A 135852-nucleotide genomic window follows, 5' to 3' on the forward strand; every position below is an offset into this window, starting at 1 on the left:
AGAAAGTGTGTCTGATAGCTGTCAGTACATTTAAAAACCTTTCCATGCCTCAGAATTGGTAACTTGAGAAGACCTATTCATAGAAAGAGAGAGAAACATTAGAGGAAAAAATAACTGTACACTCTGCATATACAAACAAACTGTATATACACATAGACATACCATATATACACATTTACCCAGTATATACACAAAGATGTAGCCAGTACACACACTTATATACAAACACATTCATTCGTTTCAGTAGGACCTCTAACATATCTCTCTCTGTCCTTCTTTCTGTCGCAAGGGGGAGGTGGCAGGGGATTTCAACTCAGATTGGTGTCAGTGGAGTCCGGTTATAGAAATAAATGGGAAGTTTTACAGCAATTTTGACTGCAGAAATGTGGCCACACTGAAACCAAAGAGTTCATCCACTGCCCATTTAAACCTCTACAGACAGAGAGTCGAAGTGGAACACAAAATAGCTGTAAGAATGTCCTTATCCAACGGCTTTCACATCGTCCATAAATGGAGAGCTCCATGGCGATTGTTGGGTGGGAAAACATCCATCCGCTTTTTTTGTTTTGTTTGTTTGTTTTTGAGAGGTTGTAAGCAAGAGGGTAAGGGTGGGGTTGGGGGGGGGGGGGGGGGGGGGGGCGCAGGTCACAGCGTCGTGCAAACTGTTGTATGGGGAGTAGGTAAAACACAAGTTTGTCCCTTTTGTCACAGTCCTTCAGGGCAACAATTCTCTCCACAAGATTGTCTTAGTAAGAAAACTTGGTTCATATAAAATGGATCATTTATGAGCTTCCGTTAGATAGAGACATCTATCTATATCAAGAAATAAATATCTGCTCCGGAAGATTTCTGATGAAGAGTTGTTTTTTTTTTCTACTATTGTAAGAATAAGCAGTATCATAGAAATATAAATAATAACATTCTGTCCGGTTTTTCAAAGTCTTCATTGAAGCAAAGGTTTTGTACTGAAGCAGTTTCACTTGTTTGTATTAGGCTGTGCATATTTAGTTTCCTTTAAAATCAAAGTCAGAAAGAGATTTGAACGGAAGAGCTAAAACTATGTATCTAGAAACAGATTGTTTTTAATATGGAGTAAGAAAGAAGTGGTTAAATAATGCTTTTTAGATTCCTAGATAGGCAAAGAGTGAATAGATGAAGAGGAATCAAAGGGTAATTTGAAAAGACTACGAGAAAGAGAGAGGGAGAGAGAGAGAGAGAGAGAGACAGCGAAATAAATGCTTTGAAAGTAAATCAGCTTTGATTGAAATTTTAAGAGAAGTCAAGCACCTTTGAAATACATCTTACCCCACAATACATCTCCCCTCTCTCTCATTTTGAGCATCACAGCTTCCTTGGCCTTTGCGTTCCTTCTGTTCTGCTGATTGATCAGACTGCATAGCTGTTCTTTGCATGCTTGGCAGGCCACCAAATGCTTATACATGTCCGGCCTACCTTTTTAAAAAGTAAAATGTAGATCCAATCACAAGTTGTCAAACACACTTTTAAAAAGATCCAAATTCAGAGAGAGAGGGCCCAAAGCAAAGTTAAAAAAAAAAAAAAAAATCCCAGCATTTCCTTACATGGTCCGCTGGGGCTCTGCACCATCCTTTGAGCAAAGAGAATGGGACCAATGCCCCAAGTTCTCCCTTTGTCAGCCAATCGCGTCACGAGAGAGGGCTCTGGACATTTGGCCATGCCACCCTGTGGACTGCCGATGGTGCATCAGCCAATTAGGTTCCACATTGTCCTCCATGAAGCTTTGAGAGTGGCTAGGGGGAGAAAAAAGGGAAACAGAGAGAGAGAAGAAACGGGGGAGGGTGCTTGATCAGGTGCTATTGAAGCATAGCTATTGACTGAATATCTGCATGGTGGCAGTCTTTCCAAAGCTGGACTCATCTCTTTTCTATAGTGGTTTTTTTTTTATTTATTTTTTTTTTGTATGTGTGTGTGTGTATATGTGTTCAGCTCTGAGGCAACTGCTTGTTTACCTGAGTCAGTGAGGTATTTTCACAGCAATGTTAATTTCTCAATCACGAATTATCTCACATCTCTGAAAAGACACTGATGTTCAAACCTAGCCCGCCATAAATCCAACATTCATCACAGACCAGTTATTTCACAAGAAGAAAAAGAGAGTAGCCCTACAAGCTGTCTGAATAGAAGACAATCTTTTCCTGCATAAGACTGCAAACATTATAAACATTTGGTGGTTGGACAGTTACACATCTAATCTAAACTATTCTACTGGCCTGTGAAGTACTGGCATTGGCCATTTTGACCTTCGACACTGCAAAGTAGGTAATTTAGAGAAAAATGGCTGACACAAAGCTGAAGTGAAACAACTCCTTCAACTCCTCTTGGTTCACTTTCACGTTTAAACAAGCTGAGTTGTTGCAGAGCGACACCCGTGTGTGAGGCTACAAACAAAAAGCAGATTCACATTCAGACAAACCTCGCAACAGACAGTTCATACAAAAAAATGAATGATTATGGATACACATTACAAACATTTCAGCGATTTGTGTTTTCAGTATTTGACATGTGATAAAACTGAAAAGGTAATTTCAAAAATACATCGAATAATATTTATTTAAAAAAAAAAAGCACTGCAAATGAAATGGTTTACTCTACGGATACAGCAAATTTGGTTTACCGCTATTTTCCAACATTTTCAGAAATAGATAAACTCTTTTAATTTAGAAATAAAGTTTCAAATTATTTAATTTACACAAAAAGTATGAAAATAGTCTAAGTGTTTAAGCATCAGGGTATTATATCCTCAGTTTCTTAAGCAAGGCTTTTAAGGTGCATTTAGTTCATGATGAGCTAGTCTACTGGCCACAGGATGCTCAATATATTTATCCTAGGCACTTAATGGCAAGCTTAGCAAACCTAAATGGTTGACATTTGAGAATTAACACAAATGACCCTGGCAATGTTCACAGTAACAGAATATGATAAAATAGAGTACAGGCCCAAAACTGAGAACATACAGGGACAATGGTTAATGTGTCTTTAGATTTTCTATGCATGTCTAACATTAGTTGTGTTGAAACGAAGAAAGAAGAATAATTTAAGATGTCTGCATGGTTACTATGTGTAAATGTCTAAATGCAAAGTACTGATAATTGTGTAGCAGATTTTCTGTGTATGAACTCCCGCTATTTTACTGAAGCAAAAGAATCTTGAGAAGAAATTTACATCCATCCATTTCAGAAATTTCGTCCAATCTTAAAATTAAGTGTGCTTTCCAGAACTTAAGGGTTCGGCCTCCACTGAAATAACCCGTGCAATGTGGTCAATTACAGATCCATCAATTTTGAGGCTGGAGAGCTTGCTTTTATTATCTGTAAATAAAACCAGAGATTGGAGGAGGGTCTTTCAAGAAAACACAGACATGGAAACCCCAGCACACCCCATTAGACATAACAACACAACAGGATGCACAGAGAACAAAGACAGAGACAGATACAAAACATATTGACGGGTGGGGGGTGGGTGTGGGGGGTAAAGTCCTGTCAAAGACAAATCGCAGGAGACAGAGAGAGAAAGAGGACAGTGAGTGAATCATGAAAGAGGCAGTGCTATGGCAGACACAGACATTCGACTTGAAAAATGGCACCATTTGTTTCTGTTTAGCACCAGTTTATCACATATCGGTTCTGAGATTGAGAAGAGAAAAATTGCACAAGCTCAGTCCAAAAACAAGAAGTTCCTTAGATTGGAAAAAAAAACAAAAACAAAAACAAATAAACAAACAAACAAAAAAAAAAAGTTCCCAAAAAATGTCCTCCGGCACTTAGACCTTACGATGCTTGATCTCGTGTTTTAAAGCCACAGATCAGTTCCCTTACTAGCAAATCTAACGTGGAACTCCACCTGTTACTTCTATTGGAAAAACCCTGTTGTTAAACACTCAAAGGCACTAAGAAGGCCAGACTACATCGCCACGTCTCTCCCTACCACATTTGCAGCCTGGCGTGTTCAGGGTAGGCATATTTAATGCACCTACATCCATGGGAGTCAAGAGTTACTATAAGCTGTCTTATAGCGCTTCTTTGCTGATGGCTACTATGAAGTCTTTGGGGTGCAAGGCATTCTGCAGTGCTTGTTCCTCATTTGTGTTTATTTCTCAAGAAGCCACAGACAGGCAATGAGTGCACAGAACAGATGTTCACGTATCGACTGGTGTGTTCGTCAAATGCTTTTTTTTTTTTTCTTCTTCTTTTTTTTTTTTTTTTTTTGACTGATTCAAATAGTGTGTGAGAAAGTATCGTTATCTTGTCCTGCAAGACTGATACATTACTGAAACTCCAAGTGAGCATCAAGAGTGTCCGTTGAAGAGCCCTTTGTGTGGTGTGTTCATGTTTTATGGACTGCACAGTAGCTGTATGGATTCTACTGGTCTCCCGCACACTTTTCTTCTCTCTCTTGCCCCGGGGGAATTAAGATATTGACAGTGTTGTCTGTTCAAAACATCGTCTTGCTATATGGGAAAAGAGATGGACAGAGTTTTCCTTTCCTTTGTGTCATCTCTCTCTGATTTGGCTCAGTGTTGTGTTTGACCTACTCCCCCTTCTTCTGCTATGCCTGTAGTTGCTGTTGCCGTGGTTCCAGCCTGTGACGTTGTCATGGGGGAGGATGTTTGGTTGCCACGGAGCTCTCCATTCTGACTAGGATGTTGATGAGGAGTGGGTAGAGAGGGAGGGTCTATGGTTTGAGGGAGGACTCCATTGTGGGGTGAGCTGTCAGAGGAAATGCCTGAGGAAGAGACTCTGAGGCCTTGATCGTTGGTTACTGCTCCTCCTCCTCCTTGTCCTCCTCCTCCACCTCCCCCTCCACCTTCAGTTTTCACACCGGGGTCTGCAGAACCCAGGGAGGAAAGCTGGTCGTCCTAGCGAGATAGAGAGAGAAGGGAGGGGAAAGAGGAGTGGGAGCAGGGAGAGATGGTCGTAGAAGAGAGGCCATTCAATGAACGATGGGAGGGATGTGAGGAGTTGTAAAGGAGATGTCCAATCATGGCACACAACGTGGCATGTGGAAGGAAAAAAACAAAAAACAAAACACATGTTGAGGAGGCGTGAGAGCGCGAGGGAAGTAATAATATTGAGATAAAGATGAGAAGAATAGAAGGTGGAGAATCACCAGGAAAGGAAGTGACAGCGGACCAACATTGAAAAATAGAAAGAACCAGTTGGAATGAGAACATGTAAAGGCAGTGGCGGAGGCAAAGTAAGGAAGAATTAGAAAATAAAAGACAAGTGAAAAGGGATTGAAAGAACCACACAGAAAGAGAGACAGAGAGAAGAGAGAGAGAGCCAAATGAGTTACGAAGTTGATGCATGACGCACACCAATAAAGAAAATGGCAGTACAGGAAAGGGGACACCAGGAAAGAAGGGATGAAGGAGGAATTAAAATTCTTGAGGTCAAGGGTCCTGATCCTCTCGGGATGAGAAGCAAGGGGTGTTTGTTGGGTGACATATGCCAGTAAAAAGTCAAGAAATCAAGTGAGTCAATCTTTGCTAGTGAGCACAAATTACGTTCAATATCGCATACGTTTCTATGTAAATGCGTGTGCTCGAGTAGCTGGAAGTATGTCTGATTAAAGATGAAGAAGAACTTTTCATTTATTCCTTAAGAACATCTTAACAGCACATACCGTAGCACCAGCTTGGGTCTAAAAACATGCAAAAAAAAAAAAAAAAAAAGTCAGCCACATCGAGCTCAGCGCCAAGTTTAAAAAGCAAGATAAAAGTGCACCTTGTAGCCTGGCATGAAATCCAAACCTCTGTCAAATTCGCCAACCAAAATGCCAAACCCAAACCCATCGTTGTACATTCTGGGTTGGAGCTTTTGATTAGCTATTAGGTCAAAGTTTGGTTTTGCCATCTTTTCTTACCTACATTAGAGCAGAATAACGGCAATGCAAGTACCAGATTGATTATTAATACATATCAAGGTCTGTTTGCAAGCCTTCACTCCCAGTCTTGTTCACTGACGTCTGTGTAGGAGCAGTGGGAAGAGAAAACAATCGGGTTATTGTGCCAATAGACAACTAGGAGGACTCTATTCATAATGGTGCTTAATGCATCCAAGAGCTACTGCAAGATGATTAAAATAGAAAAGCATTTTTTTGAAAGCTGAAGTCACAGTTTTCCCATCAAGCCTGGGCAGAAACCTCTTGAAAGAAATGCACCTGATTTATCTTGCCTGGCACATTTGCTGCGTGGTGTCTAGACATAATTACAGAGATGCTATTTCATGGAAACTGTAAACTTAGCGCAGAGCCATCTTAAAAGACACTGAAAGTATGTGCACTTATTTTACTCTTTGTTCTGTATCAATCATTGGATAATAAGTATGTATGCCATCAAATACCACTTTAATGCTCACACATATGAAGTATGAGATACTGTAACATGGATGGAATGAAGAGCTGTAGAGGGGAAGGACAGGAGGGAGGAGAGATAGTTTGGTCTGCATCCAGTAGAGAAAATGAATCAAAAATCTAATTATCACTGGATAAGCTGTATCTGAGGGGTGTGTCCATCATTGGGAGTGGAAGATGTTTCCACTTCAATTAAAAGAAAAAGTGAAGAGAAGAAAGTGAAAAAGAAAAAAGAAAACATTACCCCAAAATTTGATGTGAATTAGAAGGCCTTTTCTCTTCTCAATCAGAACCAAAATGAATGAAAACATTTTCAGTTGCTAACTGGTGCTATGAACAGCTATCTACTGTGGTACAGACACTTACAGGATGCCAGTAACATGACTCCACTGACACTTGTTATATTTCTCTCCAACACAACCAACAGTGTCATTTAATATCCATGTGTAGACCAATACACATGTCTATTAAACTAAGAAATCAAGCAGCTGAACAAAAACATGGCAAAAATGTTTACTGACATCCTTTTTCTTTTTTCCTTTTTTAAACTTACCAAACTTGCTTCACTCTCTGTGGGCTGTGGTGTGTGATTACTTGATGCATTCAATTACAGCTCAGTATGAATGTTTTTAATGCTAATGAAAACTGAGGTACTGGAGACGGGAACACAGAACATTTGGTGGATTGCTGAAATGTTGGGTGTTTAGTAAATGATGCTCACAGGTTCTTACCCATTTCCTCCAATCTCCAATCAATTTTCATATCTAGAGCCAACTGTGCAATCTTCCTCATCCCCACATTTGCAATAAAAACCTGCTGTATGTGTAAGTTTAGTGAGGATTTAGAATTAAAAATGTGAGAAGACCCCTGTAAGACTTAAGATGACTAGTTTTCCAGGTGAAGAGCTGCTAACTGATGCAAAAACAGAAAATGTCAACATAATACACACGTCGTCAGACGCACAATACCAACTGGTCTACGCCGCCATTCAACCACGTAATGGGCCCTGATGCCAAACACATACACAAACTTTTAAATATCAGAGACAACAGACACACTTTGAGACACAGAAAACACACACACGCACGCACACAAAAAAACAAAACATGTGCACATTAATCAGTGTTCTTCGGGGAAGGGCTGGGTCAGATACGGAGATTTCCCATAATTCCCATTGTTTTTCTGAGGACATGCTGGGAGGGATGAAAAACTGAATGGAAATGTTCATGTGTGCAGGAAAACACTGTGGTGAAAATGTATATTTGAGGCAAATAAATAAATAAATAAATAAACTACTACAATAAAAGAGAATTCACACAATATTCCTGTGACTTTGAGACTTTCTGATTATTATTAGAATTGGACAAAGACGTGTTTGTGTGTATTCTCGTTTGATTAGCGTTTCGTTTTTTTGTCTTTTGTTGCTCGGCAGAAAAGGAAATGTATTCATGAATTGAGTTTGCCTTCACTTATTGAGCAATGAGAACTTATAGAAGTATTGTTTTTCATTTATTCTATACATTTCAGTGATCTTCCCAATGCAAAGACATACAGGAAAGTTTCTGTGCACGACTTGATGATATGATGTCTGAACAACGTTGGCACAGATTTCTCTGGTTTGCTGGCTGTGACTGCAGTGTATCTGTGTCTGCAGAGGGCGGCAACAGTCACACACAGATTTGTGCAAAGACTTTTAAGAGCCCGAAACTAGTGCAGTACTTGCTCGTTTGTCAACGTGTGAAGAAGCAACGCAGTTCATCTCATATAATTCAGAGAAATTCCATATTTGGATACAAGGAGACATGTTTTTGTGTCGCGAGGGTGACAATAAAACCGCAGCAGGTTGCCACCTCTCTTTGCCTGGCAGAACAAAGAAAATATCACTTTCTGTCTGTCTGTTGGTAGAAAAGGAAGCTTCCTTCACACAATACCAATCACTTGCATGGTGAATAAATTGCACATTTTTTTTGTCATTTCTCAGAGAGGAACATACTTTAAAGTGCATCATGACATCGTCTTTATAAATACAGGCTCTTTTCTGCCTAAATATGAAAGTGGGGCTGTTTTTAAAACATGACTCGATAATGTGAGAACTTGCCAGCTTGAATTTTCCATCAAAGTTAGCCAAAGCCTGGTGGTTCATTTTATTGCTGTCTATCTTCACCTACTTTTTCTCATGTTAACACAACAAGCTGCTCGTTTAAGGCATGTTCAACAGTTGGAGTATTGATGACTACTAACTATTAACGAGTACTTAGGTTGCCTGCGTTATAAAACAACTGACCATGCTGATATTTTAGCCATCTTAGCTGTCTAACTATATAACACACTAGTTAGGTCAAGACAGATACAACACTTTAATTTATTTTAATATTATTATAGCGCCATCTATTTGTGTGAACCACAGGACGAAGGAAACTACAGGAAATGTGATGTCTCTAATATGTCAGTAAATTTGGGTTAAGTTAAGTTCAGACACAGTTCGGGTGCCGCCGAGTTGCTTTTTGCAGCTTTAAATGTTTTGTCGTCACTCTTTCAACACAGAGGAATGCCCCTCAGAGCCACAAGCAGCTTCTGTCCAAATATACCTCTTTTTATTTTTTTATTTTTTGAAAGATTAATGGAAAAGTAAAGTAGGCCTGTCAGTGTGTTGGCTTGCGGTGAGTTCACAGGGTGCTTCATATGGACAGGGACGCACACAGAGAACAGCAGAGGTGGAAAAGAGTCAGCAGGTTATGGATGGAGAGTGAGAGTTTGCCGGCTTGTTTATTACCTGGGCACTCGGGGTGGGACAGGCGCGAGACGGGGCTGCACTAGGATGGACTGACGCCTCCCCTAAGAGAAATCACCGTATCTCATCAACACAGGAGCAGAGGAGAGGAAAGGAGGCGAGAGGAGAAGAGGGTTGAAAAGCAGGAGGGAGGCGAGGAGGAGGAGAGGGCTGGTGTGCAGTGGGCAGGATTCAGAAGGACGGCGAGGGTCGAGGAACACAACAGCCACCCAACAGTACGTACACAATGCACGACAAAAAGTGAACAGAAACCCAGGACAGGAATATACAGAAAAATGCTTACTTACACGCACACACACACACACACATACACACACATCATTATCAGACAACCCAACAGCCTGAAAGCGTTAAAGCAGCGTGCCATGCTATCTTTAACAAAATCATGCTCATGAGAGAAGAAATGAAAAAAAAAAAAAAAAGGGAGGGGGGCGTTGAATCGTGCGCTCCAAACGGCATCTGCATCTGAAAGCAGCTGATTAATTGATCCAACACACTTTGGAAAGCTGACTCTTGCACGTTTCCTGCTTCAGAAAGGTAAAAAGACAGCGTCAAGTACATGCTTATACCAAACATGCAATCATCTACTCTACAAAGATAAATATATACACACTTAGAGAGCCCAGAATCATATTTACACATATCCAAAAAGACAGAGAGAAAGAATACACATTATAAAACGCCATTCATTCACACATCCCACTGCACATTTAAGGATTAGCGACAATGCCTGTGTATGAAAGACTGAGGTTAAATCTTATATGAATGGAAGATATGATTAATGCCAGTTCAAGTTCAGGACATTTTTTTCCTAATTACTTCCAACCTGATGATGATACAAGTTCACACAAAATTCATAAAAGTCTGTTTAACAGGTAGATGTAGCTTTTCAGTTTTTATAACCGATAATTTCCAGTAAATATACACCGAAAAAGTCTAATATTTCTTTAAATGAAATGAATAAACAGATTACCTAAAAGGGGATTTAGTATTCATTTCTAATGTACAAAATGAATGCTTAATTATTTTTCAATGTTGTTGTATAAAATTAAATATATTACAACCCTAAAAAATACTTAATTTGTTACTGTTATAAATTGATGTAATTTATCAGATTAATGTGTTTTTATAATATTTTACTTCCAGCAGCTTTTTGCCTCCAAATTTTGAAATGGGGGTAAATGCAGTATTCATCAAACTGACTTTAAATAGCTTGAATGAACTTTTAAAAGGCTTTGTACTTTTTTCAAACCGGTCAAATGCTGTCAGAGAAACGTTGTGATTTTAATGATGCAGTTAGACTGTAATGCATTTTAATGGGAAGTGCCTCTTATTTTGTCTGTTTCTCTCTTCAGTCTTCAGTTGCTGAAGTTCAGTAACTTATATAAACGCTGCACGCAGCAGTAATATCTCCAAATATCCTGATGGAAATCAACTTTTTTTGCAGCGTATGTTTATTTTGAAAGTATCAGGCAGTGCTGTGGGAATGATTATGGCTTCCTGGCACCCCTGTTATTATGTGAGACCTAATGAAGAGCGGGCTGCTGCTTTGAAAGTCGGTAGCTGTGGCCCCGGGTAACAATGGCATGATTCCTCCACTCACTCATTCGCTAGTAATTTACTTTTTCCCTCTCTCAGCTGCTGTTTGTGCACCGGCCGCACCCATTAGAGCTGCGTGCCATCGCACTGACCTGAGCCGTCTTGGCTGCAGTGATGATGGAACAAGAGCCTGTAGCTAAAACACAAAACTAATCAGTAATTCCTGACGAAGGAGTCCCACATAAATTCTCACTCAAAGTGCTGGCTAGTTTAGCTTCAAGCATGTTTCCTGACATCACGACATTTGTTTACATAATATATCTTGTATGACTGTTTATAGCTGAATATCTGTGTCCATATATACTTTATTAATAATAATAACTTTAACTTTACGTTAACATTGTTGAACTTCTGTTTGAACAAGAGACAGCTGATGAGTCCTCCTCACATTTTTGATCTCCTGGCTTGTATTCTGCTGCACCAAGTTCACATTTGTGTTCACATTTGACTCATATATCTTGACTATTAAATCAATTACCGTAAAATTTGATGCAGAATTTCTCAACAGAAAACATTTTTTTTCTAAATCTAGAGTTCAAACAATACACCTGTGAAATATCATTCTCTTTTCGCCCTGATATAAAAACGTTGAACATCTTAAAGTGACATTTTGCTTGTGAAGAATTTAGTTATGTTTTAATGTATGATTGTTTTCCAAATTCATCCAGCCACTGATGTCCTTCATGACTTTCGTTTCTCTTCGTGCTCTGAAGATTTTTTCATATCTTGATCTGGAAGAACACGAGTTTTATAATTTGAGAAATCTTTCCTCTGGTTATAGAGCGCAGGGCTCGTGTCTGTTTGTATTATAGAAATGCAGCAGTTGCACATTTCTCCTTCAAACACGACACTGAAGGTGCCTTCCAGTTTTCTTATGAACTCCAGCACAGTTTGACTGTTAAGCAGGTTGCTGCTTGCTCTTCTGTAATCCCATAAACATTTTGTCAAGGCAGCTTTGAGTCGGTGTCGGTAGACCGGCCTAACCCTGTAATGCTCTTCACAGGCGTATGAGCTTGGAAAAGTATTAACCACTATCTCTTTTTTTTTTGGGGGGGGGGGTTCTGAAGATATATTTTTCTCTGAGACAAAGATGAATGAACTCGTATTCACCTCCGATTCGTTACTTTTCAATAAAGAAGCATCAGCCCCAGAAAATCAAATTTAATAATTCACTTTGAGTCAATCAGCGATGGGCCACAAAGCCCAGTCGTAGTAAAGATGGCTGATGTGACTCATCTGAATTGGTTAACCTGGCACTCATCGGCCTCTTTTTCAGTCATACAGTCTTCACATTTAGCAAAGTGACAGTCCAAAGTTGTTTTTCAACTGGTGTCTGAGTTTCCTGCATTGACTCCCCTGATGCCAAAAACGTGCTCAAAAAAGGGGGCGTGGCGATCTTTGTTGGTATAAAATGGCGGGATTATGGCTCGGAGTTTGCACGTTCAGTGAGCGCAGCCTAGCAGTGAACAACACGAGCGAGATTATGTCCGTGAGATAAAACCAAATGTTCCTATAATAAAACAGAGCGTCACATTTGTAAGGAGGATAAAATAATGACGCACAATTTGTGACAATTTTGAACATTATTTATGAGTCAGATGCAACCTGATATGAGAGTAAAAATTTTTTTTTTTTTGTTTGTTTGTGAATACTCAAATTTTACAGCTCTAGATATATTCGAATGGCAGTTACTGATTTTATCTTCCATGAGGAACTTCAACAAGTTTTTTAAGATAGGAAATAAGACAATCTCTATAATGGAATTCAGACATCATCACCGAATGGCATCGTACTGTAATATACCACAAGTGCATTGTTGTCCTACAGCTGTCCGACCTACAAACATAATACTGAGTCTGCTTCGGCTGACAGTGATAATGAGTCAGTGTGATTTACTGGGCTTGGGAAAGTCCTGCATCATTATCTTTTAATTAGTTTCCCGTGTTGTTGTTGTTTTTAGAATAACAACTTAAATTTCACCATCCCCGCAGTTTTATGGCACTTACTTCATCATCCTACGCTGCATTTTGCGATCCACATCGCACTTAACTGGAAAACACACAGTGGAGCTACGTTGTGTTGATTAACTGATTACGCGATTGAGATGCCAGTAATTGGCAATTATTTTTTAAATAGATTAAATATTGAGGTAAGACAATTCACCACATCCATTTAGAATTTTAGGTTTTCAATTTTAAAAATTGATTTTCTGATTTTCTTTATCTTATATTATTAGCACAGTGATTATTTTTCACTTTTGGGAGGTTGTGTTGGCCATCTTTCAACAGTGGATCATTTATTACAGAGAGAGTAACCCATAGAAAATAAAAATGACTGCTTACAGCCCTAAATCCTCAGCTTTACCAGAAGGCCGATGATGACTTTGTCTAACGTTGAAGACTTGTGTTTGTGTCATTAATAGCACATATTGTGAATATTCATGCGTTTGTTCCAACCTCATGGAGCGTTCTCTGAATACATCATTGTCGCATTAGTTGTAATAATGAGCATCAGACTGAAGCAGTCAAGCTTCTGTCAGCTTCTCCCTCTTTGCACGTTTGATTATTTTTTCCCACTCCCTCCCCCTGCTGCCTCTGACAGTTGAGGCAGCTCTGTGATTTTTCAAGCACTTTAATTGATGGAAATTCAAATGTATGAAGAAACATATGAGGCAGGGCTTGTTTCTTTTTTCAAAAATAATTGAATTCCAGCACTTGAGTTGTGAGAAAATGTATCTTTAGTATGTTTCATTTCATAATAACAGCAAGTTGAAAATGCACTATATGGTTTAGCTCCAACTCTGTAATTTTAGCAGCAGTAAACTTAAACGTTTGGACCCGTGGGAGTCACAACTTTGTCAAACACAAATATTTTTGGATTCACTGGAGCTCTACTATCAGAGGTTATCATTGTGATGGAGGAAAGACTCCATTATATCCCTGAAATTCATTATAAACGAATCCCTGGAAAAGGTTTGAAGCCCTTATTTTGAAACTGGCAGCTAATCAAAAGATTGCTGTCTGGCATCTATGGAGACATCCAAAAACATCCTTATGTTCTTCTGGTTTGCCAAAATGCAAACAAACATAAATAAAATAAGGCTCCAGTTCTAGTTGAACAGCAGAACCAATGACAATTATGCTTCCTGTTTACATCCCGAAAACAACTTTTGGATTTGATTTGGTAAATCTATACGTGATATATTTAGACGGAATAACACGATGATGGGCAGAAAGTCTAATTCCATGATGGAGAGCAACTCCGCCCATATGTACTTTTTTGACGTACCAGTACTTCACTTTTATTCTCTCCTCTTCCAATTTAGATTCAAATGTTTTGACTTTTTACAGCACTACATTTATTTTATAAAAAAATAAATAGTTGCAGGTTACTTTAAAATAACAACATCAATAGAAACTAAGAAAAAGAAAATAATCCAATTAATTGGGGGAAATTCAAAAGCTACTCAGCTGCATTGAAAACAATTCAAATGGAGCCACATTTCAACAGACTGTTGCAATTGGTGCACAACATAAAGGCCTCAGTACTTATAAAACATACGTCAGCTCCAATTAGGTCATTCTGTATGACGGATGGAACATTGAATTATTATTTTATTTGTTTTGTTATTATTTTTACTTCAGTAAATCGTGATGAGAAATGTATATCTTATACCATCATCATAAAGCTGAAGACATAAAGGGGATTATTTGAGTGTCGGAGTTGGAACAAAAATAAACTAATGTAAGCAGAATCTCATTACCTCTCTCTGTATGTATATTTTTATATATATGGCCACACACACACACACACTCATACACTATATTTACAGTATGACTCATAGTTAAATTTAACGGGATAAAAAGGATGGCAGTTTGAGAGCATGAAGTAGAGCACTGAGGAAACAAACACACGGCACACAGTAACATTTGGGGCCCAGCTGTTCAATAACCGGAGGAAGTCTGGTCTTACATCATCTGTGGAAAAGGCTTTAGCATTTCTTTTTATTTTATTTTATTTTATTTTTATTTTTACCCCGACATGCTTGGCAGAAACTGGCAGAAACTGGCAACCACATCACATCATGTGCCCACAAACCCAGAGTCGGACATCTTGGTAGCCGGAGTTGTGAGGAATGCAAACAACAACAGCAACGACGACAACAACATCAACAACAACACTCAGTGGTCTCCAAAGCTCCCAGGTATGTTGGCAGACAGATGGTGGTCAAACCCAAACTCGGGGACAGGTCAGGGACAGGGCAAGACAACTGGAGGGACCACATACACGCAGCAGACAAAATCATAACAGCAGCAGGAAGGGGAAAAAGAGAGCCAGAGGGGTTGGTGGGGGGGGGGGGAAGCACGGGCCACTGTACGGACTCGACGAGAGAAGAAACAGTCTCACAGACCTGATCAGCGAAAATCCTGGTTTTTGGCTCAATCATGGCTCCTCCCCTTAACTCATCCTCCACAGCCATGAGTCTTGGAAGCAGAAAGAGAGAAGGGGAGAGAGAGGGGAGGGGAAGGGAGGGGGTGACAGAAAGAGAGGGAGTATTATGAAATCAAAGATGATACTTAAACAAGATGTTGAGCAGATGCTTCTCCCAACATCTGGCTCAACAACTCACAGCGACGAGCTGCCGGTTACCCGAATCTCAAACGTGACGGGCAGCTCAGTCTTTTCAAACCATGCAAATGTTGAGCAGCAGCGACTAAAGCCATGCTGCAGAAGGCGCTGCCAATTATTCACTGGTGGAGTCTTTATTTTTCCCTCCCTCGCCGCAATGGGACTCATCAAAGTGTTTTTTCCCCAATTTAAGGTGTTTTCTAAGTACAATTACAGCCAACTGCGGACAATTACGCAAGTTATCTGAAGTGAACGCTTCAGTAACAGATCCCGATCATCCCCAGGGAATTTCCCGCCTTATGTAACGTGGACTGACCAAGCCACTGGTGGAAAATCCTTTCACTAATCATTTCAAAGACTCCGCTCACACTGCAGTTTTCATGAGCCAGCGGAGAGCGCAGGTTTCCCAGCTCTCATGATCATCCAAGTGCCAGGGATTTACTCCAGATTGGGTCATTCAACGATATTTCTCACACAGGGTTATCTTGCAGTTGCACAGCCAACTGGCTAGACCGCAAGTATTGTAAATGTTAAATAGACGTTAAGAGTGGATTTAAAAAAATAAAATAAAAAAAAAAGGGACCCCATTCACATGATAAGATCTCAATGCATTGCTTTCATGAGTTTCAGTCTGTTTTATGTTTTCACTTGACATTTTGCTGCAGCAGAAAAAACATCCTCGCAATCCGTTGACATGAAATAAACTTGCTGGAATATCATCCCTTTATATCGCGCACAGAGGGGGGTAACTACAAGTTTATGTCCATTTCTCTTGGCTCCTGTTCACTCGTGTTCATTAGGCCGCTGAGCTGACAGGAACATTTGATTGGAACCACGAAGAATAAAAAAAATATAACACCAATCAAGTCACAGCTTTCCGCTCAAAGCTGTTTTTTTTTTTTTCCTTTCACATTCATATCATTTTATTTAGAACACAGAGAGGCACGTGATTGACGATAAAGAACGAAAATCCACAGGTGAAGTTTCAAACATAAGTGTTTGGATGTTTTATTCCATAAATAATGTACAGTGTTGAGAGTTATTTTATTTTTTACAAAAGAAGAGAATAGGAAAAGAAAATCAATCGTCAGCACAGACAGAAATATTAGCACTGTCCCAAAAAACAATGGAATGTAACATGGGCATACAGCAGTAGATTTTGACATGACTTCAAAAGGCAGACAATGAATCATGTGGGTGATATGTTCATAAATAAATAAAAACAAACAAAAAAAAGTTAAGCTTCTTATTTCCAGTTGTTCTTCAAGTAGTGTGCTTTTGAGGTCAAGTCGTACATGTCGTCAAAACAATGTGTGCATCTACCAACATGAGGTCACAATGTCTGAATATTATGCTACAGAGAAAAAAGGCAAGAGACAAAAGGTGTCAAATAGGATGTAAAGTCAACAGAAAGAAACAACAGACCTGCATCAAACAGCAGCTGCAAATACTTCCTTCCTTCCTTCCTTTTCGTCAAAGTCGTACATGTCTTCGATTGGAAACGTACCTTTCGGCATCGAGCGGGCGACGCCCACCACCACCACCACCCAATTAAAACCCACTAAGAATTATTTGCAACTATTTGACACAGGTCTGCTCAAGGTATAATAGAAACCCTTGGCTGTTGCTACAAGCCCTGTCAATCACACACACACACACACACACACACACACACACATCAAGCCAAAACTCATCACCACACCACATAAGTTTTGCTGTAGTACAATCTGTACAGCCTAGCAATATATTTTTGCTACAAAAGAGAGGCAGATATACTGACATCAGAATATAATCGATATCTCTGGAGAGGGAAAAGGAAAATAATAATGTGGTTGCCCTTTCGATAATAATAATAATAATAATAATAATAATAATAATAATAAAAATACTGAAATCATACTGGAACTGTAGAACTTTCTTAACAACTATTCTGATCACCATGTCACTGGACACCACCGATGACGGACTGTGGGTCAAAGTCATACCAAGCATATACAGCAAAATCAGACAGATAGAAGGTCACCTCTTTCGCTTTAACTTAGAAATAATATCCATTGCAGTCTTTCATTTAAAATGCAGATAAATTCACAAACACCATACAGATAAGCCAAAAAACAAAGAGAGAACTTAGGAACACACTTCAGAGCATACTGTTGTCAAAGAGTCACGTCATCGTTTGTCGTGTTTGTCTCTGCGGTATTTTTGCACTTTACAGTACTCCAGGTCTTTATTCTCTCTGTTTAGATACTGTGGATGGCACCTGGTAAAAGATTTTGGCAGGAAGTTACTGTTTCTTTACATACACAAAATGCAATACAATACACCTCACCAGCATCTTGCATGTGCGCCTGCACACACAGCACATGTAGACATATTGTATCTATTATTGCGCTTCTCCGGCTAAAACTTTAGCTATTGCAAAGTTAAAATAATTAGAATCTCACGCTAAATAGAATTTATATATATCTTATTTATTATTATTGTTATGGCTCTTGCATCACAGAATATATATGCTATGGATTATAGTTAAAAATAAATGATTACTATGACAGGTACGATTAAGAACGTTGCCCCCCCCCCCCCCCCCCCCCCCACCTTCACCGGGCCTCTCTCGTTGCACCTTTCATGGCAAACAGCTTGGGGAAGATAAATAGTTTTGTTAATATTTATAATTACCCAAATGCATTAAAAATATTTTGACAAAAAAATTAAATGAATAACCCGCCGCCAACTAATAGAATCACCTGTCAAAAAAATAATATTAATAATTGAGATGAAAGTGCTACAGGTAAAGTGGACTCAGTGTTTTCAGTGGATTTGACCTAGCATGACTTAAAACCCAGTATCTGGCTTTGGTTTAAATTAGATTGTTGAGAACAAAAAGTGGATCTGTTCTGTTGACAGATATTGGGTTTGCTCTGAGCTTAAAGAAAAGTTTATGCACAGAACATTAAGGCTTCGTTCACAGAAAATCTCTTCAACCTGAAAACAAAACGCAAAAGTGTTGTCGTTCTGCAGATAAACCTGCCGCAGGAGCCAGGAAGTCAAGATCGCTGCTTTCAGCAGAACCTGAGCTTACATTTGCCTCCAAATGACGGCTCTGAATGTGAAAATTTTATGTAAAAGTCAATTAAAGATGACCCCCCCCCAAAAAAAAAAAAAAAAAAACAGAAGGCGATGGTTACGCTCGCCATTTCACTTAGATTTAGGAGTCCAGTCGATGGCCTGAGAGCACATTTCTTGGCATTGATACTCTCTGCGCCGCATCGCTCTTTGGCGCATTAAAATTCAGCCGTTTCCAGCTCGAGCAATGCATTCGATGACATGGTCTGGCTCCGTAAAGTGTGAGTAAAATTGACTCGGAAGCATCCGGATCTGCTACTTACTTCGTCCTTGTGTGGTCCAGTGATAAAAGTCACACAAGTTACAAGTGTAAGCCGGAGAAATATCAGTTTGCTTCACAAGATGCTTTTAGTGTGAAGCAGATTTGCTTTGAGCTCAAACTCCGAGGGGAGAGATAATGAATGAATGGTTAAGTGCTTAACGCTCGTATCTTCGTCCTCTCACAGGCTGATTGGAGTTTTGTGACTTTCTCCCCTTCTCATATTACACCGTAGCACTGTATGCGTTTAAGAAACCGAGAGACGTATCGGTCCCCGTGCTCACTATTGCAGAAAGACGTATCAGCAGTCCGTCAGTGATCACGGGTCACTTTGATTTAAAATGGAAGAGCAAATATTAAAACCATGGTCTTCCATAGTCCTGTGCCTGAAGGTCCAAAACAAGACTCCAACAAGTGCAGACATGTTTCTGAAGTTATCAAAATTTCCATCCTCGTGTGCTTTTTTAGAGTGCCATCTGGTAGGAGAGTCAACTGAACACTAAACTGACTGGAATCACCTGAAATGACCCCAAAATCCAGTTAAAAGCCAGAGCTGCTTCGTAAAAACAGCTGACGATTAGTGCAGCAGCACAAAGACACGGCGAGGAGTTTAACAATGGTTTTATATACAAAGTTAGGCCGTTAAAGATGGTTTTTCCATTAAAGACGAGCTGGACTGTCTCTGTCTTCATTCCATGTCTTCTTTCCTGGAGTGGATTAGAAGTGGCAATATTCTCTGTCACAGATATCCACCCTTCAGTTGCAGACCACAGACTATCAAAAGAGCTGAACAAAAATATTGTACTCCTTTTCTCTTACAGGTTCTTTTAACTGAACTCTTTCCAAAACGGAAAAAAAGAAAAAAAAAATTGTTGGGCGGTGTTGCTAATGTGCAGTCAGACTTAAAATCATCCAAAAGTTCTCACAACACAGCAAACTCTTGTTTTTTTTTTTTTGTTCCTGAATACAACTGAAATACAATCAATAATCCGCTCTTTTACCAACCAACTACTTAATTATTGTGGTCGATCAATAGACACTAAAGACTGCACTCGAAAACTGCAATTTCACACAAGCACTCAATGAATTAGGACTCAACTGGAGCTCTCCACAGTCACCCAAATATGGCAGATTTATAACAAGAGCTCAGAGGACAATCAACGACTCCTTTGTCCAGCTGAAAAGAAGCAGCAGTCAAGGAAACATGGCCTGCAAGCTTATCGAAGAAGATATAGATCTCTGTCCTCTGTAATACGGTCTCTTATTTAATTTGTCACTCATTACATGTCTGCAGCTTTGGCTTTCAATATATAGCTCCCTGCCTTGTTCCCAAGGCCGCAGTGTTTAATGAAACTGAACCCAACCTGCTACTCTGCAATATTCTGTGCAAGATAGCAACCTCTGGTAAATAGAGTCACATTCCAATATGCAATGTGTGTATTTTTAGAAAGACCTGATTCAACCTCATGTTTAAATCTTGTTAAATAGAATCCGATATACAAAGGTTGTACTGTGTCAACCACACAAGGTTCCAGTCACTCCTCAGAAGTCTGAAAATACGTTTTAATGAATGCAAGTAATCTTAATCTGGGAGTACGTGTCACGTTTTTCCACATACTCATTTCGTCTATTCACCAAAGGCGACATAATAAACAAAAATAAAGTTAATGTGTCCCGCCCCTGGCCTCTATATAAAAGACCGCACGTCTTAGCTGTCGTTTGCCCTCCAGCCCAACAGCAGCCTCCATTTACCTGCTAATTATTCCTTTAATTTGGGAGTCTTTCTCCACTTGCTGCTGCCGTAGCCTCCGCTCACTGTCCTCCAGTCGGTTCTGGTACTGCAGGAGGATCTTATTGGTCTGCTGCTCCTGCGTGAGCAGCCTCCGCTCGTACTCCTCCAGCTTTTTATGGGACATCATCAGGCGCTCCTTCAGGGAGTTGATCTCCTCCTCGTACTCCCGTACCTGCGGTAGAGAGAGGGAGACGGGTGAGATTTTTACAGGCCCGGAGGGATCAGCGGCTGCAGCGGCAGGTTTTGGACTATTTTCCTGTTGATGAATACTCCTGCGGCCAGTGCAGTGAATATACCCAACCGAAAAAGGACGAGCATTTGGCTGTTCTTTCTTTCTTTCTTTCTTTCTGAATAACCCTGACCCCGCCTCCTCAACTGTGACGGACACGATTTGAACATTTTCCTTTAAAGGGAAATTGTGGGACTTAAAAACGATACCTACCCGGTCCATGCGTGACTCATCCATACTCTTTGAGTACTCCTTCAGCTTGAAATCTTCACGGTCAATCCGCGAACTTTCAATGTCAGCCGACAGATGAGGCATGTTGGACACCCAGGCCACTGTTCGCTCATTGGCTGGGGTCGGGGGATTGAGGGTGGACGGAGACTGGGAGCCCTGGGAAGAAAGGCCAGCACACTGAATATGAGAACAAGAGTTCTTAAGTGGATGAAAGTCTGCGTCGAGACGTTGAGAAATATCCATGAGAGCGGGTGCTGATGGACAAAGAAGAATAAACGAGGAGAAGGTGAGCAGATGTTACCTGTTTGCTCATGGTGGGTTTGAGAAGATGCTGTTGCTGCGGCTGTGGCTGCTGCTGTGGCGACTGCTGAGTGCTCTGACTGGTGGTTCCCTGTGGACTCTGGCTTTCCCTGACAGAGCTCTGCTGGTGGGGCAGGCCCGGAGCGGTGTTGTCTTTGACGGACAGCTGCCGGGGCCCGTGCTGCCTGCCGCCGTAGCCAGACTCTGGTGACTGGAGGAGGTTCCCACTCTGCGGTCGCGTTTTAGCCGGAGCGGCGGGAGCAGCAGCTGAGCTGACCGACAACTGATGGGACGTCTGGGATTTGACGCGCTGGGTCGGAGGCGGAGCAACTGAACTCTGGCGCACGGGTTGGACTGTGGAGGGGGGTGTTGTGGCCAGAGAGGAGTGGGAGGTTCCTGTCTGGGAGGTCATGCCCATCATTTGTTGCTGCTGTTGGAGGTTATCCTTAAAGGGAAAACGAATAAATAACACATCAGTATTGTTTCCAAGTCAAATGATGCAAATGTGACCAGAGAGGCAGCGTTAAAAGAATGAAATGCTGTTGATGTTGGCTGAGCAGTGACACAAGAACATTTCATCCAGGAAGTCTGATTTCAGTAATACAAAGAATTAAAGAATTATTGAAAATGAGTCAACGTCAACATCAATTCAAACTCATGAGCTTAAATCATTTATTGAACAATCAGTCTGCAGCAGTTTTGATAGGTAATTGTTGAAGACATCTATTGAAGGAAATTAATGATTTTCAGGCTTCTGTTTAACAATAGTGGCAATTTGCTTCTTTCGCCCGATTGATATTCCTGAAACCTAAATATCTTTAGTGCCTGAGCTGGACCAAACCGAGAATCTGAAGATGTCAGTTTGGGACATGTACAAAGTTATTTTTATTACATTCTTTCATCGCCACTCTGCTCAATAATTGACACAAACATTTGTTGTTGTCATCAAATTGAGGAAGAAGAAAAATAAAAACTAAAGACGACGAATACAGTGAACAGGCGTTTTACCTGCAGATGTATCGACACCTGTCTGCGTCCATAGTCAGCCCGGCTGTAGTCGTCACTGTAGCTGTGTGAGTGGATGATGCTGGGCTGGCCCAGGTGACTGTCCCTGGTCCTGAGGGTGGACAGGTCCTCGCTGCGAGAGAACCCCCCGTGGGCGAACTGTGGGATGTAGGTCTGGTGGGAGGGCTCGGGCTCTGGGGCCAGGAGCAGGGGCGCTGGGGGTTGAGCCCGGCTGTGCTGGTGATGGAGCTGTTGCTGTTGAGGCCCATCAGCAGTCGCCAGATGAAAGAGGGGATTCTGGAAGGAAAGCGGGTAGCGCATGGCGGCGGCCTGCTGTTGCTGCTGCTGGGATAGCGAGTCGGTGGTGGTGCCCATCTGGCTCAGCTGGCTCAGCCGAAGGCCGCCGGACATGCTGGAGCCGCCAGAGCCAGCTGACAACCTCCCACCGGCCCGCAGCTGGCTGCTCAGGCCCGACCCCAGGCCGCCACCGCCTCCGCTGCTCAGCCCTCCGAAGCTGCCCATGCCGGCGATGGAGGCCTGGGAGGAGTTGAGCATTTCCACCGACTGCAGGTTAGACACGCTGTTCATTCGGGAATCCTGGAGGTCCATCATAGATACGCTTTTATTGACACTGAGCACCTAGATCATAAGGGATATGAGAGGCACTTCTGCCCCATGTTATTTGGTTATGTTAGGTGGCCACGGATGATATGGGTGAGGGTGGTGCGGGTGTTTTTACCGCGAGGCCTGGATATCGGAATGCCTCAAAGTATTTCCCAGGAAATACCGCTAGGATGAGTTGCGTGGTGAATCAGTGGAAAAAAAGCAGATGTCATGATACACTAGAGCCTCGATCACACGATGGCAGATTCTAACGAGTATGACTAACATGCACGCCATACTAACCTCGCTCTGATAAAGGTAAACCTAGTGGATGGGATGATGATTCCCCCGTTCAGTGTGATGAAACTCACCTTAGGGTCTGGTTCGGTGATGTCCGAGCTGCTTGTGCAGTAGGCAGGGCTGGATCGGGCCAACGGGGGGCGTGAAACATAAAACATGTCTTTGGAGGACGCTCGATGAGGGTGGTCACGGTCCTGAAAACTCGTCTGAGAGTGGGGTGGCATGACCCCTCCGGCGGAGGTAGGGGAAGGCAAGCGAGTGATATCTATAGAGCTGGAGAAGAACAGTGAGTAAGGCCAACAGCAGCTGCAGGTTCACACGATGAGGTTCCCTATCCAAGAACCGGTTCACAGTATTTTCAAAAGGAAGCCGCTCCAAAACTACTAAAGCAGTGGTGGAAGAAGAAAAAGTACAAACACAGCAGGAAAAGATTCTCCTTTTACACACACATGGTTGAAGAAGGTCAGGGCAGCGTTACTTCTAACTGCTGTCTCACCACACATTGATGATAAATGTGTTCCCAACCTAAGGATCCTCCAGTGTGACAAACGTTAGACACCGGTTCGTTCACAAGACAAACGGGGAGCCACTTAAGTCAAACTGCGTGAAAATGTTCAAGTGAAGTAGAAAAGCCTCCAAATTCTTCTTAGAAACGCGTTTTGAGCAAACAATCCAAATTTCAGCATTTGACATTCAAGTTAAATCATAAAAGAGTATCTGGCATGATCGTGACGCGGGACGTCGCCTACCTATTAATATCTCTCATCATGAGATTTTGAAACTCGGATGAGATGCCCCTGTTAAAGCTCGGCCGTGACAGCAGCCTCTCTGTCTGTCTGTCCGGGACCCTGTCAGTCTGGTGGCTGGGCTGCCTCTGGAGGTGAGGGTTACGCAAGGCCATGCTGATGTCATTCAGGAGGCGGGGCAAAGGACCCAGTTTGATGATCGCATCCTGTGGTTGACAGACATAAGACAAAGTGATTTGGTTTGGATATTTAAAAAAAAAAACATGTCTAAAGTAAGGATTTCATTAAAATGCCATGCATCCACCTCCGCTCACCTGGAGCTTCTAAAAGTTAATGACAGCTTAAGATTGATTAACGACTTTCAGCCTCATTTGGTGAGAGAAGTGAGAGAACAGCGAGACGTTTTTGAGATTGAATCGTGGAAATTCAATGTTAAAGCGATACATCCAGTCCAGAGTTTGATTTTCGTTTTGCAGAAGGGTAATAAAAACACAAAGGATGTACAAGGACACTGTAAACGTGCAAGACGTTTATTTTTCAGGTTATTCTGAGCGAAGACGCTCTGAAAGATGTTCAACTTTTGTTGCACATAGTATAACAGATTGAACTCGGCTAACATTAGTCACTGTTTGGTTTTACCTTGCTGAGCTGAGCCATAACCTCCCACAGGAGACTGTGCAGTATCGACAGCTCCCTGCCCAGGTCGATGTACCCCTCAAAGCCGCCTGCGTTGCTGACACTGTCCAAGTTGGAGATTTCGTACAGGAATTGCTGCATGGAGCCCCACTCCATCTCTAAAAACGCATTCATGAAGCACATGTACTCCTCTTTACTGCCGAACCTGGTGGCGGCGGGAGGTACGAAAGAGAAGAGAAAGTGACAGAGATGTCAGCTGAAATCATTATCTGTCTTATATGTAGATTTTGGGCATCAACCCACGAACCACACCTTCATGCTCGTTGCCTGAAGATGTTAATACGTTTTTGGAGGCAAAACGTGGCACATTTTAAAATTTCTGGCACAGTATGGAAAAGGATGGATTTTAATTATTCAATATATTCAACATTTTTTCAAATTCTGACTTTCAGGAAGACCTACATGCAATATTTTTTTTTTATATTTTAAATCAGTAACGATCAATTTTCTTTGTCCCCTCACAAAGCAACATACAATGAACATTTCTGTTTAGTTACAGTTTGTCTGGTTGTTGTGACCAACTGATACTTCTGCCTTTAGCATAGATTGGGCTGAGTACAGCAAAGCACTGGCTGCTCACAGTAAAGTTTTTGGGCTGTAAATAAAATGAAATAAAACTGACTTGGAAAAGTTAGCCAGGTTTTGCACTACTTTAGCGATGAGGGTGAGCGTGCGAGATGTCTGCTCGTCGGGATACTCCTGGGTGAGGTTGAAGAGCGATGGGGACATGATGGCGGGACACAGGAAGCGTAGAAAGAGGGAACCACTGATGAGGCGGTCTGCGATGTCTTCCCGACCCCTCTCAGCACAGCGAACTCTCCACGAGGCAAAAACCTCCTTCAGCTCTCGAGGGAAAACACTGTGAAGGCACATGAGGATCAGACGCAATCTGAGGACATTCGGAATATGTGTGTTTTCTATTTAGATGAACGGAATAAACACACTGAAAACAACGGATTTCTTTTTAAAAACTGACCAATGGGAGTTAACGATCTTGCAGAGTGCCAGTTCACAGCACATTCGGAGATTGGCTTGGTGGTCTGGGAGCACTGAGGGCGGTGTTCTCATGGGGTCCACTTCACAGTTTTCCTCTGAATCATACAAGGCCCTTATGAACTCCCCTACAGAATGACATGATGTTAGTAACTGTTGGTACAGAAGGAAACCAATGATATTTCAAACATCCATTGCTATTTTGATTCACATCCACACTAACTAAAAATATTCATTCAGATTTTCTACTAGTTAAACATTTAGCCAATCTTTCCACTTCCACTTATCTTGAGTCAGTAAGTATCTGCAGAAAGCGGATTATGTAGTTGTGAAGTGTTCATGTGGACTTGCGGAAACATTCAGGCATTAAATTGGGATAATCAGTAGTTTTATGTACAGTGTGCCAAAAATACTGAGCCCATCCTTCTGTGTTTTAGAGCTGCTTATGACTTCCATCGAGACCGGAGCTCGGATAACCACGTAATTCAACATGCTGTCGATCTCCACAAGGAAACATAAAAAAACACATGAATCTGGGTAAACTGGAAAACAATGAAATTACCAAACAAAACCAAACTCTCTGACCAATGAAGTGAGCCGAGAGTTTCTGTCTTTTAACTAAATGTTGTGTCTTTCCAAACTTTTAAAAGCTCATCAGACTACCTTGACATTGGCTGATTTGGATGAGCCAGTGTCCCACATCAAGACCCCCCCCCCTCCACTGCGCTGGCTCACCTATAGCATCCTTGAGGTACTTATGTCCAATCAGTTTGAGGTACTCTTCTATGGCTTTGGTGGCCAGAGTGTTCTCTCTGAAGATAAGGTGTTCTCGGTCGATGAATCTGTCTACCTCACACATCGCCATGTCTGAAAGGAAATCCTGGAGAAAAAGGAAAACGCCATTATTATTATTTTTTTTTTTTTTTAAAGATCAGTCTGACTGATACCAAAAAGTCAAATAAAAAGGACGAGCGTGCCTCACCTTAGCTTTGCCCGTGCTCTGCAGAATATGCACCAGCGCACAGGCCACTTCCTCTTTGCTCTTGACACTCAGCACGGGCTCCAACACAGCACACATGGTGCGGTAGTTATTGGTGACGTACTCCGCGAACTCCTTGTACAGCTCCATGGGCAGGATGTTCATGGTCTGGAAGCGGGATTTCAGGCGTAAGGATGCGTTGATGATCTTCCCCCCTCCGACGCCGGCTCCCTTGGTGAGGACGCTGGGCTGGATGACCGGGTACCATTGCTCCACAAACTGACGTCCAGTGATGCTTGAGATGGGGATGCTCACAAGTCCCAAGTATGTGCTCTTTTCCTTGGAGGGTGAAAGAGGCAGATATTAGATATTCACTTAAGTTTTCTGCACTGAATTAATAATGAGCAGGGAGACTAACACTGGATCCCTGAAGTATGAGCCAAAAATGAATTGTTGGTAGAGCCACTCTTGGAATAAATTGAGAACAATAAAAATTAAAATCCGAATCAGTAGTCATTCTTGCATTTAAATTGTATTATTTTTGACAAACCAAAGGAGGCATTTCTTCCATCTCATGCTCTATGACATGGCTGAGTGATTACGTTCATCAATTACCACGATTGCTTGACTGAAAAAATGTTTTTTTTCTTCTTTGTGTTGGTATGTTGCTCGTTTGAATGCTTTATCCACTCTGCGTATTTCTGTATCTATGCTGTTGTTGACATGACACTTGAACAAACTGCTCCATTTTGCTTCTGGCGTTTTCTTCAAAACAAATTCACCTCTTTGTTTGAGTGTTTCAGTACTTTTATTACCTTTAAACCTCCACTTAATGACTTTTTGGAAACTTTGTGGAAGCGGAAACATCGTCAGGTTTCATCACTCATCTGTTCCCTGGCCACCTGGTGAATGTGGGTGAATGTTTTTTTTAGCTCTGCTTTTGGTCTTCATTAACTCTTGGGGGAAATTTCTGGTGCTATAGCCGGTAAGTGCTTGACTACACATTTCACCAGTTAGTCGTTAGCCGTGTCGGTCGGGCAGTGTGGTGGGATTTTAGTAGATTTTTAGAGCTTTCCTGCTGAAAACAGCCGCCTGAAGTTGGTGAAAATGATGATAATGCCGAGGGCTGAACAAATAGACAATGAAACATGCTATTGAGCTCCACAGGGCCGCTGCAGATTCAGGTGTTAATTTCTGTGGAAGCTCATCACCATGAATGACCATATTGTTATTGCAAATATACGGATCGTAACTCTACATACATATATATATATATATATATATATATATATATATATATATATATATATATATGAGTTACTGCTGCACTGCTTTTGTTGTGATTTTACTTTAGCTGACGCTCTCTTTGTCACCTTGCGTCTCTTCTTGTCCGTCTCCTTGTATAGATGAAGGCGTAGGTTGCGGATGGCTGGCAGGTTGTTGAATTCAAAGTGCTCGCCCCAGAAGACGGTGTCGGTGCGGGGCTTGCTGGTGGTGCGCGCGTACAGCATGTCGTCCAGACAAAGTTCGCAGTAGTAGCGCTTCTTGGCTGGAAGCTCGCGGGCCTCGATGATCCACAGCTTCAGCACATTGTCCACCCTCCGACTGTTGTCCTGCGTGGCGATGAAGCGGGGTCAAATAAGGTCAAGTTCATCTGACATGACAGTCATTATTTAAAAAGCTCTAGAGAGAAAAGAGAATATAATGCAGGGGAAAATATGATTAACAGTAAAGGAACAAGATGTGGCAGCAAAGAGAGGGTGGCAGACGGTTGGCCTGCAGGAAAACTGAGTGAAAGACAGGAAAGAAATGGCTGGTGACACAGAGGGTGAACCACTGAGGGTAGGTTGTACTTGATGAATTGCTATCAGCTCAACACTGAATGAACACAGCCAACGAAAACAGCAGGACAGGAAGACATAAAAGAAATAAATATATGACGGACAGGAATAAAACAGCAGTTTAACCTGGAAAAAAAATAAAGTAATCCACTTAAACATACAAACAGACAAATGACACAAAGGCAGGGCACAAACAATGGTGGCGATGTTTCTGTAGACAGCTACGCTTCCCAATCATGGTCACAAAGCTCGAGCTATAACTGACATCCCCCACGGGAGGAGAGAGTACCGTGCTGATTGCAGAGTTGGGGAGGGGGGAGGGGGGGGGGGGGGTGGCTGAGTCACTTTAACTGGGCTGAAATGCCATTGTTGTTAGCCCCCTGTTCGCTCCAGACAATTTAAGGTCCTAAATTAGACAGCTCGATACGTGATCATCAGCAAGATCCGAAGTTCTTAAGTTCTCCATTTGTGTGCTCTCTGAGAACCGGTGCCAAGCACAAGGCGTAATTAATTCCAAGCCTCTGAGTTTGAATGTGCTGGGCATCTGGTGGCTCAGTTTGCTAGTGCACATACAGTGCTGCAACATCAGCGTGGGCTCGAGTCCTCTGCCTTGATACGTGAAATCTTCCCCCGGTTTCTGTCTTATCTCAATTTCACCATCAAAAACTAATAAAACACCAAAGCAGGGTGGAGTGGCTGCTCTGCCTTTTCAAAAACAAAAAGCAAAAAAAAACCCTCAAAAATTATAGTTCAAAGAGGGATTTAAAAGGCTTACAAAGAGTCCTTGTTTCTGCAGAGCGCCTTATCGCTGCTGATGCATCTGGTCTGAGATGCACAGCGTGTGTTCTTGAGGGGTAAAGGAGGGGGGTGGGTGTTTTTGGAGACAGCCCCCACTCCATGGAGTCCTCGGAGCACCATGACTCAGCCAGGACCCCCACAGCCCGAGCATCTGGACGAGGCGTTCAGCTCTGGTGATGTTTCATCTCAGTCTGGCTGAATAACTCCTAAATCTCTGGTTGCCATCAAAGCGGCATGTCTTGCACGTCTAATCCATTTTTTTTTTAATAACAGGGAGGACGGGGACGCACAGGACAATATCACAGGTGAGAATTAGGAAATTGTTTTTAAAACTGCATGAGCAAAAAAAATTATTTTTTGGTGTTATTATTGAAATACATATCTTATTTAAAGCTGCTTCTCATCTGTGTTGCTAATTAATTATACAGACACGCTGACAGTGGGCCTCATGCAAGCACCATTTTCACATCCTGCCTTTCAAGTTCAAATTCACCAAACTCTGCTTATTGGACAAGCTGGTGGTAAATTGCTTGTTTCAGCTTGCTGAACGCCGATTGTTCACATGCATGTGGCTGCATTTTGATCATTAGGTATAATCAGTCCCTCTAGAGCTGCCAAATGAGGCGACATCTTCAAAAAAAAAAAAAGAAATTGAAAATAAATAACTAACTAAATAAATACATCACGCTGCAGAGCCTCAAGTACCGCTCTCGGAAATCAGCAGACAACAACAACAACAAAAGAAAAGGCAAGTTCAGCAAAGTCGGGAGTTATAAAAAGAGTAAAACTGGCAATGAAAAGGGAAGGGACATAAATTCAGAGACTAAAAAATGTTTTAAAATGTCGAGGGGGGTCAAAGGGACACAACAGGCAGGTGGAGATTATGTCAGAGGATAATAGAGCCTAAAATAAATCTAAGCTGGTGGACGGTGACCTGAACAGCGGTCACACCGTCAAAATACATATACAAACTTAGACATCTGTACAAAACTCGTATGATCACATAAGGGTAAAATTTCAATAATGACAATTTGATGAACTCCACAAAATCTCCTCTTTTAGTTCTTTAAATGTCCAATTTAGGAATCTATCTGTTCCTACGTGCATGAGGCCCAAAGTCTTTTTTGAAGAGCAGTGTGGATGGAAACGGGAGTCACAATGTCAGACCTTCTACCGTTTGTCGGTACCTGGTGGAATCGTGCATCGCAGACAAGCTGTGCTGGTAAACATGAGTCTGCTGTGTGCAATTTACTGACATCGAATTACTTGATTTGTGTATATCAAGGTTTTTTTTTTTTTTTTGAAACAGCAATTTGAATCCTGCACCCTGCAACGCTACCTCGTGCAGCCTTAATATTTGCTTGGAGAAGCGGCCACATTTTTCAGCACAGACACACACAGACACCAGGATGGAGTTCACACAGAGAAATGATGCGGTGCGCTCTTATTGGAAAACAGACAACAACGGGAGACGGGGAGGAGAGAGAGAGACACACAGACAGAGGGATCATCCTTTTTTTTCTTCCTCTACCGCATCCCTTTCTCTCCCCTCACCTTGTTGGGCTTGACAGCTCTCTGCAGGTTCTCGATCCATTTGTCTCTCTCTGCAGCTGAGCGACACGCAAAGCACTTGGTTCCCGACGCCGTAGTCACCTGAGGTTATAGCCAATGGTAAATTCAACAACCACAGCCATTAGTAACTATGGAGACTGCATCTCTCATTCACTCTCAACCTCTGTCATGTTCCACTAATGGAAAGGCGATGGGCAATCAGCAGATTATGTAGGGACTAGGGCTCATTTCTACTCTCCTTGTGTCTTTTTATTTTTTTATTTTTTTATTTTTTTTCAAAATAAGAGAAAGAAAAGAGATTCTTTTCATTTCACATCACTGTCACTTTGTCAGGCTGGAACAAGAGTTTTGGTGTTATTTACTGCTCTGTACACTTCCAGTGGGAGTGCGGCGCAGCTCGTTTCTCACCTCAAAACAGTACTCTTGTCCGAGGATGCTCGAGTGGACAGGTTTGATGATGGCGTCCTCGTCCAGAGTGAGGTCCAGCGCCTCAGCTGCGCTGCTGGGAGACAGCAAGGACTCATGGGAGTGGGACTCTTTGAAGCTCTGCATCAAACGGGTCCTGGGAGGAATGATAGCTATGGTTAGATGTTGAGGGGGAGCAGAGAAGAGCTATTTTATTGAAAAAAGTCTCACACTTCAGTTCTGTGCACAAGAATGTATAGAAATTTTTTCTTCTAACAAAGAAATTCCAAGTTCATTCAAAAATGTAGGGACTTTCACCAGAACTACCTTCCTGACAATACACAAGGTACTTAACAACATAACAACACATTACAGCTTGTGAAACAAAGCTCACTTTTCGATGTTCTCCAGATTCAGAACTGTTGACTGACCAAAATCTTTGCAGTTTTTGCCACCGACAGCAAGTCACTCATAAATAGCCAAAGATATTAACCTCACATTTCTAAACGGCATAAAAACAGTGAAAAATAAAGCAGACTCTTTAAACTCTCTGTTCCAAACAATCATACTGACAGCTCTAACGTGAGCAGACACATCAAGCCTCTGCAGCCCAAGGTTCATTTGATGAATTTGAAAGGAAATCCAGTTGATTGAGTGGACAGCAAAGTGACTCTGATCTTGTGTACTTATTCTGAAGCGCTCATTACGTCCTTGTTTGAAATGTAAATGATGATATCAGTAATTACAGGACATCAAAATAGTGTTTGTTTTGTTTTGTTTTTTTTTTTTAACACTGCCTCACAGTTTTGTCTATTTTACAGCTTCGGAAAGCAAATATTTAGGCAGTAAATATAAAGTGCATATCTTAACTGTTTGTAATGGTATTTACACAGCTCACTTTACAGATTCAGCCAGTCTTTACCCTCAAGGAAAAACATTTTTCACGTCCACACCCAATATTTTAAAGATAATCTTAACACTATCATAAATCCTGACAAAGACACACACTGCAAAAGACTCACACTACTTACAAGTGAACAGGGTTTCCACCAAAGCCCATCATGCTCAGCTACACATTATCTCCCACACACACATACATGCACCGAGAACGTAATAGTACAGACCGGCTCAGCAGAGTCATTAAGACAGACGTATGATGACACAGTTTGTCTAACCAGAGAGCAAGGAGGGATGGTCAGACGTGATGAAGCCCCTTCTGAGGAGAAAAGGGGGATGGAGGGAGGACCAAAAAAAAAAAAAAGACCTACTGGAGAAAAAGGTACTGTTTATCCTCCGTGATGGATCCGACTCTCAGCCCTCTCCCCTGCGTTTGCACTGCTTTTGTCTATGTTCAATCATAACGTTCATCAACACAGCACTGATTACATGTAGGGGGACCGGGCTGGGGGGGGTGCGGCGGGGGAGAAACACAAAGCAAAAGAGAGAGAGAGGGATAAAAATAGACCCAAAGGAATGAGTCAGATTGAAGAGAATACAGAGAGGAGAGAGAGAGCGAGTGGGGGAGGTCAGGAGAGGATGTGAGGGAAGGAAAGACTGATAGAAAAAGAGGTGAGGGGTGGAGGGAGAAGACCTCAGAGGAAATCAGGTTGATTATGTAAACAGTGGGTCCTTTGGAGAGGAAGAAGGTAGGATGTGGATTAGAGTGAAAAGGAGAGGAAGGAAGGATGTGAAGAGGTCGGAGTGGAAGAACGGATTGAGAGGAGAGCGCTGGAGGCAGAAGAAATTCCCAGCGAGGACACGACACGCTCAACTTGAAAATGATAATTAACACGTCACGAGTGATGAAACAATATCAGCAGCTTCATGACCAGAGAAAAGAATTAATGCAAAACTCACAAACAAGTTTGGCTTTTTTTTTCTCCCCACATGACTGACCAGTTGAAAAATAAAATTGCCAGCAGTGAAAAGAAAATTTAGCACCAGAGCTTGTTGAAATGAATTAATATTAAAGGATTGAGGATTGAGGCGCTAAATGAAATCTGTACTGACGACACAATGACACGTTTGAGTCTGGAAATCCATATAATTTCATAAACTGCAATTAACTAAATAAAGTGTTGAAATTGATTTAGCTGAATAATTAAAACTGCTCAGCATTAATTGATAACCCTGGTAACCCTGCAGTCCACGTCCAGTTGCAATTTTACAATTTCAGCAGTTGATTGTTAATCAATTTGCCACTCCTCAGGTAGAGGGCAGCCGGGCGGCACAGCGGTTAGCGCTGAAGGTCATGGTTTGTCAGATAGCACCTCTAGCTGTGGGGAAAATGTAACGGGCCTTTTTCATTATTTTGTGACATTTTCATTGGCTAAAGAATTAATGGATTTATTTAAATAAAAAAGTTAATTGATAAGGGATTTGGATTTTTATTCGCTGCGGGACAGAAAAGCTTCCAAATTGCATTCTGGTCATCTCAGGACACTGACACTGCCTGCTGACAAAATGTTTTCTAGATCACCTGTGACTTGCTTTGTTTTCATTGGTTTACAAGTTAATTCATTTAGTAGTTAAAATGTTGACCAACGATGGATGAAAATATACGGACTGTATCACACTGTAGAAGAAGGTGATCACAGGACGACGGAAAACAAGTAAAAGTTAATTTATGCAAAAGTTCGAAGCCGTTAGACGGAGCGAGCTGGCGTTTGGTGCAGGAAGAGACTTCAACAAGCAATCAGTTTGATTTGAAAACAACATGTGAAAATATCACTGAAGGTTTTAGAGCCTGTTTGGAGCTCAGAGACGCGTTTATGGCTGCATGAATTTCAAAACAGGTTGGAAAAAAAAGGGCATGTGCAAATCCTCCCTGGATAAATAAAAATGAACAAAGTTACAGATGTTTGCTGACATCCCTGACAGGAAACATCCAGAGAAAAGCAGGAGCTGTGAAAATGGATATCAGCCATGAGGGCCTTGGCAAACAAACTTGAATTCACAAGGCTCTTGACTTTTTTTTGTCCGTTCTGTGTGTCCTCAGACCAGCCGGGGATAATAGACATCCACAACCTTTCCAAATGAATAAATCATGTGGAAATGCACTTTGGCAGACACCTGGCTCAGGAAAAAGGTCTCAGCACTCTCTTGAGTGCACGTTTGCCCTGTGTTTAAACTATCAAGATGACCTTGGTCACATTTGAAGTTGAAGTCTGTCCGGTGGGAGCTCATAGATGGTGTGCATGGGCAGAATTAGAGCTGCAACAATTAGACAATTAGTGATAATATGCTGCTTTTATTCATCACAGTGAACTGAACATCTTCGCTTTTTGGGGCAAAACGAAAGTGTCTTTTTTCTTAATTTTCTGAAATGTTATTGATGAAACACGTAGAAATTAACTTTTTTTTAAATGGATGAGCTGGCATTATTTGGATCCCCAAAATGTCAGAAATGATGTCATCTATTCTTATGTTTGCTTTTGTTTTCTACTGCAGAATAGAAGAAAATAATCTTTGTGCAATCAGCTTCCTCTCAGAAACTCGCTGCGTACCTCTGAACAATCCTGGTGCCGCTGCAAATATGTACACGATACAGAGGAGGTATAATTAAGCAAATCTCACACTGACTCATTATGGTCTATACAGCCGCCATATGGCTGTCTGCTGGTTGCCATGGAGAGAGCAGGGACGTTTTTTTTTTTTTTTTTTTTCTTGGCCCAGCTGAGAAGCAGAGATGCTGCTGAGTGTGATACTGCAGTGGGACATCAATGTTTAAAATAAACAATTTTCTAACAACGATGGATAGACAGAGTGAAGCGATTATATGTGCCACCTATAACAGTCAGTCTGCAAAATGCTAAATGTTTCCTGCAGAAGCCAAGAAAACAGCAAATTGTCTTGTGCTTGTAAACACGCTTCTGAGCACAACAGCACAACATCTGATGAAATGTGCACTTTTTCCCCAAACTGAAGCTGATTCTCGGTCAGTTTTAACTGGTTGTTAACTGCATTATACTCCATCTCAACATCCAGTTTCAATCGGAAAGATGCAAGCGAATTGCTTGAGAAGCCATCAGATGCATACCACCCAAACGAACCCCAGAGAAAAAGAGGTCATACATGAATGCAGCTACACACTGCGGGGTAAAACATCCGCACACAGCTGATTAATCCACACATGAAGCTTCAAAAATCCCTCGCACACGCTCTGGGCACTGACCTGTCTTGGTCGGCACTGGGGAAGTGTCGGAAGCGGGGGAGGATCATTTGGCGGATACTGCTGGTTCGGTCCAGTTTGGGCTGACTCTTTGCCCTCTTGATCGAGCCCTTCAACCTTCTGCTGAGGAAACTCTGGAGTTGGGTGGAGGAGGAGAACAACACCGGGGAAACAGAAAAGTAATGGGAGGATGTGCATGATGAAGAGACAGACCGGCGGTGGATGCCAGTTGGGAAAGATGAGTAGGAAAGTGGCAAAGACAGGACAGGAAAGTCAGACAGAGAGATTTACAAGAATGAAGACAAAATAAACACATGACAGTCGGTGTTGTTTGCGTCAGATAGATGTGTTTACCAAAACCAGATGAACACACACACACACACACACACACAAATGAAACACGTGATGCATGATGGGGGAGAGCACAGGGTACATTTATTATCAACACGAAAACCAGTGCAGTGTCCTAAGAGATCCTGAGGTGGGCAGTGGTGTGCCAAACAGTCCAGGAACAGGAAGTTTCCTTACGTAATCAAAAAATAAAAGTCACAGTCAAAGACAATGAAACAAGTAACGAGCCCCGCTGTTGTCGTGCCCCTTACAACCCCAAACATTTATTGTGTTTAGATCTTTCTTGTGTGACGCACTCATCTACGACCTGGCAGCCGAGTTTGGGCGCTGAGACAGACATTTGGTTTGTAGGAAGTCAAACGGGAGACTTTTGTGTTACAATTTTAATTGTATCATAGGGATATTTTCTTTTTCAGCTTTGTATAATGAATATTTTCCACCTAAATAAAAAGGATTTCATCCTGCTAACATTTCCGCATTTGAAAACTACAAATGTGAAATTTTAAATCCGTGTTCATGCAAATCTCAAAACATCCATGAGATATGAGTTAATGCTTTGTTGTTGTTGTTTCTTTTAAATAATCTTTCTTATTTACTGCCGTGCCTTGAAAAAGCTTCACCCACTCAGCTTTGAGGTGCTTCCCGGCAGCTCACAGTAATTTCATTGATGCACCTATACCATAACGGCATTATTCAGCGGGAGAATGACTGGAGGGAAATGACACCTCGTCATCTGGCGTGAGTCAAATGCCTTTGAAACATGTCTTGAGGATATGACTAAAGACTTGGCTCCATCTGCTGGTTCCAAGCTAATAGCCTGCATGACTAAATCTGATTTGATTAGCCGTTTCGTCTGCCACTTTAAGTCTCAAGAAGTAAAAGTATTGAATACAGGCAGAAGATTATCTGGGGGGAGAGAGAGAGAAAGACTGCGTGACAATAAATCACAACGAAGTGGGTTAACAGCGAAACAGGAGGGAAGACCAGCTTCGTCTGCATGCACAGCACACTCTGCTGCTGTTTGGCTTTGGGCTCATTTCAAGTTCAAGGAGATTACTGGTGTCATCCTGTGATTTAGCTCAATTTGCTACTATCCACACTACATTTTTTAAAGCAGTTATTGTCAGAGCTGTCTGAAAAGAATCACGTCTTAATGAGCAGCATTTACCAACACTGGTGCTGAAATGGTGAAATGCTAGTCGACCTTTTAATTCCACGACAGCATCATCTGCTGCGTTCATCCTACAGGCTGCCACTCGAACAGCTTTCTACGTTTGAGTGTATCTACATTTTCTGGTTTCAACTTATTGCAATGTGAAGAGTTGCAGCTTTTCTTTATGTTCATTAACTAAATCTCCTTAACGGTTCTTCAGTTGGACGAAACAACCTCAGACTGTTGAATTTTTCAGTGTTTCAAGCCGTTTACAAAAAAAATAAAGAAAAGAAATCGATAAAGCATCTTTTAACACAGCGTAATTGTGTAACTCTCACAGGGACCATTTTCCGGCATTCCTGATAACTCAAGTGCGTTTTTCAAATTAAATTCTACTTACTTATGCTTACTGAAGTAACTTGTACTTGTAAATGTGTACTCAACAACTAGGCTGTTTGTTGTCAGGCAGTTTTTTCATGTTTAATAAAATACCTTGACTTTCTCAGTTTATGTCTCTAATTGTACATGGTTTGTCTACTTCTGGTGTTTCAAAGCCTTTTTGCTCATGCTTGGTGCCACTTTACGGGGACACTTCCTTCCTGCTTCAGACTTCCTCCTCCTATCCAATCAGAGAACCTGAAACATTGAAAACACTCATCTCAGCCAAAACGGAGGTTTCGCGGTTACGGTGATGGATCACCTGCGGCCTTTTTTGGCCCGTGTTTTGTGGTAAACTCTGATGTACACAGTACAGCACACTTACAAAACGCTTTGCAAAATCTTCAAATTGTTTTCAGCTTCTTCTTTTTGACCTTACATTTAAAACATTTTTCTCGCCTTTGTCATTTATTTTTCCTTTCCGCTCTGATTGTCTTGTTTTTGTTGTCTGCTTGATGTTAATGCTTACACTTGATTGAATTTTAGAGTTTGTGTGTGTGTGTGTGTGTGTGTGTGTGTGTGTGTTGGGGGAGAATTAGTCTCCCTGCACATAAACATAAACCTCTATTATTCTATGTCCTTTATGATATTTAAATTCTGCAAACAAACTAATTAACAAAATGCACTGCAGCACTTTCAGATAACTCTGCACTTAAACTACATTAGCACACAATGATGAGGTAACTTTCATGCTGATTAATGCTTTCCATCATGCAAATCAAGTACGTTTCAAGAGACCCCTAATTGATCCTGTTAGGGAAATAATGGAGATCAATGATTGTCATAAAAAGTAGAAAAAACTGTCCACAAAATAAAGAAAAAATACAGAGCACATGTTTGTAGACGTGGACTGAAAGGTATGACATGTTCTCATGTTTCCACACTCAAAGTATTCACACCTGAAAACCAAACCTGGTTACGTGCACATTAGTGGAACATGAAAACGAAGCCAGTGTCTCTGCTTCAGCTATGTTGGTGTCACATACCTCAACAGGGGGCAGTGGTGCAATAAACGTTCCTCCCGCCACTGGACTCGAACCGGCAGCCCTCCAGTCTCCGCCCCAGTACGAGAAGGGGGGGGAGGAGGAGGAGGCGGCAGGCGAGTGAGGCAGTGTGAAGGACAGGGAGGGGGAAAGGGGCAGCGAGTGGGGCAAGGGGGGCGTGCCAGGCCCCTTCTTGGAGCCCTTTTGCTGCTGCTGGTGCTGCTGCTGGCACAAGCCGAAGGAGGGGGAGACGGCCAGGGAGAGGGGGTAAGGGTGAGGCGGGGTGCCGCTGGCCCGGCGGCCACAGGTGTGGGGCGGGCCCAGGGCGGGAGGAGGGAGGAGGGACAGCGAGAGGGACGGAGGTAGCGAGCGAGGCCGGGAACAGGGAGGGTTACTCACGGATTGTCGGAAGGGCTGAAGGGGGGCAGTGGGAGGGACCTCCATGCTCGGCTGCTTCCCGGTGGCTATGCTCTTCCGCCGGGCGCGATGATCTGAGGGGTTACACAGAGAGAGAGAGCGAGAGAGAGAGAAGGAAGTCGACGGGTAAGAAGCTATTACACGGGCACAAAGGTAAAATGAGGACATGATGGAAAACTGCAGCAGTTGACAAAGGCAGAGCGAGAAGACGAGGAGAGAGAAAGACGCTAATGTGAAAATAAACAGCGACGGGAGAGCTGTTATTGACAGTCTGCCTGAGGAATGAAAGATAGATGGAGGTCAAAGGTGACCGAGGCCGAAATAAAACCACGTGGGGTCACATTCACACCGACCCCGCGGCTGCATCACGCACACCTTCATCCCTGGAGGGGACGAGATTGAGAAAGTAGGCGAGAGACTATGATTTTGATGATAATGATTTTCTGTCTGGACGTCAGATGAGACGAACGTTAACAGACTGCATGTTCGGGGGTGGGGGGGGGGGGGGGGGGGGGGGGGGGGTGGTAGGCGGGACTGATATACATGAATTGAGCGGCGTGAGCATTAAAAAAAACAAAGTACTTATTGACTTCTGTCGGCAAGTCGGTGCCTAATGCCTCAAATTAGCCGGTAAGGGAATAAACTCCTGTCCTACACTTGATGGATGACAAAGAAAGTGTAAAAGTACAGATAGAGACCAGGAAGCAGATCACAGGAGACGCCGCTGACCTGTTTTATTCACTGCTGCACCAACATATCATTAAAAAAAAAAAAGTCAGGCCAAATGTCGACTTTGCATCTCTTTGGTTCGTGTGTCTTCCACTTCCACATCCCTTCGTGGGTTTAAAATCAATTAAATGTCAGTGCTACATGTCTGTGTCTGCACCGGTGTCCTCAAGCTGAATTCCTGTAGCTGCATGCTGGGATGAAAGAGACTTTGGTGACGGGGGAACAAAAACAAAAGGACCCGATAAAGCCTTCATGTTTCACTGAGCAGTTGTGAATCTCTTTGGGTTTCAACACATCAATAAGTGGTTCGGCTGCAGAACACAACTGCGACATCTTTCAGATCTTACGAACCTGATTGTGCGCAGTTCCTCATAGATATTTTTTATTTTTATTTTTTTTTTTTACTATGTCACTCAAATTAGCAGAGAATCGAAGGCGTGTCAACCCCCGTTCTGTTTTAACGACAGAACCAGAGAAATTTAAATTTTTTTTAAATTTCAAACGTTCTTCTTCTTTATCCAAAAATTAAAGCTACATTACCCGCAGTGCAACGCAACACCAAGAATTTTATTCAGGGTGTGTGTGTGTGTGTGTGACTTTTGCTTGGAGCAGATAATGTTGCCTCGACTCACAAGCAGAAATGTGGAGTCTGCAGCAGAGCTCAGGTGAGAGATTTCATTCTTACTCAACACCTACAGATATTTCCCAATCTTTATCACCGCTTTTGGTCAACACGGCTACTTATGGAGCCGGAAAAATGCCCTTACACAAATTGCTTTCCCTCCCTTCCCGTGAATACATTTCTTTATTTTCTAGTGCCTTTCTACAATTTGAATTTATTTGAAATTCTCTTTCTCAACAATGTGCGTAATTTATCTTCACATGTTGGCAGTCAACATTTCCCAGCGATGTCGGGGCAAAGTGTCACCATTGTTCGTTTGACAAGAGTCATTTGTTTAGATTATCAACCAGACAATGAATTATTTGTTCCTGGCTGAAACGGCGCTCCTGAAAAACTGATCCTTCATTAATAAATGACAAGGCTCTGTCATTTTTTGATATAATGTAGAACAGTTGGACTAAATGAGGCCAGCGGTGTGCCGGCCGACAGGAGAGTCAGTCCGGCGGATAACAGCAGCTTTTCATTTCTGACCATGATTCTCTCCGTTTTCACGTTCTTTCCTTGAAACTGTCAACAACTGGACTCTCGAAGAAAGCATTACCACTGCTGTGTCACTTCCAAATATCGTCCTCCTGACTCGGTTGCTCAGTAGCAGGCTCACTTCTTTTTGTGCAAGCCTCCATTTTAGGACAGACAGAAATGAATAGTACGATTATTAACTCTTCAATTCCTAGCTTGTGTTTTAATGAGCTGTAGATATAAATATAATGCATTGACAATAATCTCTCTCTATGTTGACTATAATGGTGAAATTTAACATCTTTAGTTTCACTTGCTCCAATTACATTTGCAAATCCTACGATTAAACCCTATTTACACATTTATTTGAATGAATGAATGAAGGCTTTATTTCAAACGTAAAAGTAATACAAAACAGCAAAACAACAAAAGAACAAATGAAAACAGTTGAAACAATTAAAACAGTATTAACATGTTCGAAAAGGATTGATCGAATCAAACAGAAAAAACATATTTCCCCATGGCAAGAAAAAATGAACAATCTGTGAGAACCGTAGTGTTCTTCCTGATACCTTGTGATTACCATGTGTTTGTACCGCTGTTTGAACTTGCTCACGCTTGGACATTGCCTTAGCTCCCCACGTCAATCTGCTCCACATGTAGAAAGACAAAAAGTTTTTAAAATTGTTCGAGCACAAAGATGTTTTAAATTTAGTTCCCCGCCCAAATGATATCCTCCACCTCTTTGAAAAAACGGTTTTTGAATATTTTCTGGGAGGAGGTTGTTTATTGCTCTGTACACGATTTGTGCTGTTTGAAAATGAACCAGATCAGTAAGTTTCAGTGTTTTTGATTTGTGCGTTTTCTGTAACCAGTTTTGTGAATTATCCTTATGGCTCTTTTTTTGCTGTATAGAAAGTAACGTACATTTATTTGTGTAGGTTCTCAACAGGAAGGGTGCCGAGGTTGCAACCTTTGAAACTAAAGTAACTGCACAGGTTTCAGCAGCGAGGTTTCACATTATCATTGAAATATTGTTTCTGCAGTTTTTTTTTTTAAATCCATTTCTGTTGAAAACGGTGAAATATGAAGAATATGAAGATAATGATTTCCGAGCAGTGAATTTTCGACTGTGTTCACGAGTGCTGTAGAAAACAAAAGTGTGTGTCATTAGCGACACTTTTGTTAACACTGACCTGTAGTAGTGTGTATACCACATACTGGTATGTGAGGGGTGTCGTCTCAAATCAACACTGCTCAAACACAAACACAACACAAAACGATTGCTGCCCGACTAGATTTTCACCAGCTGCCTTCAGAATAAATCAGTCGTTCTCTCTCTGACGCCACATAGCCAAGATGGCGCCGGTGCAGGTTGGCGTGTGTCCGCCAACTTTTGCTCCATCTGCAAACTCACAGTGCACTGCAAGGTTGCTGAAAATAGCAAGTACACAAACTAAGACACAGCATAACAGTCTAGAGCCACACTAGCCGCTCTGTGAGGCCGTGAGCAAATTGCTACAAGTGTAATAACGGCAACAACGAACGGGCTAATGTTCCACAGCTTAGTTAGCATGCTGGAGCTCATCAAAATGCCATCAGTTCATTACGAAGTTGCCTTCTTTTTTTATTTTGACCTGATGACAGCGTTAAACAAAAACGTTAAGCAGAATCACCAGAATCATTCAGTGACAAAATTAGGATTTTAGCGGAGAGGCAGCTTGGAAACGACGCAGACGTGAAAGCCTGTTAACTTGCAGTGTTAATCGACTGTGACTTGGTGGCAACATCTGAGTTGTTCTCTTGTCTGACAACAGACAGAAAAAGTCTCACTAAAAGTGAGAAGAGCCTTGTTCAGCTTTATGCAGTTCAACATTAAAACACTCTGCATGTAAACAGGTAAAGCGCGCCGCACAGCCGGCACAAGGCAGAGTGCAAATATGACACGATGAGCTCATTAATATGATAATCAGCATATTACATCATCCAGCAACTTTTGCATCAGCTCCTTTGCATTCTACAGCCGTCTTCAAACAGGTCCTCAAGTCCTGCAATGTTGACCTCATCTTGTTTCCAGCATTGCCAGCCTCTCTCACTCCGACTCTTCAGGTTGATCGTGCTCTTTCCTCTCTTTCTCTCAGCCTCTTCTGTCACACAGTCACATCAACAGTCAGATTTTCGCGCACACACACACACACACACACACACACACCTCTCCCACGCAGCTATTTTACATAATTCAAACAGTGCATTTATCCCACCTCCCTTCAGTCCCTGATCTTTCCTCTCATTCTCATTTTCTTTCTCCAACCTGCACCTTCTCCTTATTTTCATGCTGTCCACTCGTTCCCTTCAGATATGTGCGGCATCTAGAACAGTCCATTTTTACCCCCACATCTGTATTCCTCTTTTACCCCCGTTGTCCCCTTTGTTTCCATTAACATGTTCAAGTGACAATCCTTTCACTGTGAGCTTGCACATCTCTCCCTGTCTGCAATTTTCTCCAAACCACGCAAGGAGGAGGAAAAAAAAAAACTAAACAAAAAAAAAACAACAGATGACCAAAAAGGTGTTTGTCATTTTTGCCCAAATCCAAAGCTTCAAAAATACCACATGAAACTGTGTAGGCTGGATGACTGACTGGTGGAGGAGTCTTCTGCATCAGATCTGATAAAAGGAGGGTTCTTAAATGAAAAAGGTTACTGACAAAGCACAGCAGAGGTGGAAACTCAACATCCAGTTCCAATAAAACGTTTCGGCAGTAACGGATTTCAACTGTACAAAAAGTCAGTTAAATGTGATCTCCGACAAAACCGTGTTTTGTAAGAAGACGGGCACATTAATGTCAGACTGGCTGTGAAAGAAAAAACAAAATGACGCAAAATTAAAGGAATTCACGTTTTGTTGTCAGCTTCACTTCAAATTTCTTACAGGCCCAGTTGCTTGAGGAACTGACCTTCTCAGGTTAGACTTACCGGCGGAGGTTTGGTTCACGACCTTAAGGTGACTGCTATGTGGCGGCTTCACAGTATCGCTCACAGTTTCTTAGGTGTTATGCTCCTCCGCGAGGAGTGTTAATTGACTGCAATTGCTGTGGGTGATATGCTGTACGGCTGGAAGTGATTCCATCATTGTGTGCATCATAATCATCTCAATGAAATGGCTGCAGAACAGTGATATGACAGAGATCCACTTCAGAATCCGCTTCTCAGACTAATTAGTCTCCCCGGTAGGAGCCGACTGCACCGTCAATCTTCTGGTAAGAAAACCAACGTTTGGGCCATTTCTGTTGGTGAGACTGGGACAACAGGCTGTGTGTGAGATGATGTACTGTCCGAACCCTCGGGGGAGATTAAAACAAACAAAACAAAAGCAAAAACACAGCGTATCCACATTGTGTGTTGAAACATTGACGAGAAGCACACGCTTTATATTACATCCTCCACTGGAGGGATTCATTGAGGCAGGGGAATTTGTTTTCACAAAATCTAGGTATTTGCAACTGTTGTTTTCCCTCAAAATTAGAAAAAGTACACACAAAAAAAACAAAACAAAAAACACCTAGTTTCTTAATATTAGACTTGATAGGATGTAAAGAAAGCCTTTGTTTAGCTGTATCAAAAGCCACGCTAGCCAGCTTTTTAAAATCTACTGTACATGAAACCTAATGTGATCAGGTCATGAAAGGGCAATGTCTCTCTCTCTTTTTTTTTTTTTTTTTTTACATTGATCTAACTCTCTCTGATGATGCTATATGTTAGCAAAGTTAGCAGAGAAAGTCTCAAACACCATGCTAGCTTCACTTCCTCTGGCGCTGGCTGATGTGAACAGGAAGACTCAACGAGGTGCGGCCGACCTAACGAGTCGCCCATGCGCTCATTGTCTCGTTTTGTTCTTGTAGATACAACCTTTACAATGTTATACAACACATTTCTTCTTCTAATAGATATTTTGCACTGAACCAAAAACAACAACAGCAACATTAATAATAATAACAAAGATAAAGTAAGAAGCAAAAGCACACAACAAAATAATCAGGCCAAACTTTGGCTACCTTTTGAGTAGAAAGGCTGTGCAGAAATCAGAATTCATGATAGCAGGGCGGTTATTCTGTGATAATCTCTTCAAAACGATCTGTGTGGATCAATAAAGTTGATGGCTTTAAAAAGTTATTTTGTTAAATTATCAAAGTGGTCTGTGACCAACAAAACTGGGTCTCGCTCATTACGGTTCACACACGGCCGCTCGCAGTAGTTAGTGTTCACATGATATTTCATCATGAAAACTGCTGAACCAAAATCCCAGGCGCCATGAAAGCATTTACTTCGTTAATCTCCGCAGGGACTCTGCGGCAATTTTGGAATTTAAATGCCTTTCGACCTTTTGTTGTTTCCCAGAGCAAACACAATGTCTGCTTTTAATCTGATTCTTCTGTATTTACCAACACGGGGGAAAGAAATCTGCCTGGGTCATAATTAGGAGTCTATCTGAGTTTCATTGTTAGTCATTAACATCAAAATGTTCATTTGTTGCTTTATTTAAAACGGGAAAGTGTACGTTATTTAATATTGCTGAAGGATTATTTTTTCTTCTCTCACATCTGGTCAGATGTTGAATTCGGGTCTCATCGTAAAATGGATTTGAGATGATTGGGATGATTTAGAGATCTTTAAATCATCTCAAATTATTTTTAAGATGAGACTGTTTATGAAATGGTGGGGGAATAATCTAAGGGTAACACTGACGTTCATAAAGACAAACATAGAATCATTCAAAATGTATTCAACTCAATTTACAAAATAATTATTTTATATGTAGTTTGTCCATTTCAAATATGTACAAGTAAAAACTATCTGTTGGGATTTAAAGGTCCCCATAAATTTCAAAAATTGACCTTCCGTTTAGATTGTTTTGTCAAAATAAGTTATAATCAAGCAAGAACAAATCGGTGGTAGAAATAAAATGTGATTATATCAAACTATCTTCCTTATTTTTTTAAAAGCTTGTCCTCTGCCGCTCTCATATTAATCCAAAAGATGTTTTTCTCTGAAAGCTTTAACAGGAAATAACATACACCAGAATATATTATGCCGAATAATGCCACATCTTTAAATGATGAAGAAGCTGATGGAAAATACTTTAACGACAATTTAATTCACTTGGCTTTCTTCTTGACAGATGAAGTCAACACTTACTGTCGGGCTTGACCATCAACCTTTTTTCAAGTTGAATTACCTCAGATTACTTTTTTTTTTTTCTTCCCCTTCTCCTTCAGCGATAATTCACCTCAGACAGAAAGTGGCCTCAGTCACAACAAATCATCTGGTAGCTGGTCCTAAACTGTTTAATTTGAAAAATTTTGCCTCTTTTTTCCGAGAAAAGATGAGAAAGTAACGAGCACAAAGCCCCCCCCGGAGAGAATGTGAACCCAAAATTCATCCTGTATATATTTTAACTAGAGAATATAACTCATTTGTTAAAAGTGGAGAGCAGATTCCTCATTTTGAACTTGAACAAGAACCAAAATTTGCTTGTAAAACATAAAAAAAACAAAAAAAAAAACCCTCCTTTTTTATTTTTTCCACTTAACATGCAAAGAGTGGAGAAGCGTGGGCGGCAGCATGTGCAAAGACTCATTCAGAATCCGAGCAGAAATCATCCGATCTGCAGATGGGAGGGGTCAGCAGCAGGCCTTGAGCGGTGACAATTTAAAGCCAAGAGAGGAGAGGAGGCCTGGTCATTGTTTTTTTTTTTTTATTTACTTCTTCTTTTCTTTCATCGAAGCCAGTAAGCATTTCCTTTTTATCAAAAGGAAATTCAATTGTTAATAAAAAAGGAAAATTCCTTTTTATTAACAACAACAAAAAAAAAAGTCTGGACAGGTCAGTTTGAATCTATTTCTCACTCGTTCCCCCATTTTTTATTTATTTATTTTTTTTATCCCAAAAGCAGGCTCTGTGTTTCGTTGCTATGGCAACATTATTATTATTTATTTTTTTTTCCTGAAGTACCTTACAGTTTAGCTTTCAAAAATGCAACACTATACAAGAAAAGGGCTCGGAACAGAGGAGGCGACCGGGAATTTGTGCACACATTTGGGTTACTGTATGTATTCACATGCAACACAAACCCGTCGTCGCCGACGTGTTGAGCAGCCACGAAGATGCTCGACACATCGCAGCAAAAGCTTCATCAGCCCTGAGATCACTGCTGATGACTGACATCTGTTTAGGTTTTTTTTTTCTGCTGTACCCATTTTAAAACCCAATTATGTAACTACTGTTTAAAGGTGACGTACATGATTGAAAGGCAGACTTGAAAAATGCAGCCGGGCTGAGGCAGAGACATGTCACAGAGGTTGTGATTCAGTCTGGCCAGGGTTACGCTGAAGGTAGATATGCTTGTCTCTTCTATTTAGCTGGTTAATAAATCATCCGTGCGCTGAAATAAGACTGCTCAAGTATCTCATTCTCACGATCACTGTGTCAAAATGTTTTAGAAGGATGGCCAGGCAGTTGCTAATTAAAACAAAGGCAAAAAAAAAAAAAAAAATAGCTTGGTAAATATTATAAAATAAACCACACAAGTCAGATTACCGCCAACTCAAATGAGACTCAATTTCCACCATGTGATGTGTATCTAGGTGCTGTCAGAGAACATCAAAAAAATTATAATTAAATAAAAAAAAAAAAAAACTATACATGGAACATTTAGCACCCAATCTCTGTGAAAGTTATAAAAATGACCACAAAGGAACGGAGAGCATCACCAATCTGACATCTTAAGAGTCGGAAGCGATTTCCAACGCAGCTAATGACGTGATCGTCGCGGGCCTTTGCACCTGGTATCATAATGGGATCTTGTCACTTTGATTACAGCTGCATTGTGGTCAGATTTCAGCTTGCAAATGAGGAGGGTCGAGTTGGCTGACCGTGCTGCTGGATGATGCTTTGTTCACATCCGAGCTAACGTGTTGGCTGCGGAGCAGTGGGAAGATAAAAATACTAGGCGTTGGCAGAGCTACAATATAGCCATTCAATTTTGATTTCATTTACTATGATATTACTACTGTGGATTTTGGCTGTTTGTGCGTTTGTTTGGATCGCAGGCACATCCATTGTGCACCAAGTCGTTTATGTTGACACCTTCAAGAATGTGCGACTTTTCAGTTTGTACTGTTTAATCACTATATGACATGAATGTATGATGAGTGGAGCCTGTTCTCATCTCGAACATTATTCTCGGTTTGGTGACGTTAAATTTCGCTGGTGGCCTAAAATTTATAAACAGGAAGGTCAACAGTCAAGAGTCTAACCTGGGACGGACTTACAACACAGAGGATCAGTGGTGAAGCACAACATACACACGATACAACAAAACTAAATTAAAGTTAAAAAAAAAAAAAGGAAGTAATAAGGTGTTGTTAAATAAACTTGACAAATTGAGTTAAAGTTCAAAATGAAACATGGCGCCAAGATGTGCAGAATGAATAATTCAACATTTTATTTGCACTAATTGTCTTGCCAGGAGTCAGACAGAAAGGTTTAACACCCACACTATGCTTTTATTTTGAAATGGCTCTTAAAAATGATGCTCATTAACTCCATATCAGAAATGATCTGCATACATGTGATCACACATGAAACACATGCATGTGGGAAACAGCTACGACTCGCTTGGTTAGCTGTAGCAAGGAAAAGCTGCTGTAGTGCAAAGTGACATTTAAAACCAAAGTGTGAACGTGACCTGGCGCTACAATCGTGTTTGAGTATTAAATATAAAGCGGAAGCCAAAAAGGCAATTTGCTTAGCTTAGCATAAAGATTAGATAGAGCGAGTCTGGTTATCTTAAAGGAGGACAGCATCTGCTTTCAGCTTTCTTTACTCTGCGCACAAACAGAAATATAAGTTTGAGGTCAGTTTGGTGCTACAACAGGGATATTTTATTTTTAATTTTTTTTTGTCTTTATGCTACGCTTGAATTAGCAGAGAACAGACAACGCTGCTCATCTTTGGATCTAATTATTAAATAAATGTATTTGCTGAAATGTCAAAACGTTTCTAAAATGGCAGATAAAGTGATAAAGTCATTGTAGGGTAAGAAATATTTAAGATTTGTTTCATTATCAATTCATCTCTTCATATTTTTTTTTTACTCATTTCTAGGCAAGGGCGTCATTTTTAAATACATTGTTTTGTCCAAAAATAAAAAAAATATTCAATTAAAAAAAAAAAAAAATCTTACAAAACAGAGAGAAGGAGCAACTGGTCAGTTTAGCATTTACAAATGATTAGCTGTGTTTTTTTTTTTACCCTCCATCAGTCGACAACTCGGCATTTTGACTAATCATTGGTGCAGAAGATCAGCATGTTGCAGAGAACAAAATATTTCATCTCTCGCTCGGTGCAGTGCGGTGTGCAACAGCCACATGTGCTCACGTGTGCCGAGAGCCAGTTTGTGTGTTCACATGTTGGTGCGCGTAGCCATGTACTCGGCAACATGTGAAACGCTGCGCTCGTTCATTGTGAATGTAAATCTGATGTCAAGCTGAAAGCTGAAGAGGGAATGTGTGGGCGGCAATAGCTTCCAGCTTAGACCCTGTGAGAGAACTGAGAGAGAGACAGAGTTAAAAGAGTGGGAGTGAGGGATGTAGACACACATGAGTAAGAGGTTGGTTTAAAAAAAAAAAAAAAAAACAGACAAGGAACAGTGTGAACGGTGGGGGGGGTTAGTGGGTAAGTGTTTGCGTAGGAGTCGGAGGGACAGCGCAGGAACGAGACTGCATGGAGTGTAGTGAGGACGACAAAAAGATGGAGCCAAAGAAAAATAAAGAAAAGCCGAATGGAGGAAATGCACCTGGGGGAGGGGGAGTTGGATGGAGTGAGGGAGGGGGCACAAGAGGCAGAGATGGAGGCTGGAGAGGGAGTGGGTGTCTTAATAGCGCTGGAACGCTCAGGGCTTTTTGTGTGTTTGCCGTTGTTATGATAGAAAGCTGGTTGGCTCCCTGTTTGCTTTTGATCCATGAACTGTGACTACAAATGCAAGGCAGTCTCTGCTCAGCCGCAGTTCATCCGGGGTTCTCATTTATACTGTATGTACGGGAAATTATGTAATATGTTAGGCCGATGGCGGGGGGGGGTCCTTTTCGGAAACATGAAACTAGAAAAAAAAAATCCAGAGGACTTTATTGCAAAGCTGGATTTCACTTCCGGGTTAGCCCTGAGCTTTCAGTACTTTCTATCGGGGTACGTTGCCATAGTAACTTGGGCGGAGCGGGTTAAGTTTAAGGATGAGAGCTCAGCACTGACCAATCAGCTCTCTTGGAAATCTGACGCAATTACAGAGTTGGTGAGTTTTGTTTCCCAGCATTCTTTGCGGCTTCTGGCAGCCGCAGCTGTGTTAGTTTTTGCTTGAATTATTGATTTATAGTCTCCTCAATTGTGAAATATGCAGCTTTTTGGGTCTTGTTTGTCGTCCGACGGGTCGCTCGCAGCAAATCTCGCCCCGTTTATGTGAACGCACACAGATCTAGAGGGGAAAACCCCGAGTTCCCTCAGAGAGCTGATAACTAACTTGGTGAGACCGTTTATCGGGAGCCAGATAATGAAACATGTTAATCCAGCGTCATGATACAGGCCCCCGGTCACTCAGTGAGCAGAAAAAAGTGCGTGGACGTGGAGGAACACAACGGCACAGAGCTGAGATAGAAAGCCATGTTTGTCCCTCACACAGCAGCAGCGTCCCTCTGTACACCTTGACCTCGCTGTCAGAGTCCGTTCAGCTTTCGGACTAAATTACCAACAGACAGTATACAAACAGCCACAGCATCTCCCCATTAATCATACATGTGATTCACAGTCTGCAAGTTAGCTTTGCCAGAATCCATTTACCCAGCTGCTGGATCACCTGACGGTGCACCTGTGGCTTATCTGTCAGTTATTTTGAGGATTGCTTTTGTCTGTAAAGTACCTGTAAAGCAGCGAACTGGATTCTCCTTTTCCACCTTAACAGATAGAACCTGTGCTGGGCCATATTATAAGATGGGACCCTGAAGGTTTTCAGATCCTGGCATCATAAATCAGTTGGAGTGTTACCAACTAGATTTAGATTACATGAGCTCACCTTTAAATGCAGCACTGACTACGGACTCCTGGAATCTATCCTGAACCTGATCCTTTTCTGGAGTGGCCAACTCAATGCCGCAGTGTCAGAGAACAAGGTGGCCTGTGTGTGACTGCGGCTTGCTGAGATCATGGCACCGGGTGGGATCCTGGGAAGGACACGACATGATTGTCCTTTCACGGGACGTCAACGCTCAAATCAGCAATGCTGGAATAAATCCAGAGGCGTGTAATTAGAGCTGTCTGAGCTGGACTTGAGCAGCAGTTGATTTGAACATCAGGTGGTCCAGAAGTGTTCGGGCCCGAGTTTGATCCAGAGCTGGACACCGCAGGGGCAACTGCACTGAAGTGGTTTTGGGAACCTGGTCTATTATTACAAGCTGTCCAGTCCTCGCATTCCCGGAGCGAGAGCTGAGTTGGTATTCTCAGCAGGAAGTCAACCATGTTTCCATTTGGGATTTGCTTTTGTCCCTCGTCACCCACCGTGTTTGTGATTTTCATGGACAGGATATCAAGCTGCAGCTCGAGGGGGGCGGTTGCATCTGAGTGTGAAGCAGCTGGGGCACGAGAGTCGGCTTCAACAAGTCCAAGGCCACGCTTCTCCCAGGAAAAGGTTGATCGCTCCATGAAAAACAATCTCAGTTTCTGTTTGAGGCTTAAATATTTTTAAGGCATTTTGCATTTTTTATGGAAATGTAGGACCTTGGGCTTTTTACACTTGACTCACAGAGAGCTGAGGTGAAACCAAGAGTGTGGAGTTGTGTTACAGAAATAAGAACTTAGAGCCAAAAAATCTGAAAGATATTTGCAATAACGCTGATAACTTCAATTCCAGCCTTGGAAGAGATCCATTTTCATCTCATTAAAGACGGTATTTTTAAATAATCACTCCAATATCATTTTTAATTTAATACTTCTGTTTTTAGCGGCATTTAGCAAACGTCATTTCCCATGAGCCTCAGGCCATTACAGGTTAAATGTCACAGCTTGACAGAAGAGGCGATTCATGGATGAGCCCAAGGGCTGAAATTAACTCAGATGGATTGGGTGGGGGGGCACGTTAGCAGAATGTATCGGTGAATTTTAGAGCTCTAGAAGCTGGAAAAACCAGTTAAGAAGTTCTGCAACAAAGAAAAGTATGCTAGCAAAGAAATGGCTTTGACATGAAATCATGGAGGCGGGTTGACATTGATTTGTTTAAGCATAAAACATTTAGATTTTTTTCAAGAAATGATGAACGAGGCAGAAGTTTTCTCAGCTAAATATTTTCTTCTTCTTTTTTATATATATATATCAACCTCCACCCTCTTCAACAACTGTATAGAAGTACCATACTAAATGACTGGAGGATGCGTTTAACTCAATCAGTTGTGGCTGATAATCAACTCTTCTTTTGATGAAATAATCATTTCAGCACAGCCTATAAATATAAAAAATATGATGCAAGTCCTGACTGAAAGATGCTAGAAACACCTATCAGACTTGTCTAAAATAGAAATCAATTCACTGTTACATAAATAAGCCGATTCATGAATGTTACACAACAGCTAGGAAGCACAAAAATCAAATACTCAAACGTACAGTTAAATGATGAGGCCTCCAAAAATCTGTTACTGCAACGGAGAAGTGAAAGAAATAACACAGATTCAGGGAGAAGCATGAGCCAACATTACAATCATGAAACATTTTGACTGCTGATCACAAGTTTCTCTTCTCAACACGGACAACAACGAGCCAACTTGGCTGATGTCCAAAATCCGGGGCCATGCTTTGTAGCCTCAGAGCCGCTTCGGCCGGCGAAGCAGTTTCTGAATTTCAGAATCCACAAGCTGTTCGTGGAAGGACAAATTATTTTTTCCGTCTTTTGGAGTATTTCTGTGATGTTGCACTTATAGATTTTATTGCTGAGATTATCTAAAGTGTCAGAGGTGGAGTTTATAAAGTGGCATTTTGTCTGTGCCAGGAAAAAGTCGTGTGGTGGTAATATTTATAGTGCCAGTTCTCTGCTCACCCTTGATGTTATGTCTCGGGCATCTGAGTTAAACTTTTGAGCGGGGAGCTTCACCCGGAGCCTGCCAATCAACCGCCTGCTGTGTGCTTTTGCTTCAGCGGGAGGTGAACGGATTGGAGAGCGAACGAGTGTCTTTCTGCTGCTCTGCAAATGCACCAAATGAAGCTTTAACGCGAAGAAACGAGACGCTTCAGCTTGCATCATTTTCAGAGACGGACGTGCTGTCTCATCTCATGCCCGTCAGCAGACGTAATGCACTGCACGTGTGCCCGCCCTCCCCAGTGTGACACAAGGACACAAACGCCCAAAACCAGGCAGCGCTCTCTCACCTCACCAACCTACTCAGCCATGCTCAAAGTGGCAACTAACAGGTGTGGAATTTACCGAGCCTTTTTTTATTTATCTGCTTATGTGTTTAACACTCAGAACTACCAACTCAACCGTCCAGGATCCGAGGCCCAACATAAACGCTGTTCTTTGCAGAGTTTTTGCTCATTGCATGTGAGAAAACAGCAGATGGGAAGCGGTGGACTATTTGTGCTCTTGACAGCAAACCCACAGAAACACACAGAGAAGAGTGATGTCATCGCACAGAAGACAACTGCGAACAGGGTGAAGATGAGCACAACATTTTTTTGTTTTTTTTTTTTACAGCACACACTGGGAATCTGCTCTTTGTCTCTTATCCCAAAGTAATTTAAAGCGATGATTCGCAAAATTTGATTTCAAGCATTGCTGAAACTGACACACCCACACACTGAAAACATGACACACTCGCTGTCACATGTCACCAACGTCAGTCTAATCTGTTTTCTGCCAATCCCGCGATTAAGAACTGCTAACTCATGCGTCTTTCTGTAATATGTGATGACAGACAGTTCTTGCATCAGAATGACTTGATGAGTTGGATTCACATTTGTGGAGAACAGGAGTCGGATGAGAAGGCAAAGATGTCCTACCTAGATCAGGTGGGGCTTGGTGTGCTTTGTGTCCAGACTCCTATAGTGAGAGTGTCTGTGTGACCCCCCACGGTGAGAGAGGAGATGCGTTCAGTGACTTCCACTGCCTGGTGTCACTTTGAAACCGCAGCAGCTCTGTAGTTTGTGTTATATTCCACAGAAAACATCGACGCTCGTTCCGAATTGACACTCCAGGAAAAAAAAGAAAGAAAAAGAAAAAGAAACCAAAACCCACACAGTGATATTAGTGTCTATAAATAACGGGTTGGGACGCCTCCTGCTAACAAGTGTCTCGACACGCGTGCGTTTGTCTGACTGTCTGATGGGCAGATGACCATCCTCCGGTGGGTTTATAAGGCCGTGTTCGAGTTCCAGACAGAGAAGTATTGCTCAAGTAGTCAGCGCTCAAATCAGACTCAAACTAAAGCAAAGCCATCGAACGTGACACCACGACAGAAGATCAGCATACCGAGCCCAACAGAGCGAAACACTTCCGTGTTCCAAAGGGATGAATATCGGCCTCAAATCAATTCATGACCTTTAAATATTTCATAGACAAATAGCTATGTGAATAAATGATAAAACACCTGCCTCCATTTCCAAGGCTCTGAGAAAGGGGGCTCCTTCAAGCTATCTGGATATATCTTAGCAAGTGACTATAAAAAGGAACTATAGTGGTCTTATTACGAATTTAAATACAACACTCTACAAATATCACAGAAAACTATAAACTATATATTCATATATAATCATCTAAATAAATATCGTAGCCAAGTAATATTTAAGAGATAAAAAATACCATCAAGTGCAATATGGTGACCATCAACTTACTACAGAGCACCACAGACACATTAGAAGTCCCTATATAAAGATTATGGGGTTGTTAGTAGAATTTTAATTCTTGTCAACTTATCATCTACAAACAAGTGAGGTTGTTACGAAAAATCTCTACTGCACAAAGTGAAAGTGGTGTAAGTGGCCTGTAGGTGGGAGGATGTCCTTTCAAAGGGTTCTGCACAGGTAAATCCCCAAACTGCAGGCTTTTAATGCTCCGAAGTGCTTCATTTACCTGTGAGGTGACCCAAAAGTGCCACACTGATAAGAGTACAGGATGACAGTTATTAAGTAGGCCACTGTTCGTTGTCTCGCATCTTCAGACTAATTAGTGAGAGGTAAAGCGACAGGAAAACAAAACACTCCCGAAGCCAGCTGAGTGTTATAATTTCACACCGAGGCACCGTTCATCCTCCCCCCGCCTCCCCGGGGCAGCAGCAGCAGCAGCCTGCTTGTCGAGCACCGGCAGCAGCGGCTGTTCCGCGGCGGGCAGCCCGGCTGAGAGCTCCTCCTCCCCGGCCTCTCCCTGTCCTCTCTCCCCGGTGCCCTCCGCCCCGACCCTGCACTCGCAATTCCGGTGACCGACGGAAGATCCGCTGAGGCCAATTTCTCTCATCTTTTAGACGGGAATGATTCTGCCGTGGTTTCCTTAGTGGACGTCCGCCTGGTGCATGTCGGGGATGAACTTGGCAGAGATGGATGCGTGAAAGGCGAACGCGTCGCTGCTTTGGACTCTGGAGAAAAACTGCTCAACTGCAATCAAAAGCAACGGAGGGACGCAGAGAGGGGTGGCACGGAGCTCCTTTCCTGAATGTGCGTGCGTGCGTGCGTGGATGAGCTGTGCGGTGCGCAGTCGGTGTCTGTGTGCGCTCCGCTCGTCTCAGCTGCGCCTTTTTCCTCGGACCCCTCCAGCGGGGCAGATCATTCGGACGGCAGTTTTAACTTCCGATTTTAGGATAAAACACCCCCCAATCAATAATAAATAAATAAATAAATAAATAAATCAGAGAGAGAAACGGAGTGGCCAAGAAAAAAAGCGACTGCCACAGAATAAAGTCGGCTCAAAACTGCAATGCCCAAAAAAAAAAAAAACCGAACGCGTGCCAGCAGCTGACAGGCAGCGCAAAAATATAAATATCTGTAACTAATAATAAAATAAAACAAAGAAGAAGCAGCGACAACGGCAACTTAGTCCACCGTCCTTCTCCCACCAAGTAATCCGCCCGCTGGACGGAGATGATCCGGCACAGGTGGACGGCAGCAGCGTCGGACGGAACCTGCGCCTCAGCCTCTCTCTCCCGCTCTCTATCTCTATCTCTGTCTGCATTTCCAGCAGGAGAGAGAGAGAGAGAGAGAGAGAGAGAGAGAGATGTTTAATCGGGGTGGGGCTGGTTTTATCCCTACCGGGACCTGGAGTGATTTTAAAGCCTCACCCCCCCCCCCCCATCCATCCATCCATCCATCCATCCATCCATCCATCCATCCCTTCCTTCCTTCCTTCCTTCCCCTCTTTTGCCTCTTGCTCTTTTCTATTTCCCCTTCACCTTCTGCTGACACACACACACACACACATGCAGACAGAGCAGTGTGTGTGTGTGTGTGTGTGTGTGTGTGGTGGGGGTGGTGGGGGGGCAAATGTGTGGGAAGCATGATATTACTCACACAATATACAGTATTTCCACAAAGCGCCACTGTACCACCTGCCGTCCCCCAAACGCTGCTTCACACCCACAGGCAAAACATGGCCAATCTAAATTCTTAATATCGAGCCGCAGAATTTCTCTTGAGCTCTCACACACACACACACACAGATCCAGAGAAATATATATAAACACTGTGCAGGAATCCGTATCACAACCACCCAGGCTAAATACGATGTAGATTCACGGCTCAGCGTCGGCTGCACTTTTGAGTCTGGAGAAAACTGATGTGAGCCCACATGGAGGACTTTTTCATTTGAATTTTGAAGACATCAGCATTGAACCGGCTATCTCAGCAATGACAAGCAATCAGCACTTCCACAGGGGTAAAGGGTAGACCATCTCAGATCTGTTTCCATGACAACTGTGAGTTTGAAGCTACTTTTTTTTTTTTTTTTTTTTTAAACCATTGTTGTATTATGACACTGTACTTTCGCTGCCCTTACCGCAACCAAGTCACCTCATCGCTGCGAAGGCATGAAGGTGGAAATGTGGGTGGTGCAGATCTTCATTCATGCTTTGCTTTCCCTTTTCAGGAAATCTGTCTGAAAAGGATGATGAACTGTACTCTGCAGACACTGGAAGAAAGGTGGTTAAAGCGACTTCATGTGGATGTAACCCGTGCCACGTCTTCAGACAGTTCGCAGTCATCAGAGACTGCAGAGAGCAGAGTTCAGAGAACCCAACAAACATTTCAGCTGCTTTACCCCCCACGGCTTTCTTCCTCTCCTCCTCTCCCCCTTGTCTCATCTTCTTTCTTTTTTTTTTTTTTTCTGTGGCTCTCTTTCTCTCTCTATGTAATACAGTCTGTCTGCTCTATAATTATTTCCATGGTTACCATTAAGGATGTGAAGCTAAGCCTGATGTACTATGGTAGTAATCTTTTCCTCTCCTCCGCCTGTTCCCTCTGTCCTTTCTTCCTCTTCTTCTCGTGCTGCGTTGCTATGTGAATCTCTGCAGCCTTCTCTCCCTCTCCAGCACTTTTCAGCAATCTGCTCAAAGCCAACGTTGAATTTGGAAGTTTACGCGGCTCCAACACATGAACAAATTCAGTCAACCTGTGCCACATTTGCCTTAATCATATTTATTTTGATAGTGTTGTAGTTCTCAATGTGCGTGGCAAACCTGTGCAAGTGGGATGCAGATTGAAATTTGAGGATTTGTTAGTGGGAAGCGTGTCCTTCAAACATCCGTCCTGAGCAACACGGCGTGGTGAAGCAGGAGGAATTATTTCGGTCATCCAGCGGTCCGTTCCCCCAAATCTGAAACATGCCAACTGCGATTTGCAGCATGAGACGATTTTTGACACATTTCCCTAATCCAAACAAACACCATACTTGGGTCTCGTGGATAAGCTGCGCTACTTGCCTTTGACAGTCTCACATGAGATGTGCCACTGCCAACATTTGCGATCTATGTGTAAGCAATGCTTTTACTGTAAGTTCCTCTTGTGCCCCGCGATTCTGAAAATAAAAGCCCCTTTAATTTTTGCATGTAGACATTTGGAGGTAGCTTTGAGTTGTTCCCCTTTCGTGGCTCAAATGATGAGTTGAAGTACAGTTCTTTAATAATACGTTAAAAGCACAACACTGTGTACATAAATAATTTCTTGGCCGGGAACAATGAGCTTCATTAAATTATCCAGGAGCGTCACCGGGGCTTTTATTAAAATAAACTTTGACATGGGAATTTACCGGAATGAAAACACTTAGCTGTACTGGCTTTCCTCGTTTTGCACCTCAACAGAAACATTATGAGCTCAGCTGAACTTGACCCTGCACTCAACTCAATTATCTGTTAGATTATGACAACGTTCAAAGTTTTAGTGTCTTGTTAATTGGGTTCTCTCGTAAAGATTGCGAGTCCATTCCTCCCCTGTGGCACCGGAGCAGCACAGACTTCTTTCCGCTGACAATTTTGCCCCATTTAGACCAGAGGAACTCGGTAACAGCAGGATTAACCCGTGTCACAACATTCTGATGTGATATTGACATTTTGTGTTGATTAGATTCCTGAGGTTTCTTGCGCCTTTTGTAACCTTTTTGCCTCCCTGATGTGCATGTAAATGGCCGCCACGGCGCTCTGGTTTCTGAAATGATTCTGCTCATTTCATTATCAGGACCAGCAAACCAATGGGTGTGCACCATCCAGTCTGTTTCACAAGAAAAAGCCATGCCTTCAAATCCCATTAGGTGTCTGCTAACAAGCCCGGCTCCCAGGGAGGCGCTGTTTTCGCCACAGGTCATTCGACTTGTGAACAAAATTATTCTCACGCTGTGATGTCAACTAGAGCTCCCTCACCTCCGTTCTGTCAGTGCAGCCCTTACCAAGTGCCATCATCCCCAATTCCAGTGGAAGTGTTACTGAGCAGACACCAGCTTGTGCAACGATCCGTGTGTCAGATGGATAGATAACGGGAGGTTAGGTCTGACAGCAGAGGAAGGATCCAGAAGAGTTGTAACAGGAAACACACTGTGACAGCCAGACCCCCGAAGAGCTGGAGAAGAAAATGGAAAGATGGGAGGTCGCCCGGTGCCGTACTATCAGAAGCACCGCGGAGAAAGCCTTGTATTTTGTGACTGGGTGATGGATGGTCGAACAAGAGGGATAGGACTAGACATACACACTGCCACCTGGCTGGGCGTGACGCCAAGGCAGGAAGATGAGCTTTCGAGGAGTCCAATGTCGACTACGGTGGCCTGTTAGCACAGCTTAAGCATCAAAACCGGACCGCATTCATTACAAATGTCATTAAAATGTTTTTAAAAACTGACGAGGGGAAAAAAGAAGAGAAATGAATAGATGTCGCGTAGACAGTATCAGTGCACAGACCATCATGGCTGCGTAGGACAACTTCACAACATACACACAACAGTAATCTGGATTTGAAGATCTATCAGTGTGTTGGTCCACCACTTTGTTCCAGAGTGAGATGACATCATTACTTTATAAGCTGATATGAATTTGATGGATGGAGGTGACTTTCACCGACTTACCCCCACCAAAACTAAAGTCTTTCCACTTTAAACGAAGAATCTCAACGACTTTTGCAACGATTGTCTTTTGCTCTGAAATGAGCCATAAGAGTGACATTTAAGGGTTTGAGGGAACTATTTCAACATTATCTGAGCTGACTGGACAACAATTCATGTCATGTTGGCCATGTCGCCATGAAACAGGTGAAAATTTCATTTCTTCCCTGCAGACCTGAACAGATAAGCATGGAAAATTGATGGATGGATGGAAGGAAGAAAGGAATAAAAGCAACCAGTTAAAAAAAAAAAGGAGAAGAAACAGATGAAAACACAAGCCACATAAGAACTCAAGCACAATGGCATCTGGGGTTCAGTTTTGATGTGTAACATCAAAACACCCCAGAAGAAATGCACAGTCCGTCTGTAGTTAGTCAGTGAACCTGCAGGGCCAAGCAGCTGTAAAAGGCATTAATAGCTTTTTAATGTACTCCTGATCTTGGTCTTTTTTCCCCAAACACAAACAATTTTCTTATCTGGTTTTTGCAGCTCAAAAAGAAAGTCAGCAGCTGTATTAAAACCACAAAGCATGAAAATCTAGTGTCGTCATCAACTGTACATCATCTGGCTTTCAGTTTATCTGAACATGGTTGTGTTTAGCTTCAGCTGACCTCTTAATCTTTTGTGCTGCGCAAATTGATTATTCAAACTCCGGAAATAAATAAAGTGAGAAGTCGGGTCATTTTCCCTACGACGTCAATGCAATCACTTCTTCCTGCACTTAGGGCACTCGCACCCTGATGCTAATTACGCACAACTCGGATTTATCGACTCTCAGCGTTGCTTACGATTTTTAGACCTGGAGACTATATTCACATTTATATACAGTCTATGATCCCGACTAACCTGCTGCCTCATACAGAAACAATCTGCTACTTAATGCTTTGGATGCCATCCTCAGGATCACATTAACAATAGTCACTATTTATTTATCATTTTCATATTTCATATTTTTCCAATGCCATTCTCAAAGATTTAAATCAGAGAATTTCCAAATAAAAGCCCACATTTATAACCTTTAAAATACAACCACCTGCCAACAGTGCACCGACCACCCACACAAACACATCTCAGCTGCTCTGCTTTTCTGCTTTCCTGTCCAGTTATTGCAAAGTCATTTGCTAAACGTCGTCGTTGTGCTGCTGCTGCTGCCGCTGCTGCTGCTGCTGTGCGCGGGCACGTGGAGAGATTTGAAGAGGTGACTGTCAAACTCAACAAGCCGCCCAGTCGATCTTGAATGCGTCCTTGTGGTAAGCAAATCCTCTCAAGTGAGAGAGAAAGAAGTGATGTGACTGTGCAGACCGTTGGCGCAGACCTCATGGGCGCACGCAGCTGTGCAGTTTGGACACGAGTCCTGTTTCATGCATGACTCTTCGAAAAGTGCGACCCCATCTCCGACTTATGGACCAAAGCGAGAATTAACAGCACAACTACAAATTACTTCTCTCTTGGATCCATCACAAAGGTTTCCTTGAGATCTCTTGGTCTGCAGGCAGACAGATGGCCACATGAAGACGTTTGCATCCCAACTTATTTACACGACATCAAGCACACAGCCAGTTTTAAAGTGCAGGGACATTGAGATTCTTTTCTCTACACAAGAACTTACAAAGACAGAGGGTCCGCTGTGAGGTGCGACGCCCCGAACAAGACTAAGATTTGATATTTCCTAATGAGACACAGACACGCACACACAATCCTCTGAGCGCTGACATATGTAAAATCTGCATGACAATATTAACATATTGCAGGCTTTGTCACATCCACCTACACACATACAGAAAAAGAACCACTTGTAGGAACGCTGTGCTGAATATACCGCTCTGCACCGGATATAGCTGACACTCGCTGCGTGTCGCTGCTTTTATTTCACCACGAGAGGCCCACTCGTGCCACAACGCTGCCAGGTGAGGAAATGAATACACAAACAGGCGATGCATATGGAAACACCTCCTATCAGGCAGGTACATTTGGCTGGACACAAAGGTGCTCGCAGAAATTGCCACGAAACTTGGATTTGTGCGTTAAGAAGAGAGGCTGAACACACACACAGGCACATCTTACTCCGGGGTGGAGACAGGGTGCGTATCAGCATAGACCAGCAGAGAGCCTGGAGGTGATGGAGAGACACAGAGCTGGTTTTGCCCCCCCCCCCCCAATCCTTCCTCCTTCTTCCCAGGCTGTATTGCACTTCTGTGTGAAAATATTCAATTAAAACACTGTTGAGTACAAGTGTAAAAAAGCAAACAAACAAACAAAGGTACTACAGACATAAACATGCACACTTACACACAGATCACCAGGGAGGAGAGTGAACGGGAGTGGCAGACTAATATCACACAGCAGTAGGTGTAAAGGGATGGGGAGATCTTCAGATATTTGTCATTGAGATATGAGAAACCGTAGATGGCTGCAGATTTTATCTTTTTTTTTTATTATTATTATTTTTTTTTTGCCTCTGGTGACGAGAAAAAAATGTCACCTGCAAAAGATCTGTTTTATTTCCCTTTTTCTGTTTTCTCTCAGATGAATTCTCTGTGATAAATCTCAGATCTATTTTTAAGTGAATGAAAGAATAAGTGGCAGGAGCACATGTTGCAGTCCAAATGTGGTGTTTGTTATATATTATCCGCGGAGTAACAGATTTTTTTCACTCTTCCAGACTGAATAATCTGGAAGGAAGCTTGAGGGCCTTATACCAATCAGCCACATTAAAACCAGTTCCCATCAGCGTAATTTACTGCCGCTGACGCACTCTGGCTTTGGTTTTCCCGACAATGTGAGGAGAAGATGAAGGGGCAGATCTTTTACCTGTAGCGGCTGCTCCACCAAACGTCTTTATGAAAGTCTAAAGAAATATTTAGCAGCTCAGCCACCAGAAGATCCATCTGTCTACTTCAGAAACACTGGTTAACTTACTTCTCTGCAAGACCGAGAATTATCCAGACAACTGTGTGCTGCACAGCAGCCATCACCTTTTTTGATATCAGGGATTTTGGTGAAATACTTCACAGTGATAGCGTATCTCAGAAAAAGACCAGGGTGAAAGCACTGGGCAGCACATTTAGCGCTTCCTAGATAAAATGAAAAGTGCAATAAACAACTTTTTTCTGACCCAGAACAACGACCATTCATCTGCAGAGTGCTGAGTTTTCGGTAAGGCGGCCGATCAATAAATACAGTGAGAGCACATAAAAGAATCGCAAATAAACTCATAAATGCGAATAAGGCCGCAGCACTCGTCTTTTATGTGCATGTTTTTATTTTTCAAATTGTTTGTGGGCTACTCTGGGGAGAAAGAGGGACGACAGCGAGTGAGAGCCGCAAGACGAGTAACCAGAACGGCACGAATCGTCATTATGCGTGGTCATACATGGCCAATCATCAGGAGAAAACTTTCTCTGCCATGTCCAGCTGTTCGATTCTGTCTCTGCAGGCTGCGCACATCTGTTTTGATGAGGAAGAATTCATTTCATAAATGGATTTGCCTGTGAGGAATATATATAAAATTTGAGCGTGCCAGTACGCTGTATGACTTTTGGCTTTATTTCCCTCTCTTGTGCCGTCCTTTTTTCTTTTTTTTTTATTATAAATGATCCTTTCCACTTCGCTATCATTTTAGGGACTGACTGCTGATGCAGCTGATTAGCTCAGAGTTTATTCTATGCCTCCATGTAGCGCTAGCATGAGAGTAAGCTTTTTCACTTCAGCCGCTCTAGAACTTACAGCTAAGTTGCAGGTATGTTGTGCATGTCTGGATGTTTCTGCTTTGACTTGCAGCGACCTCTTCCATCAGTTCGAACAACGGCTTACTAAATTTAAAACACTCCCACAACAAAATCCCAGAGTGAAGTCTGAGCTGTGCAATTATTTCATCTACATCACTTTGCTGTTCTGTGATTAACACAACAAAGTTTCCTGCTGTGACTGACTGACACACCATGATTTTCAATATCAGCCAAAAATAAATTCATAACGACGCTAGACCTGGTTTTCAGTGAGAGGAAGTGGGATGGATATACAGTATCAGAGCATTGGTAATAGATAATAGTCTTTGTTCTCCAGGTGATTAGTTAAATCATTCAGGTAATGATTCGTCGAATTGAAAAGTATTTTCCGATGGACTGATGGACTATTAAAGTAACCACTGAGAAAAGGTCTCCACCAAACCTGTGAGCTTTTTAACTGTGAAACTGGTTCAAATTAATATCCTTTTACACGATATCTTCCCGTCACGGACCAACTGACGTCTCCACTCACCAACTCTTTATACTCTAAACTGCAGTCGTCATGCCAACCACTTTCTCCTTGACCCTTTTTGCACGGCTTCCCAAAGTCTATTTTTATTCTTTTGTCCAGCGTTGTGTATTTCCACCTCGCCAACATCTCGGAGCTGTTGCACCTTCGTGTCTTTGTGCGTCTACTTCATAGTGCCACTACGGCGCGAACGCTGCAGCTGCTCGGGAAGCTATTTACACCTGAGTGACTGAGGCGCCGCTGGGCTGTGGCAAGAAGCTGAAGGTTACCGCAAGTTTTTAACGTGGTGGGTTTTCTGGATTATATGGAGGCCAAAGGACACAAATGATTAAACCAAATTCTCTCTTTTTTTTTTTATTCCTGATGAGTTTCCAGTGCTTCTCTGTCTGACCTGTTTTCATGTCAGGCCGCTTGGATCAACGCAGATCGACTGTTTTGTTTCGTATCGCAGGCGTTCAGTTTAGACAACTACTACGAGATGGATCGCCCTGTGGTCCTCTATTTTTTTCATCTAGACCCATAAGCGGGTCAAAATTTTCACTTAGCTGATGAAATTTCTAATATCTACCAAAGTTTTGTACAAAAATTCCCAATTAGCAAATTATTAGGTAGGCCATTATACTGGTTGTCATATTTCTAATCCATCCACAGAAATAATATCGTTGGAGATAGAAAAACATTTTGAATCAATTACTTGACTTATTTCTTGTTTTGAACTGATAACATGGAGCTTTTCAACGGATGAAAGAGCTGCTCCATGCTTGCCACTTCCAAAGTATCTTTAAAAATTCGAGGTGGCGCAGCAGCAGAAAACCGTTTCCAAACATCCAAGTTGTCTTGCATCAGATCTTATTTGCCTGCACTTGTTTCAAACCTGAGAAAACTGTACAGACTAATTACCCAGCTAAACTGGAAACTTGCGAAGATGCATTTGTGCATCTGTCATTTATTTGTGGCTCACTAAATATCTAATTATCCGGGTGCTTGTGTATGCGACACCCTAATGTAAGGCTATCAGCTGTATTTGGTGCACTCATTTCAAAACGTGTTACACTCTCCAAATACACAAAATGCCCTAACAGTTCATTTACTTTTACTTTTTAGCTCCTTCACCAGGTTTCAAACTCAATTGTCTTGACGAAGATTAGAGAGAAAGTCTGATTAAATGTGTTCAAAAAAAGAAAGTTACTGCACCGGCTTCTAAGGCTGGAGTGATATCTAGTGTCCGCCCAGAGACTCTGCTGGATTAGATAAACACATTTCAGAACCATTCACATACTTTTTTTGCAGGGCACTTCCATCTCTTGCTCAGAATAAGCTAACACGCGCACGCACACACACACACACACACACACACACACACACACACACACACACACAGTTTCATTTCAGAAGTGTGGAGATGCAAAAAAAAAAAAAAAGGGTAAAAATCAGGGCAGTGAATGAGAAACGCTGCCACCTGCAGCTACTGTTGAGTTGAGCCTGAACATAACACTTCACCCCAAAACTCAGGCTGAAGAGCTGTGAAGTGGCCGATAGTAAAAGACTGGTTGTACTGGGCATCTGCCAGGTGTGAATGTGTGCAGCTCGGTGTGAAGGAGGGTGCCGCCGAAAACACACACAGAGAGAGAGTGTGCCACCTTCTCTTGGAGATGCTGCTGGGTGTTTGATGCCGAGAAGTTCAGGAACCTCGTGGGAATTTGAATTTAACAGCTGTATGCAGCAGTTCATTTCTCAGGAGCTCACACGCAGATGTGCTGAGCACACTGGATACCACCGGGGGGGGGGGGTACCGTCATATGAGCTGATCGTGTGGTTTGATGTGAAGTATGTGCCGTTATGGCCGTCCATCTGCGTCTGCTTTGATGTGCAACGTGAGTGCGAGCGTCGCAAAGACATTAAGGTGCTTTTATGCTGCTGTTTGCTATGTGAGAACATCCCAAACCTTCAGTAATGAAGCTTCACCGCGCTGAAGTCGAATTGTGTCGTGGACTGCAGGTCAGAGTTCCAAAGTCCGAAGTTGGAATCAGTCGATTAAAAGAAAGTTAACAAGTGATTAAGGAACTCCGATAGACGTTTCAAAATAATACAGAGAATTTCTAAATTCTATTATAAATTCTAAAAAAAAAAAAAAAAAAAATTGCAGTAATGTTTGTACAAAACAAAAAGTTTTTTTTTAGGATATTTAACTTTCAAGGTCAGGAAGAGGAAATATAAATATATGGCTGCATTCACATTGAAGATGCCCCGAAGTTAAATTTGTCATCTTGGGCAGGAAGACCAGACCTAACCAGATGGTAGTTTACTTATTGTGACAAATACTCTAAAGATCAGAAGGACCGGACTGTGTTTCTCACACAATCTAACTATAATTTTCAAATTAGCTGAGAAAATGTATTTATTTATTTATTTATTGTTATACACGCCTTTGTATTCCCTTAGTGAGAAGTACCCTTGCTGGGAATCGCAGTGGTGGAGATTATCAGTATTTCATTGATCACTGAGCTTTTAGATCAGTGAGCTTGTCGTGAAGATGCTGTGAAGTCTTGTGATGAAACTATCAGACTCCTGGAGCATTTATACAGGACCAGCACGTCATATGATACAGTATGGACGTGTGAATGCTTTTAACGGTGTATCCGTCATGAACATGGCAGACGCTTGACTGGTTTGCAACTCATTAGTTTCAAACACGCTGAGGAGAAGAAGCTTGTGGTGGCTGAACCTTTCACGGGAGCTTAAAATCCTCTCGTTGCTGCATGGCAGGTAGAGACAGTCCCCGTGGACCCCATCTGTGTTTTTCTAAGCTGACTACCGCACCTGAAGCTGACCAAGAGCTGGAGATCCTCCTGTACGCTGAGCCGGTGGCCAGCTGTCACTCAAACCGAGGCCAGGTTGCTCGCCTTTTTCCTCGCTGTTATTCACTTTCCTGCATGCTGCTAGGGTATGATAATATGGCTGTCCGTTATATCACACCAGCCCACAGGCTACGTCGCTCAGAAAGGAATTTCGTGTTACATAATCATGCCATTTACATATCGCTTTGCATAAAAATCTTAACGCAGGGTGTTGTTCACTATGCCCTGTCATATTATGTCAAAGGAAAAAAGCGAAGGAGAAGCTGCAGCCTGAAATATTAGGCGTCCTCTTTCTCCGTTTTGTCATGTTTTCGGGCTAACTTGATATCGTTCCATCTGACTGAGTGCAACCACCCAGCCAAACACCGGAGGGGGGGGGGGGACTCATATCTCCGGTCCACCTGACTCTGGTCTCAACTCAGACAGCCCTTGGATGCTCAAACGTAAAGCTCTGCGTTCGCAGCCTGCGTTTGACTTTTTTGGGCTTCCATGTCAAGGTGAATAAAGCCCTTCAGTTGTGTTTTCCATAGCTGAAGTATCTTTTTAAAGCAAATTGTTTGGCTCCTCTATGAGCATGGAAACAACGTTATTCACAGCTTCATTCCCACTTGAATGGACCACAACATTATTCAACGAGTCGCTCCTGCTCTGATTCAGATAGTAGGACAGAAACTCGAATGTGGGTGTCAGCGCATGTCCTGATCTCCGTGAACTTATCGAACAGAGATTGTACTTAGTATTTAAGCCAAGACCTTTTCTGCACGTTGCAGATAAATGAAAGTACATGTAAAGGAACATTTCCAACAGCGCGTAAAGTGAACAACAAAGCCACAACCATTCAAGCACTTCTGCGAGGTTACACTTACGTTTGCGTTTAACTGCTGATGAAAACATCATCAGCTCTGAAAGTCTTGGTCATAAAGTTTTAAACAAACGGTGATGCTAGACGAAAGTTAAAGTAGAAGATGAATGTGTGTATCACTTTTTATGGCAACCCATTCAGTTTTATACATTTCTCTTCGAGCCACAAATGTCAATCTCGCTGAAGTCGAGAAGTCGTTTGGATTTATTATCAGGGGGACCATAAATGTCTGTAAGTTTCTGTGTATATATTTATTTTCACCTGTCACAGTCAGGCTGAAGAAAATTCTTGATGTACTTGTTGAAAGGTTAATTTGAGCCACGATCTAAAGCACCTGAGCTCTTCGTTTGGATGGAAAAACCGAAACTCCAGCCCGTTTTTCCAAGCATGACGTGAAATTTAGTATTCTGCCACACACGCAGCCATATAAACGGCCGGCTCGGTACCTGTGCTTTCATTTAACTGTCAACCTGTTAGAGTTTTTGGTGACAAGCAGGAGCACATTTTGACAACAGGCAAGGACAGAGAACTGTACAAAACAAACCCACCAAGTCCCGTCTCTTCCTGATTTAACTCAGGATTTCCAGAGCAATGCTATTCAAAAGATAAACTTAATATGCAACTGGGTAAAATATTTAATACATATAAAGAAGTTTGGCAAAAAGCAGCACATATACAGCTTCATAAATGTGCTGCACTCATTTTCAGGAGGCCTCTGTTGTTGTTGTCCATCAAAAAGCCCCACACAACAATGTAGCGTACCATCTGTATTCATTTGCAGTTCCAAAGGCAAGACAGCCAGATGATTCAGCAAATCTCTCCACAAACACAAGCTCAGGCTTCTTGGGAGGGAGATTTTAACTTTTCCCAGAGACTGAAGCACACAGTTTATAAACTGACACCCGGCACCATAACTATGCTACGCCAGCTTGCGCTGACGCAAAGGGGCCTCTATTGTCATAACACTCTAAATGAACTCTTATCACTGAGAGAAACACTGGAGCAGCTAATTATACTGGGTTATATGATACAGCAATAGACTGTTAATTCACTTTTGAGTCCAGCTTGTCTTGATCCTGCAGCAGGAGAGCAGATTAAAAACAGTAAAATATCATTCACACCTTCCCTTAGTGACTTTTTCTTGGACCTGCTTGATAAATCAGTTTGGTTTTTCAGTCTGAGTTTGGAAAAAAAAAAAAAAAAAAAAGGCAATAACTGGGGTAACTTGGGGTAATTTTCTTGTTCCATAGCAAAGGGCCTGTCATCAAAGTTGACTAATTCGTGTAATCATGTGAAAGCAGAAATGACATGCAAGGAAATTCAAAATGGCAACATGACATGTGTCAGGATAGCAGCGTAGAGAAGGGAACGCTGACAGATGGGGCATTTTAGGTTTTATCCCTCTCTCACTGTGTGCACACGACTCAGGCGAAAACACACCCAAGCATCCGCAGATCCAGCTGAACCAAAGAAGCTGCTGGCCCTCCATACAAACTGTTCAACAGTCCACACTTCTGGAAGGAAACAGCTTAATAACTCCCTGAAGCTCCGAGAAACCACTCAGGAAGGGTCCCAAACATCGCTACAGGAGTCAGCCTGAACCCTGCGTTCTATTTCTCAGGTCAGACTGATACCACCTTAGTTTGTCCTAAGCCAGGGATCGGCTCCTGATTACAACAACGCGAGCGATAGATCATATTGTTGAGATCTTCACACGAGAAAAACAGCAAAAACAATGAAAGACCTTATATTAGTGCTGAAGGCTAGCTAGCGTTAGCTACCTAGCAGCTCGGGGCAGACTGTCCTGTGATGGCCGTCAAACTTAATATGTTGTTCTCTCACATGAGACTCAGTGATCGTTACCACATTATTACACTGTGTGTCACTGCGGCAAGATGTAGCTCTGGAGACATCACGGTCGCAGGAACACCCACTGAGGTGTTTCTGCATGCGGACAGATTTAAGTCTGGTTTTGTTGTGGTTGTCCTCAGATTGGCTCCGGCCCTCCAAGATGGCCAAGTGGTGGGTGGATGATCACATGAATACATGCTCTGTCGGACCCATGTATACATCTACTGAACAGTTTGGATAACTTGACTTATTCTCGAACAGCTTAATCAACCAAAACACGGGAAGAAATACAGATACTGTTTCATTTACAGGATGAAGTGAGAAACTTTGCCCGATGAGAAAGAAGCTGAAATGATGTTCTTGGGTTTTAGTCACCTTCACATGGCAGATTGAAATATGACATTCATCTCAACACTAACAACAGTGGAACGTCTAACACTTGCTTTGTATGTGATTTGTCTTCACTGTCATTTTTCATCTTTTTTCTTTTGGGGGGTGGGGGGGGGGGGGGAGTGAGCACACAGCCCACGGGCTTTGTTGAGTGGGTTTGGTGTCAAGACTGCGAAGCAGGAAGGGAATGGGGTGAAAGCCATGTGATGAAGCAGAATGGAAATTGCAGGATGCGGGGAACGACAGTGTGAGTGTGGGAGTAAGTTCAAAAAATCAATGTATCCATGCTGATAGTGGTGCTGTATTATTTATATCCAAAGTTAAAAAAAAATTGTAGAAGCAGACACTTTGGGGGGGGGGCTGGAACGCAGCATCTGAGCAGAAACACAAAATAAATGAAATATCATATGAAGGTCACATACTGCAAAGGGCACTGGGACAATTGCTCAGCTGAATTGGTTTTATCGCAGCTGTCCGCTGAGATGAGATAAGGGAGAGTCGCCATATGTGTAAGCCCCCGTTGCTGAAAAACTATTCAGGCGAAGTTAACAACCAATCAGCTTTGTAGCAGCAGAATTTCTCTTCCCGCCCCCCTCGAGGCCAAGTCATTCAGATAAGATTTCTCTCAATAACAGAGCCGGCTTAGATGAAGTCAATTTACGACTTGAGCACAAAACATTAAACGGCCAAATTCATTAATGGGGATTATCGCATCCCACACTATAGATGTTAATGAGGGAGAGATGAGGTGGACAAAGTGAAAGTGTTTTTATTTTTTTTTTGTTTGTTTGTTTGTCTGCCAATTGAGCTTCTAACTACATCATCAAATTAGCTCTACAGTATCCTCAACTGACACATGGCTCTTCTCATCCTCACAATATCGTCGGCTCCATTGCAGATTGAAGGAGGGGAAAAAAAAAAAAAAAAAGAAGTTGTTACTGTTTTAAGATAATACAACATGTAAAATATTCTGCAGATTATATATGTTCACTCATGAAAACGTCCTTCCTAGAAGCCTAGCATACATTAGCTAGTACATTTCATTCATGCATTAGCATGTTGTTATTTCATAAATATAAAAATTTTTATCAGTCTCCAAAACCCATTAAATGCTGAGCTGAAAAAGCTGCAAGTGCATGCAAAAAGTACTAACGCCTCTCATTTGATACTTGTGGTGAGTACCGTGGTGACCAAACAAAACAAATGCAAAAGAAATATATGTATTTTTTTTGTCCAGTCATTTTCCCCCGTCACAATCATGAAATGTTAATTGAGCCACGTAATTGCATAGAATGCTTAGGCTGCACTATAATTATCCGGCAAAATTAATGTCATCATTATACGTTAATTACCTCCTCAGATTTAAAATGTTTACTGAAAACAGAGAAGGTACAAGGAAGTGGATGAAAATGGAAAAGCGCATCTGCACCACTTGATATGTTGTGACAGCGACAGAGGAGCCAAAAAGCCCATTGAGGCATTGTGTGTTTGACTAATCGCACATCGACTGTACAGCCCAATATCTTTCATCTGAGCGTCACTACATCAGGCATCCAGCTGGGATTGCTGTCAAACGTCGGCGTTCATCAATATCTTGAGAAAAATGTCGGCCTTTACGTCTGTGATGAATAATGAATCGAGGTTGACGTATTAGCGTTATCACAAATAACAAATACACAGATGGGCGTTTGCAGCAGCTGCAGCATGCAGGGCCACCTCTTCGCATGTTGCATGATATAGGGCCCTGTGTGTGTGTGTGCCTGGGGGCCTAAACATATCTCTCTCGGAGATTGTAAACGTGATTTAGTTGTGTGTGCATTGATTTCAGTGTGTGTACAATGACAATTGCAGTTTGCGGTTTTATCTTCTTCTCTCGGCTCGTGGAAATATTCCGACACCGCGTGTCCTTTCTCGGCCCTGCTCCGATTGCAACAAGGTCGCCGCGCCTTTGAGTTTCCTGAGGGATGCAAATCATTCATCATCTTGAAAGGGAATAAATGCTCCTAATTGTGTCCACAATGCGCTCAATATAAGCACAGCGTCGTACACAGGCAGACCCACTCTATAAAGAGCTCACCTCAGCCTCGTGCTTGTTTGGGTCCTGGTTACGACATTAGCAGGAGTTTACTCTACGTTAAGGCCCACCGCGGAATGGATGGTGAATTATACAACCCAAGGTCCTTCAGAATTAGATGAGCTAAGGTTTGGTCACCCTCATCAAAAGATCGACTTGGTTCAATTCTGGATGCTCAAAGCCCAAACATGAGGCACAAGCTCAAGCTACAGACGTGTTCATTTACTAAAGGAATGGCTCAACAACTCGGGAAATCCATTAATCTGCCGAGAGCCAGCTCAGTGCCTCTTTCATTTAAATATGAAGTTAAGCTTAGCCTATTATAGACTGTTGCCCCGGACCCCATAGATTGTGTTGATTTTACACTTTGGTGTTTGTATGATTTTACAAATGAGATATAAAATATTAATTAGAGAGCTGACAGGCAGATTTTATTACAGGTTGTGGAAGGATGAAATCTGTTACACATGGGTATATTAAGAGCTTTTAATAAGACGCAGCATCATAAAACATGCAGCTTTTCGTGCCTCATAACCAGAAAAAAAAAAAAGAAGAAGCTGTTTCTTTCCCTTTTGTACTAACTAAGCTGCTGGATATAGCTTTACCTTCCACATGAGAGTGAGCTCAGTTTCCTTATCTAACTCTTGGCAATAGTTAAATGAATGTAATTTCCAAAATGTTGAAGAATTCCTTTAGATTTTTTTGGGCTTACCCAGTTGCATATTAAGCTGTGCTGCTGTGGAAGAAGCCACAGAGACTCAGACTTTATTAGTATACAACACGTTTTCTAATAATGACTCAACTGCACTGTACCTTCATCAGCTCACATACTGTCACACAGGTAAACATGTTCTCTAATTGTGACCTTACCACAACCTCCATTTGTTTTTTGTTGCTGAGCTAATTATTGCTTATTGCCTGAGGCCCATTCATCTCTTTTGGATGTCTGGACATGGCCACCACAGATGGTCCATAATGGTGTCAGTGCATTATGGCCTGTGGTGTGGCTTGCTAACATATGTGAATGCGTTTACAATACACTTACACACGGGCAGCGTGAGCTGACAGTGCGATGTCAGCACACTGCATGTCAAAGCGCGGCGGGACCACGCCAACTGATGTGTCAGTTGTTTGACCACCTCGAGGTCAGACAGCCACTCATGAAGATCCAGTTGAATCAGCACAACTGTTGGAGAGCACAGAGGTTGCGGAGACGCAGAATCGTGGACAGAGGACGTCGCTTGGGAGGTCCTTAAAAATAGCTGAGAGCGACGGAGAGGTGGAGGAAGTGAGGGAAGAGGGAGAAACTGAGCGGAACATTTTCAGAAGGCCCAGAGAAACTGAGGTCGGGGCAAAACAAACAGAGGGTCAGTCTCACAGCCACATCAGAGCAGAGGAGGAAGCCAAAGAAAAGTTTAAAAGCGTACAGAAAAGGAAGAAAAAGACTGCACAAGTAAAAGCTCAAAATCAACTGAGGAAGATTTAAAGAGATAGAGAAGTAAAATAAAATAAAATAAAAAGCACGACTATCAGAGCAACAGCGCATGCATTTCATTTTAGAGCAAGAAAACTGACATATCACTCAACCTGACGAAGAATAGCGGTAGCCAAAAAGTGTCAGAGAAGAAACGGTTGCCTCAAGGTTTGATCAGATGTGATGCTTTTATCGGCGCTCACATGCAGAGTTCTGCTGTGAGCGTCGCTACTAACAGAGAGAGTAATGACTCAAAGGAAGCAGAGACTTTACATCATTGTTGTTGCCATGCAACAGTCCTATTACTGCAAGCAAGCTAACCTAAAGTAATACAGCTGACAATGTTCCCGTAGTTCTAAATGGACAGGAGGAAGAGAAGTTGAATAAAGTTGGGATGCATTCAGGGGCCTCACAAAATCAGTCAGACTTTTCACATCCGTGTTGAAATGAGACTCAAATGTCCATTTCAGCGCTGAATCTAATACACAGTACACACTAATAAGCAGTTTGGGTTAGTCAGATGGATATTACACCAGCTGATCTTGCAGTTTTTATTTAGAGCATAATTCCCTTTTTCTTACTGTCCCCCAGCTGCAGTTTAACAGGGACTAAAAATAAAGAGGAAGGTTTTACTAAAAGCTGCTGAAACCTCTGACTAGCTTTGACTGGCACATATGGTACATATTATCCTTTGAATAAAAATGGCAGCCTCTCCTTCAAGATACTACTTTGAATTTCATAACATCTGAATTTCATTTCAGAAAAGGGATGAAATGGGAAAATAACTCCCAGACGCTGACTCAGGATTGAAACCGGATATCAAAGGTTCGTTCTGCTCACCCATCTCGGGATGGTGCCTTCCCTCAACAGGAACGCTGACTGTCCGCCGCAGTAGCTTGTTCCTGTGAGACTCTGAGCGCCTCTCGCGCATCAGCAAAGGGTGTACCTGCACAGAGAGAGCACAAAGTCAGTGCACAGACACACAATCCCGATACACTGCGTCGTCAAGACATGTGCAGAATATAAAGACACAAAACGCAATTGTGCGCTTATAGTGTTTGAAGAACCTCTGTGGTCACAGTGTGCCTGAGAATAAATTGGATTACGTTATTGATTTTATTTTATATGTACACATATATATTGAATAGATGGAATCATTAAAACACCAAAAAGAAAAACCAAAGTTATGACTGAATGGAGAAACATCTCATGAAACCATGTAGATAAATCGTGCGGTTCATGTGAGGTCAGATGCCGTCCACAGGCAGACAGCCGGTGCATTACATTCTTTGAAGTCTTCCTCCAATCATTTAACAAAAGTAAAAGCAAAGATATTTTATCTGGTCAGAGACAAAGTTAGATGTCAAAAAAGGAAAAAAAAAAAAAAAAAATCAGTACATTGTACACACACACACACACACACACAGAAAAAGTAAACCATTTCAGAGTTTCACCACGTTTGGCCTCACAGTCCCTCAATTCATAAAAGTGAGACTTGAGGGAGAATAAATGGGAGAGTGTGCCACTAATCAGAAACGCTGGTCCTTCTCAAACATCACGAACGTCACACTCGGAAAATACACCATACTTCCAAGCACAGACCTATAAATCTTGGCTCAACAGCAAAGCCAATACTTTGTCTGCTCCGAGTCCCAGCACGCTGAGAAATACACAAAGAAATAAAAAGTAGCTGCAGAAATACAGTTTGAGTTTTGTGTCCAAAGAACTTTCTGCGATGCTAAGGTAGCTCAACGTCTGTTTCATTTTCACTGATTTCTACATTAGGGGCTCCTGGAATCTCGTCTCTTTTCACCCCTTATTGGTCGTATGGCCTTCAAACTTCACTCTTATCAACCCTGTTTTCAGCAAACAATCTCAGGTAAACCAACAAAATCCTGTCGTGGGCTGCGATGGCGGGAAAATCTCCAGGTAAAGAACCAGATATTTGTGGAATCAAAAAAAATAAAAAAAATAAAAAGGTGTGTTTTTTTTTTAGGTTTTTGTAGTGTTTCTCTGAAACCAAAGGAACTGAGAAAATGAATTACTACAGATTGAAGAAACGTAAATTTAAACCTGCAGCAATCATCGTCACACACACACACACACACACAGTGGCAGGCGTTGTCTTCTATCTGCACAGACTGACACAAAGTCAACAAGCCAGTGGGAACGAGCGCAGCCTTGTTTGTTGCTCTGCTTCTTCACTTCGCCCTACTGAGACTAACATCTGACAGGAGCGGACATCAAAGACGTGGTTCAAACAACGGGAACCAGCAGCAGAAGGTGGTGCTAACTGCACAAAGCGTGACACGACAGTGGGGCCTGGGGGAGTTTGGGGCGAAGCCAACAACAGTGAAGGACATTGGCAGGTCATATCGGGGCATACGTCCCAGAAGACAACCGAACCCTGTTAAGATGAAAGAGTGTTGAAGCAAGTGTTTGTGACTGTTTGTGCGCCTGTGTGTGCATCTCTGATTGTGTACCAACTACCATGTTGTGCAGACGTGTGTGTCCGTCTACGTGAGGGTGCATAAAAATTTAATGCAGACACTACTTCACTTGAAACTCACTAATAGACTCCAGTGCTACGCTACAGCTGGCTCACATCAGGCACATGAGCGCACACACACACACACACACAAAAGCAACATCTCTGCTGCAATAATCTTGTTAGAGCAGCCAGGCAGAAGATGCTTCACATCACAGCATCAGGATCCCCGAGTATATGAGTCCCTTTATCCAACTTAATCAGGGACAACAATCATAAATCAACAGCCTATGTGTTTACCGCTCTGCTTGTGTGCACGACTACGCTGCAGCGCGGCGCTTTCTGGGGACCAGCACAGTCCTTGTTGCACTGAAATTACAGCCAGCGCTGTTTGATAAATATATATATTAAGCAGCATCCATTTTTTATGAGGCCAGTGTGAGGATACACATTCTCGTACTCAGATTGTTAATTTCCCCGACTGCTGGACGAGACGACTCGTTATTTATCAACGTTTCTCTCTCGCTGGCAGTCCATCGCGTTAGTGTTGCTGCAACATTTTGGCTGTGATAATCGCTGGATATCTCAAACTTTGCTCTTTCTCTAACTTTTCACCCAAAAGCTATAAAAAAAAGAAAAATTCCTGCTCCACAGCCATGTTTGGCAGCATTTCCCCTCTTGGCCTCTCCCCTGCTGCTCATCTTGCCTGGTCTATGAATAATTTAAAGTGGCCACAGTATATATAAACTATATTATACTTTACTTAACCAATAGCCCATGAAACAAGCGTATTATATCACACATAAAAGGCGTCGTTTGGCACGACGCAAAGCGGAAGCTTATTAGGGACATAATAAGCCCGTTTCATGACGTGAAGTGAGCAGTTGCTTGTGTGAAACGGTGACAAGTTGTGGCAAAAAGGAACAGACACACAACTATGATTAGTGTTTCATATCTATTGATTAATAAATACAAAAAAAGCAGATGCTCCTGGCTGCCTACATCTGCCTATTAACCCTAATCCTCACTTTGGTGCTCTTTTGTTAAATCCCTACATCGTCGTTTTTTTGTTTTTTTTTTGGGCTCCCACTCGCAATATTGTTAAATACTCGTTCAGGTGGTTGTAGTTATCCTCACAATTAAATATACTTTATAATATAACATACTGTTATGTCTTGTCTTGCCCGCAGTGTTCATATTTTCCTGTATTGTGGTTATTTATAGTGAAAAGTGAGCCGTTGGGTCCATTATGCTCAAATCTGAGTTGGGACATTCGTCTCATTTCCTCCGTTCCTTCCTGCAAATCTCATTTCCTCATTTCTCCCACTTTCCTTTGAATTCTATAGAACCACCGTCCATCTCATTCTTCTTCCCTTCGCCTCTGCCACATTTCCTTCACTTTCTGTGTAATAACACTCTTGGATTTCTCTTTTGTTCAGTCTAAGCGTTTGCCTCGCGCATTCAGACGAATGCAGGAAGATGAAGAAAGTAAGTCCCACTCATTTACCGACCAAAATAACCGCAAGAGACCATGTTACAGGCACAGACGTTGGCAATTTCACATAAATTGGCAAAAATCACATAAAAACACAGCTAATTGCTAAACAAGTCTATCACTTCAATGTCTGGCCAAATCTTACACATTTCACTTTTAAAGGAAACGTGGTTACAACCAAAAGTTAAAAGATATTCGCAAATTATTGTGTTTTTCCAGTTACCAACATGAAATGACCACTTTGAGGCGTTACAAACAGGAAAAGCAGCGGCGTTCTTTTGTTTCCTTTTTTATTGACATTAATAACGCATTACCTGCTATGATCAGTCAAAATGTCTGTGACAACACGTGAAAAGTTGCTTTTCACTTTTATACCTCTGAGTATAAAAGCATAATCTGAATCTGAAAAAAAAAAAAAAGGACAGAAAAACATTGATGACATCGAGCTTCAATCTAAAGTCACTCTTTCTTCATGCTGCCTGCTTTCGCTTTTTCTTTAACCCTCTTTTAGTTGTCACTGCCAGATTAATACAGGAAGCTCGGTTCAACTAATTGAATATGTGACTAAGAGGAAATCTGATTTGATCTCCTGTGCGACCAGTTCTTCAAAGATCGGCAGCAGATATGGAGTCACAGCTGTGTAGTGTATTTTTCTTTTGACATTGGTAATTTATGGCGTTTCTAAATATACATACCAAGCAAAGTTGTTTCCTAATGCCAGGCTGACTGCTGCACCAGCTCCAACTCCAATAAAGAGGAATCGGGAGGGAGTTCGAAGAAGTAGCCAACTCAGACTGCAAGTAATATCACTGAATGGTTTTGAAGTTATTGGAGGGATAGTAGTGATTTTTTCTGCAGGGTTAAAGTGATGCTTCTCTCCGTCCAGACTTTCAGCTGTTGCCATGGAATCCAGAGGAGACAAATTGGGCTGGCGTTTACTTTTATCAACAGTATGAGTTGTATGAGAAGGTTACAAAGGAGTTGTTTGGTGAGCTCGAGCACAGCTTTGTGTCTGTTCCGTCCACGCACACTTCTGTTTCCTGTGCGGGAATCAGAATAACGGTGATGTCAAATCCATCCATAAAAAAAAAAAAAAAAAAAAGTTCAGTTCTTGAGTAGCCATCTTGAAGCCAACACTATCCAATTAGAAGGCTCTAAACATGGTCGTTGTCCATAATCACGTGTATTTGAGCGAGAACAAGCCCACTCGGTCGCTCCCCTACTGCGGCCCTGCCCAGTGCTACTCATTACTGACAGCTTGACTCATAGGAAAGATCCAGAATACCTTTATTTCCCATCGTGATGCATCATTTCACAAATAGGCTTTGAACCACTGCTTCCAGTTGGGGGACACCTGGAGGGTATTTTTTCCACCCTGCGTGCGGGAGGATCTGATTGGTTAGATGTCATTGGGGTCTGCAGCTGGACAACACCAGATCAGGGCTTGCCGTGAGTGGGCACGGGAAGCTGAAAGGGCTGCACTCAGCATCCACAGAGAGGCAGCCTTAGGCCAGCTCGCTGCATTTGAATCAGTTTAGATGGTGCACTTACACCTCATCCATAAAGCTAAATGAACAATTACATTTAGAGCATAATGTACGGCCGCCGAACAAAAAACAAAACAAAAAAAAAAAACTATTGTGAAAAGACCTGGTATGGTGCCAGCTAGAAGTCGCAATGTCCATTAAACCCCACAAAACACACCGAGGCGCATACAAGCCCACGCCTCCCTTCTCACCTTCTCACATCAGGCCATTTTCCACATGAAAAGAAAAAGAAGCGATCAAACAATAGTGTTTCGTAAGCGTGTTTCAGATGCTCTTCAACGGCCAAATAAGCACTTTGTTTGGAGCATGTTGGCGCTCTAAAAATAACTCTAAATGTATTATGCACATATGAATGAGACTCTTCCTTCTTGCCAGCAGTCGGGTACAAAATGTTCACTCAAAGTTCACTCTAAGAGTAATGCTGGAGGAAAAGCCTCGGGGGGGGGGTGCATTCAAATCAAAATGGGCTCCCTGAAAAAGAATGCATCTGTTTGATAAATTTTAGATTAGCTCGTGAAATTTCTGCCCGAGTGCCTCACTACAAAATCAAAATCAAAAAAACGACTAAATGCGTGTTAAAAAGCACCAAAGTGATAAAAGGTCACCTCTACCCCGACAGCCAATCAGGGGCTATTGATTTTCAGTTTGGGCAATCAACCCAAAGTAAAACACGTTGTGGATGAGAAGTGAGGACTCCACTCTGTTTTACTGTGTTACTAATATCAAAATGGTAAGACTGTTGTTAAACTGGGGGGGTGCAGCGGTTGGCACGGTCGCACTACACCTGCCTCAGTCCGAAAGAATGTGTGTTGAATGTTGTTAAACTAAAATTACACTGTAAGGCAAACTCAGGTTCAAAATAACATTGTTTTTATATATATGGCAACATTGATAGAAATAAATGACACTAAATAAAACTGACCACTGGGCTTTGGTACTGAGGCCGGCAGGTCCAGCTCCAATGAAGTGACTCTGAATGTGCAAAGGTAAGGACGCAATGTTTAAAAAAAAAAACAATTTTAACACATTTCATAAAGATGTAGAAAAGTGTCTTAATTCTGGACGGCCTCACGCCGGCTACAGTTAGCTGAAAGGTCAGAAGATCCTGCGGTCAGTGATTAAAACAGCCGCACAAAGCATGACCGGTCAAGTGAGCTTGATTTAAGAAGCGGTTTTTGTCTTCATCAGATTTTAAATTTCACTCCTATCAGAAGATGTTGCCGCTTGCTGCTGATGACGGCGATAAACTTGTTGAAAATGTGGCGTGCCGTGCCTGAAATTGGACAGGACAGTGTTGACACAGATCAAACATCAGAAGTGATGTAAAAGAACATGTTGGTTTCCTGCGTGTGCCCCCACACGTCCTCTTTCTTTGCTTGCTTTGTGCCCAAAGCAACTTCTTGCACACTGCTGGCACATTGCAGCACCGATGCTCACACAGTTGCACACTCAAAAGCAGTCAGAGTGTGGAAGTTGGGGAATTGAGACGCCGCTATAATGGGCCAGCTCTCGTCTGTCATCTCGCCGGACCAAATGTGAATTACAACACTTGATCACAAAACAGGCTCATGAATAAATCAAACACAAATGTAAGCAGAAGTGAATATTTGAAGTTGTGGACCACGTTTGACTCCAGTTGTGCAACAAACAGTTTCATCCAATTTGTGATGGAAGTTGTTTGCTGGGTAGATGCATGACGAGGCTGTTAGAAAAGGCAGGAATGAAATCGATGCGCTTGATGAGAATCTTAACAATCAGATGGCGAACATGCTTTTTGGATTTCAGTCAGTTCTCCTGAGAAGAAAAGGGGGCGAATAGAGGCCTGGTGTTGGTGTTGGAAGGAGGAGGAGGAAGTTATTAGGGAGAGAAGGAAGAACGGGAGAAGGCAGTGCCATTGATCCTAAGAGGAAAGAGGAGGGCGGTTTTATTCAGCTCGGCAGGACGTAGAGTGTGTGTGAGAGAGAGAGAGAGAGAGCGGGGGTGGGGGGTGGGGGTTAATTAATATGCAAGCCATTATTTTTTTTTAACTAGGCAGTAATCAAATACTCTGGCTAGCTAATTCTGGCTTGACCTCACAAAAATCACACAGCGACATCTGTCCATCTGTCTTTTGTTTGGACACACAAGCCCCCCGCCCTTATTTTAACCATCACAACAGACCCGAGTCTTTGCCCTCAAACATCCCTTTTAAGGTGTGAGCACTGGCCAAAATTATCCTCCCTCTCCCAAAAATATCTGCACTCTGTAAGGTCAACAACTCGAAAGTGGTCCTCACAAAGATGGAGCACACTCGCAGACACACACTTACTCTCCACTCCATCAAACACACGCCCCCGCATTAGGACACACATCCCAGCGATTACAAAAAATAAAAAAATTAAAAAAAAATTGCAGATACACCTGCAGCAAGACTGGAATTAATTTCACCTTAGTGTGAACACACACACACACACACACACACACACACACACACGGTAGGCAGCCAAGCTGGCCAAAAGCACAATCTGTCCTTGAGACCATCAGTATTGTCACGGACAGATGTTCCTCCTCCATCTGACCTACAGTACAGTGTTCACACAAACACACTAATAAAAGCATGAAAAGGGACGACAATTTAACAACCTTTGATCTTGATCTGAAAATCCAACAGATTTTCAGATTTATGCCAGACAGGTTGAAACACTTTCATATGCCCAAAGAATTTCGTAGGATGCAGTTTTTCCTACCCAGAGAAAATAAAAAAGAATGTGTAAAAGGTGTTGCACTGGACCAACGACATCTCAGACCTCTTTGGTCCAATAGGGAAAGAAATTCATCCTTAGATATAACCGCAGGGAAGGCAGTTGCATAAATGATACGCCAAGACACTGAAGGTCCAGAAAAGGTACCAAGAGAGCTGGTAAAGACACTCAAGCCTGGAAAAAAACTTTTTGGATGGTGTTGAAAGCCCACAGGACGAACTGGATCCGACTGTTGGGTCCAGTCCAGCTTTATTTATGAAGCACTTTAAACAACCCAAGGAACCAAAGTGCTGCACGCAAGAATAAAATGAAATACTCAGAGCTAAAATACATAAACAGCTGAATAAAACACAAATGAAATGCAACAACAACAAAAAAAAAACAAAACAAGTTCATATGGTGTCAAAAGCCAAGGAGCAGGAGCGGGTTTTAAAAGGGATTTAAAAGCAGACAACGTGGACTCCGTCCTGATGTGCAACAGCTACAGAAAAAGGTACGACCCCCTCTGACCCTGCGCCCGGTTTTTGGTGCCATCAGGAACAGCTGGTTAACAGACCTCAGGGCAAGGGCGCGTACATGAGGACATTAGGAGAGGGATACACTGTGGGCAAGACCATTTAGAGATTTAAAAGACAAATAAAAGAATTTCAAAATTGATCCTAAAGCGAGCAGGCAGCCAGTGGAGTGATTGTGACTGCAGTTAGTGGTGGTGGGGGGGAAATAGCAGCTCTGGATTTATCTACTGGGATCACACATGAGACTAAAGAGGCCAAGCAGGACACGGATGGAGCCAACCTGAAGACTTCTGGATGCTTTGGCTCCACTGTGCCAGCCAGCGGTAACTACACACAGCGCACCTATGATCTGAGATGAGAGATGAAATTCTGCAGCCTTGCTTTTAGCTGATAACTGTGTCAGCTCACCTTTGGGCAGCGCCTGTGTGTTTACATCGAGGTTTGTCAGGAGAAGACTCAAGCGCACAAACTGCACACATAGGCACACACATGTTGACAAAGCTCAGATGGTCACGTTCCAGCTGAACTGACATGTTTTGCCCTCGGGATGCCATAACTTTGTTGTGTCATGAAAAAAAAAAAAAACAACAACTTATTTTCTATGTAGATTTTTGTTTTTTAAAATGTTGTCTAATCTCATTGGCAGTCACTTTGAAATCGAGGAGGAAATGTGAAATTAAAGGTAATACGGTGTACAGAAAACTCCCACTACGCTGGGACTGTGCAGGGTTGTAAAATAAAACTTATGCAGGCAACATGCATCGTAAGCAAAATGAAGTGTGACTTAGCTCCGGTTTGAAAAATGTTTAATATTGAGGACTGAGACAGAAGTGACATAAACAAACATCTGCCTGACTGCATGCCTAATGAACTGAATTTTGGCTTTTATACTGTTCTGCATCGCCCGAAATGTAGTTCTGGCCGGGTGCAGCACTAGTTTGGTGGCATGTCTTTACACCAATCACAAGAGCCTTTGTCGCCCCTCCAAAACAGAATCTGTGCGGAGCAGGGACTTAGTTTGGTGTAACATTTGCACGGGGGAGCCGTTTTTGTAATTTGATTAAATTAGCCAATTCACACAAACATGTGTGATCAAACGATCCAAACTTTAATCAAAGGTTGCCATTTGCCATCATGGTTTGGGCTATAAGCCCTGAGGTGGTGGTGGTTGTTGTTGTTGTTTCCAGTAGCAAGGGAGATTTTCATTATGGCAACAGGCAGAGGAAATGATGGCCAATGCCAGAATTATCCCCACAGCCTGTATCCAGGGAGCTGCTGTTAGAAACTATCAAATAAATGCCAAGAATATAAAATGTATATAAAAGTGGTGGAGGTTTATTACATGTGCTTTTAGGTGCTAAGTGCATAGGAAAAGTTCAAACCACCAAAGTGTCCAAACCCCAACAGAGAGAGAAAACCTTGCTGAGCACAATTTTTCTTCATAAAAGTGATAAATAGCTGAGGATTGCTTTTAAGGTCATCAAGATCTGGCAGTTGCTCCTGGTGAGTTGGCAGGAGACAAATTAGGCCTACTTTTCCTGTTTTTCTAGATGCCCGTAAGGTATTAAAAAAAAAAAAAAAAAAACTAAAAAAAACTGTACACTATCCACTGTGACTGGCAAATTAATCAAAACACTGAGATAAAAGCCATTTAAATCCTTGTATGTACAGGATGACCTTTTGAAAAATGTTTTATTTCTGAGTGAGGGGCAATTTTTATTTACATGGCACGCAGTAGTTGAAATACCAAACTCTTTTCTGTTAACATCCCCCCGGGGCTTTAGGTCAGCCATCTTGCTGAAACAATCAACCTCTCCTCTCTTCTGCAAGTCGCTGCCCACCTACATCTATTACATAATTAATCCATCCGACTCCCACACGACAGCCACCTGAACGCGCTCTCCGGGGTCATGAGCAAACACGCTATCCCCCCTCTGAGACACTATTCATGCACTGTGACAACAGCAGCTACGGGCTAAAGCCACAGAGGTGGTGCAGTGTGTTTGCAAACCAGCTCATGCGTTTGTGCTTTCAATTTCAGCATCAAAGCTGTAAAAGGGGCCAAGAGAGCCTTGTGAGGAAAGGCCACACTCTCACCGAAATGTAAAATGTCCCAAAAAAAAAAAAAAAAAAAACTAATTCCTGCAATGCCACATCTACATCTGTGTGTTATGGTGCTATTTCCCAGCTCGCAGCACTCACAGGCGAAACAAGGCTTGTGACCCCTGTCTGTTTTTCTTGCGTAATACTGGCACAGTTTGGGGAGCGCAGCCTGGGCACATGACTCGGGGGGGCAGGGCAGTTGTGCGTGTCGGTGGTATATGAAGCTCTGTCACCTCAGATTAATATGAGATGGGAGGAGGAGGAGGTGGAGGAGAGGGTGTCAGCAGCCGTCTCTGTCAGCCCTCTCACTCCCCCTAAAGGACAGAAGGAGGCAGAACAATCTGCAGGGGGATTCAGCGGCGAGGAAAAAGGCAGCAAGGAAACTCAAGATCAAGATCTCACAGATTAATAAAAGAGTCAAAGAAATATAAGAGCGTCACTGCTGCATGTGATCCAGTTTGAGAGGAACTCGATAACACCTCATTAACAAATTTCATCCAAAATCCTGAACTACCGCAACATCGAACGTGTTAATGATCCAAATTATTACATAAGAGGTCCAAAGTAAAAGGGCAACTAATAACTAATTTTATGGTTGATTAAGCTGTCAGTTATGATGTTGTTTATAAATTTGTGTTTCAAATTTGTGTAGCCATGAATTATAATTTTTTTCATTAATTTATGTGATTACTGTCATAATTATTAAACTGATTAATCCTTAGTCTCATTTATTGATATAATTTCATAGAGCTAAAGCTTTCATCATCATATTCCTTATGTTTCTTCCAAACTGTTAAAAAAATGTAGAGAATGCTTACTAAACTACTATCAAAATAGTTGTTCATATTTGTTGTGGTCAAAGCTGAATAAAAGTGGACTGTAATGTTGCATTTCTCTTGTATCTGCATTACACAAATGTTAACTTGACTCCATAGTAAAGTTCCCGGCATCCATTAATCCAGTGAAGCCATTTGAACCACAAAAGGGATATTTCCTCTAATCCTAAAAGGGGAAAACAGCAGAGACTTTCTGCTGCTGCAGGTTGACGCTCACTTGTTTTCTAAATAACACAGCTTAATTTTTCTGCTCTTGAAATATTCTACTAATCACACACACACAGACTGAAGGCGGAAAGTTGTTTTCTCTCAGAATTTTGATCTTGCAGGCTTTTTGGTTTTTGTTTTGTTTTGCTTCGTTTTTTCCTTTCATTGGTTTGTTGTCCTGGACACACAATGTGAAAATGACAACGACAAGTCTATTACGGTCGGCAATTAAACTGAGCAAAGGGTGTTGACGTGTCAGTGCAGGTATACTCCCGCTGTAACCCCTCGAAAGGCGCTGCTCTCCATCACCGGAAACACACCACAGATGCACAATTAACACAAGTTTCCATAGTGACACATTTGAGACACAGCAGAGCGGCCTCACTCCCTGGAGCGAGACCTCAGTTCCCCCGGGAATGAGGGAATGACATCCGCCATTCATAAAACAACAATAGCAACAAAACGAACAAAAGCAAACACACACACAAAAACAACATGAAGTGAGAGGAGCAGCGAAGAGCACAGAAACAGGTGGCCTGTGGGAGAGCCAAAGGCTTCTGCCAGTCACCCCAGAGGGAGGGAGGGGGTGAACGGATGAGGTGAAAGGGTGAGGGCAGAAAAACGCCGGGAGAGAAACGAAAGGGTGAATGATCGATGGTGGGAATTTAAAACGAGGAACGAGCCCAGAGGAGGCAGACACACACAGGAGAGCAGGAATCAGCTCAGGTGCCGAAGAGCATACAGGCAAACGGAGATTCAGAGAGTTTAAAGGTGCGTTTGTTTAACATGGACTGATATGAGAAGAAGAAGAAGAGAGAAGCTCTGCATGAGGTGAGTGGCAGGCATGAATATTTAAGGCCTCTCGCCGTCGCAGAGGTGACGGCTATCAGCACGTCAGTCCTGCCGCCGATCCATTCGCAGCTGCCGCCTTATTGGCACAATTAGACAGGGATAGGCCTCTGATTAATTGAACTGGGCTCTGCATTCAATCCCTCCAGAGCCGTGCAGGTCTCTTATCGGGATCACGGCGCGCTCTGTTCCTCTGAGTGATGACAAGCTGAAATACTATTGGCAGCCATGAACACACGCTACAGTAGAGTCTCCACCCGTACGCTTTGACTTTGGCCACATAAGGATTCATTACTTTCCTGACACGCCAGCACAGCTGAACATACAAGCGTCGACTTTAAATCGTGTACAATCCGCACTGTGCAACACACAAACTGCACAAATATTACAAACAGTGTGGTCGATAATCAAGTGCAACAACTACAATAAAAGAATGAGAAATATTAAAGCAGCTGCGCTGCCACATGCCATACAGCTGCATTCTACCTCTGAAAAGTGCTGATGCTTCAAAAAGAGGGCTCTTAAACAAATTAAAAACGATATCAGCATCATATATAAGGTTTGATGACAGACCTGCCGAGTTCAGGGAGGTGGCCTACAGATTTTACCGGGCTCTGCTCCATTAAAGGTGGTGGTAAGTGGTGCTATAAATCAGCATTCTTGGCTTAACCTGTGCACTTTAAGTGTGTAGATGTAATTCTTTGACGGCAGAGCAAAAGGTAGAAAAGTTGAAGAACAGTACCCTCTCCTGGACCGAAGAGCAAGATGAGATTTTACTCAGGCGGCGACAGTTTTGGTGACAGATGTAGTGGAGTTAATCAACGCTAACGTGCTCTGACTATTTCATCTGATCTGAAAATGATGCGAAAAATATTTTAGAGCGCTTTCTCTCCTTCCTCGGTGACAGTTTGTGAAACAGCATCATTCAGTCAGGCTTTGACTGGCACTTTAACACCCAGTATTAGACTGAACGTATCCTTATCAAGGAACACGATGTTTTTAATTAACTCCTAACAGATTCACATCATACAACGAACACACAACTAGCAGCGGTTTTGGTTGACAGCGCCGATAAAGAGTGTTCAAAACTAAGAGATGGAAGACGAAGGGTGGTGGTGGTGGGGGGGGGTTGTTTTTCTGTCAACAAATCCCATGAAAAGACCAAAACCATCAGACCAAGCCTGTCCATAGTTTCCAGCTTCACTCCTCCCCATCTGCAGCAACCAAGCACCAAACTCATTTGTTCCTTCTACACATAAATAGAAAGTTTCCTATAAAAAAAAAACAAAAAAAAAAAAAACAGCAGTAATTTCCTAAATAGTTGGCAACAGAAAGGAGCATGTGGGACGGATTCACAAATAAGCTATAGAGCCCAGGTAATGAAGCAACATGTCACCCTGTGTAATGGAGTGGCTAATGCGATGTGTTTTAAATGGAGATCCACGAGGCACAAGGGAATAAGGTACAAACACATTTTTATTTTTATTTTTTTCTTCTCGAACATAAAAGACACAAATCTAAAAAGAAAATGGTGTCAGAGTCTCTGAAGTTACGGACAAAATGGGAATTTCTCAGCCAACAGTAGCCTCACTAACTGTTCAAATCCCATTTAGCACGGCGAATATATTAAAAATGAAATGGTTTGTAATACACCATACTCTGTCAATAGCTCAGGATCATACATTAATACTTCAGCCTCCAGTCACAGGTGGCCAAGAAAGAGTTTTAGATATGTCAGTTATAAGTTATTTATCCCACGTTCACATAGTGCTTATAACGGTTTGATGCTTTTAGAGAATATAACGTGAGCTTGAGATGGACTCAAAGTTCACATCAATCTGTGTGATTGGTCGTTGATGGAAAACCAAAATGATGAAAACAAAAACAAAAAAAAAAAAACATTATTTAAGTGGGTCCTGCAGGTCGAGAGCGCCAAAGTCGCCCAAGATCCCACTGTGAGGTTACCAGTTCGACGATGATGAGCCAGTTACAACTCGACTCAAGTTTCCACCCGCAGGAAAATTAAAAACTGCCCTTAAAAGTGAACCCCTGAAAGCGAGCCTGAGGCGACAGTGATTCAGGGAAGTTGGAGCGTCTGGGATAAACTCTAGATACGTTCTCTCTCCTTCTCTCTCTGACCTCCTTTTTAATAGGTGGTAACTGAAAAGTAGGGTCCTCTAAGTAGCACAAAGACTGGATGAAAGTATCTCATGGCAGCACAGCCTACCTATGTTTTTAGTCAAAAAGCATTTTATGTTGTTCACTTGTACCTCCATGCCTGTGCGTCGTTTACACGCCACACACACACACACACACACACTGAGCTGCTCCTCTGAAGGAGTTTGACTGCATTTAATGGCATCGAGTCTGCCGATCAAGTCATTTTAAAGCACAGTCTGGTCAGGCTTTTAAGAGTCGCAGTAATCAATTAATCAATTAGTCAACACCCCCCCCCCCCCCCAAAAAAAAATAAAAAATAAAATAAAATGATTACAGTTGTCTGACAGTTGTTCCATTGTTTCGGCCATTTCAAAAATCAATCAATCACCAAAATACTCAGCATATTAATCAATAATGGAACTCATTGTTAGCTGCAGAAGCCTTCAAGTTAGAAATTATTCAATATTTACTTCATATTACATCTTACCTTGCCTCATAAATTTTAGATTTGTTTGTTCTATCTTGTTTTTGCAAATAATAATAAAAAAAAAAAAAAAAGCGAGATAAAAAGAAGAGATAAAATTTTATTAAAGCTGAACTAATCGTGAAGGGCTGGAGACAGACATTTCTCTCAGGAGTTGGTAGAAAAGGATCCAATGAAGAAATGCTGGATTAAATGATTGCAGAGACACAGAACTGAGTGTGTTAAGGTTTCTGTGTAATGTGAATGTACTATCAGAAGAATATGATTTGGCCTGTACGGTGTTGCATGTAAAGAGTGTTTGCAATCTGCATTTAATCACTACAGTGAATAACAGAGTCTTAAAGCATGCTTTGATGCATTTGTTGAACCTTTGTGTTTGCAGGTTTGAGGTTGTGTAAACAATCAGCAAGGTTCAAACGTCACTTTCTAAAGAGAAAGTGCAAATGGTGGGATATGTGTTTCTTTTGAATTCATTCTCATGTGATAAACGATGAATGGCCGTTTAAAGTTTTGTTCTACTCTTGTCGAACTCTAATACTCATGCCCCATTTTTAAAATCAGTGTATCGGTGCATTCGTGGTGTGCAGAGTACAATACCTCCTCCTGGTCCAACATGTAGAGCTGATTTCCGGAGCTCACACGGAGATGGGGGTTCCAATGGTCGTGGGGCGGACGGTCGTGCTGCGGTCGGTCGTAGAGGGGGTGGTCGTGCAAGGGCCGGCTGTAGGAAGGACGGTCGAAGGAGGGACGGTCGAAGGAGGGACGGTCGAAGGAAGGACGGTCGAAGGAGGGACGGTCGAAGGAGGGACGGTCGAAGGAGGGACGGTCGAAGGAGGGACGGCTGAAGGAAGGGCGGTTGAAGGAAGGGCGGTCGTAGGCGGGACGGTCGTAGGAGGGAGCGTGGAAGGAGTGGGCGTGGGAGCGATGATGGTGATGATGATAGGAGGGGGGGACGGCACACCTTGCATCTGGACGGGAGAGAAAGAGGAGGGACAGGTGAAGGGGGTGGGGAGGGAGGAGCGGAGAGAGGAAGGAAAGAGGTCAGTTAGGATCATCAGCAGGAGGGATGTCATGCTGTGACACGTCTGTCCTCATAATATCAGCGTCAGGTGGAGCAGAAAGAGGCCACGTGACATTACTGCAACCAAGAACACCATGAAACAGCTGCTGGTTACACTGATGGAGACAAAAACTCCACCCTGATTGTCAGGCAGGTCGCCATGTGCCAATCACACAGCAGCCACACCCCCACGCATGCCCTGATTTATTACCCATTTTCCTTTGAATGGGACCATAATTTAAAAAATGATCATTACATATTGAACAAGACTTGAGACCATAAACTCATCAGGAAAACATTTACTGAGGTCATAAATATTGAGAAAAGTAGGCCATTTTCTCTGATGGATGCAGGTTTAGCTCACTTTTCAGACCCGGATTCTTTCATACAGTCTGTTTTTCCCACACCAGGCTTCAATCAGCTTCACGTTGACACAAAAGCAGAACGGCCTAAATTAGGGGTCTTTTAATACAAAAGTGAAATTAGAGACTCACGATGTGCTCTTAATGTGAAGTTTCTGTTTAAATTCACTGGACCTTCCTTCATCTCTGCTTTCCCAAACATAATCCCCTTCACACAAATCAGACAGAAAGAAACAACTGTCAGTTTTTAAGACTGAACTGAACGTCTTTCTTTTTTCTCTGCACATCATCCCGAATTGAAAACAACCGCCGGTGACTCTGCAGATTAGACACTTTGGATTTGAAAGTGTCTGTTAGTCACACGGTCACAGCTAAAAATGATAATTGTCTAATTGAGGTCCTAGATTCAGTTCAGCACCAAAATCTAATCATCTGTTCCTTGGCCCGAGGGCGGCCGGTCCACCAAATCTGTTCCTCGGTTCCTGAGATATCCTGCTGACAGACAAATATACGGAGGAACTGAACTAAAATCTTCTCGGCGGAGGTGAAATAATCTTTGACGTTATCCGTGATTCAGATGAGAATCGTTTAAATAGATGTAGAGGGGGGGAAAAAAATGGAAATGATATCTGAGGCCTCAGAGCTTCAGATAATTAAAGGAATTGATCACACAGTATTGGAGACATTAATATGGATTTTTTCTCCCCCAGGTAGCTGTTTGACTTTGTCTCCAGTGAAAAATGTGCAGCTGTGGACCTTTGGTAAATGAGGCACTCTGTCTTCTCGTTCTGTGCTGCCGTCTAAGTTTTCTGGCCTTACTGCACTGTTTGAGTGTTTTTATTTATAGGTTACAATCCCAAATATTAAAGAATAAAAATGTATTACTGCCTCATCTTTTTTTTTTTCCTTTTATAATCCCACTCACTCAGTGCAATATTGACCTTACCCCTCTTTAAAGACTACCTATTTATTATCCTCATTTGAGCTTCAGACATTTTTATTTCTTTTCCAAGAAGCAAGAGAATCTCTCTCATCCCTCAGATTAGACCGCTGAGCATTTTATAGTTTTCAGCAACGGATACAAAAGCAAACGTCTTGAGGCGGTTTCTCTGACTTTAACCCGCCTGATGCTAGAATTGAAAAGCTCCATCTTTTTTTTTTTTTTTTTTTTTTAGAAACAGCCCAGCCAAACATGGCCTGGAATTAAAACACAGTCTTCGCACACTCCCAACAGGCCTAATCAATTGTACTTATTTGAAGCAGCTCGAGAGTCAAAACAAAAGAGAAGATAGTATCAACCTACAAGGCAAATCACCTCTCTATTAGATTCTGTTAGAAGATAAGCTACCAGACAGCTGAATCTCCCTCTGGGGATTAATAAAGTTGTTCTGATTCCGATTCCACTACTATCAAAATTACATCCGTTGGTGCAGAAGATCCAACTGAAGATAATCTGAATATCAGCAGCTGATGTCAAACCTGATTTTGAAACCAAATCCTGAGGTCAACGAATTGAAAAAGGCCTCTGCTGTAATGTTCCCTGAGCGGCTCCCGCCTCCTGCACTGAGGAAAAGCCCCGTTCGCACTGACAGCAGCAACAGGCTGTACTGCAAGAGCAGTGTGTGCACACACACACACACACACACACACACACACAACACATCTTCATGTGGTACGGCAAGCAGGAAGCAGGACACACAGATACTTGGCTCTGCTGACCTCTTTTCTTTTTTCCCTTTTTAAACATACGAGTCGGACCGCTGCGCTGCACTCTCTGCCATAGTGAGCCAGAGAGAGTCAACTGCAGCCCACAATGCAACACCACCGTCTGTCATAACTGATTATTTTACTGCATCAGCACTTCTCCCCCCCCCACCCCCCACCCAGTGTAGACACCCGACAGTTGACGGCTTCAGGGCTTCTCCATCCTTCCCCATCGGAGTGGAAAAGCACAGCCGACAATCATCTAATTACGGCAAAATAACAACTCAGTTGATCTCTCAGGTTCCTGTTTGAATTATGAATCAAGCTGCTGAAATATAGATGAGCTTCTAAGCAACCAGAGCTAATTAATATGAACAATTCAAGGACGGGCAAGGAATGGAGCACAGAAAAGTAGAAGCAGTCGGGGGGGGGTTGTCTTATCTTCAAACCAATGTTCGGGGTTTTGCTTGAGGGCTCGGCAATCAGACATATGGATGATATAACAGATTAAAATCTGGGGCCTTTGTGGTTTCGTGACCACTTTAAACACTGTTAGCATTTTGTTCAGTCCTACAGATTTGCATATCTACACAGTCACACAGCAAATTGTGAAAAAAGTACAAATTTGGGTGGGCAGAGACTGCAGGCCGCTGTGATGAGGCTGTTTTAAAGGGTCACACTCGGCCTCCCCGTCTGCGTTATCCCACAAAAATCAAATGGAAAAAAATTATTACATAAAGAAAACAAAAGACATGGGTTGATTTAATGCTATCCTCATTAGATTTTTTATTATTTTTATTATTTTAAATTTAAACCAGAGCTTTCTTGTTGTCACTGTCGATTACGTCGATCTGTAGAATATTTATAAAAAAAAATAAAAAAAAAACTACTTGTGAAAACTCTCCACAAAAAAGTCCCAGGACACAAGATGTCATTAAAATGTCCTCATTTTTTTTTTTGTTGATGTTTTTTACGTAACAACAATCACTAAATGACTACTCCCAGCCTTTCTTACTTTTTTTTTTTTTTTATTACCTCAGTAAAATCGCAGAATACTGCAGTCAATGGCAGATATTGACAAATTATAGCCAGAATTTTAGCCGTGCTTGCAAATTTTTGGGAAAGGGGAATATTGCACTTACACAAATATCTAGACATTTTAGTAGTATTCAGATGTTTGCATACTTTGAGTCCACCTTTCTTAGATTTGACTGACCGCTCTGGAAAACACAAAAGATTAAATATCAGAGGAACTCAGACAGGATCGTGTCATGGCTGCAAAAATATGAATTCTTAAAGGGAGAAAGTTTGAAACAACATGAAGAGTCACAACCACCTCTGACACGGACTTGGTGGCTGACTGGCCGGATGAAAGCCCCCCCCCCCCGATCCCCCTTCAGTGAAAGGCACATGAAAGCTGCTTGGAGTTTGAAAAGAGAAACGGCCAAAGAACTTTCTGGTCTGATGAAACCGAGCTGAACTGACTTCATGCCTGGTCAGGGTTGAGGAAAAGGTGAATCTGGACACACAGCCAGGACGAGGCAGAAGTGACTGTGAATGCAGCTGTGTGATGACTGCGAATGTCCTTAAGCGGTCCGGCCATCAGAGTCTCGACTTCACCCCAATCGCAAATCTCTGAAACCTGAAAATGAGAGGATCTGCAGAAAGGAATGGAAGAAAATCCTCAAATCCAGGTGTGAAAAGCTTGTCATATCACGGCCAAGAGAAGCTGCTTCAAATCAGCTCGGAGCAAAAGTGACACTGATGGAAGTAATATCAGATCTCACGTGATGACTGAAATAATATCTATGATCGCAGATCCTCCACTATTGTGTTATATTTTCAAGATTATGACTGAAATGGGTGCAGAACATTTTACCAACCCTGGATTAACAGCTGGAGGTTTTATATTCTCTTATCTTTTACGCTGAAAAGCAGGTTAAGAAGCCAAAGCATCTTTTTGCTACAAAAAGCTAAAATGAGAAAAATGTAATGGCTTTCATATAAAATATATGTATATATATATATATATATTTTTTTTTTTTTTTTTTTTTGTGAGATGTTAGCATCTCCCCATACATTTCATGAGGACGAGGGAACGTGCACTTCTGCTCATCCATCACCGACTTTTTCTGCAAATCTTCTGAAATGTTTGTTGTTCTGGAGCTGGAACTGTGCTGATTTTAAGTCAAACTGATAGACGCTGAGTAAGGACAGTGAGAACGCGCTGCACGGCGTGCTCTCCCGTTTCTCTGAAGAGCACCTAAGCCCCTCGAATCCAAACTTTGCAACCGCGCAGAGCAAAGTCATGATTCTAAGACACTCACTGGAGGATAGCAGGGTGAGTCATCCGGAGCCCAATCTGCACTACTCTACTGTAGGCCTGCCTCTCCACCCCCGAGGCTGCCTATTAACGGCCTGTGAAGCGCAGTGGACAGAATTTCAATGAGCACACTCATTCTTGTGTCTGTCTGTATGTACGTACGGGGCGCTGAGGCGCGGCGCCACGTTGCATGAATGTACTATAACGCAAAGAAATGCTGAGACGCTTCTTTTCTCTGCTCATCTTCTTCTACCTCGCTTTCTTTCATTTGCTCTCTACAGTCTGCTCTGTGTTTCCTCTCACTCTGCCTTTGTTCTTCTCTCTCTCCTTCCCTCACTGTGGGCTCCTTTTCCCCCATTTCTGCCATCCTTAGCAGTTTACAAAGAAGAAGGCCGAGCACCGATCGGATGACTGGTCAGCCTGAGTCGACTTTGTCATTGCTGGAACGCGACAGGCCTAATGTTGATTAATACACATCGCTGGGCTCCAAAACAGTGCTAAAAATAAAGCTTGCAATATCCCCCGGCCGCCCAGGGCAGATAACGTACTCCTGCGAGCATGGCGAACCGAAGCATCTCACTTTCTGAGCAAGGTGGCACCACTCGGTGCACGTGTCAATAAAAAAAAGTGACCTCAGCTGCACCGCTAACGCGCGTTATTGCCTTCGAACGGATCATTGGGAAATATTGCAGCGGAATACAGATGGGAGTTACGCTGAGAATGAGCATATACGAGATGCAGTGCTGCACTTTGAGAAGGTGTGAGTCAGAGTGGTGCATATGTGCGGTACAGTAGACTGCTGTCAGTGCTGAGTCAAGGGGGGATGTCAAGTGTCAGCAGCGGGGTCGCAGAGGCCCAGAAGTACGAGGCGTCTTGCTGAACAAGCGCATTGTTCATGCCCTCAATTCCGCCTGTAGGGCTCCTGAGAAACTCCAGCTCAGCGGACTTACATCAGTTCTGGCTGTTGTATAAGATTGGCATTAGCATGCAACACAAAAATAAATAAATAAATAATAAAGAGGTAGATTCAGAAATCCGGCTTTGCTTCATTAAGAAGCTAATCTGTATAATTTCTCTCCTCCATAGCACAAAATTACCTAAATACATCTGTGGGGGGTTGATAGGTTTGGTGATCAATACCAATTACTCAACAATTACCTCACTGGGTGGTGAGACCTCTGGCTTTCAAAATTCAATATCCAGCCAATGCAAATTTAAGCACTCTACTTAAACCAAATACTCCTCAAACATCTCAGAAATGAAGCAATCAAAGGAGCAATTTGCCGATGACGACGATGAAAGCGTCAGTTTGGACCGCATTTTGAATCACGACGCCACATCTGCATGTCTGAAATACCTCAACTTCAATCATCACAATGAAAATGTGACTTAATGTGTGCCAGTCAGAGGTGGCCATCATTCAGCCGTGCTGAAGGAGTCTCGGATTGAGCAGCGGATGGTGGCTCAGTGGTATCTTTCTGCTGTATTGTACTTGCATACTATCACTGTGTGTAGCAATCAGCGGCGTATTGCACAATTTAACGTCCCAACAGCAGAACATTGCTCTTTTTTCAACAGCTTGGATGATCCAACGCAGAAAAAGAATGGCACCACCATTCTTTATCTTACCCAGGCTGGAGGATAGATATGTCCTCGCATCTTTTTCAGAGGGAACAAAGTCACGATATGAAGCAACAATAAATCTAAATAGGCGTCCTGTCCACTGAAAGTACGATGCAGCCAGGATGCACAGTGTTGTGGCACCGCCGTTCAGTTCGTACTGAAAAGGATGTGAATGAAGTGATTTTTTTTTTTTTTTTTTCTGAATGGATGTCAAAAACTATTTTGTGTCGATTCAGTTTTTATGTACATTAATAAAGCTGAGTCTCGTCCTTTCAGTATGTCCACACATAGCTGTATGTTTGTATGTGTAACAGGTTAAATATGCCCCTCACGTTCCCATTTAATTATCCTATCGATGTTTTTACATTAACCGTGGAGGAATGTCTGAGCCACTGGCGATGACGGACCACTTGGAAATCAACACATCTGCTAACTTATTGGTAGGGATGAAAACATCCAACTTTTTCTCCCCTCACAGCTGTTCCAGTCCCTCAGCTCTGGGCATCTGTCCATACCCGTGCTCCATTTATCTCAAACATAAACTGCACTTCAGTTTCTACAACTCACTCATCATTTTTATGTCAGGTCACACGAGGCCCGACATTATAAACCGCACAGCTGACTGAGCCAAGACCAGGAAAAAAAAAAAAACAAAAAACGCTGAAACACTTAATGTTGTCATTGACAGATAGACTATTTGAAGGGTATTGGTCAACAGCTGATCTACTTCGAAAGGTTGGCATCACAGCTGATATGGATCTAAATTAGGATCTTTTTAACCCCTTTGCTTTTCTGACAGATGTCAGAAACAGGCCGGCAGGCAGAAGGAAACAGCTAAAAGCTACATTTTTCCTCATAGAGCCAGAAGAAAATCCGTCGTACTGCATGACTGGAAACACGACTCCACTTTTATACGTTTTTCGGTGTAAAACTCTTCCTGCCCCCAACTGGAGTCACAGTTCAGTTTCTGCCTCTCTGTGTTTACATCTCCTTTGACTAAGCAACGACACCCAACTTGCCTCCATACTGCCACCTTTCTGAGAACTACTCCCTTCCTGAAAGGTTATTTCAGAGCTTCTTCATCAAGCTTCTGAAACTCATTTCCTACTCACTGCAGACATGTTGTCTTAAGAGCACAAAATAGTCTTATCGGACATTTACACTTCGACACACCGTGCGAGTGTGTGTTTGCATGTTGTCAGTCTGAGTGCTGAATAAAGAATTTAAAAAAAGCTTTTTGTGAGGAGTGAGCCTACAGTGTGAACTCATCCATTTTTAACGACACCTACTACAATGAATCCACTTGAATCTCTCCATCAAGGAGGGATGTGAGACAACAAGGCGGGATGACGGAGGTAAAAGTAGTGTGTGTATACATGTATGTGTATGTGTGTGTGTGACAGAGGGGGGGAAGTGGTAGAGATGGAGAGAGAGTATTCTCACCTATCAGATCATTCACCCAGCCTTTGCACGGCGCGTCCCGGGTTCCCCATTGCTCACCCAAAGCGTCCACACGGCGTCACTGTTGCTGCGCTGCTAGCGCCTTGAATCCGCCCCCAACTCCACCACACAGGAAACAAGGTTACTGCCCAAGAGATGTCACTTCCGAAACACCCACTCCCGCTCGCTTGCTCGCGCTCGCTCCCTCACGCCCCCAGCCTATTGCCATGACAACCGAGAAAAGAATAGAATATAAGTGAGTGTTAAAGAGACAGGGAGATCAGAGAGACAGGGAAAAAGAGGGATGGAGAGCGAGAGACAGCGTGGGGAGGACGGAGGGACAGAGAGGAATAATGGGGAAGGGTGAGGAAGAAGAGAGGGGAGAGCTTGGATGGAGAGAGAGAGAGAGAGAGAGAGAGAGTGGGGGGGAGTGAATGAGTGGGCGGGGAAAAGATGGATGACAGGAGTGGATGGGGGATTGAGAGAGGGAGAGGAGGCATGTGGTGGGATGTGATCGAGGGGGAAAGGGAAGAGGAGAGAGGTGCAGATGCTGTGGATGCCGTGAAGAAGAGGAGAGATAAATGAAGTGATGAGAGACAGAGAGAGGGAAAGAGGGAAGGAAGGGAGGAAGGAAGGAGGACACTTTTTTGGGAATAGGGAGCCCACATCTTGTTCCCATAGCAACACAGCCATCCATGAAATACTGACTTATACCTCCCTCTCACTCTCTTACTCTCTGTTTCTGTCTCTCCATCCCTCCCCCTCTGCTTTTTCTCTTTCCATCTCTAACTATATATACACACACACACACACACGCACACACACACACACACACACACACCATGAACGTAAGTTGGCACTGAGTACATATGCAGTAATCCAAGCTCTGCAACGCCATCGAACACATCAAAAGGTACCAAATCTACCATCAGTGCACGGCTCCGCAAGAATTAATCTGTATCTGTGGATGATTTTCCCAAGTCTGGCTTAAAACAACACTCAACAGGCCATATATAAGTTGAGAGAGCCATTGGCTGCTGTAATCACTCCCCCTCTTCTTATTGGCTGAGACATCTTCCTTGCACAACTGCACTGTAACAGCAGGAGTACGGCAGAAACATTTCTCCCATCGTGTCACCTGACCGAATCTAAAAGGCAAAAGGAGTTTTCACCCACGTTACGAGCGGCCACAGTCTGAGGCCCGCTCTCACAGGGAGCAGAGACGAGACGAGTGCGGCTGCGAAACACTCGAGGCGGCGGCATCCTCGAAGGGATTTGTGATGGCTCACACAAAAAGTAGTTGTGCGAAGAATGAGAAGAGGGAATTAGTGAAAAGTTCAGCTCCAACATATCTTCGCCGCCAAGTCTAAGAGATTCCTGATGTATGACAGGAGAAGGGAGACATCCTGGCGTTCAGCCTGGGAACCATGTTCACGTCACAGCGGTTGAGCTTGAGCGCTGGAAAAATGACTGGTTGACGGGGGATTCACCTAAACTCAGCTGAAACTAAGGGAGAACACAGCACAGCGTCTCCAACAAACCCGGGATAGATCCCTCCAAGTAAACACTCCCCAGGGAAACACAAAACGTCCATTTCACATTAAATAGACCATAACTTTGGAGAACACCCGTTTATTTGGCCTCTTCAAACCTCCATTTTACCTTCGGGTGACCTTAGTAATGCATCTTTTTGGCACTCATTTGACGACTGTGGATTATGTCCTGATTCTTTTTCAAGTGGAGCTGCAGGAAGAAATATTACAGCAGTCAATAACCGTCTCAGCGTGCAATACGGCCGTGTGAGACGAGACCGTGCCGCTTTGACCAGATATACTGCTGAACATCAGCTCCACGCGGCGGCCGACTCTGGCGATTAAAACCAAAATGCAGTATATCTAAAGTGTGAATTGTCGGAGGGGGGTCGATGTGGCCATCATCCCTCCATCAATCCCAATCAAGTCCAACTTTCTGCACTAACTCCTGGCAGCCTGTTCCCGACGCCGACCTCCCCCGTCCCATCCATCTCCTGCTTTCTCCTTCTGCAAATCTGTTTTTCCGACGCCCCCCCACCCCAAACCGCTTCGCCTTCTTCTCTGGATGTGGCCTTGTTGTGTTTACTCTCCTGTAAATCTTTTATCTCAACCTCTGTGCCTTTCCCTTTTGTATTCCACACTGTCACTCTTCCTCCCTTTCATCCTCGATATTCCTCTGCCTGGGATTAAAAAAAAAACAAACAAACAAAAAACTTAATTATCTGCCCTAGAATCACTTCTTTTTCTTTCATTTTTTTTTTTTTTACCATTCACCTCTCTCCCATTCCCTCTCACTCCTCCATCTTCTCTCACTCTGTTGGTCTATTTTTATTTCTAGATCTCTGTGATGTTTTCTCTGCCTCTTCAAATCTCCAAATGCATCTACCTGACTTTCAGTCTGATCGCTGCTTTTCTTTCATGTGGCCTTCACCTTCTTCCGTGAAACACAAGGCTTGGATCTCAGTGCCAAGTTTAAGTTTTGTTGGGGTTTTTGGCATCATTAAATCCAAACACATGTAGGTCCAAATGTAAAGATTAACAAATCACTAATAATAACTACACAATGAGCAATAAAAACAAAAGACTCCATCTGTTCAACTTTTGCGTTTGGTGCTTTGGTGTCCTTCCATTTTTACCACTTGTGCGGCGTGAAAATCATCGCGAGTAGCAGCAGAAACAACCTCAAGATGTCCCCGCCATTCGTTTGCATAAATCTGAATACGACCTCATCGAAAACCTTTCAGGATATCTTGACCGTAACTCCACATGTTTAAAATACACAAAAACAAGGTGTGCAAACGTTCGGATGCTGAGTACTCGATGCAACACATCTCACTGTGGAGAAGATTTCCCCCCTCAGGATTGTGAATGGGGCCGCGCTTAACGCGCTTAACATGCAAGTAAATACAGATGAATGACAGAAACAGCTTGAGGCCATTCAGGCTTTGGCCAACAGCAAAGTTAGATGTGCATGTTATATCTGTACAGTAGCTCCCTCCCTCTCCACTGCTCTCTCGCTCTCAGTCTCCCACTCCCTTACGCACACTCCCACAATCCTCTTCGCCTCTCTCTCTCTCTCTCTCTCTCTCTCCTTCCCATACCGACTGTCTTTTAACTCCAATCCATTCATTTTGGCCAAGTCTATCAAAAATGTCAAGTAAATCTTTTCTGCAAACTTTAAAAATGTCACAGATATAAAATGTGATCTGTATGCGTTTCCATCGACTGAAGCAAATCTTTGCATTTCCTGCCTCTTGATAAAATTTTTATTTTAAGAATCTATTTGCAGCCACAATGACAGACACAAAAGCGAATTTTTTTTTATATATATATACACAATATGCAGTAGGATAATGTAAGAGCTAGCGGCCCATCCATTATCTGCAGCGGTTATCCGTGCGGGGGTCATGGGGGAGGACGGAGGCGATCCCAGCACACACTGGTTGAGTGTGGGGTGCAGCCAGGCCAGGGAGCTAATGATCATAAGCACAAAATGAGCAGCTCATTCACAGGAGAAGCTGTGAGGTCACAGGGAGCGGGTATGTAAAGACATCAGAGCGGCCGGGCTGCTTTTGTGCTGCTGCACGCCTACACCGAAACACCGAACAGCACATTGTGGGCCGCTCACGCCAAGTCTGTGTCGTAATCAAGGTATCATTCACTATCACTTTTTATCTTCCACGGGTTGGAGGGGGGGGCAGGGGGGGAGAAAAGGTTCCAATAACAGGTAAAAACTTTTATTTTATTTTATTTTTTTAAATTTTGCTCCAGCTGAGCATGTTACAGCTCACAAAAGCTGGTTGGATTGAAACTCTCAGTCTCTTTAAATCACTCATTCCCTCTTACACCCTGCAGCTTCTGCTCTTACACTCCTGCACTCATGTTCTTCTCTCCCATAACTCCCCGCTCTACCTTCTTTTTCTTCTTTTTTTTTAAATCTCTCTCTGACTTTCAATCTCTCTCATTTTGCTCTAAAACAGTTTGATAGGCTGCACAGGACACTCTCCAGGTTGCTTTTTTTCAGGCCCCTTTTCACTCAGGGTATGAATAAATAAACACACAGCTGCTGCCTCTTCACCTGGCTGTGGAGGTGAGCAAAACAAGGAAAAAACGAGTGCGTCGCTGCTCACATAGCCTTCAAAGAATAGATCGAATGACGTTGCATAACTTTTGTTGCTGCCTCTGTTTTGTGTTTACTGGAGAAGCCGTGACGTCACCAGTCGGTTTGCAAGGTGCTATTTTGTGTCATCAGAATGTTGTGTTTTTTGAAAACCAAAGAAAGGAGGAGAAGGTGGAGGGCTGAATCTGACCGACTCAGTACTTTATTCTGGTTGTCAGGCAAGTCGCTGTGTGTGGTGCAGTCTGCCGATCACAGGACAGCCGCACCGTCGTATATGAACACCATATCGTAATGTAGATGACCTGAGACCACAAACTCATCAGGAAAACATTCACTGAGCTCACAAATCAATCATTAAACGAGAACTGCAACCAGTTTTTCCCAACATTTCCCCAAAGATGCTCACAATGTGGGACAGACTGAGGCCTTTCTTTAAGTTAAACCGTGAGCGGAAGAAACTAATACGATAGAAAGAAAGCCAAATCTAGACATATTTTTTTCCAGGTTGAATGTAGGAAAATTGAGATTGTGGTATAATTTTCTCCTCATAAGCTGCTCCCATTTCTCTGGAAACCCTTGATTTGTGTGTGTGTGTGTGTGTGTGTGTGTGTGTGTGTGTGTGTGTTTAGAAAAACTGCAGTCGATGGACTAAACCAAAGATCCCTCCCAAACCTCATTAACACCAGCGCTTTATCGGTGGTAGCTGTGTTCCAACCCTGAAATGCCATTATTCTGCCGATATAGCTGTTAAATTGCATTTACAATCGCAGCTCTGTTACCAACTGTGCACGATTTGTTTACAACAAATAAGTTGACAGAAGTCCCTCAACATGTCAGATCATTGAACGACGACTCGCCTGCTTATCTTCCTTTATTCGCTCTCACCAACTCAGGAATCATAATCAAATGATGCTGATTTTATGAAGCTGCTAAGCTTCATAATGTCCACTAATATTTATTACTTACTGACAGCACTGAGGAAAGCAGTTCTTATGGTAACACACTTAAACATTATTTCTCTTTTCTTATTCGTTTGTTTTATTTCCAAATTTTTATTTATTATGTTCATTTTCTCCTGCCGGTCTTGTTTTCGTCTTCCACACGTTGTTGTGTGTCGGTTCAAGTTTCCAGCGATGCACCTAAAGTTTTTGCATTAAAATTTCTGCACGAAATCTGAACATTTTAAGTAGCGGCTAACTGATATCGTTGTTTAGAGATGGTTTATAGAGAACCACTGTTACATCAGCATACAGTATAAAACTGATGTTTACGCTATACACGTATGCCGATATTCTGTTTTTAATTTTTGCATCTGATAATATTAATAAATAACAACTAGTGAGGTGCAAGATTGTAAAACTCAATTAAAAACTTGTTAAAATGGCAATTTATTATTAATTTGAACAAACAGAAATATTTGTTTCATTCAATAGATCTGTACTCTGCCTTCTATTTAAAATTTTGATTAAATATGTCAAACCCTGAAAGAAAAAAAAAAAAAGGCTATTACAGAAATGTTGCTCCAAACATGTTAATTTAGTATTTTTTTTTTTGGGGGGGGGGGCTCTGTGGCAGCTTGAAGATCAGGCTTTAAAACCTTCCTTTATGACAAAGCCTACAGTTAAAGATTTAAAGTTTAATCAGTTGGGCTGCTATAGGCCTGGACTCTCAGCTGCTGAATCATCTCAGCTCCGTGTTCCTGCTGCTGAAAGCGTTACCTACTGCTCACTTCCCATTGTGACCCCCCGCTGATGTTTACCAGACATTAACACGTTAAGAACTGCCAGGTTCACTCACTGAATGTTTTCTGGATGTTTTGTTTGTATTTTCGTGGCATTTGCTCGTGATTTTTCTCCCCCCTCCTCCTTCCTCTCCTTCACGCTCGCTCTCTCCCGCTCTCAACCCAACCGGTCGAGGCAGATGGCTGCCCCCCCCCCCCCACCCCCCAATTCCCGGTTCCCGAGGTTTCTGCCTCTTAAAGGAAGTTTTTCCTCGCTCCTGGGATGTGTTCGGCCTCTTTAACAACTCCATGCAGAGTTTGGTCTAGACCTGCTCCATGATGAAACTTTATTCTGATTTGCCGCTACATAAATAAGCTTGATTTGGTGCTCGTCGCGCCCCGTCATGCTCCTGCGTGTTTTTGTTTCTGCCTTTGGTGTCATGCTGATTGAAAGCGGGTCGAACCAAGCTGTCCCTGAGAGATAAAGAGCAATTATAGTCAGCTGTCCTCAATCCAGAGATAGACTAGGAACTGTGTCATTGTCTTATTACCCAAAGGGTCGTCGCTGAAACTTCTTACTCATAACACACCTGAAGTCATGATGCTTTAGCTGACTGGCAGACAGGTTTGTTGGAGCTGTGTATCTAAAATCAGACCGATAGATTTGTTTGGAGATAAAGTGACAAGTAATGACAGCTATCGGAACAGCCGACTTTATTTCAAGTGTCGATAAAACGGGCCAATATGTTCTCTAGATTAACTCTGCATAGCAGACATTTAATGAATATATATGTGGTTCTATGGCCGAAAAGCTAAGGTAGGTCATTCTGCCTCAAGGAAGTGTCGACCAACATAAAAGAGAATTTCATTAGTCTGGGTTCAATGGAGTTTTAGTAACCCAGAGTCTAAATCTTTTCCTGGGAGCCTGAAAAGAATATCATTTTGGAAATAACCCAGAGGACCAGATTTGCGAAATCTTTTGCGCCTCCATTCACACATTGTGCCAGACAAAACGTGTCATTTGTCAAACAGGTGTGCCAGGCCGGATTTTCAGTCTTCGACGTGTAGTTTCAATGACAGCACACGAAAATAACAGCCGACAAAAAGCATGAAACCTCTTTATGATACGTTTCCATTCAGGCGGCAGAAGGGACGTCAGGTCGCGAGGGGAGGGAGTTTCAACACAACACCTGAGGCTTTTCATTTCTGAGCCTCAGTCTGTGTTTTTTTTTTCCTTATTTGAAAGGTCAGCTTTAAGTCAGTGATTATATCTGTGACCATTACGACCAAGGAGCCTTAACTTTTAACTAAAACTCAACATTTTTGCCTCGTAACCAAACCTTAACCATAAGAGAGAGGTCATAAAAGTGACTTCCTCTCCCACAATGATCTGTAGCGCAGAGAAATTACAGACACGGTGGTCCCATTTGAAGGAGTGGTGCTTTGATTACACACTAATGCTGCTGTAACTTTGGCACTTTTCTGCCCTTTAATGTTTAATGACTTCTCTTACGTTGGTTTTATTACTTTAAGAAAAGAAACATTACGAAAATTACACTATAAAGCTGTTTCGGGGTTTCACTGTGTAAAACCTTGATCAATGCCAATCACATTGGAATGGTGCTTCATCAATAATTTGTATTTTTCATGAGCGCATTTAGATTCTGCAGATGCCCGAACTGCACTTTAAGCTCTCCTCCACTCAAACAGTCTGCCGAGAAGTCAGTCTGAACGTCTGATTGTACAATTAGCTGCTGTCTCACTGAATCAGACTAACTCAACACAAGATGCGAGCCGAAGATTGAACGGAAACCGGGGGGCATTAAAAACGTAACGTTAAGGCACCGACTATGAGCCTGAACGATCACCGATCGGCGGGTTCGGTGTAGAAATACACACCGTCATGTTTCAGAGACTGGTGTTTGGGGTGTCAGATCCTCATTTGGCAGTGATGGGTTGAAGACCATCGGACCGATACGGTTTGTTCCACCTGGCCCTCCTCTCAGCTGAGTGAGCAGCCAGTTTTCCTTCACTGGCAGTATGCTTCAGATGAGAGCACACTGTGTTCAACATGCTGCTCATAGACGGATTCTTTAGATTACATTCATTCACTGGCATTTTGATCCCATGAGCTCAAACATCAACGCACTTGATTAAATTTACATTTGAAATAAAATGGACCTGGACTGGTTATTATGGATTTTCTTTTTTTTTTTCCTCTCTCTTTTGGATATATAATACATTTGACCAAATCATTTCTCTGCATCTAAATATTCTAGTGAATAGATTTCTTGTGTAGTTGAAGCCAAGAAGCAGCCTATTTTCTCCTCAGTGGCGTATGAGGCCTCTGTTGCTTAATGTGTCTTTATTTCAAATACATTTTGTACATTAAATTAAGACGGTGATCGAGTTAAAGCCAACTATAGACCATCTTAAATATTCTTTCCGTTAAATTGATTTCATTTACTTGTCTGACTGAAATGAACTCTGGAAAGCAGCAGCTCCCAGTCGTGACTGAGCCCATAAACCCATTGGGGAAACTGACATAATAAATCAAGTGCAGAAAAACCAAAACAAAAACATTTATTGACTTCTATACAATCAGACTTCTCTCTGCAGCCACTGATGGTAATGAGATATGATGCCGGTTTAAGGCACTTCACTTTCACGACCACCATCTATGTCCATTTTAATGTTGACTGTCTACTGCACCACGGCCATTATGGTAATTTAACAGGATCATCCAAGATCAGTAAAGATCCATTCATTTTTCTTGGCTTCTTGAAGAGCTAATCCATCCAGTGGCCGGTGGAAGATTAAAAACATTAACAGATCCATCCACATCTAAAACTGGAAGCTTTAACATCTCCGGGCTGTTTAGGCTTTCTCCACTATTCATGACTGCACGGCGTACCATCACTGTCCTGTCACTTCCCATCAAAGTTCATCAGTGCACATGCTGAAGATCACCTTCTGAGCCGCCGGTCTACGAGACAAAAATATGTTTTCTCGCGTACATCTGTCAGCAGCAATAACACATTCACCCGCTCTTCACAGCTCACTTTGCAGGAAGTACGAGTTGCATGAACTACACACACACACACACACGCACAAGTGTGCACGCCAAGAGTTTGAAATATTAGGAACAACCTCCTGATGCTGAGAACCTGTCTCCACGAATTTATCCAGAAACAGTTGAGGCAACAGAAATTAAACTAGGATCTCATGAATGCTTAGGATTGGTCTGGATTGATCTGGTGTATCTACTGTACTGTACACACACACACACACACACACACACACACACACACACACACACACGAAGAAAATACTGGAATACTCTGACAGACTCACAAACACACAAGCACATTTAATAATTACATGAATGGGCCAAGAGGAGCAGTTCAGCTGCCAGAACACAATTTTAAGCTCACAACAAATGAAGAAGCTGCAGCCACCTTTACAAACTCCATGTGCTGTAATTTACCACCTGTTATTTCTAATTAGTGAAAAACTGTGCGGGTGATTTGTGTCGTTTGAGGAAATGTTCACAGCAGAAAGAGCCCCGTGTCTGTCTCATGGCACTCACAGATGATTTATTTCCAGTTGTTGCTTTCAGCTGCCTTTGTGTGTCCACCCCAAGAATTAAAGACTCAGTAGAGCTGGCCAAAAGAAACAAAACAACTGAAATCAACGATATTATTAATGATGTAAAAAAAAAAATAAACAAATAAAATAAATATTACTTTCCTTAAAGCGTGATTGTCTTTCTTTTGACGAACACACACAACATGACAACGTTAACATTTCTTTCCCTCCATTATAATTTTTTTGCCTTGCATTTATTAAATTAGCAGTTAAACCACATTTATGTACTCCATTCTTCAGTCTTATTAGTCACCTGTATTCATGATTTCTGCGGCAACTTCTGGTTGTTTGTTGATTATTTTAACAATGATTTGATCATTTGGTTTGTAAAATGTCAGCAAATCTCTTCTTGACAAGCTGCTGTTTGTTTTGACCCGTAGTTTGAAACAGATTGATCCAGTTTTATTCAGTTTCATTATTTCCTGTTGGCTTAATGAGACAACAGTCTAGATCTAAAGGTTATCAGTTTAATTCTCTCAAATCACTTATAATAGTTATATTACTAATTTTCTGCTCCGATCATTTCAGCTCTAACATTGCAATAGTTGATATATGTAAAATAAAGATAAAAATCACATTTACTAAGCTGTGCCGCTCTGAGGACAACCCAAACAAGTTATGATACAACATTGACAGGAAGCATCAATATTTTGGACTCATGTTTGTGTTGACATGACGACTATGGGTCCAATATTAGGATAAAAACTTTATGTAGCTCCATTATATACATATTATTGCTCTGTTTTTGGTCTCTACCAGCTCCGGAGGGAAACCTCTGTCACTTTATCTACTAAATACTCCACGGGACGCTCACCAGCTAGTTTCTGACGACGCCTCTTCACTGTGCGCTGCTAAGCGGGGAGTCTACAGTCGGCCTTTTGAGCTTTTTTCATCAACGGCTGTCTGCTGCGTTTGAAGGTGCTGTGAGAGCAGCGACAGGACGGCACACAGTAAAGTCGTGTGGCGGACAGCTAAACAATGAGCTGAAATGTGTTTTAAAGCTCCATTCAGCTGAGAGGAAGTGCAGATAAGTTATAATCTTGTATAGGTGGATTCATACCTGTAACTTCTTTGATACATCTCACGTTTTTTAATACTTTACTATGTAAACAACAGATTACTGCTGATTGAAAGTGGAACTGTGCATTTCTGTCTCGTGTGTTCTAATGTGTGAGACGTTAGCTATATAGTGTGTTTACGTGGATGCAGACACGTGTTGCCGTGTGAACTCATTCCTTCATTCCCATGAAATGACGTCACTGCCAGTTCCCCGAGAGCTCCGCTCTGCCGCTAATACGAACAGACGTACACCTCCAATGGAAGCACATCCGCCTTCTCTGCAAACAAAAACACAAGCAGCAGGCTTCCAGTCCACAGCAGCCATCCCTGCCAGGCTCAATTAGTTCATTTCTTCACTCTGAATTTGTGGCAAGTGAACGTGTAACACACTTCCATCCCTGGAGGGTCTGAGAAGTGCACTTGTGGCTGGATGTTTTTGCCGGTTAAAATCTGTGCGGCTGCTAGAAAGCGTCTTGGCCGGTACTGTAAGTGACAGATTCTCTCCAGTCCCTCAAAACAACAATTATCAACTGGGCACATCAGCTGCTCAGCAATCACCTGAGGAGTGCTGTAGCTGCATCTCCACAGTGTCTGAATATGTAAGTATATGTATGAACGAGGAGCAGGACAAGCTGCTTTAAAAGAGGAGGAAGGTCATGCTGAGTAAACCTTCCCTGGGTAAATAAAGAATTAAAAAAAAAAACCTCACTTCACATAAACAGTCAACCTGAATCCCAAAATAAATTCAGTGGCTCACATTGTTTTGTCACCTTCTTCCTCCTTTTGCATCACAACAGAAATATAGTCCAAGGATGAGCATATGCTTGAAGATTACCGCATTTGTACAAAGTGCCTGCTCCGTCTTTTGGGGACAGCTTGACATTCATTTTATGCAAGTCAGCATTTCCTGTTTCCCCCTAAAGTATATCAACTCCATGCACCCCCCCCCCCCCCCCCCCCCCAAATAACCACCCTGAGTTTATTCACTGGATGAGGTTGTGACATCACTTAAAAGATCAGACACAAGAACCTCTTCCACCTTAATCCACTCAGATAATAGTCCTGTTATCATATCGGACGTTTTCTTTGGTGATGGATTGTGCGATCCGAAGTGACAGTGGCCTCTGGACGCCGCTGATGAGAGCAGACAGGCAAACGTGACCTGGACACAAACTGACAACCCTGGAATACTTATTTCTCCGGATCAATACAGCTTAGAGTTCTGTTTTCCTTTATTTACGGTCTCTGTGGTGAGAATCCACAATCTAAAACATGCATGTCACTGCAGTTTAACCTGCAGTTATTCTGCTTTTTTTTTTTTTTTTTTTTTTTTTTTTTTTTTTTTTTAATCCCCTACAGGCCCACAACTTAAAAAAAAAAAAAAAAAAAAAAAGGAACTTATTATAAATCTGGTCTGGGGTGTTTTACCCCTCTCTGACCTTGATGTGAAGGGGTAATTAATAAAACGTCAAATATGGCTGTAGCAGTGTTAATCCAGGTGTAAAGTGCTGACTGAACAGTATGTTAGCAGTAATTCCCAGGCCAGCTTTCGTTTCCACCCTTTGAGTAAAACCATATAATATCCCATGAGAGAAAAAAAACAAGCTAACATACAGTAATCCTATTATATGTTCATTTTCCGTCCCATTGCATGTGTTACATAAAGCTGGGCTCCAGGACCTGGAGGGGTGGGGGGGGGGGGGTCATGGCATGGTGGCAAACTGCTTGGATGGTAGCATCTGCAAGGCAACCTTTCACCCAGAAATAATGGCAGCGTGTGCCAGAAGAGAGAGCAGCTAGAAAATGTCAGTAACGCGGCTCTGCACAAAGCTGTGTTGTGCAAATACCGCACGGAAAATTTACCAGATTAGATCGTTTGATGTAACTTCAGACCTCTTATAAACGAGGTGCAGCGGGTGATTCATCTCTATCGGTGAGAGGACCGCTTCTGTCCTTAAAGACAGCAACCTTAACATCTCGGAACACTTTAACAAAGAGAACGCTGGGTTATCAATTCTCCTCCGGATTACGAAGACTATTAGATTGCCAAAAACGGCCTCTTCATGCAGTCCTCTTTAGATAGGAGCATCTATCTCCTTCTGTTCTTAAATGACACTAGTAAATATTAGATGCTCTTGTGCAGGGGGTAGCAATTTCCAAATTACACATGAGAGTGAAGTGAGAACACTAAATTAAAAGTGTGGTTTTGGCATCTTGCAAAACGTCATCCATTGCTACCTGCCTGACACTGCTGTTGATCAAAAACGACAGTCTTTTACATTTAATCCAACACAGAGAGCACCATCTTATCTGTCTCATCTTAAAATGAACATTTCCTTCTTACACACAGAATCTGGATTCATTCATAATAAAATAATAATAATAATAATGATCGCCTATTCTGATAATTAATGGCTTTTAATAACGGCCCATCTCTTCGGTGAGGTAACAGGCCTGATTGTGGTTTGGTACGGTAGAGAAATACTCAAAGCGTGTGTGGGACTGTGTGAAAGGGAGACTAAATTTACCATCGGCTGTGGAGTGAGCCTGCTAACCTTTATGAGGCCCTTTGAGTGGAATTAAAACTCACACAAACCGCACACGTATTACACACAAGGACATGAATACACAAATGGAGGCACAAACTCACAAGCGCATGCACAAAGCACATCGCACGCAGGTAACAAATCGATCTACAGCTGAAACAGAGGCACAACCGCATTATCCACTTGGAAAAAAAAAGGAAAAAAAAGAAAATCTGGTTGTAAAACCTTTCAAATGATAATTCACAACTTGCAGATTTTGAGTCTCCACGCAACGTAAGAAGAGTTTCATTCTTTCAGTCAGATGCTCAGAAAAAGTCTGAAGTCCTTATTTTCCACACAACAGTTGATCTACAGTCGACTTTTTGAAACGATGTCCACATCGGACATGATGTGGAAGCTAGTTGTTGTACAGTAGATGTGATTGTTGTGGGTCTGACGGGTGCAGCATGATAACGCAGTCCACTCTGACGTCAAGTGCAAAAAAAAAAATAAATAAAGAAAGAAAAGGAAAGGAGACACAGACTGTGGTGCTAAAAACGCAAAAAGTCCTTTCCGACAAACAGAGCGAGGAAAAATCAGAAATCCTAAAAAGCCAAAAATAACTTTTCAACCAGAGGAAAATAAAAAATATAGACGCAGCAAAGCCTCGTAACATGAGCCAGGTCCTCATAATCTTAGTTAACCACACCATCCAAACATAGAACTCACTTTTTCAATGAATATTGTCACGCTGTTGGTCAGTTCACTTCACCATACTGAGGGGTGAAGGTGGTACTGGATTTGGTTTCGTCAGTCATGTTGGTGCAGACCAAAATGTCTGTCAGTGAGAGACTGAGTCGAGTTCAGTAATCAATACTAACATACTGAATACGGTGGTCATAATGTATACACTGCCTGCGTCATTCCAAGAGTCTCACTCCACTTAATTTAATGAGAAATGTATATTAAAATGGAATCGAGCCTGATGCTGAACAAACTGCCTTTTATAAAGCCGCCGCTGACATGTAGCGATGCGGCAGCCGGTTAGCTGCTGGCAAGTGTGTTTAGCTCTACTGTCTATGAATTGTATGCAGTTTACTGAGAAAGTATCAGTAATACCAGTGATCAACTATTAAATTTGTCACTCGTCAATCAAAAAATTACTTTTGGCCTGTAAATCACTGACATCGAAAATGTTACATTTCTTTCCTTAAAAAAAATAAAAAAATAAATAAAAATAGGTTAATCATTTATTCATCCAATTTCTTTGCTCACCTAATCCTTGGCCCACAGCCTATCCCAGCATGCACTGGGTGAACGGCAGGCATCACAGGTTGAGCACAGATCGGTAGACATCCACTCACGCTCACATTCATACCTGCGGGCGATTTAGAGTCTCCACTCTGCCTGACATGCACATCTTTGCGATGTGGGATGGAATCGGAGAAAACCCACACAAAACGTGCAAACTCCGCACAGGAAGAGCCAAGGATCAAACCTGGGTCTTCTGGCTGCGAAGCAATACTACGATGGGCGATAGTTGTTATGACATCGAGAGCAGTAAAATACAGATTTGGACACGAGCGCAGAAACCAATTCCGTTTATGGACAAGCTCAGAACTGCACAGGGTAACAATATCATTTGAAGCTGCGGATTTTGCTTTTTTTTTCTCCCCCAATATGTCAGCTGTTGAGCATGTACCCGAACCACTAAAACACCAGAACCTCCAGTTTGAAATTATGTTAATGAATTATCAAAGTTTCACCGAAATCTACTTCCTGCTGAAACTAAACTGGACACGCTTGCACACAAAACAGTGACATTTCCTGAAAATGGCAATCCTGTTATTTTCAGGTTCTCTCTCTCACATTCTCAACAGTTTAGTCATGGAAATGCTTTTATTGTAATTATTGAGGAAAAGTTAAATGTCCACTGATATTTTGGCCAGTCTTTCCTGAGTTTTCATGTTACTTCTTCTCTGCCCCCTCCTCCCCCCAAAAAAGTGCAATTTTATTTAGAGCTCTCTAAATTTGTGTATTTGAATAGACAAAAATGAGTTAGCCCTTATTTGACGCATTAAATGCCCTGCCCATGAACACCGCTAAGTCAAGGTTGTGTTTTATTTTTGTTTGTTTGTTTTTTTTTTTTATTCCAGAGCTGAGCGGAGGTTCGGTTCAGCTGAGCTGGTACAATAATCTCCATGACCTGAGCTGACCGCTTCTCTCCACTGATATAAAGGAAGGCCGCAGCATCTTCGCTCAAAACGCGCAAACAAACATGCACAGAAATATTCCACAAAATGCTTAACTCGTGCAAACATGCACACGCACATCAGCAAGGAGTGAAAATAAGAGAAACGCCTGCGATGGATGGCTCTACAGGTGCCTGATTAAACACCCCAACGGTGCAGCATAGTGCTGTTCAGTGGTGGTGTAGCATGCTGAATACCAGGCTGAGCAGAGCGCTCTATTCCTCTTTCAGAGACTGATAGCCTGACACTGATGTTTCATTCAGCTTCAGGCTTCGGTGCACAGAGATGCTTATATGTGTGTATGTAAAGATCTCAGAGGCCGTTATTTTACAGCCTGTGGTCGCTGCCCTTATTTTACTGACCCTCAATCTGTTTCAGAGAATATTAAAAAGATACTTGAAGCGTATCACTGTGAGTGTAAATTATAAAGCCGCCCTAGTGTACTGTACATATTTTAATTATGAACACTATAATATCACATAAGCTATGCTATGTATATGAAAAATGCCTTCCCTAAAACATTTCAGGAAAAAACACCAATTACCTTAATGATGAAAAGTATACTTTGAAGTTGTCTCAGTTTCATAGTCCAATATCTTGGAATAACACAGTTTGATTGCATTTGCAGATATAATTTGATGCAAAGCTGAGAGAAGCTCGACTAAATGAAATCCATTCATGCCATGAAGTGATCTCATCTGTCCATTGATCACCCACTGACTCACACTGCTGACATATGTACAGTAACTTCTCACACTGCCTAGGGTATTTGGATAAAGCCTCGCAGCTCTGAATCATGGCCATCCATGGGATTGTATGACATCATGCCTGCAAACCTTATGAGCCAACCATATCCAAGGGGAGATCATTATCCCCGATTGGCAGCCGCGTGATTGGCTCAGGAGAGAGGAGGCAGCTCATCCTGACCTTTTTGCTGTGAGTGAATCCTGACAAGATCAATCAAAAGCCAAGGCATTCTCTCTCTCTCTCTCTCTACACACAATCCCATTGAGTCACTCCACTCAGGCTTTGCAGCAGAATTGAATTACCCACCCACCCAAAGTGTAGCGGCGTCTAAAAAGCCACTCCTCCCGGCGACTCAGTTCCAGCAGCCCCCATGTAGATTCCCCCCAGCATCACCATAAAGCACTAAAGGCTCTTAGAGAATAAGGGCATGGGCATTCTTTATGAAAGCTAGTTCAGTGTTTGGCAACAGATAGGAAAAGAGAGAGAGAAAGAAGAGGATCAGCTGAAAACTGAACTCGGTCTATTGACAGCGAACAAAACGACAGTGACAACACAGCTTGACTTAGGATTTGTTTAGTCTTTTCCAAAAAATAAACCATAAGGAGCCTTCCATAGATGGCAAATGAAGTAAGAAACTACATGTATGAGGTCTTGCTCAATTTATATCAATTTATTAAGGCGCCATATTTTTTGGGGACCAGGCGAACTGCCCCAAAGGTGATCAGACGTTTTCCGTTTAGATGTTGCATCAAGTCCTCAACATTTCCACTTGTTGGATTATGAGTGGCTCACACTCCCCGTATGTTTTATGCTCCCGGAGCCACCTATTGATTGGGCTGCAGGCTATCAAAGTGCCAGATGATACTACACAGACTTATTCACTGCAGTCTTGCACATAATGATGAATAAGTTAAACGTTATGTAAGCACATTCAAAATGAAAGCCTGCTGAACGCTCATTGACTTTCTATCTGCGGGACACAACAATGACGTGACTGAAATTCCCACAATGTCTCGACATCGTTGCATGTCTTTCACCGGAAAGCTTCAGGGACACTTGAAAGGGCCGAAGGCAGAGACTTGGCTTGGCATTTAGAAGTGCTGACTTCCCACATCTAGAGGGGATTCGGCCAGAGACTTTGAAAATGTCCCTGAACTTGGACTGGAGGGGGGAGTTCTTTGATTCGCGGATTCGCAGATCACTAATCGCACATCAACGCCAACCGAGAAGCTCTCCGGCTGGAGGCGTCGGCCCTACATGTGTGACTAAACGCAAATCGCTTCTCCCAAACATTCGCCGCTGGTCGACTCGGCCGCTTCAATTCAACCCAATGCTTGAAAAAGACGTGGCCTGCACGCTCAGCACAATGAATGGGCTCTCTCTTTTGACAGATCATCTCGAGCACAGGACTAGATGAATCTCACACATGCAGTACAGTAATAGCCTAACAGATGACGGTCGTTGGCACAGCCCGAGTGGTGGAGGGGTGTAAGACAGTCCCTTATGTCACATGGGAGAAAGAGGAGTGCTGCAGTGCATTCGGTGGTGTGCTGTCTCTTTAACTATGGCCACGCTTGACAGGAGCTTCTGTATCAAACTACTGTAAAAATCGACAAGGCCGGGGAGAGCTCAGCGGCTGGCTGCTCGCTTCCGTAGTGTCCATCTGCACTCGTGGATACGGCCATTGTAGAGGAGGGAAGAACGAGGGAGAGAGAGAGGAGAGAGGGGCAGAAGAGCATGTGTGTTTGGTGTGTTTGTGTGTGTGTGTGGGTGGGTGGTGGTGGTGGGGGGGTCGACCACATACAAGGAGAAAGAGATAGACTGAAAAGGAGGTGTGAGTTTAAGAGAGCGAGTGAGGGAGGAAAAAGATTTAGCCAAGATAGGAAGGCCCATCTCTGCTGCTGCTGCCTCCCACTAACTGCCTGTTCATGTGAGCCGGTACTTGGCATGACTGCAAATGGCTTGCCTGGTACATTAGCTTAACACACTCGTCAATGTGGGCTCAAATACATCTGCAAGATGGTTGAGGTTTTTTTTTTTTCCTTTTTTTAACCTCCCTCCTCCTATTCCCCCCTTTATGTGGCTCGATATCTAAACACAAATCATTGCCACACTAATATCAGCCATCTTACCACATATTTTATGTCTAGATGTTGAGTCACTATGCAGCAATAAATATCACACAGTGTTACATAATCGCTTTGAGTAACCATGGAGCTTCTAATGTATAGGTAGACAGCTGAGATAGATGAGCGTACCGGAGTGTGTGGAGCTCGTTGGCCAAAAATACTGCAACCATACATTCTTTTTTTTTTCCTCTCTCTCTCTCTCTCTCTCTCCCCCCCCAGAAATAATTGTTTAATCGGCAAAATATAAGAAAACAGCGAAAATTGATCACAAAATTTCCCCCAAAAAAGAAATCAAAGAGTGCGTCTTCAATCAAATGAGTCATTTCTGGGAGCAGAAAATGTTTTGGCTAGCTAAAATATTTCCAAAATGAATTGCTGAGGAAAATATTTGGTGATAAGTTTCATCCTGGGCAGCTGATAGTTTTGGCAACAATACATGTAAACATTTGTAACTGATGTAACCGTCAGCTGTTTACTTGGTTGATTGTTGATTATTTGGAGTAAAATTTTCAGAAAAATAAATAAATAAGCTGTAAAACAAAAGTCCAGCCACACTTAACCCTACCTGAGGCTGCAGACGCCACAAAAGATTCACATTTGATGAAGTCGAACAAGAGAATTTTTACAGGTTCTTTCAAAAATGCTGTCAACGATTAATCAGCTATCAAAAGCTGCTAATCATTTCTCAGCCCATCAATTAGTCAACTAACTGTTCAATTTACTGTAATATAGGAAGTTAAGTTTTATACCATATAAATACAGCACAAGAGCTCAATACTCAGAGGTTTACGGGATTTTAAATACCGCTGATATAATTATTAAGTTCAAACTGTAACACCTTAGTGCAGTTTGATGCGCTTCTGTACTGACACGCTTCATAATTCAGCAGTTCTACCAAATTGGATAAGACCAAACACTGCTTAGCTCCAAAAACAATGTCTAAAATGAAACACTGCTGTGCAATCACAGAGAAAGAGTACTCAGTGCCATCGCTGGCAGGTTTTGAAGGTGCAGCACTGTGCTCACAATTTCCTGGCAATGACTACCAGAGTGGGTTTGCGTGCGCGCGCGCACACACAGATACACAAGAGCACACAGTGGCAGAGCATCTCACCAACATTATGCAACCAACTTCTATAGCTGCACTTGCACAAGAGGGCATTTTGGCCATTATCTGCTTTGCTCTGAGGGAATAAAAAGCAGAGTGAAAAGAAGCTGAGCTGGCTGACACAGTTAAATTTGGTCTCTCTTTTCATGTGCAGCTCACATGATGACTTCAGGGTCGCAGAAAAGTCCAGCAAGCTCCAAAGTTGAGGCTTTTTTTTTCCTCTCTCCGAGGTCAAAAGTAGTCTCCATTTTGAAAACACACATATTGTTGTGTGACGGGGGGGGGGGGGGGGTGTGCTCTTCTATCCACACATCCACCACAGCTCGCTCTCACCCCAACAGTCACATGCAGCACACCTCCACTCACTCCTGAACCCACACAGCGCTCTGCTTCTGTTCCGCTCACACACATCCACTTCCTCCCCAATCCAGCTTTTTGGCATCTGTCCTCCTCAATAACAGGTACTCACACAGCCCACGACACCCCCAATCCTTCACGGTTCCTCCAAACTTTGCGCTGGGCGTTCCATCTCACTCCGCTCTGACTCTGGCCATCACGTTTAAGGAGTTTGCCCGTGTTTCTTTTTTTTTTTTGTTTTTTGTTTTTTTTTTTACCCCTCTTCTTCTTTTTTCTTTGCAGCTAAATGGATGTGAAGCAGCTCACTGCAGCACGCCTGCTCACATATAGCATTAGTCACAGTTGCAGTGCAATGATACCAAGGGGAATCTGCCTTTACCGTACACCGAAGCGCCTTTCACCCACTCACACTCAAGCACGGGGTGATAAAAGACCAACAAGAATCAAGTAGCCTCTCATTTTGGTCATCTGCATATTTTAGTGGGCCAAAGTTTATGCACACAGGAAGCAGCATGCAGTCCACCGAGGCTATTCACAAAATCAAAAAGCATATTTCATTAGATACTACACTACAGGAAACTCCAAGTCCATACAGGAACGTTGCATGTACACCTCACACTACACTGAGAGTGCCTATGAGAATATTATGGGAGCATTGTAATAATAATAATAATAATTATTATTATTATTATAAACATTTCAGGACGATAAGGGGCAGGATCAACTCCACAGTCAATCAACAGCAGATAAGTATGACACTGATGTTGTAAACTCCTGATGAGCACCACATGTATTTTATCAGACAATAAGGTTAGCAGAGGGGTATTGATGGAACAGGCTGTTACAGCATTACAGCATCCATCACCCCCTTGTGCGGCTGCTCTCAAATGCAAGAATGCACTTCCACAGAGTGAACCGTTTCACCAGTACACATGCATACCTTAATACAATACTATAATTGCCGCATGCACAGGTCTGCAGGACACACGCTGGGCTGGATGCCGGTGTGTTTGTGCGTGTGTGTGTGGGCACTCCAGGCTATTTCTACGCACCTGTCGGCTATGGTGCGTTTTTGATATGGCTATTGCATTTGATAGTGCCTGAGAGACAGAGAGGAGAGAGAGAGAGGGAGAGGGAGAGAGAGACAGAGAGAGGATGGCGAGGAAAAGGGGGAGGAGGACAGAAAAGAGAGATGCAGTGGGTGACAGAAAAACATGAAATATCTGCTCTGTCTTACCTTGAAAGGGAACATAGGACATGTTCCAACGGCATTGAACGTAGGCTTTGCGTGTCGGCGGTCTCTCGGTGCTCAGAAGTAAACGGGAACCGAATTAAGATTAAAATCTGAAAAATAAAAAATTACCAAAAATTTAAAAAATAAATAAATAAAATAAGAATCATAATAATTTAAAAAAAAAAAAAAAAAAGACGGCAGATTTTACTGCTCTTCACAGTCGGAGCCGAGGGAGAGGCCAATATTCCGCTGTTATAAAAACTGGCATCATAATCCACCACCGCTTATAAAAGCGCCTGGTTCCCGCTGCATAAAAAAAAATACAGGATGCAGAAATGTGTGCGTGTCTGTGTGTGTGTGTGTGTGTGTGCGTGAGTGAGTGAGTGAGTGAGTGAGTGTGTGAGTGTGAGGAGTGTGTGTGTTTATGTGTGCGTGTTTATTTGCACGCTGCTGTTGAGGTGTGAGGGTGAAACACGAGTGAGTGAGTGAGTGAGTGAGTGTGAGTGTGTGTGTGTGTGTGTGTAACAGAGAGAGAGGGGGAGGGGGAGAGAGAGAGAGAGAGAGAGAGAGAGAGAGAGAGAGAGAGAGAGAGAGAGAGAGGAAAGGGGGTGGAGGACTGGGCACGCGCACAGGTGCATGTATCACTCTGTGTTTGTGTGTGTGTGTGTGTGTGTGTGTGTAGATAGGTAATATCTATAACTTATCTTTAGCCTGTGCGTTTAAAAAAAAAAAAAAGAGTAAAAACTGATCTTTTCAATAGTGTAATAATGTGGCAGTGAGTGTAAATTCACTGTACTGCTTTAGGCTACAGTATGGTAGGTTAGTGTGTGTGTGTGTGTGTGTGTGTGTGTGTGTGTGTGTGTGTGTGATAGCCAAGAATGGATTAAAGTCTATCAGAAACCTGGGGCAAAAATTTGTTGTTGAGTTCCTATTTCGCCCATCCCAAACAAAAACACTTGTATATACGACCTAAGGAGCTTATGTTAAGTTTTGCTACTTCTAAACTGTGAAAATTAACGGCTGTTTACTTTCCAACATCAGTTTCATTCATACACTCACCAAGAACTCACAGCAGCACTAATGTTAGCTCATTTCCTCTATTACAGCTGATCTAGCTCTCCTCTGTCCTGAAGACACGCAGCTGCATAACCTCCTGTCTTAGAATAAACTTTATTTATACTGCACTTTTCTGAAATGGTGTTCCAAAGACCTACACACAGCTATGGCCAAAGCTCTTGCCTTACATCAATGCCCACCACCTGCTCCTTTAAAGAAAGAAAAAAAACCTAATAATAATTAGTTGAAATAGAATAAATTAGCATTAGTTTTTATGGCTAGCTTCAGAACTTCACTAAGTATCTTATTAAAGACAAAAATGGACAGATACATCGATTTACCGGAAAATATTTTCTGAATCTGAATCTCTTTGAAACAGGAACTTCCATCTTTGACAAATCGACCTATTCAATTTATACACAGCACATTTTGGCATATTTTATTTACTAGCAAAAGTATAATAACTCATAGGATAATTTACCCAAACTGTCAGCCTGCTGAGCCCCTTAAGATTCATCGTGTACCACAAAACTGTTTATGTTGTTACCGTAATGTCATTACCGTAATTGCTGCTGTAAAGGCCTGACAGGTGACTTCCTGTTTTGTTTTTGGCTCTTTAAACTCGAAATGACTTGTTGATAAAATTTGCTAATTTCGTCCACGGCGACTGACAACTAAAAACTGACATATACAAAGCTGGATTTCTTTTTTTTTTTTTTTTTATTATTTTTTTTTAATCCCACAGAAACTCTCATCCACAAGAAGCAAAAACAACGCGACCAAAACACGGAGAGAAGCTGCGGAGCCAAAATGGCGCCCTGAGCCGGCGAGTGTTGCGTTTGGGTGCCATTGGGGGAAAACGAATGTAAAAGGCAAAATAAAACGTTGTCAACTGTTTGCCTGTTTAAAGTTTAAGTCCAAATATTAGCGTTTCTAATTCGTTGAAGGTGTAAGATGGCTGTGGCGTTCATGAAAGTGTACGTGTGTAGATAATGAAGGTGAATTGGATATAATCGGCCCACGCGGTTTCCCCAGCGTTCAACACGTTAAATTAAGATTTTAAACCGTGTGTAACACCACAGGGGACTCAATTAAATTACTGTGCAAAGACAAACCTGGAGAAGTGAAAGCTATTTATAATTGTAGCCGATTATATTTCTGGCAGCGCGTCTGAAGCGTCAACTCCATTTAAACTCTCTTTGTTGCTGTTGGTGGCCATTTTTAGTTCAAAAGCCTGCAGGCATGCTGCTGGTTGATTTGAGGGACACACGTTGATGTAGCCTACTCACAGGTCTCTCCTGCATGTTCCCTTCACTCTGTGCTCTTTTAATCCAAATCACCTGGCGGTCCACCTTCACTTGTGGTTCAGAGGGGACAAGTGAAGGCAACACGGAGCAGCGCCCACCTTTGGTGTAAATGTTGAGGTGTCACCGCCGCCTTGTGGTCCAAAACAGGAGCTGCAAGTGAGGCCAGGAGGCTTTTTTTTTTTTTTTTGAGGGGGGGGGGGGGGGTGTCAGGCTTGAAAACACTAAGGTAAGCAAAGGTGTTTGACAGTTCAGGAATAAAAAAATAAGGAAGGTGTGGGAAGGTTAGGGAAAAGGGAACCCGTCCACAATACGACGGACTCTGATCCAACCATCTGAATAAAATTTCCTTTTCAGTTTCAGTTCATCCCTTAATGCAACACACTTGTGCCGCAATAATCCCTTTTACACAGCAGCTGCTTGTCACAGTCAGAAAAGATCAGGTGTTACGAAGAACATTTACAGTGGCTCTGTATTATGGAGGTACATATGTATGACAAAGAGCCAGTGTTCACAACACAAAGACCATCAAACCCCCCCCCCCCCCCAAAAAAAAGTCATATAATTTCCAATAAACAGCCTATTGTGGAAAAGCTGATGCGCTCTCCAACAAGAGCAACTTTCCTCACACCTAGGTCACCAAGTATTTCTCAACCTATTCGCTGAGATGCAAAATGTCTTAATAATCTGTGTTTTAAGCACGGCTTTGAGTGAACAGCTGAGAGAGAGTCAAACTTTTCATATTAAAATGAAGAGGGATAATAAATGCTTCTCTAAAATACAATGTGTCACCTGACGTCAGGCAGATATGAGTCTTGGGAGTCACCGTTTGGCATTTCCATTAATCTCGAAAGCTCATTGTTTTGTGGCACAAGCACAAAATAAACATCTGTCTTTCATTTTGGCAGCAGCTGTACATTTTCTACCACGAAAAAAAAGTTTTTAATTCCTCCTACAGGATATATTTGGCTGTGGCTCAATTTCTCATCCCCATCAGATTAATTTAGAAGGACTCTCACCAACATTGTTTGATTACCACCTACACTGGTAGTGATCAATGTCAAATATAAGCCTTACCTTACCTCAATGTACCTTTTTTATTTAAAGGTAAAAAGCTCCCCCGTGTCTCAGGTGGGATATATTTTATTTAAATATGTATTATTATTATTTGATGGTAAACTGGAAAAACATCTTTAGGCTGAGCGACACATCTGACAGTCTGATGGATTTAAAATTTCTTACTACTTAAAAACACCCTGAAATTTGGAGTACAGTCACTGAAGAGTATTATGACTTTACAAAATGGCCTCAGTGATGAATAATACCTGAATGAATCTAAATCAGTGCAGACTCTTATCTTCGTTGTTTGCACTTCTTTGAGTGCCACTAAATTCTCCTTAACTCTGATTGAAATCATGTGTCTGCGGCACTTTTTTTTCCCGCTTCGGTTTGGTTTTCCTCTCGTTTCCATTTCACCATTACATATTTTCCCTCATTCTTTTTATATCTTTAGACAATTTCAGACAATATTGGAGGCGCTGAACGCAACACACTGCTACAACAAAGAAATTATGTTGAAGTGACGGTTTGAATCGATCGGATGTGATTCATTTGCAGCAGTTACAATAAAAAACACTTTCACAACAAATATTTATTTACATTTTTGCCCCAGATTTGATATATTTGATTTCATAACATGAAATCAGAATTCTGCAGTCTACAAGTACCATAGATAGTGATTGTTGGAAAGCTCAGAAAATGGTTGTAAAATATTTATGTTATTTTATCACACATGCTGATGAACGATTACAAGTTCAAGACTATACCATCTATCCATGTTTATGTCTGAAGCTGCAGTTTGGCTGAGTCACTCTTCCTTCAATGAAATGGTGTTTTTGAACAGATTTGCTGTGTTTACTTAAATAAAAAACACAAAGTATGAGGTGAAACTTTTTTTATTCTTCATGTTACATATTAAGTGCGTCAATGCAGAGTATACATGTACAAACGTAATTTCTCCAAAAATACATCAAACTGAACATGGACTTGACTACTAATCAGTAAAAGAAGATTTCCTCTCCCAAAATAAAGTTTGTTCTTCAATGTCAATGTCTTTATTTCCTCCTTTTTTGTTTTAAACTAATCTGGTTGAGTTCCACCTCAAGTACAACCTATAACAAGCACTTGACGGGTATAGACATACCATAGAAAACACACAAATACATTCATCACCATCGCCTAGAAAGGTTCAACACACCCCTTCCTAATAAACTACAGTCAAATAGCCACCAAGGAGGATGACGAAAATTTGAACGCAACATCATTTCACTGGCCTGAAATGTACGCATAGGTGCAGGAGATAATTCAACAGAGAGGTCTGTATTGAAATAAAATCTTAGATTTTTGCATTGGTTTGATTATGACAGTATAAATGCTGCATTTGTCTTCTTTTTTTTTTTTTTTCAACTAAAGCTGTGATACAGTCTTTTGTGAAAGATAAAACTGACAAATGTAAATGTGTAAGTTTTATCGAGCAGATTGCTGAAATAAACCTCTGTATAAAATATAAACTCTGAAACTTGCACCACAGTATTCTAGATTTATGTAACCTGTTTGCACGAAGATAAAACCCAACTTCAGTGCCCCTCTTGCTTCGAAAAAACATTTAAGAAGGGACGACATCATTACCATCAAAACTGACCATGCTGCCATGTTGCACCTTTCTAATTGCACACCGTAGGACTGTCATCGTCTTCTCAACCTGAACTGTATCTCTGAGCGCCGTGCGACGCGAAGCAGCAGCAGAGCGTCTGGACCTTCAGCTCATCCTTCTGACATTTAACACTCAATCGAAAACAAAAAGCGCATTCTTTCAACGTAATTTCCATCCTGATGACGTTTCAGTAACACATAGGCTATATTTTTTTCTTTTCTTTTTTTTTTTTTTTTTTTTTTTGGTGTGTGTCTGTGTGTGTGTGTTGTTGTTGGTTTGGAATGTACAGTTTGATCACAGACCTGACCAAAAAACACAATTTAACCGCTCGTCATTTACCCATGTGGTTTTAACTGTTAGCTGGCGAGGAGCCATCCTCTCGTTTTGAAGCAATATGGCCTCGTTCATCTGTTGTCTGATTGACCAATCGGCAGGTACACAACCCATATAGGCACTATGCAACCACGTCAAAAAATAAAATAAAGTTATTCGATCATAGCAATATATTGGGAATATATAATTCTATCTATAAAACAAAAGCCCTCTCGTGGCTCCTATATCTAATACAGATAATAGTCTAAATGTAAATTATGTATGACAAAATCTAACATAACAAATAAGTAACCTCGTAATAACATGTATACAATCTTTTATTAACATACTGCGATGAGGAAAAAATACAAAAACCTCCAGAGAATTTGTTGCTAATGGAGCCAAAAATAAGGAAACGGCATCTAAGCAAACGAGGGGGCTGGGAGAGTCCCGCTGTTCAGAGTCTTTAGGCAACGCATAAACTACCTTCTGTGAGGCCAAAAAAACTGCTCTGTCTCATTCTGGCCAATAAAAGGTTACTGCTTTTTCATAAGCAGCCATTAGCAGCCACCCAGCTGTCATCATGGCCCTCGCTGATGACGGCTCATCCATCACTGCTAATCTTCTGGGCTAATTTTCTCACTGAACTCCACGTGAGCACTTAACCATCAGTTGATGAATGAGAGGTTATAAAAGTGCAGGCTGATGGAAGTATGGTCGGTGTTGGCTCCTGGTTGTTCAGCTTGCTCGTAACTCAACAACGAGGGCTACGGGAAACGTTTCTTTTTAAATATGAATTGCTTTTGTTACTTTTAAAAAGGCTTAATTTCAAATATCCGCTCATAACGTTTAATAAACTTGGTGATTGTTGTCAGGTCCTTAAAATGTTGTCTGATCTGACTTTGGTAGGAAGGGGCAACCTTTTGTTACACATTTCAAATGACATCCTAATGCATGCTGTTGATTCGTATATTCATTCAATTTCAAATCATTAGAATGTTTTATTAGAAACTGTTACTGAATCTCAAGCTACGGACAGCTTAGCATTGTGACTAACAAGACAATTTCACAGTCACACACAGCAACTTACTTTACTTCTCTTCCAGAATTGAGCCTCTTAAATAAAACCACAACTTTGCTCTTTGGTTTTTGTGCTAATTACACATTTGTGGTATATGGTGCTTTTCTTTTTTTTTTTTTTCCTTTAGCAAACCAAGGCTATTTGTTTCCTCTGCGTGTGTTGGTCGAATACATTAAAACTTACTGAATTAGCAGCACCTCGTCTACATGACTAGCTGTGGATGTTTTCTTTGTGTTAACTAAAATTACAGAACTGGAAATTGAACATGAAGACTTTTTTTTTGTTCTGTATTGTTGTCGCTCATCAACAGTATTGTGTGTCAGCTGTGCATTGTGCATGTAGCCCATACGTTGACAAATCATCAGGAGGTTTAAATACTTCACTCATCACTGTAAAACGTGATAAATGCAAAGGCATATTCCAAAGTTAACAGTACAAATATCAGATAAACACTAGCAAAGAGGGACATTTAGTAACGAGTAGTGAGGTTATAATGAATAGAGGTGATACTATCAGAGCAACCTGGATTTTGATACGTGTATTTTTTTTTTTTTTTAACCTTTTTCTTTTTCTTTGTACTTTAAACACTGCCACATATTACATACACAGTATTACTGTGGCAACTGCAAAACAGTCATTGTGTCTCGTGTTTATGCTCTTCGTCTTAGTACAAACTCACGTTCTCCCACTCCACAAGGTACTGAACCTTCCCGTCTGGCGTGACACGTCTCGCCAAGATCCTCACTGCCTCCCCTCCGCCCCAGCTCCTGGCCACTGTCCCGCTGCCGCCTCCAATTCCCATCCCTCCTCCTCCTCCTCCTCCTCCTCCTCCTCCTCCTCCTCCTCCACCACCACCTCCACCACCATCACCACCTCCTCCGCCCCCTCCCACTCCCCCTCCGCCTCCGCCTCCACCTCCACTTCCACCCACACTGCCGCCGCCACCCCCGCTGCTCATGCTGGCCTGGTAAGGTGGCAGATCACGTAGGATGAGTGGATCCAGCTGCTTCTGCCCCGACTGGTGCTGGTGCTGGTGCTGGTGGTTGTTTTGGTGGCTGTGATGGTGCTGGTGCTGGTGGTGGTGGTGATGGCTGCCGTTGGAATTAATGGGGTATGGGTAGCATGGTGGCGGTAACCTGCAGCTGTCCTCCACACTACGAGAAGAGACACAAGCAAGCACATGAGTCAGGAACAGGCATCAATTCATCTCATTCAAATGGATTTCATTTCTGAGTAAGAATACTCTAAATGTATATAATCACTGGGAACACACACAGTAGACCAAAAAAAGACTTCTTGTTTATACATTTTAGTAAGCAGCAAACAAAATATTCTCGTCGCGTCAAATCCATAGAGATGACAGCCAAATGTAAAGTGCCTCTCAGCGCTGCGGAACATTTTAGCAACTTTCAGGTCATCATTTTGTTTTTTAGGGTTGCAATTTTATAGTGTTGGCTGCCTCTCACTATTTTCATCCACATCGTTTCCTGTCACTTTGAGCACCAAACACCAAATGGACAAAGTTAGCACCTAGCTTTGTCAAAATGGTGGCAGATTTAGCACCTTAAGATCCACATGTTTCCCTCAGTGGTGTGGTGCCAAAAAAAGCAGAGCTAAAACTGGACTTCATTGGGTGGCCTAAAATGTCGCTCCAATTTAAAGCTAAAGTTATTCTCTGTCTTCTAGCTGTGTAAATTAGCCAACTATTTGTGGACATATTCCCTAAACCAACTTACCAAAGATGATGATGCATGTCAATGTTGTGCTTACAGCTTGTTGCAGCATCTCTCCAAAAAGCCATGATTGCAGGTTTGAACTATAATAACTCAATCATTGAATATAAAAACCACTGAAATATACTCCCGAATGCTTATTAGCAGCACTTGAGAGCCATAAAAGAGCTCTGCTGATCTGCATCGACATGTGAAGGCTTCACCAGAAAAGTAAACAAGAGAAATGTCAATGGGGAAAAGTTCCTAAATTATCATGAAAAATCCTGGTAAGCTCATTTCATTGGGGGCAGTGATCTCAAGTTAAACCTCATTAACAAGGACATACAATATACAGCCTTCACGTATGACTCTGGATAACAATTAATTTATTCACTGATTGAATCACAGAATAAAAAATATTATGCAATCCAGTATGTATTTTGTTGAATTGATCTGATATTAATATTGGTAGTTGAAGTAGAAATCGTCTTAGCGGCAGTTGAGTTGTGGGAAATGAGACAGAGTTGAGAGAAACCTGCTGTAATGGTGGTGATTCCTGGAGAATGCAGTATTCCCATTGTAAGATGTGTGGTACAGGGCATACATCCGTTTGGGAGGAGAGCTGTGGATACACACAGGAAATTTTAAATCAGTGGGAAAAAAGTTATCCTAAGGTCTACTCTTCCCTTGAAGTGTCTAGCCACAATTGTTTAGTTTGGGTTTATTCATGCTAGCTTAGAGATAGAGTGTCTTTAGAAAAAGTTTAGCATTTCTCAGGTCACGTTATTCAAAAACAAATGACATTTGAAAAATCCTCATCTCATCAAATTATGTCTACCGAGGAGATAACGCCAACATTTTTGTCCTGGAGTGGCAGTGGCAGAAAAAAAAAAAAAAAAAAAAAAAATCACATCTGCACTTGAAATGAATCTTTCTTTAACGTGTTACCTCCTAGTAAGTGCTGCTTCTCAGCTCCAAGTGGCTAATCAGATGACAATATCACAAGTCTGATGGTTTTTCTATATTAATTTCTGTGGTGTCCTGTTGCAGAGCACAGTAAACTCTACTCAAGCTATGTTTCAGCGGTGTTGTGTTACTGTATGAGCAATCCAGGTGAACAAATGCATTAGATGTGATTGATAATCATCAATCATATATCACCAGAACGCCCCCCCCTCAAAAAAAAAAAAAAAAAAAAAAAAAAAAAAGCCCTTTACCTCAAGTTAAGCTCCTCCTCTGACTTCCTGGAGTTGTAAAGACTGGCCCCTCCCATGTAACCATGACAACATGGCAGCAGCTCAATGGGGTTGGCAGCAACTGGAGGTGGACAAGCCTGGGCACGAAAGAGACACACACAGCTCAGCTTGTGTCTGGATGCCAACATCATCACAGGAGTCAATCAAGCTCCGATACCTCGGGGCTAAGTCATGCGTAAAGTTAATTCTGCATATGGAATGTCTGGTTTTTCAATTAAAAAACATTTACATACACACTTTCACAGTGGAAATCATTGAGAGAAAATAAAAATCTAACTGAGCTGATACACGTTTGGGTTATTTTTCATCCTTTAGTTCCATGTCCATGCATCACCTGAGCGTCGAAATGGAAAGATATGTCTGTAAATCCACACTAATTGAATCACTGTTTGTGAATCATATCACCCTAAGGCTCATCACACAGCTGGATGGTGTCCTGCTCAGATGTATCACCTTAATGGAGCGGACATAGGCTGGTTGTTGAGGCTGCTCCGTTGACAAACCATTAAAAGTAAAAACATAAAAGCATCATAAGTACCGTCATCTGCTTAAGACGCCGTGTAGGGTGGATGCCATCTGAAGGTTTTTGCATTTCTCCCTGCAGGACTGTGACAGATGGCATCACCCTTTGTCCATTATAATTCCCCTTTTTAGCAAGAGTATTAGGATTGGAGATTATTATTCAGCAGCCTTATTCTGCATCTGCACCTTTAAATGGATGTGCTCTGTCAACACTGCACTGTCAATGTGCCAGCGCCACCTGGCCAAACTGTAATCGACTGCAAAGTGCATTTGGAAGCGATCCCAGGCTACACATATCAGCATTCCTTCCCATCTCACTTTCCCTACTACAACGAACCTGCTCCTCCAAGAAGGATGGAGATTAGCATCAATCAGAGAGGCACAATGGGACCTGGATGTGCCAGAGTGAGAAGAGTGAGTGCTCCGTGAAGCGTATTGTTCTAGGATTACTGTATGTGCACATACATGTATCAGAGTGATGTGTAGGAGGGACGCAGTGCATTGAGCATTGGTTGTGTAAAAATAGCAACCACAACATGTGATACTGCCCGTATCAATGTGATCCACTGGGAAATGGTTTTGATGATCAAGATAAATGCGCGGCAGAGCTGCAGATGTTGATGAAATACATGAGCGGGTTTTTGTGCAGTCAGGTTTGTACCTGAATGATACATTTTAACCAAGCTAAAACGCACACATTGTCACTTGCGTGCTACTTCTACCCCCAGCCATAGACTGTGAAGCATCAGCAGCCATTAAACATAGAGCAAGGAGAGGGAAGAAAAATACAGAGGCTGTGAGCTGCACTGGTTGTTAAAGGACATGCAGACTGATTTAGACTGTGAAATGAAGCTTCATCACGGCGTCTGATTGACAGGTTATTTGGATCACAGAGAGCTGTTTACCTGACTGAATGAAAAAAAGAAAGAATAAAAAAAAATAATCAGAAAGGTTTTGTGGCCCAGACCTTCCCCCCCTCCCCCCTGAGATGGAGACAGAGGCACTGACCTGTGTCTCTATGATGCGACGCTTTGATTTACGTGACTCCGGCCCCCCCATTCTCCTCTGGCAGGGTAGTGACAGCGGACTGAAGTGAACAACAACAACACATAAATTAATATGGAAACGCACACAGACAGTGCAATGTTTAGTTTATTACTGTGTCTCTGTAAAGATCTACTGAGAGGTATAAAACCCAAGAGGCTGAGAGCGGTGAGACGATACACTGAATGATTGTTGTGCATTATATTAACAACAAATTTTCTCGTATATGAGCCCAGAAAGTCATCAGCAGGGAAGGTGAAAAATATGAAACACATAAAAACAAGATAACACAGACATAAAACACTTCCTCTCTACAGCTTCTCTCAAAAAAATCCCCCTAATTCCCTGTCAACTAAACTTGTCTCTTGCCTTATTTATGAAAATGAGACTTGAGGCCTAAAACCCCCCTAGAGGCTAAAATGCCTATTACAACCAACTATTGGAAAATGCCGCAAGAAATAGACAACATCTTCTTTATTATACTATAATTTGGGCTGCACACATGGTAGCAACATCGCTTTTAATTTTGAGTCATTAAACTATTCAATTCATTCACATATTGGCACGAATGAGTTCATTACATTGAGTCTGGCAACTTCACTTTTGAGGTATCTTGGGCACAAGACTTACACTCTCATTATAAAGTGGTTTTGTCCTCTGTTAAGAAAATGAACGTGTTTGGTATATTTTATTACAGTTTTATCCATTCGATTTTAATATTTCCTCTGCAATCCTCTCGGTGTTAATTTTGGCCTGATGGTGGTGCCACAGGATCAGAAACATTAGGATTCATAAACTCCTACAGCACATTGAGGCACGACTTGATGTTACAGTATTTTGTGGACCAAGATGTAAATTCCACCAAACCATGACAGAAAAAAAAACAATCAATAAGTGCACAATACAGAAAAAGGTTCAAATACGTTTTAGTTATTCAGTCCATATCACAGGTTCTTTCAGGAAACTTTCAGGAATTCTGAATCAGGAATTCAAGTGTACAACTACATATTTGGCCTTTATAGCTAGTAACATTCAGGTTCAAGAATACAGCTTTCCCCCACATCCCTGTTTCTGGATATCACCAAAAGAATTCCTGGGTAATGCTATTTTTTTTTTTTAATATATAAATTTCAGCTTTTATAATACTTGACTAACCTCTTTTTTTTGTATTATTCTCTTGTCTGTGTGTTTTCAATTCTCATTTTCAATACATTACACTGACTAAAAGGCATGAAATGATATCAAGTTAAATATCTGTAGTTGACCCTGTCCATTTTTTTTATTCAAAACAAGATTAATTTGCTCAAGTCAATTATTCGCTGTTACTTGCGGGCGACTACAAACTTCAGTCACTTTAGAAATTACGGATGATGAGAACAAATTGGTTTAATAAAAGCACCCACTCTCACCCCGATACACCAACGTCTTTAATTCGGTATGAATAAGCAGCAGCCAAATGCTAAAAATAATTCAAAATGAAAAGTGCGTCGGTCTTATACTCTGTTAGGCAAATATAACGGCGCTGATACATTTACTGGCAAATGAAAATTGCAGGCCTTTGATTCTTAAGTTAATTGTTCATGCGTAATGACTATATGCCCTGCAGGAATCCAAGAGCATTATTGAGATAAGAAATGAAAAGAGAGATGCTGTCCTTACTCTGACCTTCTCCGGTGTGTGATATTGATAGGTGGGTCGGTGATAAGGGGAGACGAATCGGATGTCAGTGGAGGAGGGGCTCGGACCTGAAGCCCAAAAAGACACTTCTTCTTCTTGATCTCTTTTCCAGAGACGAACCTGGACGACAGAAGAGGCATAGAAGCTGTGAGCCTGGCCTGCCGTTATTTGCTTTAATACAATTTTCGCCACAACAGTGTTTTCTTCATTACCTCTGTTTAATGCTAATGAACAACATAAAGTTGTGTAAGGAATTGAACTTATTCACCTAATGAAAAACTCGACTCAGGAACATTTCAAAGGAAGTGACTGTGAAATTAAGTATATATGTAATTAGATCAGACTTTGCCTGGAGAAATTTGCAGTTTTGTAATTGCACGGTACTTTGCAAATTTTCAATGAAGGCCAAACTAAAAGCAATTAGGCCTCTAGACTGGTTATTGTGATTAAATACCTATGACTTGTGTCCTCTTCTAACAAGACCAAATGAGCACCACACAATGTTAAATTTCATTTAGTTTAATTTGCAGTTACATTTTACTTACTCTCTATTCAAAGTCACACATTTCGTCTCACATATTTCAACCTGCAAGTCCAGCAGCACCGACTACGAAGCACTAAGACGACTTCTCTATTCATGGAGTGCTACTCATCAATCCAGTCATGTGTGGTCTGTGTTTATTCTTCTCATCATATGCGATGACTTACCTGTCCTTGTGGGAGTTCAGAGCGTTGAGGAGATTGTGACAGCGGTCTTGCTTTGGCGTGTCAGAGAGCTGGGGGACAGACAAGAATGAAAAATCAAAAGGTGTGTTTACACGGCGAACGGCCATCAGACAGAAAGCCTTTAATGCATACAGCCATTTTCTTTTAGTTACTGACAGCAATAGTGGTTTGATATGGAAAACTGCTTGCTGCAGCTACATGGCTGAAATGCCGTCCTGTCAAGTGAAGACAGAGAAAATAAGGCATTTCACAATGTGAAAACGGGAGTGAAAAAGAGAAAGCAAAAGGTGAGACACATGGAGAGGAGATACTTAGAATATTCCTTCTTTCTCTCTCAGCCACCTCTACTACTATCCCTGTGTTTGAAGATTTGTCTGGTCCAAGATCAGTGAATCCCATCCAGTCGGTTACTTACTTGGCCTTTCCATGTGTGACAAACAGAAAGGCCACATGTTGGTGGAACACAAACAGAGCAAATAAATGGGTATGACTCAGATCTTTAGTGAATTGTCCTGTCAGCAGAGTACAAACCTCCCACCAAACTTAGTCAGTTTCAACACCTGCTGCTGGTGCCGGCAGTGAATGAAACCTGGTTTGCGAGTGAGCACTGAGGATGAAATGGCTCGAAAAACGTCGGAGAAATGCTTGAAATTTCGTGAAATTTACCAGATAAGTGATGCATTTACATCTGTGATAGCTGAATGAATAGTAGCTCCTCTCTATGTCTGAATCTTCTGTCTCTTAAAACACCGACAAAAAAATTACTTTAAGAAATTCCTAAATGTAATGAGAGAAGAATCTAATACACAGGTGACATAAATGGCTAGAAGTAACTCAAACTCATAAATAGTTAAAATGACAATTAAAGGTGATTGAGGACTTGAAACACATAGACCAAAGTAATGCAAACTTTTGGATGCCAAAGGAACTAATGGATAAAATAGGCAATAATAAGATATTGCCAAACGGATCAGACTGGTCTAAAGCTGTATCCACTTTAATTAAATAAACATTAAATAACATCCACAAAATCAATTGAAATGAACACCTTTGCAACACAACAGATGGTGAGAGAGGCTGAGGTCATTTGATGGGGGGGAAAAAAAAAAAAAGTGAAAACTGTCATCAGTCATTAAATCATCCAATTCTTCTTTATCTCCTTTAAGCTTAAGTAGAGGTCATACTTTTTTAACTTTAAAATTTACTTTAATAGTGGTTAATAGGATTTATGTCTCAAATGCATAAATGCTGGCAGCATTTCACATCATTTCATCATGGTGCTTAAACAGGGAGATATCAATACCACGCCTAGGAGCAACGAATCCCAATTCTCATTGGTGAAGGACAGGATTTCATGGTCAAAATCAAAGTATTTCCTCTTGCAGCACAGGGAGAGATGGTAGAGCACTAAATGAGCCAAATCCACCCTGTATTAGACAGAAAAAGTTAGAATTTGAAAACAACAGGTAAAATGCAAACATAATTCCCAATTTTTTCACATATTTTTATTCCACATTTTACACATTTGCCTAATTTTGTGAACCTAGTTTAACATGCCATACTTAAATAAAACAATATCTGCCTGGATGTAGAACTGATAACACAAGTTTATCCCTCACTATAAATAGAAGTGTAATGAAAATTGATTTGTCCTTTTAGAAAAATAAAAACGTAGGAGCAAGCTGGTGCAAAACAGAATAATTAATTAAAACCATTGTAGTCGAGTAAATATTGTTCACATCACCAGGTCATGGGTAGTCTTTGGATGGTCTCTGGGCCCTTTGTACATACGGAGCACTGGAACTGATAAAACCTACAACAGAAAAAAGACACAAAATCAGACAGGTGTCATGTCCATCCATCCGTCCATCCATCTTCTACCGCTTTTTCCAATTCCAGGTCGCAGGGGTGCTGGAGCCAATCCCAGCCAATGTTCCAGGTGAGGGGCGGGGTGCACCCTGCACTAGGTCGCCACTCCATCACAGGGCCAACACACAAAGACAAACAGAGACCAACAACCACTCATGCTCGCATTCACACCTACGGGCAATTTAGAGCCACCAGTTAATCTACATGCATGTCTTTGAACGGTGGGCGGAAACCGGAGTACTCAGAGGAAACCCACGCAGACATGGGGAGAACAAGCCGGGAACCAAACCTTCTTATTGTGGGGCGACAGTGCTTACCACTACGCCGCGGTTATACAGGTGTCATGTAACCCTGGAAAATACCCCCACAAGCTTGTTAATTGCTCCAAAAATATCTCTATATTTTATAATCCTGTATTTCTGGGTTGACAATTTTATTTTTTTTATTCTCACTTACACAGCCTTCACTGTGTTTTTTATTTATTTTAATCTATAAAACCATTTTTGACCAAAATAAATATATTTTCCACCTTGCTGACTTCTTTCTCCTTAATGTGTACTTCATGCACACTTCTTCTCCCCCTCTGCTTTCTGTGCAATCTATATACAGAGCATCTCTGGATATTTCATCATCTGAATCGACCTGAACGGAAAATAAAATGGACAGGTGTATCTGTTCCACTGTAATGACGTTCTGTTGTGGGTGACCCTGAAACTCAGCTCATACCACAACAACATTGTGCATGTCCGTCCTTCTGTATGTGTGTGTTCGCAGAAGGTCGTTGGGAGAGATGAAGTGCAGACACAGTATGACGGCAGCACACGCTTACTATTCCAACTGTGAACTCAGTCTTCACTCTTCCTCCATCACCTGCTCAGCAGATGTTGTACCAATCCGGCTTCACTCTCCCTGACTGTCAATCTAAATCTAATCCCTCCTTCAGCCTCCCCCCTCCTCCCTCCCTCCCTCCCTCCCTTAGACAGGTTCGGCAATAACACAGTGTCAGGGTGGGTGTAAAACCCGGTCGGCTAACACAGATGGTTAATGACAATAATAACTTAATGGATGGATACATTTTATTACACGCATGAGTCTATCAAACCGCGCTGCGATCAGCAGCTTGTGTATCTGGCAAGCATCACATCTGAACTGCTACAGTATCAGAGAGATGATATGTCTGCCCCTGCTGTCTGTCACTGTCCCTTTGCTTTGATCGCCGAGGAGCTGATGTCCTTGTGGTGCGAGTCAGGGAGTACATTAACATGCGCACTCATAATTTAGTCTTAAGCCAATTAAAGCAGTTCTCTGACAAGTGAAGCTGTCAAGTAGATGTCTTTGTCTGATTATCTTCATTATCAGAGTGAGGTCTACTGCTGAGACAGTTAATGTACAAATGTATTAGGAACAATTCTGACAATTGATTAGTATTTTATTCGTGAAGTAAAAATTATTCCAGCTTCTTGAATGTGCTGCTTGTCTGTTTTTTTATGACTAACCTGAATATGCTGAGATAAAACAAGCAGTCTAAAGATATTACCTCAGACTCTGGGAAAATGCGTTTGGTGGAGGGTTTTTTTTTTTTTTTCTCTATTCTATTCCGACATTTTATAGACCAAATGATCAAAGACAATGTCAAGCTATTATTTCCATTATCACCCAGCCCTTTTAAGGTTGAAAATGGAAAAAAATATATAAATATATATATTCATATATGTGTGTATGTGTATAGACGCACACACAACTTTTTGTTCTGTATGTCCTGGAAACTGTCCCCCAACCAAGAAATAAACTACTACTATTATAACTACTATTAAGTAAGTGGGAGACCAATAAAAAAAATTATCAATGTAAACCTGGTCAACAGACAAGTCACATGTCATCAAAGCCAAATATGAAATTATGACTGATATATTGTCATGACACTATCGACGATGGCTGCTCCCCGACATACTGATATGTGTTCGACACCTGTACAAAAAGAAAGTGCAGCAAACAGGTTACAGGCTGCATGAGTTCCTATGTAAAGTTATTATTTGAATCATTTATTTATTCACTGTCAATATCTATTACTCAAAGGCAACAGAACACATTTATTATAATACAGTTTATTATTGGAGGACTGTGAGTTTGAAGCAGTACAGCTTGACAGTAAAGCTAAGTGACGCACCTGTCCCCATACAGTAATGGCTTGGTTAGACACTGCGTGCAGGCCTCATGAAACCACTGACCGCAGCCTCCACACTGTAGCATCTTCAGGTTCCACCTGCAATTCAACAAGAAAACACCAAGACACTTTAAACACATGAATGAATTAATGTGTCTAATACCTGTCACCTGACAAGTCTGCATTTATGCATAATTTAAGAAGGCTGCAGGCTGATGAGTGCAGCTGCCTGACACTTCACGTTTCATAAACTGAAATGTGTCTTCAGGTGTAAACTCCCACCGGCTCCAACCAGTCATAAAGAAATGGTAGCTGGAAGTTTGTGGGGGGAGTTTAAGACACCAGAAGAGAGGAGTTTGCCAGCAAACATCACTCAGTCACCATTCCATGAATGTCAAAACAAACTTTAAAAAAAAAAAAAGAAAAAAAAGAAGCAAACAAACCAAAAAAAAAACAACATT

At 42.2% G+C, this 135852-nt stretch overlaps 2 protein-coding genes across 2 annotated transcripts in view; both read right to left on the bottom strand.

The window, feature by feature from the left end:
* Window positions 1-4549: 4549 nt before the first annotated feature.
* On the bottom strand, window positions 4550-89387 carry syngap1b (synaptic Ras GTPase activating protein 1b). The gene is made up of 20 exons (XM_029504224.1): window positions 89110-89387; window positions 73928-74033; window positions 38777-38868; window positions 35456-35586; window positions 31285-31438; window positions 30859-30957; window positions 28039-28278; window positions 26669-27004; window positions 26422-26566; window positions 25670-25814; window positions 25316-25552; window positions 24637-24838; window positions 24001-24203; window positions 23323-23524; window positions 22352-22945; window positions 21345-21788; window positions 21026-21199; window positions 20544-20755; window positions 15192-15264; window positions 4550-4894 (listed from the first exon to the last, which is right to left on the bottom strand). The coding sequence occupies exons 1-20, from the start codon at window positions 89125-89127 to the stop codon at window positions 4550-4552; spliced, it is 4152 nt and encodes a 1383-aa protein (XP_029360084.1). The 5' UTR covers window positions 89128-89387.
* Window positions 89388-122743: 33356 nt separating this feature from the next.
* The window catches only part of phf1 (PHD finger protein 1), an 18424-nt gene continuing 5315 nt past the window's right edge, over window positions 122744-135852 (bottom strand). The window contains exons 8-17 of the mRNA XM_029505322.1: window positions 135395-135490; window positions 133103-133171; window positions 132662-132785; window positions 131341-131408; window positions 130621-130752; window positions 128920-128998; window positions 127351-127466; window positions 126669-126755; window positions 125286-125575; window positions 122744-125210 (exon numbers count right to left, since the gene is read on the bottom strand). Of these exons, the coding sequence (XP_029361182.1) occupies window positions 125086-125210; window positions 125286-125575; window positions 126669-126755; window positions 127351-127466; window positions 128920-128998; window positions 130621-130752; window positions 131341-131408; window positions 132662-132785; window positions 133103-133171; window positions 135395-135490 (1186 nt within the window). The 3' untranslated portion in view covers window positions 122744-125085. The remainder of the gene's footprint in view (window positions 125211-125285; window positions 125576-126668; window positions 126756-127350; window positions 127467-128919; window positions 128999-130620; window positions 130753-131340; window positions 131409-132661; window positions 132786-133102; window positions 133172-135394; window positions 135491-135852) is intronic.

Source organism: Echeneis naucrates, chromosome 6, assembly GCF_900963305.1.
Source record: "Echeneis naucrates chromosome 6, fEcheNa1.1, whole genome shotgun sequence".
NCBI lineage: Eukaryota > Metazoa > Chordata > Actinopteri > Carangiformes > Echeneidae > Echeneis > Echeneis naucrates.

Coding starts and splice junctions, on each gene's coding strand:
- syngap1b (XM_029504224.1), bottom strand. Junction 35,587..38,776: donor TTCAGCCCTTCCGACAATCC/GTGAGTAACCCT, acceptor ACCCAACTCCAG/AGTTTCCTCAGCAGAAGGTT. Junction 15,265..20,543: donor ATTAAAGGAATAATTAGCAG/GTAAATGGAGGC, acceptor TCTGCTTCCAAG/ACTCATGGCTGTGGAGGATG.